This window comes from Gossypium hirsutum, chromosome D05 (assembly GCF_007990345.1).
Source record: "Gossypium hirsutum isolate 1008001.06 chromosome D05, Gossypium_hirsutum_v2.1, whole genome shotgun sequence".
Lineage (NCBI taxonomy): Eukaryota > Viridiplantae > Streptophyta > Magnoliopsida > Malvales > Malvaceae > Gossypium > Gossypium hirsutum.
Window position 1 is genome coordinate 14,643,366 of NC_053441.1, and position 130,021 is coordinate 14,773,386.

Genomic DNA, 130,021 nt, shown 5'->3' on the forward strand with positions numbered 1-130,021 from the left:
GCTTAAGGAAACCCTTATATGGTGTTTTTACTGATGAGAATGCAGAAAAATAAAGAGAAATCTAGATAATTCTACTTTAATGCTAGCTTTATTAAGTAAATTTTGCAATATTTCAATTGTGCCCTTAATTCTCCTTATTTTCTTGCTGATTTCATGCCTTTGCTGTCCAGCCCAAATAGACCTTGGATCTATTTTCCTTTTAAGCCATTTTTGCATTTAAGCTATTTAATCATTTAAGCTATTTAATCATTTCCCATAATTTTTCATTTGTTACAATTTAGTCCTTTTTGTTCAATTAACTATCAGAATTTTAAAATTTCTTGATGAAACTTTAATACTAACTTTTTAACACTCCATAAATATTTATAAAAATATTTATGGCTTGGTTTAAAATCTTTGATGTCTCGATACCTCGTTTTCGATTCTAATTATTTTAATATTTATTTTTAGTACACTATTCACTATTTCAAAAATTTTCCTAACTTCACATTTAACTTATACTCACTAAATTAATAATATTTTCTACTCACTTGTCAGATTTAGTGATCTCAAATCACCGTTCTAACACTACTGGAAATTCAGGCCATTACACCTTCAACTTCGAAGAATTGCTCTAACTTCGACCACCACCCTCAGAAGTCTCCACCATCAAACCTCAGACATTCGAACTTGAAGTTTCTACCCATAGAGTCTAAGGTACTTGTAACACCCCTTACTCGTATTCCTTATCGGAACAGAGTACGAGGTATTACTAAATTTTTTTTTAAAATTTCGACAGTATTTCTGCTTGTTTTTGCTTAAACCCCCTGCAATTTCCAACCACAATTCAAATTTCCAACCAAAACAGTTGTATAAAGATACACAATTTAACTATTTATAAACGCCACATTTTAGATCGAACCATAACATATATATATATACAGTGACGCCACATTACATAAAGTCGTCTATACATGCCATAATTTCCAGAATACTAGTAGCAAAATACCCAAACGCGGATGATAGTGTGGATGATTGTCCGACTCCGTCCCAATTCTAAGTTGATGGATATCACTGTAATCAAGGGAAAAATAAAAGCAAGTAAGCATATAGCTTAGTAAGTAAACATATGACAAGTGAATAAATTTCCCACATGATTACACCAAAATATAACTTTTATCACAAACAAATTTCATTATTTGGTCAAATTCCAGCAAGCAGTATTTCTGCGTCATGGTCACTAATTTATTTTTATCGGGAGCTACAGGGCTCCAAATCAAATTCCGTAAAATTTCCCTGAAACTATATTCATATATCTTTCCACCATAAAATTTTCAGAATTTTTGGTCGGGCCAATTAGTACATTTTATTCATTAAAGTTTCCCCTGTTTCACTACCCGGCAGTCTTGACCTCCCCTTACAAAAATTCACATAACTCTCTATACAAGTTTCAAACAATGTTCTTGTTTGTTTCTATTAAAAATAGACTAAAAAAGGAATACATTCATATAAATTTCAAGCCATAATTATTTTTTTATAATTTTTGGTGATTTTCCAAAGTTGGAACAAGGGATTTCGAATTCAATCCAACCCTGTCTCAGTAAAATTTAAATATCCCCAAATATATAATTCCTTTGCTTTCCCCACTTCTTTCATATGAAAATATACTCATTCAGTTTCAATTTCATATTTTATTCAACCTCCAATTCATTTTTCACCATTTATGGTGATTTTTCAAAGTTGCCCAACTGCTTCCATTCAAAACAGTTTTGCATTCAAATTATTTCTTTTGTATTTTTGATTTTTCCTCCCATCTTATACATGGGTTGATTAAGTATCAAACCCGATATTCCTCCCATAAACTCGTCCACCACATATATGAATATTCACCTTCTCAATTTACTCGTTGAACACTCGGAATGTTAACCGTTGTTGGTGGATTCCGCACTTAGCACCACCAATGAATCGGGGAATCAGCACACAGCAACCCCTTGAGGGAATCAGTACTTAGCAACCCCCTTCACATTTCAGATGCGGTGGAATCAGCACTTAGCAACCACCAAATGGGTCGGGGAATCAGCACTTAGCAACCCCTCGGGGGAATCAGCACTTAGCAACCCCCTTTCACATTTAAAATACGGTGGAATCAGCACTTAGCAACCCCCTTCCACATTTAAAATACGGTGGAATCAGCACTTAGCAACCACCAATGAATAGGGGAATCAGCACACAGCAACCCCTTTATATGCAATATGCTCCGGCCTATTCCGAGTGTTCAACCAAAAACCGTGTTTTGCAACTCCTTACCACCTTTCCCAATTTAACAACATTTTTGGAATCTTGCCAAACATTTATTTTATATTCAAATAAATCTCAACACATATCAAATAATACCAAAATAATACATTAAGTCACGTGTTTACTTACCTCGGTGCAAAATATCGTAATTTTGCAATTCACTCCATTATCTTTTCTTTTCCTCGTTTGAGATAATCTTCTCGTCTCTCTTGATCTATAATAGCAAATTTAACTCGTTTAATGTTCACATTTATTAAAACAGTCCACCACCCAACTTTTTGAAAAATTACAATTTTGCCCCCAAACTTCTGCATAATTACACTTTTGTCCCCAAGCTCGGAAATTAAACTTCATCACTTATTCTTATGTTTTATGACATGCTGAACACTTTTCCCTTCTATGGAAACATCAAATTCTCACTCTAACACATACTTTTGAACATTAACCATTTTTACCGATTATGTCAATTTACTCGTTTTCGTTTAAAATCGCTTAGCAAAAATTGTTTAACATAATTTCTAGCTTCATATTCCACCATAAAACAGCAAAATAAACACATTTCACCTATGGGTATTTTTCCAAATATGAATCCTAACACGAATTATTGCTAGAATAAGCTAAACCGAGCTACGAGGATTCTAAAAATGCGAAGAACATTAAAAACGGGGCTAAGATGCACTTACTATGAGCTTGAAAAAGCAAAGAAACCTTAGCTATGGTGTCCCTTAAAATTCGGCAGCAACTTATGGAGAAGATGATGATTTTTGTCATCTTTTTCCCATTTTATTCTTTTTATAACCAAATGACTAAAATGCCCCCACTTAAAAAAAATCTATTTCTCTCATTTCTTATGTCTATTTTTGTCCATCAATTACTAATGGTCTAATTACCACATAAGGACCCCCAACTTATAATTTCATATCAATTAGACACTTCTACATATAGAACTCAACTTTTGCACTTTTTACAATTTAGTCCTTTTGACTAAATTGAGTGCCCAAACGTCGAAATTTTCGAACGAAATTTTTACGAAAATTTTTCGTGAAATTGTAGACCATAAAAATATAATAATAACCATATTTTCCCTCGTCAGATTTGTGGTCCCGAAACCACTATTCCGACTAGGCCCAAAATCAGGCTGTTACAGTACTAGCCCTTGAATGAAGGCCTATATGACTGGACTCAACCATAGGTGACAGTAAAAGCGACTTCTTTGGTGGAAATCCATGAGGTGTACCCCCGAGTACCCCTTTCCCTTGTCTGTTGGTTGTCCATGAGTAGGTGGTGTTGCATGCCCTATGCTCTACTCAAAAAACTTTTTAAGCTCAGTTCGAATTCCAACCTTTACATCTTCGTGGAACTCTTTGAAGCGAGACTCCATTCGAGCATCCATTTGAGCTAAGTTAGCTTGCAATCGAGAGAGTTCTTGTTGCATCACCCCCATATCATTCTGCATGACTCCCATGTCTTTCTGCATGACTCCCATATCTTTTTGTAATCTCGTGGTGACTCCATTACCAGCCATCGAGATTGTTCTGGCTCTGATACCTTTGTTATCGTCGACAAACTTAAATAGAGAAGTAAGAGGTGAGAGAGAAGGAAAAAGAAGAAGAAATGAGAAAGAAGGTTGAGAGAAGAAGCCAAACAGAGTGAAAATAGCCAAGTTTTTTATATCCCCTCCTATCTGTTGTTGGAGGTTAAAAAGAGTGCAGCAAAACAGACAAAACAGCTGCAAATACAAAATAGGACAAAACTCACCGTTTCATTAAACGGTCCCCTGTACCTCTGACTCCCCTCCCCAATTTGTATTGTACCATTAAAATAAAAAACAAACGCAGCATTTAACAACATGAAAAATAGAAATTAATCAAACTAAAATTAACAGAATTAAAATAGTGGAACTTCCTTTTGGTCTGTATCATCAAATTCCATAGGAGATCAGTAACAGATAAAAAGACAACACGATTTTTCTAGATGAAATTAAAAGTATCGAAAATAATTATTTTTACTGTGATTACTTTTTTAATATTTTACATTTAAATTCCACCAAGTATTATTAAATCAATAAATTTCATGTTAGCATGGACAATGGAAAATTCTAACAGAATATTAATGTATCAGAACTTTTAAATTTAGGGATTAAATTCTAAGAAAATTAAATTCTTAAAACATGAAAGGCATAGGGACCAGAATCCTATTTTAACCTTAAAAAATTCAATTTATTCTCTCATTTTTCACTTCTACATGGCAATGAACGAATAAAATTATATTTCCTTTCAATTTTTAAGGATAAACTATAAAACTAGTTACTCAACTTATAACAGCCCAATTTTCAGTGGTGTCGAAAACAGTGGTTCAATACCACTAAATTCGAGAAGTGAGCTCGTAAATTTTATTATATAGTGTTTATGAGTCATTTGTGAATTTAGGAAGGCTTATGAATTAGTGAATTATGCTTTAAAAATATTTGTTAGATTAATTGGTTTTGAAAACGAGGTATTGAGACCTCGATTTTATAAATCGAACTGTAAATATTTTTATAAATATTTACGGAGTTTCATTAAGGTACTATTAAAGTTTTGTTAAAAAATTTTAACGTTTCGATATTTAATTAACTAAAAAGGGCTAAATTGAAAAAAGTGCAAAACGTGCTAATTAAAGAAATATTGATTAAATGACTTAATTAATGAACAAAGGAGGACTTAAGGAGAAATTATGCCTAAAATATGAGGCAGCATAAGCAGAAAAGAAAACAAAAAAAATCATGTGATTAAAGGGAAAAATTGTAAATCTTATGATATTAACTTAAATAAATTGAATTTTAAACTTTTCTAGGCTATCCTTCTTCAATTTATCAACCAAAAATGCCATAGGAGAAGGTTTTAAGCTGGTTTTATTTATTTTAGTTCATGTAAGTTCAATTCTTTCTTTTTCCTTGAAATTTTTGTGTTTTTAAGACTTTTACAATAAGGTCCAACTACTTATTTCATTAGTTTTTTATTTCATGGATAATTTTGAAAGTTACCATTGATGAGTGCTGAATGTTTATGATGAATTCACATGGAATTGAAGCTCTAATTTTGTTATATGATGATTTTATCAAGTAATTTCAATTGAAATTGATTTTAGGACTAAATTGTAAAAAATATTAAATCTTAGGGTTTTATATTAAATTCTACTTATCAAAGGCTGTGTAATAGCTTAGAATATTTAGATAAAATGTTAATTGAGAAAAATTAGCTTATTTGATGGGCTAATTAGTATGGACTAAATTGAAAAACTGTAAAAGTTGAGGTAATTGTGCAATTTCAAAAATTGATGGGTATAAATTGTGAAGTGAATTAGAATTGAAATATATACTGATAAATGCATAATTTTATATTTTAAATCAAGAGCCCGTAGATCAACGAGAAAAAGAGAAATTAGCAGAGTAGTCCTAACTACTACAAACTTACAATTTAGCCCAGGTAAGTTCGTATGGTTAAATTTTAATGTTACACGTTAAATAATAAATGGTATTTTGTATATATTTGTAACATTTGTTGAAAATAAAAGTATTAATAAATTTACGAAATTGAATCAAGTGCTCGAAGTGAATGGAACACAAGATTGAGTACAGTCGTTCAGTGTAAAGAGGAATTGACGGTAAATTTCCCAAGTAAATCGAAGTTTAGCATTTGTTGCAAACTCTCATGTTTACTTTCTGTTTAGCTTTCATGAGCTTCAGTTAACTCATATGAGCTTCAGATTAACCCTTATGGGTTTCAGTTCAGCTCTTTTAAGCTTCAATTTAACCCTAATGGCTTTCAGTTTAGCTCTTCTGTATAATACCCCAAAAATTACTACAGTAAGAAAGTAAGATAGTGTCCTTGATAAAGTAAAATAAGGAAATAAAGTGACAAAAAAGGAAAATTTTGAGTTATGTCAACATTGGGGAGTATATTATGACATATTAATTCAAGAAAGGATTAAATCACAAAAGTGGGAAAAGTTTTGTTTCCCGAGTAAATACTTAAAATTTAATGGGTTAAAGTGTAAATATGAAAAAAATTTGAAGGACCAATAGTGCAAATATTTTAAGGGTGAAATGATCTAGAAACTAAGGAAAATGGATGAATTAGAATCAAATTGAATAAGTGAAGAATTATAAGGGATTAAATCACAATTTTACCAAATTAAGTGATGACTCAATGATGTAATTTTAAAAGATCACAAAGGGCAAAATGGTCAATTAGAAAGAGAGAGAACTCTAGAAGGCAATGATGATATTAGAGATATTTTGATGATATTTTATAATTATTTAATTAGATAAATATTATTTTATTAATATTTTAATGAGATATTTTATTATTATTTTATTAAGTATAAAAGGGAAAAAAGAAATTTTCCTTTCTTTACAATTTGGTCCTTTTACCAAAAATTCACCATTTTCACTTAGAAATCAAAAGAATTTCCATAGCTACCAAGAGAGAAAAATAATAATGAGACAATGGGGAGCTAGAATATCAAGTTAGATTCAAGAAATAGAAACTGGAGGAGAGAGAAAATCAAGTTAAAGATTGAAATTAATAAGACAAGATAAGAACATCAAGATTTCAATTTATTTTTGAGTTTGATATTATTGAAAAAGTATGAAATTGATGTTAAAATAGAGTTTTATTATACAAGGTTCTATGATATGAATTTTTGTGAGACAGGGTCAGATTGATTTCGGGTTCCCTTGTTCTGACTTTGAAAAATCATCAAAAATTGTAAAAAAATAATTAGGGGTTTAAATTTATAGTTTTAAATTCTTGATGAGTCTATTTTCAAGAAAAACAAACATAAACATCATCTAAACCCCGTATTAAGAGATAATTAATTTTTAGTAAGAAAAGGTCAAAGTTATCAAAAAGCAGAACAGGGATAAATTTGAAGATTTTACTGTACTTATTGGCTAAACTATAAATTCTAAAAATTTTATGGTAGAAAGATATTTGAATCTAGTTTCAAAAACATCAAGCAAATCTTAATTTAGAATTCTATATCTCAAGATATAAATAATTTATTGACTATGACTCAAGTGGACAGCTTTGATATGAACATAAGTAAATAGTAGAATTATAGATAATATAACATATAAGCATGTTATGTACATTAAGGATGTGGAATGTAGATGAGGAGGAGGAAAATATATGAATATTAAACTAGCATGGGTTTTCATTAAAAATGGTCAATTTGTATGTTTTGGGCTCAGGGACTAAATTGAATAAAAGTAAAATTTTAAGGGTAATTTTTTTAAAACGGACTAAATTGTAAAAGTAGTAAAAGTTAGGGTAATTATGTAAATTCAAAAAAATTGAAGGGTATAAATAGTGAAATGAATTGGAACTGAAATATATGCTAATGAATGAGTAATTTTGTAATAACTCAATTTTTAGAAATGTTGAAAACAGTGGTACGAGACCACCAAATTCAGAAAATAAGCTCGTAAATTTTATTATTTAATAATTACGAGTCAAATATGATTTGTAAGAGATTTTTGAATTAGTAATTTGTGTTTTATAAAAATTTATTAAGTTAAGAAATTGAGGAAAAGAGGTATCGAGACCTCGATGTTATAAATCGAGCCGTAAATATTTTTATAAATATTTACGGAGTGTCAATATGGTAGTGTTAAAGTTTCGTCAAAAAATTTTAACGTTTCAGCAATCAATTAATTAAAAAGGACTAAATTGAAAAGATGCAACACTTGATAAAGTGATTAAATAGCTTAACAATTAAATAAGAAAGGAATAAAAGAGCAAATGGACCAACTTAAGTGGCAGAGACAGCATACCATTAAAAAAATCAAAGATTTTTATGTATTTAAGGACAAAATTGGAATTACAATAAAGTTTATGTGGCCAAAATTTATTTTAAGGATTTCAAGACCATTTCTTCTTGAAATATCGGTGGGAAACAGCCATGGAAGAGGGTTTAGAGCTGGTCTTCCATATTTTAGCTTCAAGTGTAATTCTTACTTTTTCCTTGAAATTTTTATATTTTTAGACTTTTACAATTAGGTCCAACTTAGTATTCTACTAGTTTCTCATTTTGTTGAAAGTTTAGGAAGATACCATTGATAATTTTATATGAATTTTGTTATTTTATGATGAAATTGATATGTTAATAGATGTTTAAAGGTGTTTTATTAAAGAATTTTGGATGAAAACATGTTTTGGGATTAAGTTGATAAGTATTGAAATTGTGGAAAAATTCTAAAATTTCATGGAATTCATGGGCTGTTATTGATATGTATGAGAATTATTAAGCTTGGATCAAGGATTAAATTGCAAGAATTTCATTTTCCGAGCCTAGGGACGAACTTGTCATGTGTTAAAAGTTTAGGGTCAAAATGGTAATCAATATATTGCACTAAAACAGTTTTGGGCAGCAACAGTGTGCCAACTTTGAAAAATCACCAAAAATCGTAGGAATCGAATTAGAAGATGATAAAATATTAAATTAAAGCTTATTGAGTCTAGTTTCTCATAGAAGAAACAATGTAAGAAATGGAATTGTAAATCATGAGATATAATAAATTTTGTGAGACAGAGTCAGAATAATTTCGGAATCTCCTGTTCTGACTTTGGAAAATAATTAAAAATTGTACAAAATTAATTATGGGTTAAACTTTATATTTTTGGAATCCTGAACGAGTCTATTTTCATGAAAAGTAAACGGGAATACCATCTGAATTCTGTACAATGAGATAATCAATTTTTAGTGAAGAGAGGGCAGAACTGTCGAGCAGTGCAACAGGGGAAACTTTAAAGAATAAACTATACTTATTGGCTAAGTCTTCTGAAATTTTTATGGTAAAAAGATATATGAATCTAGTTTCAGAAAAAATTAACAGATTTTAATTTGGAGCTCCATAGCTCCGGAATAAAATGATTTAGTGACTCTGACTCAGATGGGCAGCTTTAAATTTACATATAAGTGAGTAATGAAATTATGTATAATGTTATTAAGCGTGTTATATACATTAAGGATGTGAAATGGAGAGGAGAAGGAGGACAATAAAATATATGAATGAATTGTGTATAAATGGTTATATGCCCGATTATAATCGGTCAATGGTAAATACCTATTGGTATTGAAAGAATTATTGCGGTATTGAAAAGCAATTGATCAAATGTTTAAGAAATTTAGTCATGGTATATATATGTGTGTGTAGTAATTTTGATATATGGATGTATTTTGGTTGTGGATTGATCATGATGATAAAGGTTAGGTATATTTGGTCTATTAAGTGACATAATTGAGAAGTATGATAGGTGGGTCATTCTATGTGTGAGATGATTGTATAATTTGGCTTGGTTAAGTAAGTTAAAAGGATGATTACATCATTGAGGTTGCACTGATTAATTCGGTTTATGTGATGGAAATGTCAAGTACGTCTGTCTTTGATGTGTGATGATTATTTAATGCCATGAGAATTTGTTTATTGGTAAGGTTTAAAATGTGTCTATATTTTGTTATATAAGTTGTTTTGTAATTTATTTGACAAATGATAAAAATTAACTCGGCTACTATGTGAGGTGAATTATGATTTGGGTCGCACATCTATATTCTGTAATAATAGATAAAATATATTTATGTCATGGGTGAATGGTTAAACACTTGGGCTAGTATAAGGTGTATATTTAGTAAGGTTAGTTGGTAATGAAGTAACATGTATTGGTTTAACATCGAATAGAGAAAATTTGTACTATCTTTGTGGCTAATATTGATAGTTGTATGGGAGATGAATGGATAATGTATATGTGACACTTAGCTTATGAGATATTGAGTAATTAATATATTACAATAGTTAAATAGGAAAATGTGACGACATGAGAATATGTAATGATACGGATCAATTCAGGTACTCGTGATGAATTCAACAAGTAAGTGGAAATTTAAAAATTCATACGACGAGGAAGTGAAATATTGTGAGTATATTGGGCCACATAAACCCTAATTAGCGAATCAAGAATAACAATTTGAAAGTTTTAGTTTAGATGAAATTTTACAACTCGGTTTAATATGGTTAAAAGTGTATGTGTTCTGGTAATACCTCGTACCCTATTCCGGCATCGAATACGGGTAAGGGGTGTTACAAATTTTATATTTTAGATCAAGATTTCGTAGATACTTGTGAAAAAGGAAAAATAACGGAATAGTCTCTAAACTCCTGCAATTATTACAATTCAATTCAGGTAAGTTCGTATGGTTAAACTTTAATGTTATTTATTAATTGATGGATAGTATTATGTATTTATTCATAGTTATTGTTGAAAATAAAATTATTGTTATGAAATTGAATTGAATGTTTGAAAAGAATGGAATGCGGGATTGAGTACAGTCGTTCTGTGCAAAAGAATTGACGGCAAATTACCCAAGTAAACTGAGGTTCAGCATTTGTTGCGAACTTTCGTGTTTACTTTCCGTTTAGCTCTCATGAGCTTCGTTAACTCATATGAGTTTTCGTTTCACCCTAATGGGTTTCTGTTCAACTCTTTTGAGCTTCAGTTTAACCCTAATGGGTTTCCATTCAGCTCTTTTGAGCTTCAATTTAACTTTTATGGGTTTTCGTTCAGCTCTTACGAGCTTCCGTTCAACCCTTATAGGTTTCTGTTTAGCACTTATGTGCTTATATGCAAACTTCGAGCTTCTGAATACGATGTACTCATATCCGAAAGTCGTTCCTCAATTCGTAAGATCTGATAAGTGACATATGAAATTAATGTTTGAAGACTTAATGTTATTATTGGTGTTGATCTGAAATAAGTGTATTCATCGATTAAAGTTGTGATGAGTAATAAATTCAAGTGTGATATGTTGATAAAATAAGTTTATCAATGTTGAATGTATATGAAACATGTTCAAGTATGCTAACAAGTGTTGTTGTTGTTGACACTTAGACAAGTGCCAAGTTACTGGTTAAATGGTAATATGTTTATTGTATGATGCGTTGAAAGGGTAAGTGCTCAAATGAAAATATACTTGTGCTCATGAAAGAATGGTAAGTTTTAAGTTATGCAATTTCTTATAAAATGAGTTATCATGTGATTAATTCAAAAAAGGTCTATGTTTAAATGCACTAGCTTGTATCTATGGTTGAATGATATGCTTATGACTGGTGTCTTATGCATATGGAATGAGTGTGGAAAGTAAAGAAACGCAAATGAAAATAAAGAAATTTTGGAAGAGTTAAAGTTGTTTAAAATTCTACTATGCCAGGAATATTATGTATAAGTGATACTGTAGATTTATTCACTTAGTGAGTTGTTAAATATAACTTCATGAGTATTGTGGTAGCAATATTAGATTATTCTTGATAAGTATAAATTTCATATTTGAAAAGGAAGTATTATGATTAAAGTTTATACGAGCTTACTAAGTATTCATTGCTTATGTATTTAGGGGTGTGCATTCGGTTAACCGACCAGTTAACCGACCGGTTAACCGACCCGAAATAGTTATAACCGAATTAACCGACCTTCCAAAATTTTTAACCGTTAACCGAACCGAATTTTTTTAAAAAAATTAACCGAACCGAAATTTTTTCGATTAATTAGGTCGGTTAACCGAATTAACCGAAAATTGTATGGTTTTTATTTTTGGTTAAAAATTAACCGAATTGACTGAATTACTCGAATTACCAGAATTAAATCACTACATAATTAAAAACATTACATAAGTCTTTGAATCACTACATAATTAAAAATATTACATAATTCTTGAAATTAACACACAATTGAAATGTAAGTATTTAATATTCTCCATTTATATTCATTTCTTCTCTCCAAAAAATCTCCATTTGCATTAAACCTAAAAAAAAACATTTATAATTGGGTAGATACTTAGAATTAGACTTTAGTTTTATTTTTATTGGGTTGGTAATTGGGCAGACTTTAGTTTTAGTTTTATTGGGTTGAGTAATTGGATAGACTTTAGTTTTAGTTTTAGTTTTATTGGGTTGGATAATTTTATTTATTAATTTTTTCGGTTAACCGAAAAAAATTGGTTAATCGACCGGTTTCGAACCGAATTAACCGTTAACTGAAAAATCATAAAAAATTAACCGACCCCGACCGAAAAATTTAGTTAACTGACCGATTAAACGAATTCGGTCGGTTAACCGAATTTTTTCGGTTTTACCCGAATTATGCACACCCCTATATGTATTTGTTTTCTTCTACTTTTTAGATTATCAAAAGCTTGATTGGGTTGGAAACTTGTCGGAGATATATCACACTATCCATCGGTTCTACCGGTATTTTCGAATGCTTTGATTTTGGTTATAATGGCATGCATAAGTATTTTGTTTAATGGTGGCTTATATATACTGTGTTGAGTTTAGCCACTTATTTTGGCTTATGAATGTCTAACTATAGCTTGTTGATATATGTAATGTTGATTGTAGATAGACACAAAATTGGGTAAGAAATATGGCTTGTAAAATGACCTATTTTCATCCACACGGGCAGAGACACAGTTGTGTGTGTCAACCGTGTGTGACACACGGCCAGGTAACACGGTTGTGTGTCCCCTGTATCTTAAATTTGCACAAAACAGAATGCTTACACGGCCTAGCACACGAGCGTGTGACTTGGCCGTGTGACCCAAGTCAGTATACTCACATGTTCACGAACACGGGCTGAAACACGGCCGTGTGTCCCTATTTTGAATACCCATACAGCTTGAGACACGGGCGTGCCTCCAAACCGTGTGAGTTACACGGCATGACCACACGGCCGTGTGACCCTTACAGTGTTGGAAACTTTAAATATTTTTGAAAATTTTTCTAAATTTTTGACTTAGTCCCTATGTGTTTCTAATGCGTAAATTTGGGCCTCGAGGGCTCGTTTAAGGGACAATATGTACGATTTTGATTGGTTTCAAATATGAATGCTAGATGAAATGAAATGTTTGATAATTAATTTGTAAACTGCGGTAATGCTCCGTAACCTTATTCTTGCGACGGATTCGGGTTAAGGGCGTTACATTCTGAGCTTCAGATTAACCCTTATGGGTTTCCATTCATCTCTTATGAGTTTCCGTTCAACTCTTACGAGTTTCCGTTTAGCACTTATGTGCTTCTGTGCAGTCTTCAGGCTTCTGTTTACGATGTACTCAAATTCGTGAGATGTTCTCTGGTTTGATAAGGATTGGTAAGTGCTACATGAAATTAATGTGGAAGAATTTAAGTTATTATTGATATTGAGCTCAAATAAATGAATTCATCAATTGAGTTGTGATTGGCAGGAAATGTTTATGAAATGATTTACCTAAATGAATTATTATAGTATGTTTGGTAAGATTTATGTTAAAGCCAACGAACTTACTAAGCTTCATTAAGCTTACCTGTGTCGTTTAATGTTCTTTATAGATTTTCAAGAAGTTCAAATGATCGGATCAACACGTCGGGTCACACTATCCAGTTACTCCGGTAGATTTTGTTATACATTTTATGGTTTATATGGCATGTCTAAGGCTAGATTAGAAAATAACTAAATTTGAAGTATGGTTGTGAATTATAAATATATGTTTGTATGCATGTGTTTAGTAGTAGATTTTGGTAAATTAATGAATGGAGTTATTTTGGTAGGTTTAGGTAATTGAGTTTTGTGTTGATATGTTATGTTTAAAACATGATTTTTGGTTTGTGTTGAATGTTTGATTGGGGTTATTTAATGTATTAAAATGTTTTGTATAGGTTGATATCAAAAAGGGTGAGAAATGTGGCTTTAAAATGGCCTATTTTTTTCCACACGGGTAGAGACACGAGCGTGTGTCTCAGCCGTGTGTGACACATGGCCTGGCACATGGGCGTGTAGTCTGGCCGTGTGTCCCCTGCACCTTGAATTTTAAAACAAAATACCCAGGTTTTTACACATAGCCTAGCACACAGGCGTGTGGCTTGGCTGTGTGACCCCTACACCCTTCACACGGCCTACCACACGGTCGTGTGGATGGCCATGTGACCCAAGTCAAAGAGTTACACAGGTAAAGACACGGGCTGGAACATGCTCGTGTGCCTTATATCGAATTCCTACATGGCCTAAGACACAAGCGTGTCACCTAGCCGTGTGAGCCAAACGGCCGGCCACACAGGCGTGTGTCCCCTATTCCTAAGAAAATTGAGATTTAGGGAAAAATTCCCTGAGTATCTGGCTTAGTCCCAATTCACTTCTAAGGAGTATATTTGGCCTCGAGGGCCCATCTAAGGGACAATATGAGTGTTATATGATTAATTCTTGATATGAATAATAAAGGTTGTAAAATGTCCGTAATTAATCTGTAAAGTCTGGTAATGCTTCGTAACCCTATTCCGGCGACGGATAATTGTTAGGGGTGTTACACAACTATTAGATTATTTCTATTTTGGTCACCAAGTTCAAAAAAATTATTTTAGTCACTAATATTATCGAAATTTAATATTTTGATCACTCCTCCTCAAATCACTTATGGTGACCTTTTTATTAGCATAATAACAAATTTAGCCTTTCAATGTTTACATAATCTATCAATTTATTCCTAATTTGAAAGAATTCAACAAATTTAACCCTGAACAAGTTTTTTTTTTAATTTTTAAGAATCAAGGCAAAATTGACAAAATGTGTAAAGCTAAGGGCAAAATTTGTTGGTTTCTTTTAGATTTATGACTAAATTGATAGAATTTGTAAACATTAAAGGGCTAAATTTGTTATTATGCTGATAAAAAAATCCAATGATAGTCATTTAATGGGTAGTGACTAAAATATTAAATATTAATAATATTAGAGACTAAAATAAAAAATTTTAAACGTAAGTGACAAACAAAAATATGGTAATAGTTGGGTGACTATTTTTATAGTTTACCCATTTAATATTACCTACTAAATATAAAAATTATATTTCCATCTAAAAAACATTAATGTTTCCTCTTTCTAATATTATTGCCATATGGAAATCTTAAAGAGTACAAACTCTTTTTACCTGTCGGCACTAATTAGAAAATGCCACGTGTCACAAAAAGACGAGCAGATTATTTTCATGTCTCAAAGCGGGTCCCGCCAGATCTTATCTTGGGTAAAAACCCAGCTCTGCAGAATCTTTAAAAAACAAACCCAACGAAATCACCTTAAAGCTAACGAAAAATCCTTTCATCCTCTTCCTTTTCTTCTTCATAAGATGAGCTTGGGGTTGGGGTTTTAATTTAACTACAACCATGCCTGTTTTGCCTGACAATTAATAACCGTAGATCGAATTTAGAAGGAAAAAAACCCCCAAAAATGTCGATGACCACATCATCATCGTCAGCCTTCAAGCTGATCTGTCTCCTCCACTCGGCGGTCGCCTTATCAAGCGGCGCGCTCATGATGTTCGACATGAAGGGAATCTACACCTTCACCCACGGGATCGAGACCGCCACGAAACTCCTGGGCTCCTCCCCGCACGATCAGCTGTTGATCCGGACATCCGATTCTTTCTCGGGTTTACTCCTGTTCGCGATTGGGTTCTTGCTGTTCATGGTCTCTTTTGTGAAAGACAAAAGCTTTCAATCCTTCTTTGCCAAAGGCTGCACGGTCTTGCATGTTATCGTGGCCATGTGGAGGTTCTGGTTCGAGAGAAGAGTGGAGGATTTGGCTTGGGATTGGCTTAGACAAACTGTTGGCGACATTTTATTGGGTCTCTCTTGGGTTTTCTTTTTGGTTTACTCTTGGAGAGAAAAGTATGATTAGGTTTAGGTCTTTTTTCTTTTTTCTGCTTAAATTAAATTTACTCTTTTCTCTTTCCTGTTGCTGCTTCTGTTCTTTGATTTTTATATTTTGTAATCTGTGAAAAGAGGAAGAAGGTAGCGGCCCTGTGTTTGCAAAGATAATAGCTTAGCCTAATTTTCACCTTCTTCACTGTTCATTTTTTAGGTTTCATATTTGAATTAAGGTGGTTTTGATGTTAGTAGGATAAGGGGCGGGGTCTTACATGAATGGTAGGTGTCACTATATTTTGTTACTGTCATGCCCAAGATAGTTGATGGGCAAACACATACCCACCAGAACGATACTGTCCGAAAGTTCAGAGCAGCATGTTCTGCCGGTGCAATCCAGAATGGGTACGAGATCTTCTAGGTGCCATCTTACTGAATTGATTACGCAAGAACAGCAATGGAATTGCAAACAGAGCCAATCTGCAAATGCAGACTCACACATGAGCATTCACCCAACTAAAGGTGCAAAATTAGCATCCCCTGAAAGAAGCTTTTGTACAGTCTTATAAACTACCAATTACAGTTAACAAGAATGTCGCTTTTACTTTACTTGCTTGCGTAACCTATGAATCCATTCATATCCGCATTTAAAGAAATAACTACTGTTAAAAAGAGTTTTTACATCATATGCTGGAAACTATTATTTATCACAACCGTAAAATAATACTTTTTTAAAAAATAAAATAAAATGCTCTCAAACATTAGTATTTTAACATCAATATTTTATTTTACCAAATGAATTTGATTTGTTTAATTCAGGAGTACTTCTTCACAAATTTAGCAGAATTTTTTTTTTTAAAATTATATAAAATTTTAAACGTGGTACAGTCCTACATAGAATGTTCTAATAACCGGACTAGTGGTTGAACTGGTCAAACCATTAGTTTTTTATTCAATCGGTTTGATTGGTTCAATTGCTAGACTAACAATAATTAAATAAATAATTAAAAATTCATAAAAAAATATTCAATTTGTTTAACCTGATCAACTACTGGTTTTTGTCCTGATTTTTTATTTTTACCAGTATCAAGTAGTTTATGAGTCAATCAGTTCAACCCCTTTGTTTGGGCTAATATACCGGTGGTTCTTGTTCCAATCAATCTAACCAACCAATCCAATCATATTTCAAGAACATTGGTCACATCATCAAATATTTAAATTCATATATCAAAATAAATCTAGTTGTCAAGTTCAAGTAGTAAAATAAACAAAAATATATATATAGATATTGTCAAATTTAGATTTTAAAATTTATATTAACTCTATGATTCAAGCCATAAAAAGTTAAAAAATTAAATTAATCTAACAAATTAACTGAGATGTAAATAGATTGGAATTAAAATATGACATCAATTAGTAGCTCGAAATAATAAAATTTCAACTAAAGGTTATCTATATATTAAAGGTAGGTGGACCTTCCTCCTTCTCAACTTCTTTTCTTTTCTTTTTATTAAAAATTTTAATTTTCAATTTTTATCCTTCTAATACATTTAAATTTAAAATTCAATTTTTATACTGGTTTCTATATTTTTATAATTTTATTAATTAGTTTAAATAGTTAATATAGTTAATTTTTTAATTAAAATATTACATGTTTATATATAATTTTCAAGCAAATTTATAAATCTATAAAGTTGAGAGATTAAATTTTTAAAAATAAAAGTTGGAAGATTAAATTCTAAATGTATGATGTGTAAAGGCTTTAAATCATGGTTGTTTGAACCAATCGAATCGACTAGAGTGCTAGTCCAGGAAGAAGCTTCAGATCGTTTAGCCCGCAAACTGATACGAGCTAGTAGAATTAGGCTAAAAAAATCGATTGAAGAAGTTTTTTTATTTTTCAAAATATTCTTATTTTTATGTTTTTAATAATTTATTTAATTAAATCATACGAATAAATAATATGATAAGTTCGACAACCATTTAAATTTTAAAAATTTTGCATAAAATATATTCATCTTTAAAATTTTAATTTATAGTTTGAGACAAATAAATACCAAATGTTTAATCTAGACATATTTAATTGAAAAATTTTAACCCAAATATATTACAACCCTAAATAACCCTAAAATGATATAAAAGTTTTAAAGCTTAATTAACACTTCATCCAGTTCACAACTCAAAAATTAATCCTAATTTATATACGATAATATTAGATACACAGATTCAAAATTACAGTGTTGCTTATAGTTTCGCCCAGCCAAAGTGTCAAACCCTAGCCTGAGCTCTTAAACCTGAAAAAAAAAAAAAAGGGAACCAGCGTCAAGTTTTCATGGCTCATCGACGGTGCCTCCTATCACTGGCCCGCCACGCCACGGCTATCATTTCTCAGAAAAAGATGCCGCCTCTGTCCGCCGTCGAAGTCCTAACCCGAAAACCGAATCCGGCAATAACCATCCCCAATTCGGAGCTCTCATGGTTTAGCTTCTGGTCCCATTCTCGTCACTTCTCATCCAGCAAAAGCGAAGATAGCGAGACCGAAGTGGAAGTGGAAATGGAAGAGGCCAGCGATGTGGAAGCAGAGAACGACAACGCGGCATCGGATTTAGGTAGGGATTACTCGCCTGAGGAGAAGGAGGCGGAGGCTGTTGCTATTGGGTACAAAGTGCTGGGCCCTCTCCAGCGTTCCGACCGGGTATTCAAAGATTATGAGCCAGTTTTCGCAGTGGTTCAGGTATGTAATTGATTGGGTTTTTGTTTTAATTGTCGAAAACATTGGGGATTATTTATTAATTTCTGTTTTTCTTTTTTCAAGATTGGATCGCACCAGTTTAAGGTGAGCAACGGAGATTCAATTTTCACGGAGAGATTGAAATTCTGCGAAGTCAATGACAAGGTAAGTTTAGTTCTTCATTCTGCTTATCGAAGAAGATTTGTATTCGATAAATCTTTTTGAACGTTCAATATGAATTTTTTGCTTACAAATGAGAGTTTGGGTAAGAAGTTTATCTTGTTCATTAAATTTGATCTTCATGTGTTTCAATTAACTGTCGGTAGCTTTCATCATGTATTAACCTCGTGTGTTAGAATTTCTACTGGTAACTGTTTCCCTGAATTATGCTCTTCTATGGGTGTCTAATGTCTCTATTGCAGTTGATTTTGAACAAGGTGCTCTTGCTGGGATCACCTACCCAAACTATTATCGGTAGGCCTATACTTCCGGATGCAGCTGTTCATGCTGTTGTCGAGGAGCATGTAAGCTTTGCTTTGATCTTGGTCTCTCTTCATGCCATACACCTTACTGTTTTTTCCCATAGCTTCAGTTGGTTTCTGGTCTCCAGATCATTAGCATTCATTCATTGGACATAAATATTTTCTTATTGCATTGTATTCTTCTTCTGTCAGGCATTAGATGCTAAGGTGATTATTTTTAAGAAAAAGAGAAGGAAGAATTACCGTCGAACCAAAGGACATCGTCAGGTATGCCTGCCAAGGGCCGGCCATTTATTGTCATTCACTGTAGTTTTGTTCGTTGAACCCGACTGCATTTGTATTTGATATTTCTTGATTGTTGTTGTTATGTGTCAGGAACTGACTAAGTTGAGAATAACCGATATACAAGGAATTGAAAAACAAGAAATCAAAACCGATGGAAAGCCGTTAAAGGCAGCTGTTAAGAATCCAGAGAAGATTGCTGCTGCTGTTTGAGATGGATTTTCTTCCATGGCTTGGTTTTGCAAATAATGGCTGCTCACGTTTTCAATCTCAGGATTACACGATCTTTGTACCAGTGGAGATTGCCAACGCACATGTTCCTGCGAAGCAAAAAATTTACCATCCACCTTTGTGGCATTAAAGTGTATGCCCCTGCTAATTTTAGCTTTTGTATTGAAGCAGCCCCGTTCACTAACTAAATTGATGCAAATTTTTGCTGCAATTATAGCTAATTATTCTCTCTGTGCAATTAACTCTGTATTTTAATTATTAACTGTTCTGGGGACACGTGTAGCTTGGAACTGGAACATTGAATCTGTAGGTTAAATGTGAAAAACGTTATAGAAACTTTATGAACTGATTCAAACTATACATAAATAACTTGCAAGATTTGAAGCTAACTTTATTACCAACAAAAAAAAAAAAAAAAAAAATCTTAAACTAACGTAATTCTTTTGCCTAGATTAGAAATGAATGAGGTCAACAGGAAAGGGAAGATCAGGATATGGAATCATAGTCCTCGGCTGCAATGGTATCAAAGCAAAGCACGAGTGACACGGGATGTGAGTTATTTTATAGTCCAAAATTTCTTTACATCTGATTCCTTCAAAGCTTCAAGCTCTACCCTTTTCTCAACAAAGTCCATATCGCATTTCCGGTCAGCAATATTGCTTTCTTATCTCAGGGTAGAGCCAAGGCCCCAAGACAGCACTGAGTTCTTCATTTAAACATGTCTGCATAACAAATGAACGAATGGAGATATATAATCAGATAACAAGGGAAAGAAATCAAGATGAAAACCAGCCTTCATCTTAATCTAAAGAAAAAATGAATCATGTTGTCAGATCCCAATTTGTCAAGATTCCAACAACGTAGTTTTAGATACGCCAAAATATGAAAGCTTACGAGGTTAGTCCAAGGTCATCCACTGCTAATCACTAACTGATGCCAGGACAAGATTTCAAGCAAGTGGAGAATGTGCGGCTCATAGCTGCAAAAACATATTTGTCAAACACAGCACGCACAATTTGCTCGCATAAAAAAAACTTTGGCAAATTCAACTTGAGTCAAAACATACATGTACACAAAACAAAACATGCCATCCAGAGCAAACGCCAACTATACACGCATAGACAGAACAAATATTACTGGACAATAAATGCAAATGTTTAAACTGAACTACGGATGCAAATGTTACCTTAACATCATGCTGTGGACTTTTTGCCGGAAATAATGCGAGAAATCTGCAAACCTCTGCTGAATGCCTCATTGAATAAGATTCTTGTCTGCATGGCTTGGAATCCAGGCAACCACGATACCAATGCCACAGGAGCTATGACAATCAATCCAAACAACAGATCATAAAGCCGTGCCAAGGAAACTACAGTATCCCACACCACAGTGGATTGCAGAAAAGGTCTAAGAACTTGGGCAATTAATATCAGACCCCATCCCGTAGGAATGAATGCCATAAGACTTGTAACGAGATCAGTAAACTTAAACGGAGTGAACTCTAGCAATAAGACAATCACAAGCACCGTAAGTACAATGACTACAAGCTGAACAACTCGATAGTAGATGTGCTTTTTGGCAGCATATTTGTCTTGGGCATATGCTATAACCACATAGATCCCAACAGCCACAATCATGAACGTCCAAGATACCAGGTAAACAGCTACACTGGTTCTCTTGCCAGCAATGCCCAACTGATACACAATACCGTACTGGAAGAAGAAGAAGCGAAGGTCTAAAATTATCTCTAGAAGCTTTCCCCACAGACCGGTTGTTCTTAAATGGTGTTGTTCCTCGTACCACCATATTTCCCAGCTCTTATTGGCTTCTGAAGCTGCACCACCACTAGACCATATCCAATTTATAAAATCGTCAAAATCATACACTGTCTTCAGCCAATCGAAGCCAGACGGGTTGAACACAAAAGGGGACATTATCCATGACACAACAAGGAACCAACTTGAAATGGTCAATGCTATATAAACAAATGAATCCTTAGCGAGTGGGCTATAAGAAGCATACACTGCTAGAATAACACCAAGCTCAATTGCCTTGACAAAATGACTTCGAGCATAAAGTCGATAATTTTCTGCAAAGCGCTTATGCTCAACCACAAAACCACGTCCAGTGGCTCGGTATTTGGCCCCCCCATGAAGGATGGTCCGACCAAAGAAATGGGTTCGAGTTCCCATAGAGAAAGTGAAAAAAAATGATGCCAGCTGCAATTGCATTTTCAAGAAGTCCCAAATTGCCGGAAGAAACCCATGTTCAAGAGAGTTCTCGACAACCATTGGAAGGGCAGTGAACAGACCAAGCTGTATTACGAACTGCTGATTCAAGATTGTTCCAACAGCCTCACTGCTGATACTTTGATTCTTGGCTCCACCTTCAACACCACTAAGGGCGAGATAGAGGCGACCCCATAAAAATGTATAAACAGTCAGTACAACCACCATTGTGTTAAAGTAGTGCCCAACAGTTGAGAAGAAAAAAGAAAACATCCGAAAGAAGTCCAACCTATGACCCAACCGGTAGACATCTCTACTTAATATCTGCTCACCATTGCCACTTGCAACCTTGGCCTCAAACATAGATATCTGATTCAATCCCACATCCCTTCCTTTACCCACCTGTATATATTCATGGTGAGTTACATTACCACCTCTCAAAGTGCAGTTGAAGCCTGCAAATATGTCCTCACTGATATTAATCACCCTAGAAGCTTTACTAATCCCACCCCTAGTCAAGAACCAGAATCGATCAAACACATCCGGGTGACCGTAGTGCATTCTCACCTTCAACGGGTTAGCTAGAACACGCTGACCAAGGGTCACAAAACTTGTTTCTTGAGCAGACATAAACCGTGCAAGTGACGAAACCGAACCTATTAATAAAATGAATTAGATCAATAAGTATGGTATATAATGCATACAACAAATAGAAATTAAAATATATGTAACATTATAATATACAAAATGTTTATAATATATATAGGAAATAGATATAATATATAAATAAATTGAACACAACTTGTTTTTCTAAGACATAAACCAAGCAAGTGACCAAACCGAACCTGTGAAGACATTCTCACGAACTCCAAGAATAGTTGGCTTCCTAATACCATAATTGGTCTTGAACTCCTCCAACAAATTCCGCATCTTCAGTGCTTCCTCAAAATAATTGTCTTGATTCATGTCAATGGTCTGAATTGCATCACCTCGAGTGAAAATTATGGCATGATTCTGGTTCTCCGGTTTTCCTTCCCCAAGTTTCAAGGGTCCTGGTAACCTAATGCGATAAATCTCTACCTCCCTCTGCAGCTGTTGATCATACTTTACTAGAACAGAGTAATACTCAACCTCATTTCTCCCTAACTCAACCTCATCTACATATGCAACTCGAAGAGCTTCATTGTTTTTCATCAAAAACAGAATTTCCTCAGCATGGCTCTCTCCCTTAGCCTTTTGTCGTCCATACAACTGGCAGGTGACTACATAGGTGAATTTCATTAAAGCAAATCCATACTCATGTCCCTTGAACAATAAACTTACACCACTAACCGCTCGGTTAAATTTCTTTGCAGTCGGTAGCTTAATAGCATCACGATTTCTGTTGTTTAAAGAATGATGTGTAGCAATTTCTTGTGTTCCCATTCGTATGTCCATCTCAGATGCTGAATCAAGAAACGAAAGCATTTTAAGAGCCCTGTAGTAATACATCATTCCCCTAACTGTACGAGATAATGTCTGTCCTCTATATGATGCCCAAAGACGAAGATCCCTCAGCTTTTCTCTCCAAATATCATCTTCATCATCATCCATCCCTTCCCTATGCATCCGTTCTATAAAATTTCTCCACTCATCCTCGTATATCTTTTGAAGATAGAACAATGTAGAAATTCCATCTTCATTTTCGTCTTGAAGCATCCCTTTCTTATACAAAACATCTTCATCATAGTACGGAGTCAAAACACTGAAAGCCATCATTTTCTCTACATTAGGGGCATGAGGCATGTTCATGAACAGTGAGTTGCTAAAGAAAGCAATGCGCCTCCTAGCCTCCAGATTCAGAGGAACATTATGCATTGAATCCTTCGAAGTAAGAATTGTTTGCAAACGCCTCAGCTGCTTATAGAAATCAGCATCCTCAGCATCAGGAATGTTGATAGCATTCTCAAAAAGCAGACCATCAGCTGCCACATTTTTGGGTGCCAAACCTTCCTCCATCAACTCATAAATGGGCCTCTGCTTCTTAGGGAATTCTCGAACACAAAGTTCATAGAGTGCCTGCAATAGATTTACTGTCTGACTTAGATCATTTTTCTGTTTCACTAGAAGATCAATAAGTGATACTAGTTTGCCATGAATTTTCTGTAGCACAGCCATCTTGTATGATGCAGTTAACTGCCCGTTCTGCACGCAGAAGTCTATCTTCTCAAACAATGTTAAGACTATGTTATACTCTTCTGTACCATATCTAATGAGGGTAAGAAGCACATGCTTGATGCTGTCATAAGCTTCAATAACAGCACACCGCCCATACTCATTCTTGCATATCTTCACCCAAAGCCACAAGTCAGGTGCATCTGCCAGCTCTTTTGCCTGACTGAGAGCAAGAAGAAACTCATTGCAGAGGAGAAAACAGGGCCATCGAATTACCCTAATATTCCAACAATTAGGTGGCAGTTCCATGAGCTCAACTTCTCTATCACTAATGAGATCTTCCTCCCTCAAAGTAATAATTATTTCATTCCATATCAAAGCAAACCTTGTTGCTTCCACTTGGCTTGATTCAATCTTCTTGTACGGCTGACCAAGTCCATATCTAAGCTTCAGTCGATGAATTGCATCGCGGAATTTCTTCACCAGTGTTGCTTTGGGACTCAGCAGCTGATCCTCAGGCATAAGATTAAACTGCATTGCACTTGCAAAGAACTGAAACCTAAGTCTAAGCTGCTCCATATTCCTGATTTCACCCAAATGAGAAAACAACCCATTCGTCGCACCCACAAAGGACGAAAAAACCAAATACCAGATTTGCAAATCTACAAAATAGATGAGAACAACAGGCGTCCACAGCAACATAACAGCAAATCTATTACTATTACCAAAAAACTGATGCCAGTTATACCTTACATTAGGAAGATTCAAAAGCACCTTTGTAGGACCAACCAGGGGCTTTATTTGAAGAAAATAACTGAATGAGAACTTCCAAAGAAATACCACAATCCAAAACAAAGTGTACCTGATATTATCAACCAAACCTTCCCTCAGTCCACGTCCGACGAAAGTCCGAGTATGAAACCACCATGTCAACCAAGAGACCACCATCCAATCCAACCCTTCAATCCAATTCCTAACCCAAGGAATCACAAAAAACAATATCGACAACATCTCCGGAATAAGATACACAAAGACAGCCTCGAGAAAGGTAACAATCCTTTGGTCTGCTTCTGGATACCAACCCCTATCAGCATTCTTCTGACTCCAAATCCTCTGATAGAAAACTGCAAACACAACAATCCAAGTCAAAGCAGCCATACTCTTCAATACCATCCGTATTCCCAGCCACACCCTCTCCTTGGATACCAAACTGTACTGAGTCCCGGCATCAAGCACTGACTGCCAAAACCGAAGACCGGCCCATGTAATAAAAACCGTCAACAAGTCCACCTGAACATCCCTTTCCTTCAAAGCATCCCAGGGAAACTTCTTCCCGGTCCAAGCAACAATAATGGAAGCCTGTAAAAATAGAATTAATAAAATCCACAGTCGATCAAAGCTCCTAAACACATTCCAAAATGATCGTTGCTCTACAAACCCAGTTTTCCCAACTCTTTCAGTCTTTGGTGCCGTATCAAAGAAATTACACCCATAATTAATCGGCCATTTCAAGGTCTTAAAACACCTTCTACTCCAGAAATACTCGTTTATATCATCGTAATTTCTCCAAGCCGAATGCGGCGCAGTTCCGTTCCTGCTATTCTCTACTTCCGTTTTAATCGTTCGGTAAAATGGCATAACGATGGATTTCAAGAAAGCACAGTCACCTGAAATCGAAGGCACGAAGGGCCTCCCGGTAAATTCATCGATGTGTTGATCCAGAAACTTGGTTAATTCCATCGCCATGTGGTGGTAAATGTAAGAGAGGAGCTCCGGACAGAAGCGGAGATTAGCGGCTTCTCCCCAGATTAAGAGGTACAGTGAAACGTAGAGGAGCTCCCGGGTTGGGTCGTAGCTGTTTCCCCGGCGCGAGGGGAGGTGGACGTGGGGTTTGACGCGGAGGAAAGAGCACCATGAAGTGTAGTTGTGGAGTAACTTCTTGCGAAAACTTTGGAGGACGCCGCGGTCGACTTCGTCGGGGTTCGCAGGAGGCGGTTGTAGGCGCATTTGGCAGTTGGCTAAGTGGAGGACGAGGTTTTCCCTTTGGTTCCGAACGTTGTCGTTTTGGAAACCGAAGGAGACGCCTAACCAGTCCATCAGGTCCATGTTTGGCGCCAACGTTACGAACGGTGGTTTCGGAAGGTTTAAAACCGGACGTAACAGGGCCGACGCGACTGCGCGTACTTCCGGGTATCGAAGCGACGGGTGGTCTGCTATAAGGTCGTGGACAGGGATTATGTTGTAAACCTGTTGCATAGGCGGCGGCGGCTGCGAGCGTGGGTTTGCACCACGGCCGCGCGTGGGAACAGGGCGTTGCCTTAAAGAAGTCATAATTTACTTCTCGTATTCCTTAATCCACTTCAAAACATCCCTTTCTCCATTCTTGCCGTTCATGCAAACTCAGAAAGACTGAAGCTTTACTCTTTTTTTCCTGAGAGGAGCCAGACAGAGAGAATCTGTTAAGTGAAAGAGCGATTAAAAAAAAGAAGCATGCGAGTTTGAGAGAAATGAAGTGGCTGATCAAAAAGGCAAAAGGGATCTTTATTTTGGGGTACCTATGTTTCAGATCATCCTCAATTTGAATATTTCATCTCAGATAATTCTGAATTTGAAATAAAACCCAGGGTAAAATTTTAAATATCTTATCAATAGATAATACACGAAAGCAAGGGATGATTCCTTTGCAGAAAATGTAGATCCACGTGCAGAAGCAGTGAGTGAGAAGCACGGCGGTAGATCCACTTATCTTTGATTTAGTTTGGCAATGTTGTAACGGAACGTAACTTACTGGAACTAGAAACCAGAGGGGCAACCGTTGAGATGATTTATTTTATGGAATTCCACCACCAGATCAAAAGACATCCTTGCTTTGATTTTAGTGGGGCTTTAATTAAGGTATTATTATTTTGGTAGAAGTGAATCTCTGCTGTGGCAACTTGGTTTTTGTCATTTTCTAACCCCAAAAAAATTTAAAGATTTTGTACTGCTTTTGTTACATGATCTGGCACATGCCTTTGTCTTCAAAAATCTAGTAATTTTTAGAAGGGGATCAAATGGGTATCATGTGACATAATTCTTCTTACCTTCAACTTTTTAACAAAACAATGTCATTTTGTAGCAAGTAATTTGTCCTATATGTGGGCCTGACTTGGCATAGAAAATAGAGAAGGATAAAAAGAAAAAGGACTACTTTAATAATACCAAACCAATTCACATAAATTTAAATACAAACACCACTTCAATATATAACATATATAAAAAATATACTTCTTCTACTCCAATAAATACCGAGAGACCAGCCAGCTAAATTTTAGAAGTGGGCTGGGATCCAATACGTTCGTTTTACAAAAGCTAGATGGGACTACTAAACAGTTGATAGAAGAAAAATAGCTATAAGTACGCAAGAGAAGACTGCAGCTTAAACCAATCCTTACCAGCATCAGCATGCATCTCTCTGGTTTAAGGTTACACTGGGAAAAGGGGAGTGAGGAAAACGTGAAGAGAATACAGATTGAGCACCAAGTAAGCTATCGCTGCAACAAAACCAGCTATAAGGGCGCCGGTGACATGGTCGCAGAATTTTGGAACTTGGTTGCAAACGGGCAGCCAACCTGCATGACTGTCCCCTTTCTTGCCTATCTGAGCTACTGCCAAAGCAGCTGAGATGCTCGAAGTTAGTATCAACGCTATGACCACATCTAGAATCATAATCAGGCGATCAACCGACCTTCTTGAAGACAGGAAGAGAACTATAAGGCCGTACCCGGTTGCAATTGCCTCCGCTGTCACATAAAACCTATGCCCAATTTTCACGGCCAAAAAAATATAATAATTAGGAAACTAAATATATCATGATTGTTCCATCTCGAGAAAAAAAAACAAAAAAAAAGTAAAAGATTCTTACTTGAATGTTGGTGAGTTGCTGAACTTTGCTGAGAATTTTATGTTCATAACCTTGGCAGACTCATGGCTCGTAACCATTACTACGGTTGCAGAAAGAGTCGCACCAAAAGCTAGAAGCCTTAGGAGAATGGTGATGATGATTCTCTTGGTTTTGGCCATCACGACACTTTTCTTCAATTACTCAAATGATAATGGGAGGGAAATGGATTTTCTTTCTAAAAATGATTAAATGAAGACCATTGAATTGGACCCGACCTGATAAGTTAGGATGAAACAATATATAGATGCAGGTTCCAGATTTGTGTTAGTATAGCTCGTTTCCTCCTCAACATGTGTTTGAAGATGAAAAAAGAATAATGATTTGGTGACCTGCCAAAGCAAGTGATTTTAACATTTTGTGATGTAAGTGACAGGGATGAAATCAACGAGAGAAGGCTCTCAACTCAAAACTATTGGTTTATATTGTAGTTTGTATAATGAAAAGAAAAAAAAGCTTCAAAGTAGAACGGTTGATATAGCTGAATTCGTTCAACTACCTTGATGGAAGATGTTCGGCAGTTGCCAATATATTGTGTCCAAGTGGGCTTTTGGCCTTCAAGTCTTCTGTTAGCGCTGGCCTAATTTTTTTATGTTTCGCTGGCCAATACTCTATCTAGGGTAGCTACGGCATGGGCCGAGCCGATGCTTGTAGGTGCTGATGGCTGCTGCTATGTCATTGTCCACCACAAAAGTTCACAAGAAACTAGTCTTTTACCCCCGGGCCCCGGGATTGACTGTGTTCTTTTAATAAATTTATAACTAAAAAGTATGGTGAAAGAAAATTAGGTAAAAAAATAAAATTGGTATTTTTATAATTTTCACAATTTCTTTTTATTTTTATAACTTTTATGGTTTTTTTATAATTTTTATTGGAAAATATTAAATTAAATTAGAAGTTACCATATGGTCAATATTTTTTAAATCATTATTATAATCAATAATAAAAATTATTAATGGAGGAACTTAATTAATTTTTTGTTAATTGCACCAGTTTAATTATTATTTTTATTTTCTTAACAATTTTTTTTGATATATCAGTAAGAAAATAAAAACAAAACTTTATTTGAATGACATTTAAAATTTTAGTAATGAATTGGTATGGGATGGGTTCAAATATTAAAACATATTTTTTATTTAATACTCTTAAATAATATAATTTATTTTAAATAAAAATATATATTTTTATAATTTTCTGATTTATTAACCCTAATGTTTTTGTTCATTTATTTGAATAGTATTTCTTTTATCATCATCTTCCCCCTACCATCTCCCCTCTTCTCTCCCTCGTCTCTGCAAATCAATTTTTTTTTCTTCTCATCTCAGTTCTCGCCCACCGCCGTGTCCGCTGATTTTTTTCCTGATCTGACCCGTATTCCGTGTCGGATCGTGTTGACACAGGTACTGCACCCCAAATTGCCGAGTCAGGGTAACGAAGCTTACCATCGCCCCTCTTCTCTTTCTCGTATCTACAAATCAGGTTTCTTCATTCTCTTCTCATCTCAGTTCTCGCCCACCGCCTCCGCTGGTTTTTTCCGGATCTGACCCGTATCCCGTGTCGGATCGTGTCGACACAAGTACTGCATCCCAAATTGCTCCGAGCCCGGGTAACGAAGCCTATAATTATGCCTATAATTATGTTTCTCATAGTGTTGTCTTAATTCATTGGCTTTCTTACTTTGTTTGCTTTTTGATATTTTGGATGCAGAGATGGCTCAAATGGCTCAAATGGTTTGTGGCTCTTGTCGTCAATTGCTTTCATATCCTGAAGGAACTCGGCAAGCTAAATGTTCATGTTGCGAAACAGTCAACTTTGTACTTGAAGGTTTCTTTCTCCTTCTCTTACGTTTAATATCAAACATATAATTGCTCTCTCCTCAAAGCCGTAGTACAGCTATACATATAATTGTATGAAAACAACATACATTTTTCTTCTTCCAGTTGTCGATGTAACCACGAATCATAGTTATTAAAAGCTTGGTTCTCACTTTGATAAAGAGCAAACAGTCTTGTTTTTAGTCGGTTTTTTGCTTTTGTGATTGATTGGTAGAAATATAATGTATTTTCAGAACATTTGATTAGTCTACCCTTACACTTTCAGCTCATCAGGTTGGACTGGTTAGGTGTGACAGTTGTGCATTGTTGCTGATGTACCCCTATGGGTCTCCGTCAGTCAAATGTTCATCTTGCCTTTCTGTGACAGAAATTGGGGTAAATGTGATTTCTTCTTTTACTTGCAGTTTTATATTGATTTGCTTGGATCAACATGTTTTGCTCAGATCAGATTGTTTGGTTAATGCCATCTTTATTATGAGAAGTTGAGAGCTGTAGATTCATTATATGAATGATTCATGTGCAGGAACACAATAGGCGCCCTCCATGGTCTGTTCAACAGGGGCAACCAACCCCTCCCAACTCTGTGCATTAAACTGCTCCAATGACTTTCTAATCCATTGATCCTTGACTATCTTCGGCATCTTGATGTTTAGATGCATTAACGATGTACAGGAATTAGTTCCGGTAGTGCCCAAATGGAACTTGTAATCTTTTGTTATTCATAAATGGAAGTTGGAGTTCTTGCCATGAAGGTTGAACTTGAATCTCTTTGTGTGTAGTTTTACCAATGCAATTCATCACCTTATCATATTATTAGATTGGTAATATTTTTTTGTAATTTTTTATGTATGCATTGAAACTCATAATAATTAGAGAAATCATTTTTGACAGTTTGAGCAAATGGTTGATGCTAGTCAGTGTAGATGATAAAATTTAGGCCAAGAATTGAAGCAAGAAACTGTTGAGCTCTAAATATGTTAATAGCAGAGAGAATCAAACTCCTGAATGTGTCTCTACAATGTCTAAGAGATATATATTTATGATTTAGTCATAGACCTGTTAATTTTGAACATCACGTAAAAAAATAATTAAAACACGAATATTGTAATCATTCATCAAACACTACCTTTCAGGGCCTGCAGACACTTTCTGATAAAGCTTTTGCCTTTTGGAACTTTGCAGTCTCATCTTTCAAAGCAGTTCTGACACTGCAAAGTGCAAAAATAATTGGCAACTTTAGCTTTTAAAGCATGTATTTAGTCCAAATAAAAAATTTAATGTCTTCGACCTGTTTCAATGTTTAACCCTGGAAGGAGACCCTTACCCACTAATTTCTCTTTCAATATGAAGCCTGGGGACCTTTTCCGACACGATATTTTGATGTATTCTTTGAACTATCAAAGTAATAGTTTCGAGTGCTTTATAGGTGTAAGACCGGTTATGAAAGTTTGTCCTTTGTGATATGACAATTCGATAGCATAAGGGTGATTACCATCTTATAGAACCTTCTTCAGTTCTTGATTATCGACGTGAGAATATTTTAATCTGAACCAGTCTTCTCCGAAAAACATGAAGGACTTCAGTCATCAATTAAGGGATGAAGAACAATGTTAGTGGACGTAAAACCAAGAATCAGGCTAATGACAACAGCAGAGTCTAATCCTACAACAAAATGGGTGATATTCTTATGAGGAGCATGTAAAAAGACCATCGCTTAAAGTCTACATTTCAGCAAGCCATATTTGTTGTATGGCCAAGAGTTTTATGAGAACCAACAATCCAGTTCCCTTCACGATGGCGAAGTAAAGCACCAGAACCAGCGGGTCCTGAGTTAGCGAGAGAAGTACCATGGCAGTTGAGCTTGAGCCAGCCAAGTTCGGGTGGCAATGAATGAGACGGTTGCTAATGTTTCAAAGCATAAAACTCAGGTGCAGCAGAGAGGTGGGCAGGTAGGTTAAAAACCAGAGCATTCCTAGGCAATTACAAGATAATATGTTTCTAGCTTTGATAAGAGAAAGACAAGTCTTACTCCATAAAATCGCAACAATCACCGCCACGAGAACCAAAAGATAGAATGAATTGATCTTGTTTTTCAGTTCTCGAATGCTGCCTTTGTGGATGACAGATGGAGCTCAGAATCAAAAGGATGCATGTAAATCACACCACAATTAGAAGGACATCACTGGGGACACCTTCCACCTTATTTCATACATGATCACGTGCGGTCTGACAATCAATCAATATATTTTCTTATCCTCTTTAGTCGTATGATTAGACCTAACTGTGAGCACGTGGCCTCAAATTCATATCAGAGACACCACCATTTGAGTCTTCGATCTCTCATTTGGTTTGAACCGCACGTATTCACATTCTCCATTTTCTTTTACTTCAGTCAACACTCTAGAACTTTGCCAAACTAAAATGAAGACCAAGTTAAAATTAAATACAACTTGTTTCTTCATTGAACTTTGAGAGTCCTTGACCGCAATTTAAGTTGTTGGACTGTTTGATCAATAAACCTGACGGTTTTCTATTAAATCATTTCAGTTAATTGATTTTGTATGTTCCCTAAAAAAATGGACTCTGTTATATAATTTTACAAGCATGCCTGCGTACTTAACTCACTTTTAATATATATAACTTTTTAGCATTTTAAATATATTATATATATATATATGTAGACAAAACTCAACCTCAACCTAATTTATTTAGTTAATCTGATTTAAAGAAAAGATAAGTTGATTTAACTAGATTAACTAAAATTAAAATGTAGCAATAAAAAGTATGAGATTTGTTGTTAGAATGAATCAACAAGAGAATAATCTTGTGGAGGTGAGAGACGGTTCATTTTTGAAACATCGCGAGGAGATTGAGGAAGAAGATTTCATAGAAATTATGGTAGAGACTGGAGATGAAGATTGATTGTGAGAGAAATAGAGTCATTTTTGTGCATTGTTCAAGTGATGAAACACAAGAGATGCAACGTACGTGTAAATAAATGGTGTGTCAATGTAAGGTGATTTGATAATTAAGGATTATTTCATCGTATCTCAAATGGAGATGGGTCATGACAATGTAATCTTCATGAAGGACATATAGAGATGTTGCGGAGATGATATAACAATTATCTTGACCAAAAACACCCCATTATTCACTCCATAGTGTGATTTGGTGCTACAAAATAGTCGCCCCCTGCTCCTGTTTCTATTTCTATAGCTTATAGGACCACACAAATTTTAAAAAATTGTAAATACGTACAAACCGACGATGACTTTTACGTCTTAATTAAGTCGTAACAGCCACAACATGAAATGGAAGAGTTGCTAGTTTTTCGTTTTCTGGACGCTATCACATCCTCAAATGTCTACATATTACTTAGAATGGAAGGGCCCTATTTACTTGTTGCTTTCTTGACACTGTTACCAAAAACCCAGGTCTTCTTATGCTCCTCTACTTGCACATCAGTGATGTCAACGCTCGAGTCTGGGAGACTCAAATCAACTACAATTGGTAACATAATATTTAAAAATATTTATAATTTCTCCTGCGTCTCGAATTAAAATTTAATCATAAAATACATGTATTGTTTTATTACCAGAAAACTAGTTCAATGATCAAAGGTTAATAAAATATTTTAATCAAGAAAAAGAAAAGGGAAGGAAAATGGGGCATGGTTCTAAACTTTGAGAAACAGACAAATCGGCACATGATACGATTAGGTATAGCTTTTGGACATGGCCCCCACCTTAGCACCTTATGCTGTCTTCTAGATGGGATAAAGTTCATGTATCCAAGCATCAACAATGATCAATACCTAGACTTAGCTTATCATGTTTTCAGTTGAAAACAGGTGATTAACTCCGGAATTTGGATCTTCTATATTTTTTCTAACCTTTTTTTTCGGTTTTATTTTTAAGGTCACCTTTCTTCTAGAACTGCCACTGCTTCTGACTTCTGAGCAATATGATTGAAGTTTAAAAAAGATACTTCTTTTTAAATGTAATTCTAAATACCTTAATTTTATTACATTATCTTTAATTGAGTTGATATCACGGGTATTTTTTAAAATTATATATATATAAATAATGAGACGTGGTATGTTAATTGTTTACCTCATCTTTCCATCATATAATTGGGAGGTTCAATGGAACACATTCCATGACTAGCCTTTTATCTCTTTGAACAACACTCGTATCGAGGGGACCAGTCATTGCTTCCGGCAATGGATGCCTTAATTACGAAAAAAATGGATCTATATAGATTTAACTTCTCATTTATATGATTCTTGAGTACCTAAGTTTGAGACATACCATACACAATTATATGCGTAGGTCCCTAAATCCCATCATGTATGAGAGTTTTAGTCACGGATGATTAATTCTAATTTGAATTGTATCATTTTTAATTCATTTGTGTTATGATAATTTAATTCGTTATTTTAACCGTCTATTTAATAATAATTTGTATTTCTAAATTCATTTCATCCCCGGGAATTAGCAGCGGTTTTATTGTCGCATAATTTTAAATTATATAAAAAATAATATTGTTATAGACATTTAGAGGTGCTCATGAGCCGGGCCGGGCCGCCCGAAATATGGGAGGGTTTGGGTAAAAATATAGGCTCGAAATATGGGCTTGGGCAAAAAAACGAGGCCCGATTTAAAAAATAGGCCAGGCCTCGGGCATCACTTTTTTGGCCCGGGCCCGGCCCGAATACAATAATTTTTTTTATTTTTTATTTATTTTTTAAATTTTAAAATACTTTTTTTAAATTTTTTTAATTTTAAAATATTTTTAAAATACTTTTAATTTTTTTTAATTTTAAAATATTTTTAAAATAAATTTTTTATTTTTGTTTTAATTTTTAAAATAAATTTTTTGGTATTTATTTGAAAAACGGGCCGGGCCGAGCTGGGCCGGACCCGGGCTTATGAATGTTTCCCGGGCCGGGATTAGACAAATTCTAGGCCCATATTTTGGACCGGGCCAAAACTTTTTCCAGACCTGGCCCGGCCCAGCCCAGCCCAGCCCATGAGCACCTCTATAGACACTCCAAAAGAGGTGGATTGCTATCCTAAATAATTTTTGAGATATTTATGATGAATTATTAAAATAAAAAAAATTGATAAAGTTTGTATATGATAAGTTGCGCATCTAGAACAACAGTGAAAGAGTTTGTAAAAGGTAATCCACGTATCGAACTCTCATAGGATGGCTTCACTTCTTGAGGCCCAGACAGGCGTACCAGATTTTGTCTTTCTCATATCATCGGTGCGTAAGGACTTATACGAGACCAAACTGAAGGTTTTCTTTTTTTAAGAAAATTAAAAAAAGGAAAAGTAGAAACGTTAAAAAAAATGTGGGATTCCTCTATAAAAGCGGCCTCATCGATAGACGCGCTCTCCCACTCCATTATCAGATCCCCTCAGGTCTTTCTCCTTCATCATCGTCTATTTCTCTTCTTCTTCTTCTTCTTTTTGGGTAAAACAGCCATTGAATTGAAGCTCAGTGGACTCTTTTTATCCATACCCTTCTTATAAACTTAGGAATTTGTTGGATTTTCGGCTCTTTCTTTAGGTACGTCATTGTTTTCTTTGGGGTTGTTTAGCCTGTGTTTTGTTCTTTATTTTATTTACACGCTTTGGTTAATCTTAAGATCTTAGTATTCGCACCGTTTAATTGATTGTATAAAGCTTTGGGTTTTTCATCTTTGGAGATTTAGAATTGAAATGTAGGGAAAAAGTTAGCTCTTGCTTTTTTTTAAGAAAGTTTCTTTTAAATTTTGATCGGGAAACAAGTTAGAAATACGAAAGAATCGATGGACAATTTTTTTTCGGTCGAAGATAGTGATTTGGGCTTTCATTTTTCTATTGGAGGCATTTGAAGTAGACCAATTTATTCACACAACCCTATTTTATGATTTGCGCCTTTGATTATCATAATTCTGCACAAATAGGAGATTAGAAACCCAATGTTAATAGCTTTCAAAACTTCCTATTTAATTTTGGTTCAAGGGAATTTTGTTCTTCCAAATTGGTTTACTTTACAGTTTGTCTATGGACTTGCTTCTAGAGTTAAAGAGAGAAAAGGATCTTCTTTGGGCGGCCATCCGCCATCGACGACGGAGGGGTCCGTCGGCGGTGCCTGCTTGGAAGCTTTGAGTTGAAAAAAGTTCATAATTTAATTTGTTTTCCAAAGTTTCTATGGTTTTCCTCGAACTTTAACCTACCAAAGTTAGAATAGAGTAGGACGATGATGTGCTGTTAAAAATAGTAACTTTTTTTTTCACCGTTACCAATGAGCTTTGGGGACAAAAGGGTAATTAACTTTGCGGATTAGGTTTAACTGGGGTGTTATTGCAATTAATTTGAAACGGAAACCCCATGTCAGTCAACTAGTTTTTGCCTTATTGAAGTCGAGTCGGCGGAAAGATGCCGCTAACTAATGCCAAATTTAGGGAACAGTTACTTACTGTTTCCCTAAAAAAATATTTCTTTTTGTATTTTTATGCTATTTTCAATGTATTAAATATCATCATATGGTAAATCGATACACATAAAAGAAACCCCTTGTGTAATGTGGGTGCTGTCATTGGGTGCAAAAACTTTGGGCCCTTTTGGTTAGAAAATGAGAATCAAAACTTTGCAGTGGGACTTCATCTATTTTGTCCTCCTTATTTTGGTCCTTCATATGTCTTCTGTGTATAAAGTTGCTTGTTAATCTCTTATAGCAGTGCGCCATATATAATTCTTTATGGTCATTGTTCTGTTTTGAGTTTGTTTCCTTCTTTCTCAGTGGTCTATTTGCTAGATTTGTTGCTCATTTAATTGATATCTGATTGCTGATCCAGTTTCAATTTTGTCATCACAGAGATCAATAGTGTTGCAGTCAGAGCAGATCCATGGCCTTTGAGCAATATTATGCTCAGGAATGGAAGACGATCCCCAGTGATTCAACATCCGAGAACTTCAATGGTAGCTTCGACTGCAATATCTGTTTGGACTTTGCGCATGAACCAATCGTCACTCTCTGCGGGCACCTCTACTGCTGGCCCTGCATCTATAAGTGGCTGCACGTGCAGAGTGCCTCACTTGCCCCAGATGAGCACCCACAGTGCCCAGTTTGCAAAGCTGATATATCCCACACCACCATGGTTCCCCTTTACGGTCGAGGCCAATCCGAATCTGAGCTCCAAGGCAAGCAGACACTTTATAGAGGCATGGTGATTCCCCCTAGACCTCCAGCTTGTGGCAACAAAGCTCTTTTATCAACTACATCCCCCAGCAGTCAGCAACTTCATTATCGAAATCCTTACCAGAACGAAAGCTACAACCGCCATGCTCACAACGAAGAGGGTTCATCGGTACCACCATTGCTTAACCTGGGAGGCACCGCGGTGACCGGATTCCATCATCCGGTAGTGGGGATGTTTGGGGAAATGGTATATGCAAGGGTATTCGGGAATTCAGAAAGCTTATACACTTACCCAAACTCGTATTACCTGACGGGAAGTAGTAGCCCCAGGTTGAGAAGGCATGAGATGCAGGCTGACAGGTCACTAAATAGAATCTCCATTTTCCTATTTTGTTGTTTCCTTTTGTGCCTTATCGTATTTTGAGTTTTTCTCTGTATTCTTGTAAAAAAAAAACCATAACCAGGATGTAAAACCTATGCTATATAGCCTTGTAGGTAGGTGAGAATGAGACATCATATATACACATATTAGATTTTATCCGAAATTGATCTGCCATTCATAACCTCCATAAACCATTCTTGGAAGACATTTATAGTGTAACTGTACTGCAATAGAGAAGGAGATCCAAAAGTTACTACTATTTCCTCCAACTCGATTTACGTTTGACATTATTTTTATATATTTTTATGTCGTGTTGTATTAAAAAATATATTTGTTAAAAGCAGCCATATATAGGGTTAAGATTAGGCTCGCAATCTAAAATTACTTAAGAAATACCCTTTGTTTTAAAAACTAAATTTCTCATTATATAAATAAAGTAGATTGTGAAGCTTTTAAACCCCACTACCACTTTCTTAATTCTTTAACCGACGGCAACAATAATTTAAAACAATAAACACTACTTTTACTTTAATTTTGATTTCACATTTGCTTCTACTATTTTGATTTGGAAAGTTAAATATAATTTTTATTAAAAATAATAATAATTTAATTCTTCAATATAATGTTTATTTGATAATGTCTTATGAGTATACAAACAATATAATATTTTAATTAAAAAAATTAAATGTTACTTTTCTTCCATACCTCAATCTTTGAGATTTTAATATTTTTTATCCTCTCTCTTCTTCTTTTCTCTTCTCTTTCTTTCTCACTCACACTGGTACATCATTTTTGTCGAAATATGCTAGTGCAGCTTCATCATAGGCACAACCCGCGTCTTTTGTCGTTTCAAATGTTCCCAACCAAATTCTAGTTTTCTTGCACAAACAAAACGCTTCAATTAGTACCCATATAGAACAAAAAACCTATGCCGGAAAAGGTGTAACATTCACGTTAACTTACAGAAGAGGATGGCGAATTTCAGAAACCCGAGAAGCCCCAATTTTAGAAATTCAAGTTAACTATTAATTATCCCGCGAGAAAGTAAGTGTCAGTGGGAAAATGGTGAGGTCTTAGTTACAGATAGAAGAGAAAGAAAAGAAAAAGTAATTTAGAATAATTATGGCAGTTCAAAAAGAAAGTTAGCTGAGCAACGTAATTTGGTAAAAGAAGTTGTAGACGATGTTATTTACATTTAAATGAAAATAAAATATATAATTATTTCTAAAATTTAAATTTACTTAATAAATAAAATTCAAAAGCTTCAAAAAGGAGAGATATAATAAGAATAATGCAGTAATTACCCTAAAATCAACAGATTAATATTATATTTTAGGGAGGTTTCCATCTTATCCACTACTTTAGGCTTAATTCTCTCCCCAAAATACCAGCTCAAGATTGGGTTCTAACTTGTAATTTCAACTTTATAGAGCTTTTTGTGGATGTAATAAAATTTAGATTTCACTCATCCTTATGTTTTTATCAATTCAATTTTAAATAAAAAAGGCAGCGCTACATTTTGTTAATTATTATTCTATTTTAAATTTATTTTTTATATTTATATTTAATAACTTTTAATTAAAAATAATATATAATTAGTTAACCATAGTTAAATTAAATTATAAAATTGTATCATCATGCGCTAAGCCTAATGCATTATTCAATTAATATAACTATAACCAGAATTAACCATTATAGATTGATAATCAGAGTATATTCAAACTCATATCTATACGAAATCCACGTATAGTGGGGCACATAAGCCATGATAATTAATATAGTCTAAGAACTCACATATGTTTACACAAAGTGAGACTCAAATTTGAGATATTAAAGTTTCCAAAATCTTAACCTGATAAAGCGAATCATGCGAATGCACGTGGTTACTCTCAAGAAAATCTCAACATTTACTCTTTGTATGATTTGACTTGTGACCTACAACATTTAGAACACCTATGGGTAACTACAACACTAATTCGATTAGCAATGATAATTATATTTTATTTTTGTCGTTTTTATAACTTTTGTTTCTTATTTAATAATTTATTATTCAAATACATGCTAAATATTTAATTATTTAATTATAATATTACGTTATTTTATTTTTATATTTTAATCAACTTTTTTCACTATAACCTTTTTAGTGAGGCTAATTAATTAATTTTTTTGATGAATTCATGGTAAGGTTAATATATGGCTTGATTAAATATAAATATAAAATATTTAAATTTTGTTGATAACAAATATATTTTTAATAAAAAGAAATTAAATATGCTTAATTCTATAGTACTTTAATATATAAATAAAATTCCACTTTTAAGAGGTAAACAAATATTCTTGAAACCATAAATGGTGAGTGCATCTCACACTTGAAGAGATAAATATTTTGATCTTAAATTTAAATAAAAATGTATTAATTATAAAGTAGTAATTTTTATATAAAATTAATGTTTTAAATTTAATCCTTGGTTTAGTTTTGATGTGAAAATTAAATTTTTTTAGGATACATGTGACAGATTATATACGAGATAATTTAACCTTCTTAATACAACACGTTTTACAAGCTCAAGTATAAAATGTTTGAGTATTTTACCTTAAATTTCATAAATTTGTTTGACATCAAAGTTGTGATAAAATCAAAAGCATAAGTAGTACTTCTAAAATAAAATCTAAATCAACTTTCTTTCTTTTTTTGCTTATTCTCCAATCAAAGTCTAGCTTTAGAAAAAAAATACATAAACATTTTTTAATCAAACTTTAATGGGACAAAAGTAATCAGTAATTTAAAATATACTTTTATTGAAATTTTTGTATTTATTCGTATATCATGTTTATATTTTTCTTTAATTTTTTTCAAATACTATCTTTTAATGCGATCTCTAACGGTTATAAATCTCCGAAAAAATTAATCTTCATAATCCGATATAAAATATACTTAATTATAACATCTTATTTTTATGAAAAAATAAATGTAATTTTCACAAGAAAAGAAAGTTAGATCGAAAAGCCTTTTTCCCAAAGTGATTGCTGCTTACTGTCGCACATTCGCACTTTCACTTTAATAGATGCTGATCCATTCACGATTTCACATTTCAAGTTAAGGTAGTCAATGCATTATGATGTATTTTCACGTGCCACTTTGATTTTATTTATTTTTTTACATCTATTTTAAATGTTTTATTGAATTAATATTAAATATAAATTTAATTATGAAATTATTAAAATCTTTTTTTGAAGATATTTTTTTATATAATAAATCGATAAAAATTTAGAATATCATGCATGAAAAACAATTCATTATAATTGAAGCATCAATTTGTTTTTATACCAATTTTTAATATACATAATATTATATTCATGCAATTAATCTTCCCTTACATATATATATATATAAAAATATATTTCATTCTTGAATGTAATTAGTTTAAAATATTGAAATAGCTAAGCATGTTTGAGATTCCGAAAAGAAAAAGAAGAATGGGTTATTGAAAGGGGATAGATCCAAAGATAAGAAGGCAAACTCAAGTGGTGGGTTGGCTGTCAGCTGACAACACCCTTTTCTGGATTACAAAGGCTCCCAATTTTGTTTACCAAGTTTTACATTTCATAAATAATAGTAGTAATGTGGCACATTTTTTAATACGTAGATATTAAAGCTTTTAAATTAAAAAAAAAAAAAAACAGAGTTGATTTTATCTAAAAATATCCTTCTTTTTTTTTGTAATATAAAATTTCCTCTCTCTGTAGTACAGGCCATTCACGTTTAGAAAAGAGAAGGTTGACAGAGGAGAAAAAAGATACAAGCAAATATGAGAATTGGATAGATTTGTACATTTTTTAAGGCTCTCTTTTTCATATAATAAATTCCAAAGAAAATGGGATTTTTGGGAATGGATAATTGAACTTCATTGTTGCTGTGTCGTGCTTTGAGATGGGCAATTAGCTTTAAGGGTGCATAGTCACTAACTGAATGAAAATCTTTACCAATCCACAAATTCTAAGCGCACGCAATCAATAGCATTAAAACTCATATTAGGAAAATTCAGTAAGAAGAAAAAGAACATTATTGTTGCTGCCCAGGATCGAACTGGGGACCTTCAGTGTGTAAGACTGACGTGATAACCACTACACCACAGCAACAAGTTGAAACCTTTTATATACTAACTAAAATTAAATTGTAGCCAAAAATGAATTGACTAAACATTTTCCGTCGCCGGATTACTAGTTAATTAAAGGCAATTACTTAAATAGTATTTTTTAAATATTGACAGATCTTACCGCCTTCCTACTACGCACACTAGAATTTTGAAGCAAGCATTCCAGGAAAGTCGACTCAAAATGATGCACGTAGTGCCGTTACAGGGAGTACTGCTTGATCATCCCTAAAAAACACAGGTATTGGGAGTTCGAAGAAAAATCCAAACTTGGGAAAAACAACTTTCTAAAGTGATGTCAATTGCCACATATTTAACTTGGAAGGCTGGAGTCTTAATTGAAGCCATATTTATCTTAAACAGATTGAACCACCCTACTGAGACACTCTGGCATTCGGCTCATCATTGTTTTTAGCTCCAATATAATATCACAACCTCCAACAAGCTCGCCTTTGTAATAAGGTTGAGGAATGGTCAGCCAGTTTGAGATGACTTCCAAGCCCTGACTGACTTCATCATCAGTTAAAATATCCAACCATCCAAAACTCACACCTGCCTCCCTTAGGTCGTTGACAACTTTGGAGCTGAAACCACATCGTGGAGCATCTGGGTTACCCTTCATGAAGAGCATCACAGATGACGATCAAATCAAACTTCTCAGACGATCCTCCAGAGTCTCCCTTTCTTAGCTAACCTTAAGTTCCCCACTTTTCTGCATCTCTAAGACAATGTCTGATCCACCAAATAAGTTTGTTGTTAATATACTATTGGGGGTAACTAGACTAATCCGAAAGAACAATTTGCAATATTTCACAAATTTTTAGCCTCTTGTTACACATACTAATTCAGGGTATATTCATGACCAATATGCGCGCATAAAAACAGTGGGAGCCAAGTGACAGCTGAGTTAGGGCTCGCACTATTATAGATAACACAACCATAAAAGAGAGCAACAATGTCTATAATATAAATCCACAGCCTACGTAATGCAAAATATCATACAAAAAAAAGAACTTGTTAAGAACAATATTAAGTTCATAGTTAAATCAGATACCCTTTTTTACATTGTTTAAACCAAATTCAGTCCTGCCATTTATCCATTTAGAGGACAATATATATGTGTGTATAAAGAAATACTAAATAGAAGGTTACCTGCGATTTCGGATCAAAAGATATTAGGGATGGATCTTTTAGCTATAAAGAACTCGTTTGCTTGCCCATGGATCATTGGTGGCGATTTCAACACGATGAAAAATAGGAGTGATAGGAGCAGTTGTGTGGGTTTGGTGAATGGGTCAAGGGAATTCAATAGCTTCACCGACAATTGCAAACCGGTGGATTTACCTCTTACGGGGAAAAAGTTTACTTGGTACAGACCTAATAATAAGAGGAGCAGATTGGATAGATTTTTATTCGAAGAACAATGGCTGATTTATTTCAACGATTTCTCTCAACAAGGATTAAATAGATCAGTTTCTGATCATATGTCATTGGGCTCCACCTTTACTCGGGTGGGCGAAGTTCAACGTGTCAAGTGTGGCTAAGGAGGACGAAGCTGGGTGTCAAGTGTAGCTAAGGAGGACGAAGCTGGATGCGGTAAGGTGTTGAGAGATGGGGAAGGTGTGCCCCGTTCATTATTTTCTAGGCCAATTGATGCAATTAGGTCTGAAACAACAGAGGCATGGGCTATTAAATCTGCCTTGAAAATGTATATTGGCATGGGATGACATGTGAAAGTCCCTCCTATGATTGAATTTAGTTCATGTGTTGTTTTGGAATGATTGTCAAATAAGAACGTTAAGCCGTGGTCGTTGTGAAATCTTTTTATAGGTATTGATGTTGTTAGTGTTCACTTCAAATTAGTTTATAGGTAAGGTAACGATATGGTTACAGCTTTGGCAATAGAAAGGGTGAGAAAATCAGGATTATTTAAAGTTTGATGGTGAGGTATTTTCTTTTTATCTATTAGCAGTTTGCACTGGTGATGGTTGTTTTGTAATATTTTTGTTTAGGAATGATGTCGGTGTTTAACAAGTCTTTCTATTATTAATATATTCATGTAGGCTGAGAAAAAAAAAGAAAGAAGATTACCTTAAAGAAGACGAAGTAAGGCATAGCAGAAACTGAGAATTCCTCAGATATCTCACGTTGTGGTTCTGCTTCTCTGCCGCGGCCCCCTTCCCACTCAACCATCACCTTCTCCACCCATTATTACGTTTGTAATAATCAATGGCTTGATATTAGATTCTTCTTTTCTGCTTCAAAGTAGGAATACAGAAGTGATAGCTACATTACAACCCCTAAAAAAGACTACAAAAGGAATTCCGCTTTTTCAGAAATTCTTTTCTCCCTTTTTAATTCCTTTTATCTCCCACCACTCCCATCAATTTCAAACCTAGAATATTTTTGGTAAAGCGGTATAGCTGTTAAAGTGGGGATCATAGACTTCAAGTTTTGTTTGAACGCCAGTTTTACTGCGATGATGATTGAAGTGATTAATCCCCGTTGGTTTTGACTTTAAGCCATTCGATTAAACACTGTTCTACATGGCTTACATCCGTCTGTAAAAGTATGAAGTTGCGAAATTCCGCCACTATAAGTATATAAACAGCCGGTATAGACTCAAAAGACCTATATCGACGGTGAAATGAGATAACCCGACGAAGCATAGTCCATTTTTATAGGAGCATGTCATTATAAATCTTTATTGACGGTAAACTTCCGTCAATATACAGACGGTTAGACCGTTAATAAAAGTTTTGTCCGCTACTTCCTATTCAAACATTTTTAATAAACCTTTTACCAACGACTTCGTCACCGTCTGACGGTCATTAACAGAAGGATTCCGTCAATAAATTTATCTTTTAAACTTTTTATATATCAGTATATAAGGTAATAACCCATCAATAAAAATTCAGAGATATACAGGCTTCACCAACGACCTAAAATAATCACTTTAGTCTCAATAAACTGAAAACCAACCAAAGTCGTGTTATTTTCAATAAAACAATCACTTCAATCCTCACCTCAAACATTCTCACCCAACGACCTGCTCCCATTCCAATCAACAAAGATCTAACATAAATCTGGAAAAAAAATTAAGTGTATATAATATATTGAATAAGAAGGCAACCATATATTGATATATTTCTATGTTTTACTTATCAGAACACCAACAACAGCTAATATTGGCCTCCATTCAGGGCAAATGATTATGTTCCTAAAATTGTTAGGGACCTCTTTACAATTAATCCAAAAGTTTTACCCCTTCTCTTTCACACTTATCACCTTACTAGTTTCTACTCTGTTTTCATGGAGTTAATGAGAATTTTCAGCTATTGCTTCAATTATTCTTTCGATTTCAGGTACTGGGTTGTTAGTTTCTTGGTCTTTTTATCTACTTGGATTTTGCTAGTTGTTTTTTTTTTTTTTTAGTTTTCCATGCAACAATCCGAGTTAACAGCGTCAGAAAATTTTACTTTTAGGATCAAGTTAATAAAAAAATTAGAATTGGATGATTACGTATGGAGCATGGAAGTATAGAGTCAAATTATTAAGTGAACTTAAATTAGAGCGGTTGTTAATTATAGTATAGGGATTAAATTAGAAAATAAAAAAAATAGATATGATTGATTAAAAGTCATTAAAAAGGCCTTAACGTATAAATATGCCAAGGATTTTTGGAGGAATTAAACCATTTTAGATTCATGTTAATGTTTAAGTAGAAAGTATGCCATCACTTTCCACTAACATTATAGCTTAATAAGTTATTGATTAAAAACATTACAGGTACATATACGTTTGATATTAACCTGATTAATTGGTTAACTTATGTTACTTAAGTTATTTAAAATTTTTTATGTTTATAATTGGATTCAAGTTATATAACCCCACGGAGTAATCATTACTCAACGTACGAATTTATTTATTTTCGTGCATAGGTCATAGATAAAAGCTGAAGAAATTTCGTGGTTAAGCATCCAACTCTCAAGTATGTATTTATATGTTTTGAGGTCATATGGCATATACTTAGGTTCGTGTACTTGTTCCCTAAGTTAGTTTTGACACTTTTGAAGTGACTTATAATGTTATGTTGGTTGAATTTTAACTTTTGATTACTAGTTAATTAAGCTTAATTATGTGATTTGAATGTATTATGATTTGTAAATATTTGAACACAATTAGATAGATTAATTGGGTGGATATATTTTGTGGTACATTTTAGGTATGTTTAGGTTCATTGGGTCAAGGCTTATAACATTTAAATGTGTAGGATTTTGACCATTTGATCACTTGAGTCTCGAGACAAAAGGAACATGTCCCGACACTATTAGTACAAATTTCATTTCAATTTTACATTCAAGAGCCTGAGGTCTCGAGACAATTGTTCCTAAGTCTTGAGATAGAAGAACCTCAAAGCTAAATAGATTTTACCTGCTTTAGGTCTCAAAACATCTTGAGACATTAGAAAATCAAAGAAAAAATAGGAAAACATGAGAGGGTGGTCTCGGGACATGAAGGACCTTGCCTGGAGACACAAGATGTAGTGTCTCGAGACATGCTAACTTTGAAGCTAAAAATCTCCAAATAATTTATGAGCTATATCGAGACATGAAGGCTATTGTCTCGAGACCTAGACTTGAATATTGATATTTGAGTTTGAATTCGAGTTCTAACTCTGATATTAGCTTATTATAACCCTGTAATTCAATAAATGAAATCAATAAATGTGTAAATGTATGTATATGAATTGTTCTTATGCTTGAATCAAATATATTTGTGTTAAAATAACTTGAATTAATGTAAAATCATACATTCGTCATCGAATTCATGATTGGATTAGGTACGGGGACTTGAACAATGCTTTGGGTTAAACGTGCAACCAGTACTTGAAACCAAAAGAAAAATTGAAGCATAGCTGAAAATTCTCATTAACTCCACTAAAACAAAGCATAAGCCTGTAAAGTGACGAGCGTGAAAGAGAAAAGGAAAAAGTTATAGAGTAATTATAAAGAGGCATCTAAATTTTTGTCAAAAATTAAAAAATGTCACATGTGAGTCCTTCAATGTCACCTCAACAATCTATTTAAAGAAAATGAAAATTTTAAAGAAATAATTATTAATTTTTTATTTAGAGTAAATAAAATTAAAATAAACGAAGTTGGTAGAAAATTCCATTGAAGATGAATAGAAAGGTCTACTAGCATTATTTCCTCTCTGAAATTCATAAATACCTGCGTCAACCCGCCCGACAACTTTGTGGTTGGTTTTCTTTTAAAATCTGGATTTCCCTGAATTAATTGCTAATATATATTGAATACCAAATATATAAGTTTTAATTATGGATTTTTAACGCATAAAAAAGGGAACTATGGATTTCTTAGCTTTTTCCTTGTTACGTTCCTGATCCTTCAATTAAGACACCCCTCACCCATAGTCCTTGAACGTTCCCGGAAAACTTTCATCATTCCGGCGAAGCTAACTATGCCGGCTAAAGTTCCGTCGTCGTCGACCACCCACACATAACTTACTCGACGCGAAAGCGCCTGAATCATCACTGCCACCAACGAGCTCCATGGATAACACACGATTGCTTCCGATCTCCTCACCACTCTCGCTGAGTACCCCATCCATCTCGCACTCCTCCCCATTCCAAATTCATCGTCCGACGAAGAAGACGAATACGATGTTGAAATCGAAGCTCCGGACGAATATTCTTCTACCAATTCCAAAGCTTGCTCTAAATTCCGCTCTTGCAACCTTTTCTTCACCAACTGAACTAAATCCTCCGGTGGCCCCCCGCAGTCTACATAAGCCAACAAATCACCAGCCGAAAGGGTAGCAATGGCAGCTGCTACATCCTCATCGCAATAATTTAACGTGAAAGGCGAAATTTCACCGACCAACTTTCCGTCACTGTCAACTATAGCAACGGAAGCTTGAATCTCGAGGGACCGGGAAATGAAAGGTAAGGCTGACGAGGCCGGGTCATCGTAATGAAGGGCCATCTTATTCCGAGTGTCGATGATGTCGAGGGAATTGATGGGATTAGCAGCAGTGGGGCAAAAAAGGCCGATGGAATTGAGAAGGTAACGGATTATATCTTCTTGAGTTAGCCAACAATATTGGCGGTTGTTGTTATGAAGGGTTGAAATATTAGAAAGAGTTCCTTGCACAAGCTTTTTTCTTGATGAAGTTTTGCTGCTGCTTTCTAATGGAATCACCAGATTTTGGGCTCCTTCCTGAATCAGATCTATAGCATCCAACAAACTGAAAAAATCATACAACAACCCAATTAGATTCATATACACAACGGTTTGGTTTTACTCTTAAGATTAAACTGAAAAAATATATGAATGATTCGATTAAACTAAACCTTGCGTTAGGTTCTAAATGTCTGACAAGGCAAGGGGATTTCGGAATCAGAACAGAAAGTGGAGTTTGAAGAGCAGTTGCTGGATTCGACAGGTGTTCTTCCTTACATAAGAAACAAATGATGTTCACCATGCAAACTTTACTTACACACTGACACTCTTTAAAACCACGGTCGACTGCTGACAAGTTATAATGATGGTGATCGCAGTTCCAAATACTGATAAAATTTTCTCCCAACCGCTTCAAAGCCAACAAGGCATCTCCGATGGTGGAGGAAATGGAGAGGGATTTCAGTGCAGGCTTTCCAAGACATAAGTCGGATACTTGACGTGTCAATAAACTCACTGCCATACACGAACAGGGAGAAACAAGACTGATTCAAGAGAGATGTGATTACTTTTTTATTTTTAAGCACAGCTGAATTGGTGAGCAGAAAATTTCTGCAATGGAGATGAAATTTATAGAAAGTTAAGTATCCGGAATATTCGGTGTCAAGCGGGTAATAAAATATAATTGTTTTGGTGAAAGTGGGGCCAAATCCAAGCGTTTGTGGAAATAGAAACTGATTTGGTAAAATTAACGCAAATCTTTGTGAAGAAGTTTTCAACATTTGTGGTCAAAAGCCAAAACCCTAACCTGGACCTTGGTTGGATCACCATTTGCTTTTCAGTATTACGTTCACCTTATAATTTCATAGGCATAAACCGTTGTGGCCGCCTCTTGATTCGTTTTACCTATTCTTTTTTTTGGGGGGGGGGTTAACAGTTTCACCTCTTAATTAGTTTATTAATGTAATATTCTCTTCATCTTTTGGCATATATGGAGGAATATAATTTGGTTTTGATGAGCAGTGCGTTAGGACCAGTGACAGTGAGTGAACAATAATATATGTGGCCTATACCATTCCCGTTATGAAAAAAAGCTTTAAAAATAATATCAGAGAAGTTGAGTTGCAGCCCACAAGTGAGATATTTTAGGTATTAGGGTTTCCTGGCTTGTTACAGGCCATTGAGTGGTAGCTCTATAACTATCTCACTTTCTCTTGCACCATGCAATCCAACCACACTCCCAATACATCTGTGGTATTATTCATTTCAGTCTCGTTGGTCCCTCTCAATGCTTATATCTTATTATATATGCAGTCATTTCCTAATTACTAATTAATTTAAAACCAAGGTTTTCAATATAATATATATTTCTGCCTAACCATTTGCACGGTGGAAAGAGGCCAACTTGCTACATGTATATAACTTTCTAGATTATGTTAATTATTATACGATATTTCCCTTAAATTTGAAGGCCACAAGGCAGGGATCTAGTTGTTCTTTATACTAAAAAAAAAGAACATTATTTTTTCTTAGGAAAAAGGAGATATTATTAATCTGTCACATATTGGGGCAAATATTTATTCGTATCGGTCCAAAAAAAAAGTTTAATATTGAAAAAGACAAGTCGTGAAGAATGACCTAATTTTGATTACGAACAACCAAATTTTGTAATGTAATTCTTGACTATACATATGGAGACAGTGGAGGGTTAAGCCACTTGAACAAGTATTTTTCCAATAAGATGTGACATTTCACCACTAGTTTATATTTTCAACCAACGTGTTCATTGCATTTCGGCTCCTTTCCTTTACCAAAAGTTTCTCGTCGAATGGGAATTTAAGGGTTTTCTTCACGTACGTAACAACAAATACAACCAAACAATATATTTTAAAGGAAGTTTGGTGTACTTATTCGTCTTTTATATGATTTTCGTTTTTCCTGTCCAACTTTCAAATTGCATTAAATAATTTTAATTAAAATGTTTATAATTTTATGTCATTTTCGAGTTTAGTACGTAAATATTTAAAATTGTTGTTGAATTTACAAGCTGATCCAACTAACTTATAGTAATAAAAATTTATATATTTCATAAGTTGATTAAATTATTATCATGTAAAATATTAGCGAATCTAATGCATAATGAGAATGGGTGATCTACGTTTGAAGTCCAATAAAATTTATTAATATCATATTTGAAATTAATGGGTAAAATTACTAATCTAAATCGGATTCGTTGCTGCGTCAGCGCTGATGTTTACTGAATTCAACCTGACGTGGCTGGCTATTGGCAATCATCCATATTTAGAAAAGTAAAAAATATGGGTATCAAAATGTTGGCATTGGAAATAAGAGATTTAAGGCACTGAAAGTGGGATTGAAATTTGGCATGAGATATTTACAATTTTTTTATCCCTAATTGTATAGTGACTTTGCAATTTGATCCCTGAATCTCAACTATAAATAGGCCTAACCATTTCTCATTTTATGGATCCCCCCACATTTGTCATTCTCTCCTTAAGGCATTGTTCTCTCTCTTTATTTGTAAATTTTTCACTTGTATTTTAGAGTGAAATATATTTGGTAGTGCCACTAGTTATGTGTTTACACTTGCTGGAGGACCAATAAGGTGGAAGTCTACACTGCAGTCAATAGTTGCGTTGTCAACTATAGAAGCTGAATACATGGTTGTAACAGAGGCTGTAAAGGAAGCTATTTGGTTACAAGGTATGGTTAAAACCTTGGGATTGGTTCAGGAGCATACTAACATGTATTGTGATAGTCAAAGTGCTATTCATTTAGCAAAGAATCAAGTCTATCATGCACGTACAAAGCATATCGACGTACGATTCCATTTTGTACGAGAAATTATTGATGAAGGGAAAATTCATCTTCAGAAGATTAAGACTGCAGATAATCCCACAGATATGATGACCAAGGTGGTAACAACAACCAAGTTCGAACATTGTTTGAACTTGATCAATATCTTGCAAGTTTAACAGTTGAAGAAGACACTATCAAGTATTGTTGTCAAAGGTAGAAAGAATTGTGTGAAGATAAGATTATCCTAATCAAATCTTCAAGGTGGAAATTATTGGCAATCATCCATATTTAGAAAAGTCAAAGATATGTGTATCAAAATGTTGACACTGGAAATAAGAGATTTAAGGCACTGAAAGTGGGATTGAAATTTGGCATGATATATTTGCAATTTTTTGGTCCCTAATTATATAGTGACTTGCTAAGTTGATCCCTAAATCTCAACTATAAATAGGCCTAACCATTTCTCATTTTATGGATCCCCCACATTTGCCATTCTCTCCTTAAGGCATTGTTCTCTCTTTTTATTTGTAAATTTTTCACTTGTATTTTAGAGTGAAATATATTTGGTAGTGCTCGAGGACGTAGGCAAAATTTGCTAAACCTCGTTAAAATTCTTGTGTTCTTTATTGTTTATTTTGCATATTTTATGAGCTGTGATTGTAGTGATTTATTGTGCAGTTAAATTACGATAGAGGGATATTCTGGCTAGGAAAGACCTGGTACTTAAGTGATACTCGTGATCCACCTCTCTTTCCTGGGAATTGAACTTAGTGTGATTTTTCAGTATAATAATTTTACTCTTTTACACTCTTCCGCACAACACTGGCTAAAAGGAAGGAAAATGAAAAGAATGGTCAAGTTAAAGGTACGTGTGTGATGGGTACATAATCAATTCGCGTTTCCTTACGCTCGTTAGTTTAATAGGTGAAGACAAACAAGTTGATTGTCCGCCCCCCGTACACCTAACCCTGTACGTACGTTACAGCAACGTGCCACATATGCATTCCGACATTTATCCATCTCAAAAGCAATGGATCCTGCTCTTTGTTCTCCTAATGATGATTGAATTCCTGGTTAATCAATTTTGAAATGTTGAATCATAACCCAATGGGTTCATTTATACAGCGAACAATAGTGGTTCATGAATTTAGGCCTTCTAGTTGTAGGGTAGTTGAACTGCAACTAGGGGTGAGCAAAACTCGATTCGACTCGAAAAAATAAAAAAAAAATTCGAATTTCGAGTTAAACGAATTGTGTTATTCGAATCAACTCAAATTTTTTTTCAAATTTCAAGTTCGAATCGAGTTGAGTTTTCGAATTCGAATAACTCGAATAATTCGAATAATTCGAATATCAAACTATAATATTTTACATTTTTACCCCAAACTCCCAAACCTTTTTACTTTTCCCTCAAAACTTTTACTCCTTCCCACTTTCCCCCCAAAACTTTTACTCTCCTCCCCTCCCAACCCCCCAATCTACCCAAAATACATTTTCCACCAAAATTTTACTCTCCCATTTACTTTTTCTCAAAATTTTACTCCCAAAAACCCTCAAAACCTTTTATTTTCCCACAAAATTTTTACTCTCTCCCACTTTTCCCCTAAAACTTTTATTCTCTTCCCACCCCACCTCTCATCTACCCCAAACCCTCCCCCCTCCAATTTTTTTAATATTTTCCCTCCAAAATTTTACTCCCCTATTTATTTTCCCTCAAACTTTTATTCCCCAAAATTTTTTATTTTCCACCTAAACTTTTACTTCTCACCCTTTACTTTCAAATAAAAAATCAAAATTATCCAAAAAAAATCACTAAACATAAATAGTAATAATTTTATTTATATATACTATTTATATTATTAAATTAAATTTCACATTTTATATTATTTATATTATTGAATTGTTTAGTCATATTAAATATTTATATTAAAATTGAATTATTAATTATGCCATAAAAAATTCTTGTTAAAATTTTATATTGGTATCAATTTCACATTTTATTTTTAAAATAAATTTTATTAAAAAAATCATATTTTTACATTTAATATATTTTTAATTCCAAAATACATAGTGACAAGAATCTAAAGATAATTGAAACAACTAAGCAAGCAAAGAAGCTAACCAGTATATAAAAAATTAATAAATAAATTATGAGGTGATGAAAGTTAATAAAAAATTTGATTAAGGTGGACAAATTTTATTACGATGGGTGACAGTAGTTACAAGGACCCAAAATTATCTTTTAAAATTTAACTCGAACAAATATATTCGATCCGAATTCTATCTCACTCGACTCGATTCGAGAAAACTTCAAATAAAGTTAGGATGATAAAATGAGATTTGAAAACTCGATTAACTCGAAAATTTTCAATTCGATTCGATTTGATTCGATAGAATGCTCATCCTAACTGCAACCATGGTTTAACATTTAAGCATGTTTTACTTGGTTGAGAGATGATTCTTCTAACGATAAGTATCTTAATTCAGCCTTCGCCAAGCATAACCAATCTGAACTATTTGGTAAATCAATCCGACTCCACACTGCAATCAAAAGATACATAAGAAACTGACCGATGAGATACATCTGCCAACTTACATTAACAATTTATGATGGCCAGAAAACAGGTTAGTCTGTTTGTTAAACCCAGCAAATATCGATACCAACCTCCATATCCGGCAAGGGGCCATAAGTTTTCTTCTGTCATGTGTTGCACACTGTAATTCCGCCAATTCTCTAGTCTAGAGGGCAGCATGTATATCAGATTTGTTTTGTTTCTAGCCTAAGGCCTGGGACGGTACCTTTCTCCTAACTGATAATGGGCTGGCTGCAAATATGGATCCAAATTTATAAATCTATATAAAGTTTTACGATGAAACGAAGAAGGCAGTGGATGAATTAGTTGTATGGGCTTATGAAAAAGATTTTGTGTTGATTGTGCGGGGGTCTCTTGAGTTGGGAAGAGTGAGAGAATTTTTGTTTTGTGGGATCATTCACTTTCTGTTCATACTCTTTCCATTGGCAAAAATAAAATCCATCTTGCTATGTGTAATGATGTGCAAAACTTCTGTTTTTTCCACACTTGTTGCTATGGTGATCCGAATCATAATAGCAACAAGATTGTATGGAATCAATTATTTGATATCATCAGTAAGACAACGAAGAACGAAAAATGGTGCTTGTGGGACTTTAATCAAGTCCTCACTATAATAGAAAAAATTTCTGTTAAAATTGGCGCAATCAAAGGAAATGTGATATATTGTTTAAGTAGTGTTGGAGTGCTTTGTAATCTTATGGAGATTGAACCTAAGGGACAATTCTTGACCTGGTCTAACAAGTGAGAGGGAGACGGTGCATTATTGGAAAGACTTAACAGATCCTTGTATAATGTTGCATGGTTCAACACATTTCTTGAGGCTAGCCTCACTTACTTGTCCAAAATTTGTCCTTGATCACGGAGCAATGATCTTCAATTAAATACCAAAAGCCCTTAAAGGTTTTGAAGCCATGTGGTTATTCTCATCTCATCTCATCCGCAATGCAAATATATGATTAATGAAGTTTGGTGAAACCAAATCAGGGGCACTCCAAACTATCTGCCAGGTTTCAACCCTCTCATATTCACATCTCTTATAATGGGTCTTTCTGTTTGACTCCCCTGTTGGATAGTTAGTTGTTTTAAACATTTACTCATTTGCTTATATATTAAAAGTAGCAGAATCTTTTCAACAGCAATTGCTACAAACTATCTGCGAGGGAAGATTCTTTTTTTTTCTTCTTTAATTATTTACGGGATGTGCATGTGTACATAGGATTTGAGGCACTACAATTCATTGGTGATTCCATATGTTCGTTAGCGGTTGTAATAATGAGATGTATTTTGATGTAAGAATGAGAAGAGAAAGGAAGAGGAAGATGAAGAAGAAAAAGTGTTTCAAATTCCAAGGAGGCCAAGATTTTTGTTGCTGGTGTTAGGAGGAGCTGGCGTCTTAAGATTCTGGGAATGCTGATGGCCTGGCAATGGAAGGCTTCCCCGAGTTTCATTTCATTATCATATGGAGAATTATAATTCCTTTTACTTTTGTAGTAGAAGATTTTGTACTACTAAATCCATTTCTCATGAAATCTTCTAATGAACCTTTACCTGCACCAATGAACCCTCATTTTTATTTAAAAGTAATTATCTGATACATTGACTCCATAAGTAAATTTAAGAAATCTCTAGGTGTTTTTAATTGATATTTTTAAAAAACTAAAATTCAAATATAAGAAACATATGTATATAAAAAGGAAATTATGTTTTTGGCAGAGTCGTATGTGGAAAGTTGGGAGGGAAACAGGTGAAGCTTAAAGATATTGCTGTTGTTCTTGGAGTTGTATCTGTCTCTAAAATATGGGAGCAGAGAAAGGAGAAAGTGAAATTGGAGTGGCGTCCGCTTAATATTCCCAATCATTCCATAATTGCTTAGGTGGCAAATTTTAACCGGTTGCCCACAAAAGGATAAATTTACCTCAAAGAGCTTAAATATTTATGGAAGCTGTCTGCTTTGTTGCAGAGGATTTGAGTCCAGGAATCACTTTTTTTTTTTTAATTTAAAAATTGTGCTAAACTAGTCAAAGAAAATATGGCCAGAATGTTGCAACTCTGCAGTATTCATAAAAATGGAAGTGATGGAGTGAAGAATTTCGATGGGCATTAGCAAAGTTAAAAGTGAAATCTGCTGTTCTGAAACTTGTGTGGAATGGGTACTTATATGGAGAGAAAGGAGGTGCAAGTGAGAGAAGAAGATGATCGTTAGGAGAGAACATAAAAGAGGGGATATGTAGAAATTGGGGGATTATAGATGAATCTCATTGATGGAGCACTTCACTGCTTTCTTTTGGATAATACAAATTAAGAATCATCTTTTGAATTCGTATTCAACCAATATCATCCTCAAGAGAAGAATAGATGAATGTTTTATATACATGCATCGGTACTTTATGAGTTGGGAAGGCGGCACCACACAGGTTTTAATTGGTGAAATGGAAGGGAAGCGAATCACGCAAGTCCACCTGGACTGGCTTACCTCATGAAACCAACGTCAATTTGCTTACCTACGGACCAATGAAGTCGTACGAATCTTCTTAATTTCGTTTTCGTTTACTTATTTAATTATTATTAGTAAATTAATCCGGATATTTTTAGTTTCATGGAGGAGCCAACTGTTTATTTTCCCATTTATCACCTATTCTTTAACCAATTTCAAAATTTTAGTCCACTATTAAATTCATTAAATTAAGCTATGCTATTTTTAAAATTTGATGTATCAAACATATTATTATATATGTAATGTCATGTCTATTTGTTAATTTCACATATTAATAAAAAAATCAGTTAATAGATTTAACAACTGCCGTTTGCATTAAGACTAAAATTTTTATATTCAGAGAATATAACCACTAAAAATGATCCAATTGGCGAACTGGACTAAGTTTATAACTTTAGGGATAATATAAGACTAATGACATAAATTAACCAAACAAATTTAATTGTTACCATTGGATGGATGAGGACTAAAATTTCAAAATTCGAAATTGATTAAATTAAAGTATAGGTACTAAATCCAGAGTTTAGACAAAGTACTAAAATAAATTTCGAAATATATATAAATAAAAGATTGGAAATCCGTTAGAAGAAAGAAAAGAACAAAAACAGAAAAAGAAAATTAGGAGGATATTTTGTTTGCATAACTTCATTTGAAACATTTTTAGTAATCTTGATAGGTAATAATGCTAGTCTAAAATTGGTGAACTCATAAGACGTAATAAATTTGTTTTGCTTTCATCCTCAGACATCACTTGACCTCCCTAGTCATGCCCTATATTTTGACCTTATGCGGAATATTAATTCACTTCTCTCACTGGAGAAATTGAAATGGCCGGGGCCCACCTGTTGGGGTCCTCACACCCATATAATGGCATATAGCTGATGCTTCATGTCCAACCCTACCTTGACTCTGTTGAGTCTCGCGAGGTTTTTTTATTCTATATTTCTATAGACATGGCCGGATCCAAGTGGTCTTATTTTACACCCACCGTAACTTCTTCATTGACCAACCCACCGTTGCCATCTCCAAAACAAGCACTTGTTGAATTTTTTGTTTTTATTTTTACATGAAACAGATTGTTGATTTGAAAGGTTAGGCTCAAACAACCTTGTTTTTGCCCATCACCTGTCTATTATTTCATCTGTGGTTGATTCATGAAATAAAAACCAAGGGTTTTAATCATGATAAGCGTTGTCCTACTTGTTATGGAGTCAAAAATTAAAAAAAAAGGAACCCTTTAATTCATGCAAGCAATCCTGCAATAATGGTCCTCAGAGGTCACCTCAAATGTCCGGTTCTTGAAACATTATCCTCACCAAGAAGTGTGTTTTAATTAATGTTCGGTTTTGAGTCATTAGTTAATCAGTCTTTGTTTGATAGGTTTAATTATTGATTAGTATGTTGTCAACACATCACTAGTTATACAGCTTGGATTTTGGTTTTGGCCCTTTCTGCCGCCCAAAGCTGAAAATTTTGGACCTTTGGTTCCCATCAGTTAACAAATCACATCGTTTATTATGTCAAACTGGTCAGCTTGGCATCTGCTATTTGGGATTGGGATTTTCATTACAAATACTAGGCTAAAACATTCTAATGCAAGTTGGTTTCTCTTGCAATTTTTGCTAAGCTTTTCTAAGAACAAATTAATAAACAGAACTTGGACCCTTTTTTCATTTTTTTTAAAGTTATGATCATAGGAAATTTTGTCACTTCCGGCTTTAGGGTATGTATGATCTTCCATGAAGGAAAGAGTTATTCTACGCGTGAAATCTGCCTTAAGTTCTGCTTAATCTGAACAGTATTGGTAGGTTCTTTTGACTAATATTATTCCCAACAGGCATTATCCTTTCCCCAATATATAATAAATGAAAGAAACAAAAACAAAAAACAAAATCTATTTTCTATCAATTAATTTATTAGTCAAGTACCCGAATAATAATAATAAATATATAACTAAGCGGTCATCATCGTATCATAAATAACTTGCCATGAAGTTGATGATTCTCGCGATCCTGCATCACTTTCCAACTGTTTCTTGGTATTAGACAATACGATTCTCTCGATCGAAACCGCGCGATAACCAAAAACAATTCAGAGGATTTGGTCCTTTTAAGTAGTTTGTTTTCATGATTAACATGGGTGGCTGGTGATGATGATGGGTCAGTAGTCTACTCTCGCCATTTGTTTCTCCCAGTGAATATTCTAAACGAATTCAATTCTCAACAAATTCGCACCTCATGTTTCCAACCAGGATTGGTTTAGTGGTCCAGCAAGGAGGCCCCATCATCCATCATCTTCACATACGAGCCGTCGACGTCCCCACCGACAAATCATTCCTTACACCATCTTACATTAAAAACATTAATATATCATATTTTCTTTAATACCAAAGGTGGCGGTATAATGAAGTATTAACATCTTAGGCGGACAACTTAGACTATGTGTGATTAGATTAATAAATAAAAATTTAAGTTTAATGATGAAGCTAAGCTTGCTTAGTCGCTTTCTCAAATACCGTGCCAAATACATTCCATGCTTTGTCGTTTTGGAAAAATGTTGAAAATGCCCATACATATCAACTTTACCTAACCAAACCGACCAAAAGTTGGATTTCCCCCATTCACATTCTCTCACTTTAGATTAACATGTTCACAAAGATACTTAAAAATAAAATAAAAACTTATGGTTCACTCGTGGCTTAATTATTTGCACGTGGCTTTTTCATGGTCCAAATTCATGCGACGGCCAACTTGCTGGAATAATAATTGTTTCATATTCCATTCATGGAGGGCTAGCTAGGCATGTACTTTTTACACACAATCAATATCTTAATATTTACGTTTACTGAAGAGATGCTTCTTTTGTATTAGATCAGAGATGGAACCCTAATATTCTTCACGCTATAATTAATTAATTAACCCCTGGGTTAAAAAGTTGTTTGCTTTGCTGTGTCTGATGATTTTCTGTAAGTTCCATCAGTTATGTTGAGTATTTGAGGAGCAGAAAATGAAATGAGTGATTGGATTTAGATTTTCTTTGCTGCTTATATATTCCCATATTTTTCGAGAAACCAACAAAACCCGGTGACTGCTCATTTGACACCAAATGGACCCTAGCCACCATTGATACTATATGTCAGTTTAAGACTTGTCATAAATTAGTACCAAAGTCGGGATTAAAAGAGTTAAATTATAAAATTGGGTAATAATAATTTCCTTTTTGTTATTTGTAATTAGGAAAAATAGATTATATTTATACTGAAGAAACCCCACCCCCTTTTATATCAAGCAAAGCTTTCTTACCATAAAAGTTAAAAATTTTTCATCTTTATCTTCTTTTCTAAACTCATAAATTTTATTGATTATAGAAGACCTTGAAACATGATTAGAAAATTAGAAAATACCGACAAAGATAGGTATCCCATAACAATTAAGAATCAAAGCATGGCCACTTTATATTAGATATAATAGTTGGTACGGTGGCATATATTGAAGAGATAGCTTAGATTAAGGATTGAGGCTCAAAGCATGCTCACTTCTTATCACCTTCCTAGGGATTTCCTCACACTTATCAATAACACTCCACAATATCCAATTTCTTCAAAACATCACCCTGTTTGGCTTATAAGAAAGAATTTCCTCATCTTGCTTGTCTTCAGCTTGATCTCTCTTAGATCTAAAGGCTAGAATTTCATTGAGGGTTTTCACATGATCAAACATCCAATCCTCATAAAAAGAGAAATTTTTGTTCCTGAGTTGTAGATATTATAGAGATATGGGGTTGAGTTCTAAAGAGGTTTCTAGCGATGGTCTTGGGTGGAGCCAGTCTTTGTTGCAGGCTCAAACTCTGGAGTTACCCAAAGCAATTAAGAGGCAGCACCCACAGAACCAGCAACCTGAGCCATTAAAGTGTCCGAGATGTGATTCTACCAACACCAAGTTCTGTTATTACAACAACTATAACAAGTCTCAACCTAGGCATTTTTGCAAGGCTTGTAAGAGACACTGGACAAAAGGTGGCACTCTCCGCAATGTTCCTGTTGGTGGTGGCCGCAAAAACAAGCGGCTTAAGACATCTAATAGCAGCAATACAACTGCCGTCGTTGCCTCCGCCGTCATTGGTAACACTAGTACAACCAGTGTTGCCCTCAAAAGCTCAACTACCTCTGGGGTTAACAATAGGCTGAATAACTTCATGGCAATCCAACGATCGCAGCAACAAAGGCAGGATCTTCAGCTTCCACTTGCTGATCAGAAGAAGAACACATCGAGCATCCAATTTCAGGTGATGGGTCGTCCACCATCTTCATCGTTGCTGCAGAATCCTATCACTTGCGGAGACTTGGACGGAAAAAGTTTCAACATAAACAATAATGGTGTGTTTCTGGGTTCAACTTCAACAACCTTGTCGTTGCCTCAAACTCAAGGCTTACAATTTCCATTTTCAAGTCCAAGCTCAAGTTCTTTTGAGACAACCCCAACTTCACTATCAACCTCATTCCAATCTTCAAGTATCTATAACTACACTAGTGAAACAATGGAGGATCCAACCATCACTAGCATCATCATGCCAACCCCAAGTGGCACCGCTTCGCATACATGGAATGTGTCTATTAGAAGCAGTGACATGGACATAGCAAACTACTGGAATTGGGAAGATATTGATGCACTTGTCTCTATCGATCCCAACATGCCATGGGATGATTCTGAGATCAAACCATGAACAAGGTCTTTTAACCATATATTCCTTCTCTTCTTGTTTTTGGTTTTCTTATTTAATGGGCGGTTTTTTTTTTTTTTGTTTCTCTTTGGATGTTATTTTCCCTTTCTTAGATTGTTCATTAATATGTATAGTCTCCCCTTTCAACTTGTAACTGTTAAAAATGAGCTATATAGGCTATTAGAAGCTGCCATTTTTCAAATTCAGCTTCAGGGTGGTGGTGTAAATTTTGTTCTCTACCTCTTATATAATGCGAGAGCATATGTATGAATGTGTAATTTTAGGCTAGGCTTTGTTGTTGATCATACGAATGGGATAAGAGAGAGATGTGGTGGGGTGCATAAAGAAAGATATCAGAAATGGGGTCTATTCCAGCTATGGTGGGCAAACTGAGATGTGATGGAAAAAGTGTTGAAATATTGGGAGATGCTTCTTTTGTATTAGATCAGAGATTGATTTGTTTGGGTATTGGAAGAACCCTAATATTCTTCACGCTATAATTAATTAATTGATGAATTAAATAAAGTTGTTTGATTTTTCTTTAGATTCCATTAGGTGTGTTGAGTAAATGAGTGATGGAATGTAGATATTCCCGTATGTTTAGAGAAACCAACAAAACCCGACATTTCATGGGCGGTGACCGCTAATTTCACACCAAATGAAACCTAGCAGCCATCTATACATACATGTCAATTTACAACATTCTGTACTTGTCATAAATTAGATAAAAAGATAAAATTCGATAATTATTTGTTATTTTGTAAATTAGAAAATAATAGGAATGGAGGAGTTTAGAGGAGCATGGCCTCCTTGATGATGATCCATGTGTTATATAATTATAGCTAGATTGTATATTGATAAATTTTGAAATAATTTAATAATGTAGTGGTATATATAACAATTTTTTTGTAAAATCTAAAGAGATTTTAATGGTCGCTGTAGTCAGCAATAATGAAGGGAATTTGTAGAGCCAGGTTGGAGCGGATCATTGACACAGATGGGATGGGAGAGGCCACCTGCAAGTGCAAAATCACATGTGTATACTATACCCTATAGTCTATAGGGTGTTAGGATAGGAGTAGGATGATCACAAACCTGGAGGCATATCCATCACCTAACCAGTCATCACGTGGTGCCAACTCTTTTCAACTCCAAAGTCCAAATAGGTCCCACAAGTCGAGCTAGTTGTTAACACTAGAGGTAGTTAAGCTTTTAAGAGCAACGCTAGCTAGTTGTGCTAGTGTTACTAGTGGCAATGGAGGCTGCAATGTTGCTGCTATTAGATGTCTTAAGCCGCTTGTTTTTGTCGCCACAACTAAGAATATGGGTGTTGCGGAATTATAGATGATAATATAATCAGCGAGATGATGATCGGTTATTCTTAGAGATGATACTGTGAGGAGGTTTCGCTTCACTGGATTTTTAATAATCTTAAGCAATCCAACTATAAATTTGTTAGTTGTCTCTATCAAAATATGAAAATAGGTTGTTTGATGTCAACTTCATGTTTTGGTCAAATATGCAAGTCTTCACGTCATACTTCAAAATTCTACCCAAAAAAAAAAAGTCATTTTCACATTTCCTCATGTATCATCTGGAAAATTGTTTATAGAAAGTGCCCAGATTTAGACATTGTTTAATACAGTCTCAAGTTTCCACTGGCTCTTTCTCGCCTTTGAAAGTCATGCACTTCAAAACCTGAAAAAGTCTTTAAAGCTTCCATGGAAATTACTGTATATATTAGTGAAAAATACACTGTCAAAGAAATAAAAGAAACCTGTAATGTATAGTGGGAAAAACGCAAGTACATGTCCATGGTTAAGACTTAAGACACATGTATGTTGTTACCCTACAACAAAAACATCTAGAATTCTTACGACTGTCTCCGGCATATCCATCTACAAGTTTCCCATCCTCACTCCGGCGAAAAGAAATGCAACCCCAGTGCCAAAGACACCCTTTTTCAATGCTGCGCATGATGAGCGATTATTTAACACTAACCCTGCTAGCAGGTATACCTCTGAAATGAAAAAGAACACCTTGAAATACTGATGCAACTCATCATTTAGACGATGAGAAACTCACAAGAAGCATTAAAACGCAGCCATTGACCAGGTTGCTCAGTGACTCTTCTTGACCACTAAGATAAGGTCGTTTAAGTTACTGTTAAAACTAAAAACATACCACAACTGTCCATGCTCTAGATTAAAATTAAAATAAAATACTAAAATGAGTATCTAACTATTTAATTTTGTCTTTTTCATCACCCAAAATTCAAAACAGTTCAGTAACAAAAATAAAAAACTAATAGTTAGATAACTTACTCAAATAAAATTTATAGATAATTGCAAAAAAAACAAAATTCATAATATAATATAATGGAATTGAACAACAAAATAAGCTAATCAAATTACTGGAAATTAGCGAGTCAACTAAGGTTAAAGGAAAAGGACATCCCAGGACAAGGGAAAGAAACGGAAGTGAATCAGCAAAGGGATTCTAAAAAGGGCAGTTTAGTAAATATAAAGGGAAGAAATAGAAAAACTCAAACCACTCCTCCTTTGCTCATCAGCAACAGCAAGTCCCAAAAACCAGAGCCAGTAACAACGTTGAAGCCATTGTTCAAACAAACAAATAAACCCCACAAAGCAGAAGCTAAAATCTCGGACAAAATATGACCCACAAAAGCCAAAACACGAACAAAAAGAAAAACAGAGTAATAAAAGCGTTTAAGAAAGAAGCAAGTGGTAAACATTGATTGAGATTCAAACTCTGATCCGGAAGAGATCAAGGGTGCATTAAACTGAATCCTAGGTTGGCTTTTTGCATATATGTTGAGCTATTGTAACACTATTTGATCATCTGAATCTGAAGGAAGAGTAGCAATGACTAAATCAACAAATTCCTACTTGATTGATAATTGAGAATATGGGTGTTGTAGAATGATGGCTGACAATATGTTCAGTTATCTGATGATTTGTTGTTCTTCACATCTTTTGTATCCGACGACAAAGTTGTATCGTGTCTATCAAAATATGTAGAGAGTCTGCCCGATATCAATTTCATGATTGGTCATATAAGCAAGTCTTCACATCGTACCGTACGTTTAAATACTAAAAGAATTTGAGTCCATATTACCTCTTATATCATCTTGAGTGTTATTTACAGACTATACCAGATTCAGACATTGTTCCAACACAGTCTCAAGTTTCCACTAAAGGTTAGGCACTTTAAAAATTAAAACCTTAAAAACTCTTTTATAAATTCCCATGGAGATTACTATATATTACTGAAAAAATACACTCTCAAATGTCACTCTAATCACTTCACATACTAAAAAAAACGAAACACTAAGCGCTTAGACAACATGCAAAATGCTTAGACAGAAACCTGCAACGTAAAGTGGGAAAAACACAAGTACATGTCCATGTCCATGGTAAGACGCATGTATACTAAAACACACATGCTGTAACCTAAGTTGTCTACAACAGAAACATTAAGGCTAATCAACAATGAATGAAATTTTATGACTGCCTCTGAGCATATCCATCTACAGGTTTCCCATCCTCACTCCGGTGTCTTTGCCGTAGTTAACTGTTGCATCATTAGCCTTCGAATAACTCACATAGTAAAGCTCAGAGACTACAGCTGTTAGGAAAGCAAATGCAGCCCCAGCGCCAAAGACACCCTTTCTCAATGTCGCACACGATGGGGGATCATTTAAGAGATTCTTGTACTTGGTGTGATAAGCATTCCGCACTGACCCTGCCAGCAGACATACCTCCGCAATGAAAAAGAACAACCTGAAATACCAATACAACACATCGTTTAGATGATAAGAAACAATAACAGAAAGAATTTAAAAACACTGTCATTGACAAGGATGCTCAAAGCCTCTTCTTGACCATTAAGATAAGATTGTTTAAGTTATTGTCAAAACTCAAAACACACCAACAAGTGATGAATAGGACAACTGCCCATGCTCTCGATCCACTTGGTCTCATGGCCTTCCCACAGCATAAGCACCGACTTGTCACCATTATTAGTATCTGACTAAGCAGAAGGAAGAGGAACGAACCCACACCCAAACCAGTTGCAATATCCTCATCATAAACACAATAACTTTCTTTCCCATTATTGCCAACAGTGGCCTGCAAAAAGAGAACGGGAAATTGTTACACTCAAGCTTCATTGAGGTAAAACATCAAACTAATCCCAAAATCTATTCATTGAAACAAACAACTCTGCAATTCTAATACCTTTTCCTTTTACAAACCCTTTACCTTTTACAAACTCGTATTTTTGTTAACACCATGAACCAACTTAGTGAAACAATGTGTTCAAATTTTATTGTCAAAGACTACCCAATTAAAGAGTCATTAATGTATCCAGATATAAACATGTATACAAAAGTATCAGATACACCATTGCCACTTCACTAATCATTTCCGCTGTTGTCGAAAGAAGCATAGTCTATGACCGTACCACCAACAGCTACTACTTCTATAAAGAAAAGCAACGATGAGAATTCTTCAATGTGATCACCTATTTCCATGACACTAACAGAACACGAGCGTACTTAATCTGGGTTTAAAATGTTCCGAGTCTTTGCGGCTCTTCGATTGAAGTTCTAATTAAGCCATACTAGCAGTAACAAAGCATTTAAAATGAAATGAAAGAAAGGCAATGTTCTCAAATTGTACATGTTTCTATGATATTCTTTCATCACTAATCGAGAAAGCTTTTTCCATAACAACTGCAGCAAAACAATGTTCCCTCTTCAGTACTTCGGATATAGGCCTCCTTAAACTTACAGCTGAATCTGTTAACCCATCTTTTAAATAAAATAGTTTGCACTTTGCACCCAAAAATATTTGAAGCACAGAAGCTATGACATGAGGAATTTGATGGCAATATCTTGGCCTATCTGACCAACAGGTTAAAGCAGATTCATTCTAGATCTGACAAACAATATAAAAATTATCTGTTCTTTTACAAGGCGAGGAACCAAAAAGAAAGAACTTTTCGCATACAATAAGGGGGCGGGGGGGGGGGAGGCTTAAAGTTTTTAATCAAATTTCTGGAAATTAGCAAATCAAAGCAGGTTAAAAAAAATGGTCATCTCAGGACAAAGAAACGAAACTGAAACGGCAAAGAGAAAACAAAAAATAAGGCAGTTTAGTAAATATAAAGGGGAGAATTAGAACACTCACAGTACTTCTCCTTTGCTCAGCAGCAACAGCAAGGGCGAAAGCAATCAGATCAATCACAAAAACCAGAGCCAGTAGCAAGGTTGAAGCCATAATTCAAGCAAACAAAGAAGGAAAATCTCGAGAAAATATGAGCCAGAGAAGCAAAAAGACGCACAAAAAAATAGTATTGATCAAAAGCGTTAAGCAAGCTGAAGGGGTTTAGTTTACGCAGCATAAATACCAATAATAAAGCAACCTAGATTCTCTCTTTTCCTACAATAACGTGATGAACCTTTATTTCAATTTCATGGGAAATTATTTTAAATTTTTAATCATTTTTTAAATAAAATATTTTTAAATTCCAATCAAGTTTGACTAAATTTTATTTAAATAGGTCCGGTCCGACTTTTTATTTAGTTTAATTATAAAAATATAAAGAAATAGCTTTTTGAAAATTTTAAAGTAATTTTAATATTTCAAACTTGAGGGCAAGCGAAACCAACCGTTATGAACAGCTTGTATCCCAAATTTTCCAAGCTAAGATTATTTGTGTTTAAACAATAAAATTTAATCTTATATTTTTATTTTATAAATTTTAGTTCTTTATGAATTTTGAAATTTTAGTTTTGACCTAAACAATTTACTAGTCCTATACTATATGTACATTGTAAGTTTAGTCCATATTTTCCAATTGAATCATTCTAAGTCTTTATTTTTCGAATTCTGAAATTTCAATATTGACACAAATGACAAATTTTAATTCGTTAACTGAATTTTTAAGGAGTAATGTATGAAAATAATAAACTGACATCATGATAATATGTTTGTCACATTAGGTTTTTGAAATAGCATAACTCAATGAATATAAAGCTATCATTCAATAAGGATCGGAATTTTAAAATTTAAAAAATACATGGACTAAAAATAACCAAATTAAAATAACTAAAGACTGAATTTAACCTAAAATTTAACATTTTCGGTGAATTAAATATATATGTATATTATTAATCATATATCTCAATAGAAAGTCTCGAGTATACAAATTATTATACACGAAAGAAACATTTTTCCAAGACAATGACTTGACATTCGCAATAGAAAAACATATGAAGAACTAATCAGTATATGTTGATTGGGTTTTATTTTACTAATTAAAACAAACAATAGAGGAATGAATTGCAGGTGTAACTCAAAAATATTGACAATGTATACAGTAGTAAATCTGGCATCTGGATCAGCTTCTTGATTATATGATCTGCAGTGCATGTTCCAACCAAATTTCACAGGTAAGACTATCCTTGGCTCCACGCATTTCAGGCTTGCATCAATATGTCCACAATAAGTGTCATATCTTCATATCTTTAACCATTCATAAGATGCAGGGTCTCTGTGGCTTCTTTCTTAAGTTGCTCTGAGTTTGATAGAATTCATCCTGTTGCTTGCTTGAGCACTGGAAACATTTTTCTTCTGATCACTCTTGGTGGATACAGGTGATTTCTTGGATACAGGTGAAGCATATCCCGAAGCTGCAGTTCTCTCGGCAATTCTCTTCTGCCGTTCGATCTGTAGCTCTTCCATCTTCCTTCGCATCTCTTCTTCCTGGTGATAGGCATGTATTAACGTTAGAAGATATTAAGATATGAAGGGAAACTGTTCATGTTAAAACATATTGGTTAGTACTTGGAAGACATATTCACCATTACCTTCTCCAACTTGCTTTTCTGAATAGCAGACCTACTAACAATAGATGGTTTCTTGCTCCTAGACACATTTTCAGCTTTGATCTTCCCAATGGGTCCATTTAGAGCTTTAGACCTTGCTTCTTTGGCTGGCTTTTTCGCTTCATTTTGCTTGGCAATGGTGTTCTTATGATTGGAAGGAACTTTCTCAACATCATCATCACATTTGCTAGCTGCACTTTTATTTGTTTCTGTGAAACATAATTCGATTTGGTAATCCATTGTCCAGGAGTCTCTGGAAGACTCGTATCCAGGGTTTCGTTCAAGCACCATGCAAAGATCAATTGGCTCAGCATCAACCATCTTATGCTTATCTTGTGAAACATCTATTGTGCCATCTGGTTTGCTATGTGAAGTTAGATCTGCAACCATGCTTATATCTGTTTTCCATTGCGAATCATCCAGATCGTCACCTGCTGGCCGAGCTGCTACCATGAAAGAATCATCAACAATAACATCTTTCACACTCTTCTGAGAATATAGATGATCACTCTCAACAGATAAAACACGATCGCCATTAAAAAGCATATGATCATTGGCTGAATGCTGGTTTTCAGGCTTTACATGGTGGTTTCCAGCAAACCAATCTTCTTCCTTTCCACACCTGATTACAGCTGACTCATTTGCAGAAGCAGATATGAAATCACCAAGCTTAGTTCCTGATTCTGCTGATCTCTCTGTAGGTAACAAATCCACTTCTACACAGTCCCCTTTCTTCATAACCGGGTGATATCTTTCTCCATTAACAAAATCATCCAACTTCACCCTACTTTCATTAGTCTCATCTCTCTCAGTCACAACAAAAGAATCAACCAAATCTGCCCGCTTAATGGAAACTTTCTGAGATTCGAAGTTCAAAGGAGTGGTAGCAGAAATTTCACTATCAAGGTTTCTAACTATGAAATGTTCCTGAACATCCTCAGCTTGCTTCCATTCTACTTCATTCACACTTGCATTTTCCTCACCCTTCATAAGAAGGTTTTGGAGAGCATCCCAGTTGCCATTTCTTTTTCCTCCCTCTGCTGCATTTACGTCAAGGTCATTAGAGTCACTCTGATAAGAACCATCGGTTGATTTTTCTGCAGTGTGGTCGTTTTTGTCTGCACCTCTTCTTTTGTTGTTACTTGAGTTTGACTTGCCTGAGTCCTTCAGCAACTTAACTGCATCATCCACTTTCTGTTTTAAGGAATCTGCATCAATCAGATCGTCCTCACCAGAATAAGATCCATCCGAAACATGATCTTTTTCTCCACTTCTCCTCTTCGGAGTGATGTAGTTAATATTGCGAATGACAACTGTTCTGGATGACTTCTTACGGTTTTTCTTCCTATATGGAGGATCTGGTGATGACTGCCTTCTATCTTCCTGTTGCACATCTGAACCTGACTCGCTTCCAGAGTCAGAGCCACTGGATTCTGTTTCCCTTTCTTCTCCTGAATAATCAAGTTGTTTTCCATTTGCCAATTTCTTCTTTGGCTTGGATGATGATTTCTGGTTTGTATTAGGAGGCCACTGCATATTCATCGGATACGGAAGTGGTACAGGCTGCATAGGATGGAAGGGATATCCTTGATATTGAGGTAGCTGGCCTTGAAAATTATACATATGCTGTGGCATCTGATTTAGCCATTGCACTGGCACTTGATATTTTATGGTAGTTGATGATGGTGTCTTATCTGATGCAGGTGAATTCTCATCTGCATGTACATCAGAGAAGCCAAATGTTATCTATTGGAATATGAAGAAAATTCACATCTAGTGAAAATAAGAGATGATATGCTCGCCATCCTAGCGTGTGTTCTAATCCAAAAGTAAATTTTACATTCATGAGGATTTAAGGATGCCTAGTTGATACCGAATACGTCAAGCTAACCTTTAATTACGATTTTGTTAACCTCAAGGGAAAAGGCAAGAAAAATGGTGTAAGCCTCTGAGATACCTTTCTTGCGGTCCAAAGCTCCAGCACAGGTTGAATCTGGTTTTGATGCTTCCAAAGATTCATTTGGAGCATGATCACCGTTAGATGCACCATTAATGGGGAAACTCGGCACGACACTCAGATTAGGATTGCTAATTCCATTTGCAAGCACAATGCCAGATGTTCCCAATAATGGCAGTTCTGCTGGTGAGCATGCCTCAACTGCAGCTAGTTCTTCCATCCAATGACGGTCCGCATGCTTTTTCTTGCATAATTCCTTGAAATTAATGCATGCTTCCCTAAAAATAATCAATGCTTAATTATAAGACAGAGCTTAAGTGGAACTAGTCTATGATAGCCAAACAACTTTAGTGCATCTGAAACTTGATGATGACCCACTTCAAAGAAACATTCAGATACAGAATAAGAATTGATCTATGAAGATGTGACTGTGTTCTTAGTGTGTGGTAACTGGAAAAGTATTAGAAATGAACTAGTAGAGCAGAGTCCCATGATACTTATAGTTAATGGTGCATACCTTAACCTGGTTGCTCCAAATGCATCTGCAAAGGAAATGAGATGTTCCATATTTTCCATTGCAAACCCAGCAACCAGCCCACGAGCATAAGTCATTGCTTGCTCTTTCCATAGCAAGGCTTTTCGAGTTTCCAGTAGCCGTTGAAGTTGGACCCTGATCACCAAAATGACCCAATGAATCAATGATATTGATATGGGTACCCAATGCACTAGCAGTATGAATTAGTTTCAAAATAAGTTACTTGGAGTTCTCTTCCTGTATGATGCCATTATTTGTCTTCTTTGTATAACCGTTGGCATCTAACCCATACGACAAAAACAAATCAATTAGGAGATAAATTGCAGTTGTTAAAAGTAAAGTGATGTGCAGTGGCTCATTTTGAACCAGCAAAGAGATTTGAGCAAAATGGAAACTTGTGCTAGCAAATATTTAAGTCTTTGAGCAATGAGCATACCTTCCCCCTGCTTTCCATCGGCATTAGCTAATTCGTTGGCTTGAATTGATCTCTCAATTTGCAAGATTTCGGTTTCTATAGTGACAAACCTTTCAAGAACTGCTGGTGTGCTGACAAAGCGCACAAATCTGCACCACAAACAAAAACATTGTAGTCTAAAAGGGTTCTCTTCTAAGCCTCCACCCTCTAATGAACTATAGATTATCAGAATCCACCATCAGATTGCAGTGGCCGGTTAATTTTATCATAATCCAAGAAATGAAAGGACTAAATGCTTGAACTGATATCTGATGATTAGCCAAGACTTTGAGTGTTGTAGATAAAACTGGCATCAAAATTGATTTTGTTCACATATAGAGATCAAAAGATTAAATGTACAGATAAGAATCATGGGACATAAACAGAAATCAGATCAATAAACTATGCCATTCATTGCAAATTAAATTCCAATATTGAAAAAAGAAAGAAGAAAGAATCAGTAGCAGATTACCTCTCAAAAGTAGCCTTGGTGAACCAGGGTGTAGCAGGAGCAGGTGGCTGCAGAGTAATCGAATACCCACCTTTGGAAATCTGATCTCTTGCAAATTTGAGGTGACAAATGAAGGGTTCAAAAAGCCCAGAAGCAAGCTTCTCATTCTTTCCTTTGTAGAATAGCACCAGATCAAATCTTCAACCACACCCCCCCCCCAGCCAAAAAATAAAAAGATCAATTCAGTTCAGTACTTGAGTCATTTCATTACAAGAATGTGCAAGTGTCAAATCGCGGATTACCTAGTTCGAGTTGGAGTGAGCTGAAACAAAGCACGATCAAGGAGAGTAGCTGAATCCATTGATAGGAAAAAATAAAAAGAAAGAAAACAATCAAACAGAAAGCATATTAATGATATTCTTGAAGTAAAGTCCAAGCTTTGGGTTTGGTTTGGTGATTATCGGGAAAGTGCAAAGTGCAAAGTGAAAGAATTAATGAAAGTGCTGGTCAGAATCGTTAAAGATGAAGATTTTGTTTGAAAAGGTGATGAACAACTGTAAATGAGCGTGAATGAAAGAGAAAGCTAAGAGATAGAAAGCCAGCGGAAGATGATGAAGCTACGCACATGCAAAGGTTGATTGGAACGTGAAAGGCCCACAAATAATTCATCCATCGCATAAATTACTACTAACTTTTTTGTTTTATTTACAATCACAATCTAAACACCTACCAAGATCAATAACTTTTCACCAATCCAACAGTTGGGTAACTTGGAAGATTTGATTGTAACCTTGACATCACTTAGTTGATATCCGTACCTGCAACATGTTGAGTTAAATTTCGATGAACGTGAAGGGATGTTGACAAGAGAAATTGAAGGAAGTGGGCTGATATTTTAACCTATTTTTTTTCTTTGTAATAATTGATACGTTTGCTTTCCTCGTGCACATGATGGGTTAATAGAATTTCGGCCACAAAATTGGTTTCCAAGAAAAAGTTAGCACCGACTTGCTTTTTTATTTATCCTCACAATATTGCCATCATTATAATGCAGGTTCCCTCTTCTTATTCTTAAAAGAATTAATTAATAGTAACTCATATTTTTTTTATTTCAATTTTTGCTTTTACAAAAAGATAAATATTTTTGAAATGAAAATTTCCCTCTATTTTGGAGCGTAGATCTACCATGGCATTGGGGCAGTGTGAGTAGGTAGAAGAAAATTGTTTGGAGCCAACTATGAGACAGCTAGATATCAAACCTTATCTGGAAATTCTAACATTTTGCTATTAATTAAGATTATTCTCTTATATTATTGATTTATGGTACATGTGGGGTTGAGACAACCAACCAAGCTTATACTTTTACTTTAAAAAGAAGAACATCTTTTCTTTTCCATTTTCCGTTGAAATGTTGCAAAATTATAATTCAAAAAAAAAGAAAATATCTTATTTCTTTTTTTGTTAATTAGTATTTGCGGGAGTTTCAATCAAAGTTTGATGCAAATAAAATAATGTTGGTCGTTAGAATCATATATTATTATAAATTACTCTGTTAATAATTAAAATATATTTAATTTATAATTTTTTAAAAATTTTTAGAAATAATTTTTTTAAAAAAAGGGTGTGAGAATGTGAGAATACTAGAAACTAATAAAAAGTCACTAAAAAACTTTATAAAAATAACAATAACGAGAATAACAAAATTTTAACTTTAAATGAATTGACTCTGATTCAAACTCATATAAACACCAAAAATATTAACAATTTTTTTTAAAAAATTAACTAAATTTCTAGGAGGTGGTTTTGGAGGAGGAGCCATTTTCTTTACAATTTCACAAAGAATAACAAATGGGATATTAGCAATGTGGTAATTGTGGAAAGCTTGTTAATGTTGTGAATTAAAGGTCAATGTTAGGCACGTGAGAATCAGAGATGAGAAAATTCGTACATTGCCTTCTTATTTCCTCAGTTGACCTACCAAGGCAACACAAAGTACATACATATACTAGGATTAAATTTGACGTTGGTAATTTCTGCTGCAAATTAAATCGCTGCAATAACCGTCCTTCCTCGATTGTTTGATTTAAAAAAAAAAAGTGAATTTTGTCCATTTTGCATCATTTCTGGTTTCGTTGACTCTCTTCATTTTTCTCCCCTCTTTGTTAACATGAAATTTTACAACATCTTTCTGATGGAAAATAGCAGCTATCATCATTTACGCATCTCCTCAATGAATTTCTCATTCGGCTAACTACTTACTAGTCGCTAAAACTAAAATTGCAGCACTCGAATATGAAAGTATAGACGTGAAGAGTGAAAGCCCCATAATTTCTGAACGTCTCTTTAAAGAAAAATCTTATTACCTGTAGTGGAGGAATCTGCAGGAGTGGCCAAAGACTAGTCAAGAAGGAATTCAAAAAAGGTTATGTGAAAGGGAAGAAAAAAAAGAGTTTAATTTGATTTCCACATTCTGGAGTTCATATGACCAGAAAAGTGAGCCTAAACTATTTACTAAGTTGCAGATTTGCAGTAGCTGATTTCTGGAGGACTGAATCAAACCCTGTTTTATAGATTAAATTCAAAGTTGATGTTAATTGACTTTTTCCATATAACCCGTGATTCATTTCAATTAACTACTATTTTACCGTTTTTAAAATCAAATAAAATAAGCAAAACCAACTTATCATTGAATTTATTTATTTTTTTGAAGGAGTTTGTAGATGAAATCACGAGTATAATGCAATTGTAAATAATACATATTCAAATAATTATATTGAAAATTAATTTAATATAAATTGTAATTAGATTGATCAATTGATATTAATATTGTTGTCAATGTAAGAGGATTTGAGTTCAAACGCATTGAAGCGTGTTTATTTTCCTATTTAAATATTCGGAAAGAGTTATGAAAAATTCTAGACATTTTATAAAAGTAAAATTGCAACTTGACCGATAATTAATTATTTGCAAGAAAAAAAATATCAACTATAAACAAAAATTGATCATTATTTGAGTGATAAATTTAAAATTTTTACAATAGAATTTGTGACAATTATATATTTAAAAATAATTATAAAAATTGTAATCTTAAAATAATTATAATTGAAATAAAAGTTGACATCAACCAATTTTTACAATTACAATCATTTTAAAAAGTTTTTTAAACAACCTTTTTTACTCTTTTTTTTGCTACATATTTACAAATTTTTATTATCAATTTATTGTCTATTAAGAAAATAAAAATTGATTATTGTTAGTACAAATGCTTCATTGATAGGAATTTTTTATCAATATTATATTTGAATTATCAAAATAACTAACTTATTTTAATACTGTTTATTAGTACATTATTTTTTTTTGGTAACATTTAGTTATTGATTTAAATAATAATTCGTGACACCAATTCATAAATTATTAATATATTATGACTTTTTAAATTTGAGAATTAAAATTATTCAAAAATAAACTATTGTAATAGCCCTTTTGCCCGGGCTTTTAAAATAATAAAAACAAACAAAAATAACCCAAGCCCGCACAAAACAGGACATGGCCCAATACAGCAAAACTACTAGCCTAGGCCCAATTACCCAAACCCCAAAACACCGAAACCCTAGATGCATTCGCCTCAGCGCCGCAACAGCCCCTACGACGCGCTCCAGCAGATCTGATCGGCGCACGTTGCGGAACCACCCCTTTTCCTCGCGTCGTACACTCCACGAACTCCTGCAATCGCGGACTCAAAGAATCCAGAGGAGAAAAACAAGCAAAAAATAATGTCATCGATTTATTTTCTTTTTTTTTCTTCAGCCTATAAGTAAAAGAAAGGGGGGATACTGAAAAAAAGGAGTGTAAAAGACACGAAAAGAAAGAGATACGAATAGAAAAGAGAAAACAAAGGTGAATCGGGGGTTCTACTCTGCTATCTGTTTTATTTCATTTTTTTGCTTTTATACAAATATAAATCAAAAGAGAAAAAAGGGTTTTTTTTTTACCTTTGAAGCTTCCCCGTTGAAACCTACACTCGCATCGCTCCAAATCGGGAGCCTGGCGAAGGGCTGAGACCCGAAGCGCCTTCGAACGCCGGAGGTTGGTTCGTTTGAGAACGGCGGCAGTGGGGGCTGGGATTAAAAACCCTAGCAGAAAACATTTTTTCCTCTGATGCAAACCTTCTGTTTCTTTAAAAGAAAACTTTTTAAATAAGGTTGGCGAAACGGCGCCGTTTAGGTAGCCATAACCCGCGTCTTCTGGCCTTAAAGGGTAAATTTCGCAGCTAGCCCTCCTCCTTTTGCGACGCGTTTTAATCAAGTTTTTTTCCCTTGAAATTTGGCCCAAACATTTTGCCCGTGTTACGATTTAGTCCAATTCTGCGTAGCGTTTAGGAAGGGTGGGACTAATTCCCCTTTTGGCCCTTCAGATTATGCGCATTTTGCAAATACGTCCTTTATCCTTTGCCTTTGTTTTTCTAATCAAGTTTACTATTTACTATTATTATTATTATTATTATTATACCTATACATACCAATGCATATGTACTTTATAATGGGTACTTTATATATTAAATGTTTTTTAAATGTGCATATATATTTTATATATTTCGTTATTATTTTATTCTCATGGTTTTATATACATATATATACATTTATATTTTATAATGTTTATATTTCTAGGTTTTATAATTCATGCATATATATACATTTTTTAAATATTTTTTTTTGCTGTTCTATATATATTCCATTATTTTATACATATTGTACATATATAAGCATTTTAACATACATATATGCATTTTCATGATTTACCAATACATACACTTATACATTTTCTTATTTTTTAATTATATACACAAATACATATTTTTTATATTTTATTTTACTTTCAGAATTTTCATATGTACATATACATGTCTATTTGTAAAATAAACATACATATTTTTTAGGAGTTATTATAAGTTTTTCTCCATATTTCATTTTTTATATATATACCTATATGTATGTGTTTTAATATGCGGACACACATTTACAAATCTACTTGTATATTGTACCTGTATATATATATTTGTAAATATTTATTCATATATGTTTTAAATTAAAGTTTTTGTTTCGTATTATACATTAACTTTTAACATACCTTTTGGGAAATATGTTTTTGTTTTGTCAAAGCACTTAAATCATCATATTTTATAAATTCCAAAATATTTGGCATTCATGATTCTCGTGAAAGATCGTGTCCTAACTTACTGGATCGCAATTATTTTTTCGATGAATTTAGAAAGCCAAGTATTTGTTTTGCAACAAATTGACAAATTTCAAATAAAAACTTATTCTCGGGAATTCAAAAATGTTGGGTCCTAACTTACTGGTCATGACATTTTTTTTCTCGGGATAAGAATTTTCAAAAGCAAAAGGCAATATTCGGGTATTTTGGAGATTTAAAAACATTGTGCCCTAACTCACTGGGTGTGGTGTTTTATTTCTTTGAAATATGAATGTCTTATTATTTTAATCCATTCATGAAATAAAAAGTTTCCTTTTAAAATCTTTTCAAATTTTCGACACCAAGGCATTAAAAAAATCAATTTGGTACCAATTTTGGACGTTACGAGGGTGCTAATCCTTCCTCGTGCGTAACTGACTCCCGAGCCTGTTTTCTCAAACTTCGCAGACCAAAGTTATTTTTAAGGTGGGCCGATCACACCTTAATAAAGGATCGGTGGCGACTCCAGTTTTTATTTTTAAGTCGACACTAAAAAATTTTGTTTTAAAAAAAAATGGTTTCGACAGCTTGGCGACTCCGCTGGGGACGTAGAGAGTCGAGCCATAAACTGATTATATTTGTCTTTGTGTCGAAAATCAAAAGTGTTTTAAAAAAATTTCATGGGTTCCCTTCGTATTTATTGAGTTTTGGTATGTTGGTAACTCTGCATTTGCATTTTGCATTTTACCCTTTAAGTGGGAGCGAGAAACTAGTCCTTCGTGAGGTTTTCACCTCCGTGCAGGGTAGTAGATCACTTCCGGGATACATCCGTACCTATGTCTTCGTGAGATTTTCATCTCCGTGCAGCCATAGGGAAATGTATCCCCCTGAATTGAACTCGATCTATATGAGCCTATAATGGGTGAGGATCGAGGAATCTGTTGGTTCGGGTACCCTTACTCTAGAAACTAAACCTCATATAGTGAGCTTTAGGAACTTGCCCTAGGTAGAGCTACTCTAAAACCCTAGTAGATTCCCGAATAAGTGTTATGTTATATTGGATTATATCTTTATATGTGATACTGACTTGGTTTTATTTTGTTTTGATTGCATGACATCATGATTGCATGACATTTCATAAAAAGAGGTGTTGATTCACGTTCGGTTGTTAAATAGAGAGCTTGTCATAAGGAAATGGGTTTCTTGATAAAGTGGAAAATAATACGGTTGCCCGAATATGTTCCGAGAAAACACAACAGGAGAAAGATAGTAGTTTAATGGAGGACTACACAATCATTACTCTGTTGCCCGAAGACTCAAGCTGACGAAGATTATTCGAGAGCCGCTGAACTTTTTTTAAAAAAGGGAAGCCAACGAGTATCGCGACGATAAAGGAGCAACGAGTCACAGCCCAGGAGATAGAAGAGACATCCCTTTTGAAGAGTTCGTGAGATTTATCTTAATACTTGAATGAAGAGGAGGATCGAATGACTCCGTCTATAAGGGCAAAATCGTATATATATCTGCTTTATGTAAAGAGATTTGTTTTCTAGTAAAGTTGTTCTAATAGAATTGAACCAAGAATCGTCTCTTTTTGCATTCACTTCATGCATTTGCATTACACAACATTACATGCATTAAACACCTCTAAATGATCCTAATTAGTTAAAATCATTGCTCAGTTAACCTGGAAACCAACCAACCAATCCAACACCGATACGACACTCGGGCAAAGACGAAAGATATGGATTAGAGATTAGAAAAACTCGAGCAATGTCAAAAGGAGATACAGGACCGACTTCAGCTACAGATGCAGGAGCGGTTAGACAAGATGAAGCAAGAAATGACTGAGAAGATGCGGGAATCCCAAGAAGATATAGTGGCAAAACTAACCCGCCTGATAGCTAAAGGACTCGATAAAGGAAAGGGCCCCATGGCAAATGTCGATGAGGGAGATGATGATGAACCTTCCTATCCTCCAGGTTTCACCCCGCCACATGTGCGAACTCAGGCCGAGTACCCACGCAAATCTACTGTTACCATCATGCCGCAGCAGTCTCGGGATGGTGTTTCGAGCTTCCAAGCTAGACCGGGATCTAATCCTGAAAATAACCCTATTAACTCTGCCATTCCTGATTTCGATGAAGTGGTTGAGAAGGAAAAGGAGCTACTGAAACAATTAGAAGAAAGATGCAAGTGGCTCGAAGAGAAGTTCAAGGCGATGGAGGTCACTGAGAGTTATCGAGGCATTGACGCGAAAGAGCTGAGTTTAGTTCCGGATTTAGTACTCCCTCATAAGTTTAAGATGCCTGAGTTCGAAAAGTACAATGGGACAAGTTGCTCAGAGGCTCATATCACCATGTTCTGCAGACGGATGGTGGGATATGTTAATAGTGACCAGCTCTTGATACATTGTTTCCAGGATAGCCTTGCAGGGGCAGCATCTAAGTGGTACAATCAACTGAGTCGTACCACGATTAGTTCGTGGAGGGATTTGGCCCAAGCATTCATGAAACAATATAGTCATGTGACAGACATGGCTCTTGATAGAATCACCCTTCAAAATATAGAGAAGAAGCCGAGTGAAAGCTTCAGGCAATATGCACAAAGATGGAGGGAAGTCGCAGTCCAAGTCCAGCCACCGCTTTTAGAGAAAGAAATGACCATGCTATTTATTAACACACTGAAAGCCCCATTCATTACACATATGTTAGGAAATGCTACAAAAAGCTTTTCTGACATAATTATGAATGGTAAAATGATCGAAAATGCGATAAGAAGTGGGGAAATTGATATAGAGGAGAGTAACAAGAGGTCAGTCTCAAAAAGAAGAGAAAATGAGGTGAACAACACGGGTTACTCTAAATCAGTTACTGTTCAGCCAAGAAAGGTGGTTGGTAATCAACAAAATTCATCGAGACAAGATTCCGGCATAAAGACTGAAAAGTTCCAGTTTACACCAATCCCAGTACCGTATAAGGAACTGTATCAAAATTTGTTTGATGCACATGTTGTTTCCCCTTTTCATGTGAAGCCTCTACAACCTCCGTATCCCGAATGGTATGATGCGAACACACAATGTGACTACCACGCGGGAATTACGGGACACTCGATTGAGAATTGCACTGCCTTCAAGAAGCAAGTTGAAAGACTTATCAACATGGGTATTGTCAAGTTTGGTGACTCGTCTAGCGCAGGAAATCCGCTACCCAATCATGATTGAGGATGGAGGGACTGCAATGTATGAAGAAGTGGTGAAAAATTTGTACATCGATGCCATATATGCAGATACAATTTAAAGGGTCCTTGTTAGATATTTGCCTTAGAGGTGTTCTAAATAATGAGACTACAGAGGAAACCCCTGAAGTATTTAGAGTCTGTTAGAGTAATGTTCAGAACACACTTGTTGCTTTCAGCCTAGAAGCAATAATGATTTCTTTGTGAAATAGGCTCACGTTTGAACATTATTATTTTAATGAAATACATTATTGCAATCATCTTTGAGCAAATGTTCTTTCATTCTTTACGTTTTTTCATTTTTTGGATTTTTTTCTGCCAAACCATTCATTCATATTATTCATACATTCTTTTGTATATTCTCGGATACCTACTATGGGTCCCCAGATATCAATGTCATGAGTGACGCTGCTACAGACTCAAAATTTCCTTTTGAGTGAGACATGTGTTTAGAGGGATCTCATGACTTTGAAGATGACATAGATTGTAGCTTATCTTCAGACTTGAGGAGGGTGATAGAATAAGAGGATAGATAGATCCTACATCACAATGAATTATCAGAAATTGTGAGCTTGGTGAATATTGGAATTGACATGATCACAAAGACGAGGCGGGACCTTATAGAGCTACCCCAGGAATTCAATGATGTCTTAACATGGTCATACCCAGATATGCTCGGGTTAAGCACTAGCTTGTAATCTGAATAACAGCATGATGTCAGAAATGGGCAGTAGGTTCAACATCGATGCTATGAACGATGCGGTAAACTTTCTTTGCTGGGGCAATATCATCCTCTTTGGCTTATCATAGCTTTACTCATTGAAGTCGAATTGTCATTTCTCTACATTTTATCCTAAGAGGAAGACCCGAAGGTTCGTCCCAAAGAATTTCACAAGAGGGAACTAGTGTTGAAAAAGATCCTTCCTATACAAAAGGATTTTAGAGGAAGATAGAGGCCAAATTAGAAGGGTCCATATGTTATAAAGAAAGCCTTTTCTGGAGAAGCTTTGATCTTGAGTGAGATGGATGGTAAAAATTTACAAAGTCCTGTAAACTCAGATTCAGTCAGGAAATACTCTGCTTAAAAAGGGTGGGACCAAGGTGAAAGCCTACAAAGGGCGCTTTGAGTCAAAAAAAAAAGAGACCAGGGTGAAACCCTACAAAGGGAGCCTTGAGTAAAAAAAAATGGAGAGGCTAAGGTGAAAACTCGCAAAGGGCGCCTTAGACCAAAGGGGATTTGAGTTGAAAACCCGAAAAGGACGGCTCAAATATTGATCAGAATGGGGCATGAAGTAATCAGAGCAGCTCAAATACTGATCAGAGCGGGGCATGCAGCGGTCTTGCTATACCTGAATCAACAGGAAAGGGTAGGCGACATTTTGGGGGCATCGACAAAGTACTGTAGATCTCCTAAACACATGTTAAAGTCAGAATGGTCTTCAGAAAGTCTGTACAGATAAGTTCAGGCTGCGATATCTGGGGCACCTAATCCTTATACTATTTTTGTTATTCTTGGAATACTTCATTCATTTCCAAGATATGCATTCCTAAATCAACTTCCTTGTTATCCATCTTTATTATCCTTGATAATTTATTCATTTCGAGCTATGCTCAGAGCCAACTCTATTCTTATCCATGATCTTTTTGCAAGCATGTTGCATTAGAATAATGGTTAATAGACTAATAAAACTTTCACAAGGGAAGTTTTGCATATTACTCTAGAAGTTTCTAAATAATACAGGAACCTGAAACAGGACTATTGTTTAGAACGCACCAGGTTGGAAATCTAATAGGGAAAAGTCTAAATTCAGACTATCCTTTTAAATTTTGTTGCCTAAAACATCGATTGGACAAAATGGCAATGTGTTATGTTGGTGACAATGCTTCAATGAACAAGCAGGCAATGATCATCGAATAATAAGAAGAAGTTGTTCTTGGAGAGGAACATTCTTCATTTGTGCATGAGAATTTGGTATGACACACTGGGAATGGTGTAAGGGACCAAAGAGTTTCATATCCTGTATCCTTGAATTGTGATAGTAGAGGATTGAGAAAAGACCAAATCTTTTTACTCTTGAGTGACAACGGGAGAAAGATGGTATAAATTTTGCATCCCAATGGATCAAACTTGGAGGTTTAAGTGGGGGGCAATCTAGTCAAGTGTTTCTTTCGAGACGCCAGCTGAGCAAGAGGGTGCTATAGCACATTAGCGATGAAACTTTAAATAAACTGTGAGTAATGATAACCTAAGTGAAAATGAGGGATCATACTCGAAAAAATGACATTCTGCATTCATTCAAATGTCATTCATACACGCCTAGTTAGGAGCGTTTGATTCATTTGATCATGACATCCTAATCATTAGGCATAGTTTGGTTCATAAAGTGAATTATACAGGTCATGTTCCCTAGAGTTTAGATCGGTGAAATCATAAAGCCTTATCTCCCTGAACAACAGTTGAGCAGGTTGAGAAGCAGCAGGTCTTGTCTTCCTATATTGGTAGCGAAGTAGATCAAATATACAGATCTCGCCTTTCCATACTGGTGGCGAAGCAGATCGAAGGAAAAAGCAGATCTTGTCTTCATGTACTGGCGTGAAGTAGATCAAATATACAGATCTCGCCTTCCCATACTGGTGGCGAAACAGATCGAAGGAAAAAGCAGATCTTGTCTTCATGTACTGGCGTGAAGTAGATCAAAGATACAGATCTCGCCTTCCCATACTAGTGGCGAAGCAGATCGAAGGAAAAAGCAGATCTTGTCTTCATGTACTAGCGTGAAGTAGATCAAAGATAACAGATCTCGCTTTCCCATACTGGTGGCGAAGCAGATCGAAAGAAATTAGATATGGTCTTCATGTATCAGCGTGAAGTAGATCAAAGTCAACAGATCTTGTCTCCCCATACTGGTGGTGGAGTAGATCAAAAAAAGTAGATCTTGCCTTCATGTATCGGCGTGAAGTAGATCAAAGTCAACAGATCTTGTCTCCCCATACTGGTGGTGGAGTAGATCAAAGAAAGCAGATCTTGCCTTCATGTATCGGCGTGAAGTAGATCAAAGGAACATATCTTGTCTCCCCATACTGGTGGTGGAGTAGGTCGAAGAAAACAGATCGTGTCTTCATGTGCTGGTATGAAGTAGATCAAAGATAGTAGGTCCTGTCTTCCTATATTGGTAGCGAAGTGGATCGAATATACATATTTTATCTTCCCATCCCGGCGGTGAAATAGATTGAAGATTACAGATTTTGCCTCCCTAAGCAGTAGTGGAGCATATCGAAGATGGCGAATTTTACCTCCCTGAAGTTGCAGTGGAGTATACTGAAGCCAGTAATTCTATTTCCTCGGTCGGCAGTGGAATCGATTGAAAAAGCAGATCTTGTCTTCATGTATTGGCGTGAAGTAGATCGAAGAAAGTAGATCTTGTCTTCCTATACTGGTGGTGAAGTAGATCGAATATACAAGTCTTATCTCCCTGAAGTTGCAGTGGAGCAGACTGAAGTAACCAATCCAATCTCCTTGAAGTTGCAACGGAGCGGATTAAAACCGCAGATCTCATCTCTCTGAAGTTGCAGTAGAGCAGATTGCGTCAAGATTTACCCTTAAGTTGTAACAGAACAAGTTGAAGCTATAAGTCTTATCTCGCTGAAGTTGCAGTGGAGCAGATTAAAGATAGCAGATTTTGTTCTTTTGAGAAGCTACAACATATGAATCCTATCTCCCCGACATTCCAGTGGGGTAGATTGGAGCACCAGTTCCTATACCTTTGAAGATGCAGTAGGAAGGAACAAGACTACTTGAAGAAAAAGGAGCACCAAGGTCTAGCACGACCGGGCAAAATTGGCCATTTTAAAGTCTTTGCTCCGTTCCTGTTACACGGTAACAAGCAAAGAGGGGCAGCTGTAATAGCCCTTTTGCCCGGGCTTTTAAAATAATAAAAACAAACAAAAATAACCCAAGCCCGCACAAAACAGGACATGGCCCAATTACCCAAACCCCAAAATACCGAAACCCTAGATGCATTCGCCTCAGCGCCGCAACAGCCCCTACGACGCGCTCCAGCAGATCTGATCGGCGCACGTTGCGGAACCACCCCTTTTCCTCGCGTCGTACACTCCACGAACTCCTGCAATCGCGGACTCAAAGAATCCAGAAGAGAAAAACAAGCAAAAAATAATGTCATCGATTTATTTTCTTTTTTTTTCTTCAGCCTATAAAAGGCCATTTAATATGTAAAAGAAAGGGGGGGATACTGAAAAAAAGGAGTGTAAAAGACACGAAAAGAAAGAGATACAAATAGAAAAGAGAAAACAAAGGTGAATCGGAGGTTCTTCTCTGCTATCTGTTTTATTTCATTTTTTTGCTTTTATACAAATATAAATCAAAAAAGAAAAAAGGGGGTTTTTTTTTTACCTTTGAAGCTTCCCCGTTGAAACCTACACTCGCATCGCTCCAAATCGGGAGCCTGGCGAAGGACTGAGACCCGAAGCGCCTTCGAACGCCGGAGGTTGGTTCGTTTGAGAACAGCGGCAGTGGGGGCTGGGATTAAAAACCCTAGCAGAAAATATTTTTTCCTCTGATGCAAACCTTCTGTTTCTTTAAAAGAAAATTTTTTAAATAAGGTTGGCGAAACGGCGCCGTTTAGGTAGCTATAACCCCCGTGTTCTGGCCTTAAAGGGTAAATTTCGCAGCTAGCCCTCCCCCTTTTGCGACGCGTTTTAATCAAGTTTTTTTCCCTTGAAATTTGGCCCAAACATTTTGCCCGTGTGACGATTTAGTCCAATTCTGCGTAGCGTTTAGGAAGGGTGAGACTAATTCCCCTTTTGGCCCTTCAGATTATGCGCATTTTGCAAATACGTCCTTTATCATTTGCCTTTGTTTTTCTAATCAAGTTTACTATTTACTATTATTATTATTATTATTATACCTATACATACGCATGCATATGTACTTTATAATGGGTACTTTATATATTAAATGTTTTTTAAATGTGCATATATATTTTATATATTTCGTTATTATTTTATTCTCATGGTTTTACATACATATATATACATTTATATTTTATAATGTTTATATTTCTAGGTTTTATAATTTAAATATTTCTTTTGCTGTTCTATATATATTCCATTATTTTATACATATTGTACATATATAAGCATTTTAACATACATATATGCATTTTCATGATTTACCAATACATACACTTATACATTTTCTTATTTTTTAATTATATACACAAATACATATTTTTTATATTTTATTTTACTTTCAGAATTTTCATATGTACATATACATGTCTATTTGTAAAATAAACATACATATTTTTTAGGAGTTATTATAAGTTTTTCTGCATATTTCATTTTTTATATATATACCTATATGTATGTGTTTTAATATGCGGACACACATTTACAAATCTACTTGTATATTGTACCTGTATATATATATTTGTAAATATTTATTCATATATGTTTTAAATTAAAGTTTTTGTTTCGTATTATACATTAACTTTTAACATACCTTTTGGGAAATATGTTTTTGTTTTGTCAAAGCACTTAAATCATCATATTTTATAAATTCCAAAATATTTGGCATTCATGATTCTCGTGAAAAATCGTGTCCTAACTTACTGGATCGCGATTATTTTTTCGATGAATTTAGAAAGCCAAGTATTTGCTTTGCAACAAATTCACAAATTTCAAATAAAAACTTATTCTCGGGAATTCAAAAATGTTGGGTCCTAACTTACTGGTCATGACATTTTTTTTCTCGGGATAAGAATTTTCAAAAGCAAAAGGCAATATTCGGGTATTTTGGAGATTTAAAAACATTGTGCCCTAATTCACTGGGTGTGGTGTTTTATTTCTTTGAAATATGAATGTCTTATTATTTTAATCCATTCATGAAATAAAAAGTTTCCTTTTAAAATCTTTTCAAATTTTTGACACCAAGGCATTAAAAAAATCAATTTGGTACCAATTTTGGGCGTTACGAGGGTGCTAATCCTTCCTCGTGCGTAACTGACTCCCGAGCCTGTTTTCTCAAACTTCGCAGACCAAAGTTATTTTTAAGGTGGGCCGATCACACCTTAATAAAGGATCGGTGGCGACTCCAATTTTTATTTTTAAGTCGACACTAAAAATTTTTGTTTTAAAAAAAACGGTTTCGACAGCTATTATTTAAGTCTCTGGCTGAGTTGGTGTCACGAGTCAACTATGCACTATCTCGGTTAGGGAAATTACAAAATGTACACTTTATTTTATATTTTTATACATTTTAATTTTATTATCTACACTTTGTTGCCACCATCAATTGTATATATTAAGAATGTTATTGATTGAGATGATGTCACAAATTAACTCGACACCACCTTAGCAATGATGACAATACAAAATTAACACCATGATAAATGATTGTATTCATATGTTTAAATTTCCTTTTACTTACAAATTTAATCTATTTTTATTTTAATATCATAAACATTTCATGTGTTATTATTAATTAATTTCAAACATACATTTCATTGTTTATTGAATGTTACTTTGAAACATAAATTTATATTCTAAATACACTATTCTCGCATAAACACACATGTGATAGAGTATCGAGTAATATTTAAAATTATAATATTAACAAGTGATTAGGTGTAATGGTAAAACGCATTAAACTCTTAAAGAGAGAATGTAGGCTTAAACCTTAGAGCTAACATTATTAGGAGGGATATCCAGAAATCCGGAATTTGTTTTACCTACACAGGAGACGGAAGTGCGAAGGCATCCCAAATTAAGGGCAATAGAGGTAGTGAAGGAAGGTTTTAATTATCGTCTATTTTGAATATGAAAATTGGTCATAAATACTTTCAATTCAACACTTTGGACCTAATTACAACAATACAAATGCATACATCTTTTGTCTGCAGAATGGCAGAGAGATTATAATTTTGTAAGAAATGAAGAATAGAAATTTCGGCGTTTGAGCTGCGCATACTGTGTTTGTATTTTCCAAATCTTACAAATCAAAGGTCTTCTGTATTAAAGGAAGAAAAGTTGTTTCAATTTTGCAACTTTAATCATGTTTAAATTTTATACGTCATCAAATTAAAAATAAAATTATAGTATAAGTTAATTTCACCAAACAATATCCTTAAACTATGACACTCATAGCTACTAAAATCGTTTTTTTAACTATTAAATAACATGTCAGATCTTATATGTCATAATTTAAAATGAAAAATTTTAAGAAAATATTGAATTTGAATTTTTCAAAGTTTTCACATAAGGTTTGTCGTTCACATTTTTTCTTGGTTTTACATTATATTCAGTTGTTACTTTTAATAGTTACGCGATATCGTTATATTTCTTTACGTTTTTCATTTTCAAATTTAGTTACAATATATTTAAGATGTTATTTAACAGTTTTAATAATCAAAAAATTCGGTTGATGATATCGATAGTTTAAGAATGTAATTAAAATATCATAAAATATGAAAACATATTTAAAATGATAATCATAATTTGGAGTGTTTAATGCAATTAACTTTTATATTATTTGATTTAGTACATAAAATTATACGCTAATTCAAAAATTATATAAATATTTGGGTATCCGTTTTTAGACATAACAGAGAAAAGACAATTGTGCCTACCTTGTTGCCAACAATTAGTCATACATTCAAGATCCACAATATTGTTCAAATGGCTAGTCAAGAATTCATAGTTTACTTGTATAAACAACTCTTCCAGAGATTAGGGCATACTGTCTTCTTTTGTCATTGTCGTTTATTAATCTAAGTTACATGAAATAATTAAAGATTATATAAAAGTATGGTACACCCACTATGTGTTACAAGTATTAATCAAAGGTATAATTGTATGTATGCATACTATACTTAAACTAATTTATTGATTTGGTGGTCCCATACTAATTCAATTTAAAATTATCATTTTTATGAAATAAATGATAATATTATAAGAATATTTTTTTATTTTTTAATATTTATATAAAATCAATAAAAACAATTAGCACTGTAATTTTTAAATCTTTAATTTTATCATTTTTAAAAAAAAATTCATTTTGGTCTTTGAACTTTTATTTATTTATTTATTTATATTAGTAGTTGGACTTGGTAGAATTTTTCAAATTGATCGCTAAACTTGAATTTCATTAAGGTATGATGGTATGAAACTTTTTTAATTTTTTTTATTTAAAAATGTTAGGTGATAGACATGTTAATAAAATCTAAAATCATGGATGCAGTTAAAAAGATTTACCAAATTCAAGAACTAAATATTGTTTTATATCATTTTAAAAAAGTTATATTTGATGTGGAGTTTATAATCAAAATTTAATTCCCATTTTTTAAACAAACACTTCATAGTTATTATTATTATTATAATATAAAACTAAGATGAAAAATTTAAACTTTTTTAATATTTGTGATTATTTCGTTATTTCCAATTTGAGTATTTTTGAGAGTGCCTTACCATTTTTTAAACAAACATTTCATGGTTAAAGTTAGGAAATATGAATGAAATTAATTATTTGTTAGGGTTAATTATATTTATTTAAATTGAAAATTATAAAATAGTGAACCCCTTTACGATTTAGGTTTTGATAAGAATACTTTTCTTTCATTTTGTCCTTGTTTATATTTTTGGCAACGCTCTTCCTACGGACAAATCTTTTTATTATACCATAAACACTTGAAAATTTTCTTAACATTTTCAGGTATGAAGTAAAAATTTCACCTCGTATGATTGTTTGAATTTGCCAACTTATTAAATATTAATGTCATCATTTTTATTAAAATATATAACTTTGGCATTAAAAGAAAACACAAATATCACATTAAAATTTGATGTATTAAATCAGTATTCTTCATTTTTAACTACAGCCATGCATTTTCTTCGCAAAATGGCAATGCAGGGTGGCTGGCTGGTTGAAATAAATTCACTAGCCCCTTCGGTGTTTTAAATGAAAAATGTGAAAGTGCTCAGAAACCTCAAGATTGCTTTAATGCAAATCAAGAATAGAATAATGTGCACCGCCCATTCTAGTTCTAATTCTTCAATATTCCCTCGATTTGTAGATCCCTTCATTGCTTCATCTGTTAGCTGTATTTCTCCTACAGATTTCTAATCGATCCTTTCTGCTTAATGGCTGCTGCTTTTTTATTTATTTTGATTTGATGTTGTATATTGTGATATGTAGTGCGACATGTCATTGTCATCATTATCACCTTCTAGTTATGGAAAATTCGATTTAATTAAAAAGAAAAAAAAATGGAAAAGTGAGGCATATGTCGTATATATCTATCTAACTTTATTATTTTGGTGATCACCCCATGATGGGCAAAAATATGAAATTCGCCCCTAATATTCCTGGTCTAAGACATGCAATATTATTTCATAAGAAAGACTACGTCAATGAAGCGAAAACTAAACAAAAAATGAATACCATATAAACGTGTTTGAAGGGTTAGGCAAACAAGCGGAAAACGGTCGAGGGGGTCAAGCAATCAAGGCTTTTCTTTTCCTTCTTGTTTGTTTTTCTTAATTATTTTTGCATGCTGTCAAACATAAACCGAAGAATTCTAAAATTCTTCCCTTGAAAATCAAATTTCAGCCATTAAACAACGTTTATTAGAGCTTTTATAAACCTATAAATACATCAACTCTCAGCGTCTCGCTCAAGCTCTCTTCCAACAACTTCCAAACAAAAACACATTAAAAAGCAAAAGACCCTATTATACACACTTGGGACCAACTGTGTCAAACTTTGAATAGAGTATATTTTTAGCTTCTCCAAGGGGCCATGCAGCTGCGTTTTTTTTCGTCTGCCAGGCACTTGTACCGCAATATCCTTAAACCCAGAACCCCAATCCGGGCAACTGCCAAGCCCCCATGCGATATCTTTATTAACCATCGTGGAACTGACACAAAGAAAACTATTGCGGGGTTGCTTGATGACCATTTCTTCAGGATGGGGTTAAGGCCATTCCTGGATAGCAAAAACATGAAGCCTGGTGACCGGTTGTTCGAGAAAATAGATCCTGCAATTCGCGGTTGTAAGATTGGTGTGGCGATCTTTTCGCCCAATTATTGCGACTCATACTTTTGCCTCCACGAGCTTGCTCTTCTAATTGAGAGCAAGAAGAGGGTTATACCCATATTTTGTGATGTGAAGCCATCTCAGCTTCAGGTTGTGGATTATGGAACCAGTTCAGCCGAGCAGCTGGAAAGATTTAGTTGGGCTCTTGAGGAGGCGAAGTACACAGTTGGATTAACATTTGACACTTTAACAGGGTATACATTACGGTGCCTTTTTTAAAAAAAATTGCTAAAATTGGTAACATCGATCATTGAATGAAAATTCTGATTTTTTTTTTCCATTTTTGGGTATGTAGGGACTGGTCGCATTTCTTGAATACTGCAACCGATGCTGTGATTAAGAATTTGGTGGAGTTGGAAGCTGAAAATTCAAGCAAGAAAAGTACATATATTGTGCAGGCTCGTCGTGAACGAGATGAAAAATTTTCTATTCATTAAAATTTTGCCTTTAACCCCCAAGGTTTTTTTTTAGATTTCATTGAATGTTCATGAATTTAACCATTTTTTGGTATAGAAACTAAAACCATCCTAAACACTTGGTAGGGAGATCTCCAAATAAGTTGTAAAATTCTACTTCTTCTTCTTTTCCCATCTCCCTACATTAACAATAAGTGAAGAAATAGATGCAGAACTGAAAACATGTTGTACCATATTTTGTAATATATGCATGTGTATGAACATATTATATACAAATTAGGCCGACAGAATTTAATATTCTTTTGTAATATATAATTTGAAGATTCAATAAATTCGTTTTTGTTTTTATATATATATTTATTTCTATGGTGAATCTGGGTTGATACCTAGAAATTTACATTCATGTTCAGCAACGTCCACGACATTGCATCCATCTATCAGTACCCCTGTAGGATGTAGCGAAGGTATTATTTTATGCAGGTACAATATCTACTGTGTATTTATGTTCTCCAAAACATTGCATTTTTTATAATGTGGCGAAATGATCTTTCGAAATTATAAAAATCTTGAAAAATTAGACATGCATTCATCTTCAAAGCCAAGAAATATACATAGCTCATACAAAAATACTTATAAAATCAACCGAAGCTTCAAATATTGCACAATGTGCTGTGAAGCATATAGTACAGTAGTTAGTATACTATTATTTAAACTTTTAATTGTGATTGTGTCAATGTTACAAGTTAATTAGATACTAATTTAATTAGTAAAATTAAAAAAATATTTTTTCGTATTTCAAATAAATTATATTATTTGATGGTACATATAGTGAGATTTGAATTTATCCTATATCAACTAGAAAGGTTATCACACGCGTATGCATGTGGAAATCATGTATTTAAAACACAGCGATATATTTAAAAATAACATATGATAAATAATGAAATATTTGGTTTGAAACTAATTAATATTAATAACACATGAAATATGTACAATTTTCACGTATTTAAAACATGGATGTGTATTTAAAAATAACATACAATAAATAATAAAATGTATTGTTTGAAATTAATTAATAATAATGACACATAAAATATATATGTATAATATTAAAATAAAAAAATAGATAAAATTGTAAATAAAACAAAATTTAAACACGTATATATTATATTAAGAATGCTAAATGAATACAATTGTTTATCATTGTATTATCATTAATCCTAGGTTGGTATCAAGTTAATTTATGGCACCAACTCAATCAACAACATTATTAGTATCAGTGGCGAAGTCAAGGGGGGCCTTTAAAATGGAAACTTTTCTATTTAGGCCCTTTTATAGTTTATAAATTTTTAAATTAGTAATAGTAAAATTACACTTTGGCCCCCAAAAATAATAAAAATTTGATTTAATCCTTCAAAAATGATAAAGATATAGACTATTAAAATGGTGAAATTATATTTTTACTATCGTAAAAGCATACAATTCAAAATATGGTTTAGTGTTAAAGATATATACTATTAAGTTGATGTCAAGTTGATTGTGACACCTACTCAATTAATAACATTATCTATATATACAATTGATGTAGATAATAAAGTACGCATAATACAATTAAAATGTAAATATTACATAAAAAAGATATTTGGTTTAGTGTTAAAGTAAACATTTTATTAATGTTAATGAGTATTGGTTTAATGGTAAAGTTAACATTTTATTGATGCAAATATAAATATATCATGAGTTCAAATCTCGTCATATGCAATTTTTTTTACTTGCTTTTTAAAAATATATATACTAAAGTACCCTAAAAAAATATAACATATTTTAATTATGGATGGTTGAAAGGACATTTTCGTAATTTTTTTAATCAAGTTGGTGTTCGGTTGACTTGTGACACTGACTTAGTTAGGGGTTTAAATAATAGTATATTATTATATGAAAATAAAACTTTGGTTTACTGATAAAGTTAGCATTTTATTGATGTAATATGCAAAAAGATTATTTTTAAAAAATTAAAGTACCATAGAATAATATAACATATTTTAATTATGGAAGGATAGTTTCATAATATTCCTACCCGAGTTGGTGCGTAGTTGATTCATGACACCAACTCAATTAGGGTATTAAATAAAAGTATGGATAAAACCTTAATTTCAAATATAATGATTATGCTTTTTAATATGTGGTATTATCAAAGTATCAAATACAAATAATAATGTTGATATAATATTTTGTTTTGTAAATTTGGTTTTTAGTATTAATTGGAGAAAATCTATCAGCATTGACTTTACGTGATTTAGATGCCTAATTGCCATCACATGCTTGTCAAATTGTTTAATGGCTAAGAAATTATAGGGGATATTTCCCCTCTTAGATTTCATTGTTTATTGCAAAAAGAAAATCAAAGCACGTTCTTATCATTTACTTTCATCTTTCTTTAACTCTTACATCCAGTAGATAAAATTTTAAGATTAAATCAGACATCATATGGATAGCTGCCAAGAAAAAAAGATAGCAATAATCAGCACCATTAATCTTTAAATATGGGTGTTTTATTCTGCACAAAAAAGTAATGATATACTAAGTTGACTATTTGTTAGTCAAACTATCAATTGTGGCGTGGATCAATGCTTCTCTAAATTTATATAAAATTTGGTGTTAAATAAATGTTAGGGATGTTTAGTGTGGTTGAAAGAAAAAGTGATTTGATAGAGAAATTTAATTTAATTTTTATTATTTAATTAGAAACCAAGGTTTAAAGTCACATTCACATACATTTTGTTCAATTTATGTTAAAACCGAAGTTATTTAGTATATTGGTTTTTAGATTATAGATGGATAAGTGTTTTATAAAAGTATAATAAAATATTAAATAAATAAATATTTTTTTTAAAAAAAGATACATGTTAATCTTTCAAAACCGCTTATAGAATTAAAAAGATACACTGTCACTATACTAAATTCTAATCCTTTTTGTTATGCTTATATTCTTTTCACTTTGATTCAATAAAATTTATTGCCTTCAGGTTAAATTTTTTGTTAGACACTCGTTTTGTACGATTTCAAATCATGTTACCTCCATCTCCTATTTCTAATATTGTATTAAAAAACGTAGTTATTAAATGTTTATATAAAAATTAAATATTGCTTTGGTTGAAATAGTAAAATTCAATGTTCTTTGGTTCAAAATTCAAATATTATTATGTGTAAATATTTTATTGATTTATAAAAATATAAAACATTCGTAATAATATAACTTACTTTGTAATAAGAATGTATTTTTAATAATTTTTCAATTAAATTAAAACTCGATTCATAAGTGACACTAATTTAATTGAAAATTTTATCATAGTAGAGATGAGGGAATAAAAATCTAAATTTCCAAATTCAATTTTTCTAAAATGAACTATTTCAACCTATTAATTCTAAAATATTAAGAGAGGTAGAAAATATTATATATTTATAAAATGTTATTTAATACACAATTAGTGTTTACTCTCCAATATTGAATGAATGATACTTGTAAGAATTTGTAATGCCCCATTGTTAGAGAAGTTTGTGGGTCTATTTGTTTTGTGTCAACTCAAATTTAAGTATGATATTAATATTTATTTAATTTTGATTCGGTTTGAAATTTAGACTTAAAATTTTATTCAAATTTATTCATATGTATAAATAATTATTTCAAGCTCATTTTCCTACTCATATTATTTTTATTTTTTTGAAAACTATTTATACTATTTTTGTAATAGCCCAATTTTTAGTAGTGTCGGAAACAGTGGTTCGAGACCATTAAATCTGACAAGTGAGCTTGTAAATTTTATTATATAGTGTTTATGAGTCGATTTTGAATTTAGGAAGGCTTATGAATTAGTGAATTATGCTTTAGAAATATTTGTTAGATTAATTGGTTTTGAAAACGAGGTATCGAGACCTCGATTTTATAAATCGGGCTGTAAATATTTTATAAATGTTTAAAGAGTGTCATTAAGGTAGTAATAAAGTTTCGTTAGAAAATTTTATCGTTTTGATAGTTAATTAATTAAAAAGGACTAAATTGAAAAAAAGTAAAAAACTTGCTAAAGTGATTAAATAGCATAAATGGTAAATAAGGGAGGACTAAAAGGGAAATTAGACACCCAAGGAATGGCTGAGGCGGCATAAGCAGAAAAAAATCTTGGAATTAGGTGATTTAAGGGTAAAATTGTAAATTTGGTAAAATTAAGCTTAAATAAAAAGAAATCTAAAGATTTCTAGGCAATTCTTCTTCAATTCTCAGCCAAAAACAGCCATTAGAGAGCTTCTTAAGCTGGTTTTTATATTTTTACTTCATGTAAGTTTAATTCTTGCTTCTCTTGAAATTTTTATGTTTTTGAGACTTTTACAATTAGGTCTAACTATCTAATTCATTAGTTTTTTAATTCTATGGGTAATTTTGAAAGCTACCATTGATGAGTTCTGGTTGTTTATGATTAATTAACATGGATTTGAAGTTTTAATTTTTTTATATGAATATTTTATCAAGTAATTTCAATAGAAATTGATTTTAGGACCAAATTGTGAAAAAGATTAAATATTAGGGTTTGATATTAAAGTCTGTTTATTAAAGGCTGTGTAATAGCTTATAATATTTAGATAAAGTGTTAATTGAGAAAAATTATCTCATTTGATGAGTTAATTGGTGAGGGACTAAATTGCAAAAAATATAAAAGTTGGGTAATTGTGTAATTTCAAAATTTTAGGGGTATAAATTGTGAAGTGGACTGAAATTGAAATATATGTTAATGAATGAAAAATTTTACATTCTAGATCAAGAGCTTGTAGATCAACGAGAAAAAGGGAAATTAGCCGAGTAGTCTCTGAACTATTATCAATTTACAATCCAACCCAAGTAAGTTCATATGGTTAAACTTTCATGATTATTTTTTAATTTAGGAATGGTATAATATATTTATTCATATTTTTTTTGTTGAAATTAAGATTATTGTAAAAGTATGAAAATTGAATTGAATGTTTAAAACGAGTAGAATGCAAGATTGAGTACGATCATTCCGTGGCAAAGAATGAATTGACAGATAAGACCATGGTTGGACCATGACAATGTTTAAATGTAAGACCATAGCTGGGCTATGGCATTTTAATGAAAAGACCATAACTGAGTTATGGCACCTTGAAAGTAAGACCATGGTTGGACCATGGCAGTATAGATACATGTGTAAAACCATAGCTGGGCTATGGCATTCTGATGATAAGACCATAACTGAGTTATGGCACTACAAATGTAAGACCATGGCAGGGTCATGGCAATGCATGTGTAAGACCATAGTTGGACTATGGCACAAAAAGAACAATGTACTCATATTCGTAAGCCGTTCTTCGATTCAGAAAGAAATGGTAAGAGACTTATGTGATTGAATTGAAAGATTTATAGATTATTATTGATATTGATCTGAAGGAAGTGTGTTTATTGATTATTTTGTATTTAACAGGGAAAAATGTATGATTTATTTACAATTTAATTTATTATATTATACTAAGTTTGATAAGATCAATGTTTAACCTATTGAACTTACTAAGCTTCATTAAGCTTACTCGTGTTTTTGAATGTTCTTGTAGATTAACGTGTAATTGGAAGATCGGATCAACACATCAAGCTACACTATCCAGTTTATTTTGGTAGTTTTTGCAATGTAAATTTTGGTTTAAATGGCATGTATAGGGTTGGTTTGGCAATGACATAGTTTGAATTGTGGTTGCGAATATTAAATGTTTGTATGCATGTAATTAGTAGTAAAATTTGATAAATCAATGAAATGAGTTAAATAGGTATAAAATTTGATAAATCAATGAAATGAGTTAAATAGGTAGGTATAAGTAAATGAAATATTTGTGATGTTATGTCATGTTGAGAACATGTTTTAGCTTGTATTGATTGCTTGGTTGGGATATATTGGTGTATGTGAATGTTGAGTGCAGGTTAATATCAAAATGGGTGAGAAAAGTGACCTTAAAATGGCTTATTTTCGTTCACACGGGCAGAGACACGGGCATGTGTCCCCTGCTTCTAAGAAAATTTTTGAAATTTTGAGAAAAATTCCCTAAGTACCCGGTTTAGTCCCGATTCACTTCTAAGGTGAATATTGGGCCTTGAAGGTCCATCTAAGGGACAATATGAGTATTATATAATTGATTCTTAATATGTGTAACTAAAGTTGGGAAATGTCCGTATTTAATTCGTAAAGTTTGGTAATGCTCCGTAACCCTGTTCCGATAACGGATAAGGGTTAGGGGTGTTACAATTTTTATTTAATATATTTACTTTTTTATATTTTTCATTCATTAAAAAATATAGTGGCAACTTAACATTTTTTTTAATATTTACATTATAATATTATATATTAGTATATATTTAATTTTTATGTGTATATATAATATAAAAAGTAACATGCTATAATATATTACAAACTTAAAAATGGATCGGGCTTGAGTTTTGAATATTTGAGCCTGAGCCCAACCCATATATTAAACCGATCTAATTTTTTTGCCCAAACCTAATCTTCGAGTATAATATTTTCACTCAAGCCCTTCCAAATTTTAAGCAAGTTGTCGGGTTTGTGCGGATAGCTCAACCATCTATCCATACTTGGATACTTCACATGCCCCACACCATAGAGAAAGCATTGTCATGACACCATCAACCTTGAAAATGGTCACAATCAGATACTTCAGATGGAGTTTTTTTAACTCATCAAGTAGGGTTTAATAAATGATATGCATTTGTTTTAAGGGAAATTAGTTGGTACACTGCTAATAGAGATTTTAGATTCAATAAATAGGGTTAGGGGATTAACAGGTGCCTTATAAGGGTATAATAAAATATTAAAAAATAGAGACAGTTGCTAATTTTTTAAGCCTGTTTGTGAAAAAAAAAGTAGATTGTTGGTGTACCAAATACTCACTCTTATTTTAATTTGTTTAATATTTTCTTAACACACATGACACCATTTCACTCTCTGAAGTTTTTTACTCACAATGTAGTGAATAATTTTCCATAAAGATATTCCTTTTCAAAAAAAAATTGTTTTACCTATGCATAAAATAAAATAAATATATGTATAAATTAAAAAAAATAGATGAGGTGAAATTGAAACTTTATTTAGTTAATAGTAAAAATAACGTTGAAGATATGTAGACAAATATTAGATTAAATCTTAGCGCAAAAATCTAAACTTCCAAATTATTATATTAAGAGTTAGACCATTTCAGATGAAATCTTACTACACAAATTACGATATAAACAGTTGGGCAAATCTTAGTTCCAAATTGCTATATAAACAGTAAGGTAAGGTTATCGTACTCAACAACTCCATCTCTTCTGGTTTATATTCGAATAGGAAAATTGCTTGAAATGTCCTAAAATTAAAGTGATCATAATTTAACTACTCTCATTTCCTTCTCTAGAAAAAAAATTCAACTCTCATTTCCTGCTCTAGAAAGAAACAATGAAAATGAGGTTAAGAGCAAACTTTATTTTGGCTACTGTTGTCAACCTATGGATGGTCCACACAGTGGCTAGTTTATGGAACATAGGTATCGGCCATGGACGTCATGCTAACTCTCGGTTCCTTCTTGACAATGGGGTTTCTCGGACCCCTCCTATGGGGTATTATTTAATTCTCTCACTTAGTGTTGTTGAGTGAGATTAGATTTATTAACCCAGGCTGATTTTGGTTGCAGATGGAATAGCTGGAATCACTTTTGGTGTGGTATAAATGAGAGTGTTGTAATGAGTACCGGTAAGCTTCTCAAATGAATGAATCCATTACTATTTTTTATTAATTGTAGATATGCATACATGAGACCACCACAACACTCTAAAATTACTTCCATTTTCTGACTGTTTCACCCTTTTATTACTTAGACTAATTAATTCTGCCTTGATTTCCTAACTCAATTTATATACTAGACTGCACATTAATGAACCGTCTTTTACTTAACAAGAATTGTCTACACAGTTGTTCTGAATAGGTCCAACCCTGGAATTCTTGAAATTACACTATAGACTTCTTATTGGAACACAGATGTTTCAAATTTGAAGACCACGTTGTTTTCTTTCCTTGAATATATCCTAATCTTGGCACACTGACTTTTCAGTTTGAAATTCTTACTGCAAACTTCTCCATTTGGTCTTGGTTTTGACATAAACCAAGACTTCCAATCTTGAAATTTTTGAAATCAGAAATCTGGGTTTAATGTTAGGATTTGAGCTGATAGCTTTCATATTCCTTTTAACTCGGGTTTTTATAATGTTCTCTTTTTTTTCCATGAACAGCCGATGCTCTTGTTTCAACCGGTTTGGCATCACTTGGGTACAAGTATGTAAACCTTGGTATGTATTTAAAAAAACAAGAAGTTTTACTTATTTCTTTGTTGATTTTGTTGACAATAACCAACAAATCATACTTGGTGATTTCATGAATTTTTACTAATCTTTTTTACTGTGATTGTGAAATCAGATGACTGTTGGGCTGAATCGGAAAGAGACGAGAATGGTAAGTTAAGGGGCAAAACCTCTACCTTTCCTTCAGGCATCAAGGCCCTTGCAGACTACGTTCATGCTAGAGGCTTGAAACTTGGGATATATGCTGATGCTGGGTAAACATCCATCCCCCTGTTTTTTTTTAAAATTTTTTTATTGTCTAAATTTTTTGTTTTGCTTGTACAACAAATGTATGTTATAATAGAATATGAAAATTTTAAACTTTGTTCAATTTCCACAGTAATAGAACCTGCAGTAACCAAATGCCTGGCTCTCTTCATCATGAATATGAAGATGCAAAAACTTTTGCTCAATGGGTGGGTATCCTTAATCTTTGGGGCATATAATTTGCTTAAACGACTGGGTTTTGGTTAATATGGGGCTTCGTTTTGTAGGGAGTTGATTACATTAAGTACGACAATTGCTACCATGATGGTACAAGAAATCGAGAGAGGTAGAATCATCCTATTATATGGAGCATGTATTTACGATATAGTTATTTCATATTTTTCCTTTTTACTTTTTGGAAGATATATTGCCATGGGCCACGCATTGCAGAAAATTAAACGGCCAATTCACTTCTCTTTATGCGAATGGTACGTGTTTATTTGATTGCTTATATCAGTTTTATCTTAAAAATTAAGAACTGAGTTCTTACAACGCAATTGTATTTTCCTTAGGGGACAAGAAGATCCAGCAAAATGGGCTGGTGCCTATGGCCATTCTTGGAGGACAACAGGGGATATTAATGATACCTTTGCAAGGTCTATTGCTTTTCATCTATGTATTCATTTATATCCAAATTTTATGGCAACCATTGAATCGTTTACCTTTTTGCTCTTTTTCAGTGTAACTTGGATTGCAGATTTAAACAACCGTTGGGGGAGATATGCTGGACCTGGCAGGTGGAATGGTAGTAACTGCTAAATTTTAACCATTGTTTTTAATATTTATTTTGATAAATTTAAATACTATTTCACTAATTCAATCCATAATTCTAATTCAATTAGATCCTGATATGTTGGAAGTGGGCAACGGAGGGATGACTATGGACGAATACCGGTCTCATTTTAGTATTTGGTCTCTTATGAAGGTTTGTCTATTCATTGTAGCCTTAATATTCTACCTTGCACGTACTCTATTGAGATTGTATATGTAAATGTTGTGTTTCCAGGCTCCTCTTCTCATTGGATGCGACCTTCGATCTGCAAGCAACAGGACCCTAAGGATCCTTGGGAACAAAGAAGTGATTGAAGTAAATCAAGACTCACTAGGAGTTCAAGGGAGGAAACTACGATCCAAAGATGGCCTAGAAGTATGGGCAGGGCCATTATCAGACAACAGGGTTGTGGTAGTGTTATGGAACCGAAGCGAATTGAGGGCTCTTATAACTGCTGCGTGGAGGGATTTTGGACTCTCTCCCAACACACCAGCCATTGTTAGAGACTTGTGGAAGGTAAGCCTCAGAGTTGCCTCTGATTTGAGTTTTTAAATGAATCTGTTGTGACTATTTATGATATCTGTATTGCAGCACAAATATGTTTCCATGAATAAGCGCGATAGATTGACGGCATCCGTAGCTCCTCATGCTTGCAAGATGTATGTTCTGACACCACTCCAAAGTTGAAGGAGGCTATCACTTTATTGAACTTTTAGGATAGTTTAGCATTTTTAATTTTTGTCCATAGCCCCCTTTGGATCTTTTTTTTTCCTTATTGAGTGTTGAGGGAGAATCTAGTAAATGCAAAATAAATGATTTCATCTGAAGTAAATAAAATTCAATTATATTTGAGTCAGGGTATGATGAATCGATTTCAATTCGATGTCTTGTGATATGAGCAAAGTATATGATCTTGTCAGCTATATAAACCAACGTGTTGTTACCCGAAAAGCAAGTTACTTGGCTCTGGTAAAGTCGGTGGTTGCCTTTAGAACTTGCTTTGTAAGACTTGACCTATTTCATGAAATAGTATGCCAGCAGCTCCATGTTGCTGAGACAGAAATTCAAAGAATTTTCTTGCTGAAACTTGACCAGCTTAGATCATTTCAGGGTTCATTTTTATTTATAAGTTTTGACTTACTAGAAACCAACCTCCAAGCAAATTGCGGCACTTTTACTTTGGGCCCAATAGGCATTTATGGAGGGTGAATTCCTTTTGTTCTCATGCATTTCCCTCGTGTTTTTTGGAATTTGGTAACAGCGTATCATCCATATTATTGAAAGTAACGTTCAACTGATTGGCACTGCATTTTGAAGCAAATAAAAGGATGTAAATTTATGAAGGCTGTAGTATGACCAGTAAATAATAAAATCCAAAAGACAAAGCACTATCAAGGAAAGCAACCTCTCTGTTATCTATATTTGTAAATTACATGTATATTCTAATGGATTACATACAAGGAAATTATGGAAAGCTGCCGGGTCAAAAACGCCCCTTGTTCCATGGATTTATGCCTCTTCTCCAAGTTAAAAGAAAAAGGGTTTTTTTTTTCTAGCATACTCTTCTTCCTAATTTACAAGCAAAAATGTTGTCAAAATAAAACATTAAAAGTAACCCGTTTGATTAAGCATATCAGAGGACTTTTTACATACATCTATGAAAAGAAATAAAATTGAGCTTTTATGAAAAAATATTTGTAAGGGTCAAAAAACAAAGTAATGCTTGCACACCTTACACTCTTCCTTTTTCTCTTGAAATTAGTTTTAGGGACAGAGGCGAGAGTGTCACACATAAGAAAAGCATGACATGGAAAGCGTAACAGGCAGTTCCAAACCTGCGACCCTAGAAACCTGCCCCCCCTTCCCAATTTTCCTGCTTTTTCCCCGCTTATAATGGTCCCCACCACCTATCCCACCACGTGTCTCCGATCTTATATGCCATGTGTCATCAGATCATCGGTGTCCACTTGGCTCTATATGAGCCTAACAGCCAGCAAGCCAGCCACTCCCCCTCCACCCTCCCCCCTTATAACATCAAGTCATCAATGTACCTCTTAATTTCTCAATTTTTTTTTTTAATTTCCATCTACCTTAGGCTCAATACTCTTCAACTCCGCAAATTCATGAGAACTGGGAATATAACATTGAACCAAAGCTGACCAGCAAAATAATGGAGAGCACAGATTCATCGTCGGCGTCCGCGCACCCGCAACTCCCACCGGGGTTCCGATTCCACCCGACCGACGAAGAGCTGGTTGTTCACTACCTCAAAAAGAAGGCCGCCTCTGCTCCTCTGCCTGTTACAATCATAGCTGAAGTTGATCTTTACAAGTTTGATCCATGGGAGCTGCCAAGTACATATATGCGTATACGAAAATTTTTATTTGACCATGTTTACATCCATCAAGTACTAGTCTTTGAATTGTAGTATAACTTTTGTAGGTAAGGCAACTTTCGGGGAGCAAGAGTGGTATTTTTTTAGTCCTAGAGACAGGAAATATCCGAATGGAGCGAGGCCTAATAGAGCTGCAACTTCTGGTTATTGGAAAGCCACTGGGACCGATAAGCCGATTGTAACTTCAAATGGAAATCAAAAGGTTGGGGTTAAAAAGGCTCTAGTGTTCTATAGAGGTAAGCCTCCCAAAGGGATTAAAACGAATTGGATCATGCATGAATATCGCCTCATCGACAACAATTCCACTTCCAAACCTCAAATTGTTGATCTTCCCAACAGGAAAGCTTCTTTACGGGTATGTATAGGGTTATCCCATCTGTTAAAAGTTCCGTAGAACTAAAGATCCATATTCATATCAGTGCGTTGTTTTCAGCTTGATGATTGGGTCTTATGCCGGATTTACAAGAAGAACAATACCCAGAGACCTATGGAGACAGACAAAGAGTACACCATGGAGGGCATGCTGGCAACACAACTGCCAACTTCTAGCCATCAAAATCTAAACGCTCTTACATCAAAAGCTACAAGTTATGGTTCACTGCTACAACATGAAGATAATTTCTTTGAAGGGATATTAACTGAAGGGATGCGAAGCAGTTCCAATATTTCGCAACTAGCAGTGTCGTCGAGCTCGAAGCAAAATCCTCCCATGGCGTTTCCCGTTAAACGAACACTTCCTCCACAGTACTGGAACGAACCAAGCTCAACAGGTTCACAGTCGGGGAAAAGGTTCCAACAGGGTGATATAAATTGTAGTAGCAGAGGTGGCAATATTGATGATACCAATTCGTTTGTTTCTTTGCTGAATCAACTACCTCAAAACACTCCGTTTTACCCTGGAAGCATGGTTGGATCCCTTGGCGATGGGGTTTCTCGGCAACAGTTTATACTCCCTGGTTCCTAGAATGTTTTGGAAGCAACTGTAACTATAACTAATTTAATAATTCTCGGTACCTATATATTGTGTGAAATGACTCCAGCAGGGGTAAGGAAAACGTATTCTTTTGGTACTACATAGGCGAGTTATTGAATAATAATTTCGTCGGGGGATATAATTATTAATGGCGGCTCGGTATCCTCTGCAATTATTTGATGTTTACAGAAAAAAAAATCTCAAGATACACATTCGAAATGAAAACTGAAGAGAATCTTGGATACTTAATACTTCTTGTCGATTTAGATTAAATGACTTATTCGTTTGTCATTTCATGTTAATAACATTATTTCTTTAACAATCAACGTCAAAGCATTGATGAATTCCCACATCTTCAATCCTTACTCTATGACGTCTAAGCAAATGCATGCCTTCTTTTTTTTGTAAGATACTAACAATTCAGGGCGCAACTCCTTATGCTTTGATGTTGCTTTTCTTTTCTTTTTACCTTTTTGTTATTTAAAGTATATATATTAGTGTTAGGTTATAATATTGTATATTAAAAAATCCGAAATACTTTTATCTATAAAATAAATTGTACTTGTTTCTTATATTTTTATCAATATAAAGCGTTGAAACACATATATCCTCTTATCTAAAGGTTGAGGAGGAACTATGGATAGTTCTAGCCATTTGTATTAAAAAGATATTGTAACACCCCCAACCCGTATCCCTCGCCAGAACCGGGTTACGGAGTATTACCAAAGTTCACAGATCAAACAGACAGAAATTTTAAACATTTCATATCATCAAAACAAGTCATCAAAGCATCATTTTAATTCAAATTATAAACATACCAAATCCAAATCAATTTGCCTAGTTCATGAGCACTTAAACATAGAATTAAATTCACATGCACCTATCTCGATTTAGTTCAATTTACCATGCTACAATATGGCTTCAAAAACAAAAACATATTTATATGTATAAAACCAACCAAAATTAAACTTATAACCTCATTTACAATCAAACCACAAAATAACTATTATTTAAACACCCTAGGTACATGCCGACACAAAGGATAAACATCACTACATTTGAGTTTGGAATCGTTGTTGGATGTTGAATCTGCGATCAAAAGTTAAGTACCTAACTTGCGCACGGGAAACAAAACCGTACGCTGAGTAAAACTCGGTGGTATTTCTATAATCCAAATATTTAAAGACAAAATAATAGAATAGGCACAATTAAATATTAGGCACAATTGAATATTTAAAATTCACATTTATTTATACAATAGCATTAATCATTCAACACTCAAATTATAAATACATCATTTTATACCATACTCAATTCTCATTGTACAGACCCAATTTTCCCCGGGCCTAGTACCAAAAATATTAACCCAATCCGGCCCAAATCAAAAAACAAAAACAATTAACCAGGCCCATTACCCAAAACCAACCCAAACTAACAAACCCTAGCCCAAAACCCATAACAGAAAAAACAAAACAATTTCAAACCCTAGGTGACCATTCTGTCGCCGCCACCGTTCTGACGCCGTGCCGCACGTCACCTCAGCCATCTTCTTCAATCACCACAACTTGCACCTGCAAACGACGGAGAAAAACCGCAGCAACAAGCAACATGGGGAGCTTTTCTTTGTTTTCTTTATTTTCGGTATAAAACCGAGATTAAAACCATAGCAAAGGGGGGCCGAACTTCATTCTTGTAACAAGGGGTTCTTTTTTTTTTGTTTTTCGACGATTGTAACCAAAAAAAGAAAAATATCAACAATAAAATAAAAAAGATTTCTCCAAGGTGATTTCCAAGTTTGGTTTCTGATTTCAATCTTCCGTTTTTATTTTTTATTTTTATTTAACGAAAATATAAAGAGAAAAAAAAGGGAAAAAAACTCACCGTGACGGAGTTTCAAACGCCGATCTGGCGCTTCGTCGGCCGTCGGGGCGGTGGCGGTGCGACGAGCCGAGCGGCGGCGCAACAGGGGCCTTAGAACCCAAAGGCCAGGCGCTTGAGAGGAAGAGGGAGAACCTTTTTTTTAAGTTTTTTTTTCTTCTTTCGGTGTCTGAAATGAATTTTTGGAAAAAAATGGGTTTAAATACCCAAACCAAACGGCGCCGTTTTACCATTTAGGGTCAGGTGCCAAAACGACGCCGTTTTGGTCTTTGACCCGCGCGGTGACCCAACCCGAGGGGAGGATCCGCGTGTTTTCACCAAATGGGTTATTTATGCGCGTAGTCCCTCCTATTTTACAGCGCATTACAATCTGGTTCTATTTCGTTGTTTTCACTCTTTTTGATTTAGCCCTAAAATTTTATTTTTGATTCATTTTAGTCCCATCGAAGCGCAGCGTTTTGGGGCTTTGGAGTATTTACCATTTTGGTCCTCCCTCTTTCAGCGCGCGTCACAATTTAATCCTTTTTTCGTTTTTTTATTTCGATTTCGCCCAATACTTTCGTTTTTATTTTGATTTAGTCCATATTTTAGCAACTTTATTAATTAGTTATTATTATTATTATTATCTTTATTGTTCTTATTATTATTATATTCATTAATATTATTGTTATTATTATTTTTATATTCACTTATGGAAAATTTAGATATATTTGTTTTAATACATTATTATTATATAACTTTTTTATATATACATACACGTATATATATATATATTTTTCTAACTTATTTAATATATATATAAAAACGCAATTTTATGTACATATTTATATATATTTTCGTATATGTTAAAATGTGCATATTATTTATATGTATATTATTTATTTTATTTTATCATACATGTATATATACATATATTTTTCATCTGTATACATATATTTTTATGTTTTGTAATATTTATGTACCTTTCTTATAATATATATGTATGTTTTAACCTTTGTAAATACATGTACATATATTTTAATTTATGTCCATATATCTCTTTATATTTAGTTGAATTTGCTACTTATTTATTTCATTTTCTTTATTATTTTGAATGAATGTTTTAATTTATTTGTTTATATATTGTTATTTTATATGATTATAAGTATGATTTTTATTATATTGTCCCTATTGTTCGTATTATTTTTACACTTCTGCGTGCATTATGATTTTATTGGCTTTCGTATTTTTCCTACGATTTTCGTATTTCATTTTATTTGATATAACAAATTTGTTTTGAATAAATAATATTTCGTGTTTAGATTTGAGAAAAGCGTACCCTAACTTACTGGGTTTCGATTTTCATAATAAATCTAAATACACGAATCTTTTCAAACTCAAGTTTTTAAACAATCTCGGGAATTAAGAAAAGATCGTGCCCTAACTTACTGGGCCTGATTTATTTTCTAAACCCGAGATAATAAAATATCTTTTAAATAAACATTTTTCATCCGCGTATCGAGAATTCGAGATATTGTGTCCTAACTTACTGGATACGATGCGTTTTTCTCGATTAATGTGAAATATGCCCCTTTTCTAAAAATTTTTTAACATTTTAATACAAGGATCATGTTTTTTAATTTTTCCAAGTTCTCAATTTTCGACATCAAGACATGAGCTAATCAACTAGGTACCAATTTTTGGGCATATCGAGGGTGCTAATCCTTCCTCGTGCATAACCGACTCCCGAACCTGTTTTCTAAATTTCGTGGACCAAAATCATTGTTTTAATATAATCAAATTATTTATTTAAAACAACCCTTTTCAAGGTGATCCAATCCCACCTCAAAAAGGATTGGTGGCGACTCCCGTTTCTTTTTTCAAAACCCAAGTCGACCCCGTTTTCCATCCAAAAAATGGTGTCAACACTCATTATTTGCCATAAAATTGCTTCTCACAATATAATACACATTTCACTTAAACAACAATAATGTTCATTCCATGTCCAATTCATGAATACACAACTCATGTGTCTCAATCCATATTTCAATTCACAGTCCCATTTTCATTTCACATATAATATCATCCAACATCGATCATAGTGTCATTTCATTTAACTACCCCTATTAACACGACTCAGACTCAGACGGATACACGGATCCAACCAAAACACACTAGTTTGGCACCTAGTGCCTCATCGGATAATTTGAAGTAATAATTTGACATCCAGTGTCTCATCGGCTAAACCGAAGTAATAATTTGACACCCAGTGTCTCATCGACTCGAAGTCGAAGAAATCCCTGAACTCTTCCAATCCTATGGCATGCCATCTATATCCGACTCAGCCCGATACAGTTAATAGGGTTTCAATTCACTTTTCAAATACAACCAATATTCATTTCAATTCAAATAATCAATATATTCAATATATATATACCAATTCAATCAATATAAATTCAATAAATCCATCACATATTAAATCAATCCATTTCAATTGCAAAACACAATAATTCTCACCTTAACACTTACCATATACATTAATTTGAATTATAACAATTAACAACTGAATTCAGATTATAGAAATACAAACTAGAAATTTCGAGCTATTTCTCGTCGACTTTATATTTCCCCTTTTTAGTTGAGGATTCCGGTACGACGTTAGCTACGAAATTAAAACAGTTAAAATTCATCAATACAATACAATTCAATTTCATACTGCATATTTCAATTTTTACTCAACATTTGTCTAAATTCTAATTTAGCCCCTAAACCGAGACTAATTTTATTTCTTCAATATCAATTCTATATATTCATTCAATTTCCACTTTAAACTAGATTTAACTCTTTAATTTCACTTAAATCCCTAAATTTCAAATTTTTCACAATTTAGTCCCTATTACTCAAAATTTACAATTTATTATACAATTCAATCCTTTTTCACTTCTAACTTAAAAATCTATCAATTTAATCTCTAATACTAAAATTATTCAACATTAACAACATTTAAAAACTCAATAATTTCTAAAATTTTGACATAGGTCGAGTAGTATTTAATACCGGGATTCCAAAAACATAAAAATTTAAAAAAAAAGGACTAAATTGACTAACCAATTGAGCTTTGAACAATTGAAACCCTTAGCTTTTCTTTCTCCTTTTCTTTTTTCTTTCTTTCTTTTTCCCTTCTATTTCGTTTCACTTTCTATTTCTTTTTCTTTCACTTATTTGTTTTATTATACATTCTTATATTATTATTTTGTTTTATTATAATATAATATAATATATATACTTAATACTTAAGTAAATATTATAATATATATTAACTTAAAGTTTTATAATGATTTCACAAAAAAATTCTACCTTATGGCATAATTGCTTCTTTAGTCATTTTAGTTTTTCTTTAATCTATGATTCAACTTTAACCCTATATGCAATTTAGTCATTATACCTAATTTACTTTTAATTCAAGTAAATTCACTTAACCGAAACCTAATTAACTACACAACTAGCTTCATAAATATTTTTAATAAATATCTACAAGTCTGATTTACGGGAATAGAGTTCCAGGAATGCACTTTTTTAATTTGGTCCTTTTTAATTAATTAACCATTGAAACATTACAATTTCTTAAGGAAACTTTAATACCACCTTAATGAAACTTCGTACATATTTTTATAAATATTTACTGGTCAGTTTATAAAAATAAGGTCCCGATACCTTATTTTCTAAAACCACTTGAACTTAATAAATCACTTATAAAACATAAATTATCAAATCAAAAACCTTTTTAAAAATCACATTTGACTCGTAAATATTAAATAATAATATTTACAAACTTACTCGTCAGATTTGGTGTCCCTGAAATCACTGTTTCTGACACCACTAAAAAAACAGGCTATTACAGATATTTCTTTTTTTGAATTAAGATATTATTTATGCTTATTTTACCGTATATAAAAACTAATCATTTTAAGATTCATGGCCGCTGCTTCTAATATTATTTGAGTAGTAACTTTTTTTCTAAAAAATATTATATACTTTATCATTACACACAGAATTTATTAATTCAAATATTTTTTTTAATCAAAGCATAAGGCAATTATACCAAATAAGTCAATAATCCAAAAAAACCATGCATGATTGATCATGGGTCAATATTTAAAAGTTAATAAACTTTTAAAAACAAAAATCACAGATTGAGTGTAGTTTGGTTATCATTAGTATTTTGTTAGTACATGAAGATGTGAATTTGAGCAAGCTCAAGCGTGTTTTATCCTCTCATTTACGGGTTCAGAGAAATTATGTGTAGTTTTAAGCATTATATTAAAAAATATATTAATTAAATCTCAAACATATTCTAACCTTGATCATGAAAAAAATTTACTTTTTTAAGGTTTTCTAAGAAAGTTGTATAATATCTATACTATTATTTAAATTATTGATTGAGTTAATGTCAACCGGATACCAACTCAGTTAAGGAAATTACTAAAATGTCATTTTATATTTAAAATAAGTTATATTATTCGAGATTAATTTGATCCTTTTATTTTAAGACAAACAATAAAAAGTATGAATATAATGGAATTTGAATCCATACCAATTGGGTGTGTAACAGCCCATTTTCAATGGTTTCGAGGCTACCAAATCCGACGAGTAAGTTTGTAAATATTATTATGAGTCAAATGTAATTTTAAAAAGGTTTTTGATTGGATAATTTATATTATTTAAGCTATTTATTAAGCTCGAGTGGTAAGACCCTAAGCTCAAGTGGTTTTAGAAAATGAGGTATCGGGACCTCATTTCTATAAACTAAGTCGTAAATATTTTTATAAATATTTATGGAGTGTCATTAAGGTGGTATTAAATTTTCGTTGAAAATTTTTTACATTTCAATAGCTAATTAATTAAAAAGGACTAAATCATAAAATATGTAAAATTGGATCACTATTTAATTTGAGTGATTAAATGGATTAAGTATTAAATGAAAGAGGTTTCATATTGCAATTATACCAATTATATTATTAGTGGACGGTTGGGGCTAAGTAAATGCTTGAAATTTGGTTAGTGTTTAAAGGGTAAATTAGTAAATTAGAAAATTAGTAACATAAATTAAAAGAAAACAAATATGGTCATCTTCTTACTTGAGAATTAAGTGCCGAAAGTTCCATAGGAGAGTAATTAAGTTCAGCCATGGTAAAATTTATGCATGGTAAGGTATTCTTTTATCTGTTTCTTTTAATTTTTGAGTTTTTGATATCGTTGCAACTAGGCCCGTATCTTCGATTTTGAAACTATTAAAGATTTTGAATGTTTCTATTGATGAATCTAGTGATTTATATGTTAAATCATGAATTTGAAATATTATTTGTTATTTAAAAGTATTTTGTTAAGTGATTTTTGATGAATTTATCGATTACGGACTAAATTACTAAAATAATAAAAGTACAAGTATTTTTTGTGAAATTATTGCAAAAATGAGCTGAAATGGAGACTATGAATATTTGGATAGTGGAAAATTGCAATAAAATGGTTAATTTTCATGTTTTAGGCTCGGAGGCTAAATTAAATAAAAGTAAAAATTTAGGGTCAATTTGGTAAAAATGTCAAAAATGACTAAATTACATAAAATACATTGTTTTATTGTCTAAATTAATAAATTGAATGAAACTATTAATTTAGATCAAGATCAAGTGGAAAAAATCGAGGAGCATAAAAAATTACCAAATAGCCTCTGTACTTTGACATTTTTGCGATTTGGCCAGGTAAGTTCGTATGTTGAAAATTTTAATATTTATTTAAATTGATGAATGGTATAAAATGATGTATGTATGTATGTATGTATGTATGTATGTATGTATGTATATATATTCCATTGTTGGAAATGAATCATTATCTGAGTTATAATATTAAATTTTGATGTTCATTTTGAATTGAACGCAGGATAAAGTATATTCGTGTTTTGGTGTATTATGGGGGGTTTGGAGTGGTGATGGTATTGGAGGGAGATATCGACATATTACCCAAGTAAACCGATGTTCAACCTTTTTTGCTAACTCTCGAATTATACGTTCTATTTGGCGTGATTCGGGTGGATCAGCTCTTTTGAGCTTCTGTTGGTGTGTTCGGGTGGACCAGCTTTATGAGCTTTTATTGACGATATACTCTTATCCGTAAGTCGTTATTTGAATGGAAAATCTCAGTAAGGTAATATGTTTAATGAATTTGAAAGATCTGTTATTTATTGAATATTGATCTGAACATAAATAAATTCAACAATTGAGATTGTGGATGATGCTTAGATTTATGCTAAACTATAGTTACATTATATCATGTTTAATATTAATGATATACAATGAAATGGTAAATGAAAAAAATGGAAATATTCTTATTAATGATATACAATGAAATGGTAAATGAAAAAAATGGAAATATTCTTACGTTCATGAAAAGCTAGTATGATTCAAAAGGTGTATTTTCTTATAAAATGGTTTATCATGTGATTGACTACGAATGAGTTGTATACATAAATGCACTAACTTGTGTATTGGTGATGGTGATTAGGCTTATGTCAAGCTTGAGATTATGATTGATGTTTATGCTTATGTCTGGTATTATACAAATGAAATGAGTAAGAAAAGGTAATGAAATGGTAAGTTCATTATTGAAATGCAATATGACGAAAAAGAGATTGATGAATTGAATGATGTACTTATATATGAGAAATTACGTATGTTATGGATGAACTTACCTTTGATGTGAATAAATGTAACAGCCCGATTTTTAGTGATGTCGGAAACAGTGGTTCGAGACCACCAAATCCAGCAAAATAAGCTCATAAATTTTTATTATTTAATATTTACAAGCCAAATGTGGTTTTTAAAATATTTTTGAATTAGTAATTTGTGTTCTATAAGGCTTTATTAGGTTAAGTGATTTAGAAAAGAGGTATCGAGATCTCAGTCCTATAAACTGAGCCATAAATATTTCTATAAATATTTACGAGGTGTCATTAAGGTAGTATTAAAATTTTGTTAGAAAATTTTAACGTTTTGGTAGTTAATTAATTAAAAAGGACTAAATTGAAAAAGGTGCAAATCTTGCTAATTAAAGAAATAGTAATTAAATAGCCTAAATAGTAAATAAAGGAGGACTAAAAGGGCAATTGGACCCATATGGGATGGCTGAGGCGGCATAAGCATAGAAAAAAAATCAAGGAATTGATGTGAAATAATGGTAAAATTGTAAATTTTGCCAAATTTAAGTGAAATAAAAAGAAAATTAAAATTCTAGACATTTTCATCATCATTTTTTAGTGCTGCAATAGCCATTGAAGAGGATTTAAGCTGTTTTTTCAATATTTACTTCATGTAAGTTTAATTCTTACTCTTTCCTTGAAATTTTTATGTTTTGGGACTTTTACAATTAGATCCAACTAACCATTTCATTAGTTTTTGATTTTATTGAAATTTTTGGAAGATACCATTGATAATTTTATATGATTTTAGTTATCAGATGATGAAATTGAGATGTTGATGGATATTTAAAGATATTTTATTAAAGAATTTTGGATGAAATCATGATTTAGGGATTAAATTGAAAAGTTGTTAAATTCATGGAAACTTTTGAAATTTTATGGAATTCATGGGATGTTATTGATATATATGAAAATATCTAGGCTTGAGATAAGGATTTAAATTGCATGAATTTCACTTTTCGAGCCTAAAGATGAAATCGTCATTAATTAAAAGTATAGGGGCAAACGGTAATTTTGCCTAAGATGTGACTTATATTGAATTGAATGTAAATTGTATTAAATTGATGTTAAATTTTCTTGTATAGATCCGGATAGATCCAAAACGGGGTTAGATCGTGGAAAAGAAAAAAATCAGATTAGTAGTTTACAAGTCACGAATAATTGTCGAGGTAAGTTCGTGTAACTTAATTGTGTGTATATATATGGTTATATTGAGTGTTCAATATGTAAATTGTTTAAATGTCAGATATGTGTATGTAATTAATCTCATAACTAAAAATCCCTGATAAATAAATAAGTCCCGTTTGGATAATGAGATTCAATGGATACAAGGTTTTGTTTCCTAAAATGGTAGTGTTCCTGCATATGTTGCGGACGTACCATAGCTCGAAAGAGCGTCCCGTTACAAGCCTTCTCAAGCTTCATATTATAGTGTTCTTGCGAGCTTCCCATTAAATGCTCTTGGAGCATCTTGATCGGTTGTAACCCTACATGTGTTGTGGGCACACGCAACTCTTATGAGTGTCCCGTTATATGGATCTTCGTGAGCTTCCCGTTATAGGCTCTTTGTGAGCTTCCCGTTAGTGCTCGCTTGAACTTCCTGTTATATGGCTATCCGGTACTACTCGTTAATTACTCTTCGGAGCTACTCGTTAATTGCTCTTTGGAGCTACCTGTTATAGGCTCTTTCTGAGCTTCTCGTTATATTACCCGAATAAGCTTCCCATTACAAGGCTCGATGAGCTTCCCGTTATAGTGCTTGAGAGAGAGCTTTTTGTTTAAGTGCTCATAAAAGCACTCCCATATATGAATTGACGGATTTATAGTATTGTGCACTTCTAGTGTACTACCCAAGTATCCATCGAGATTTCAAATGATTCAACGAGTGAAATTCTGACATGAGAACATGTGAAATCAAAATGAAACTATTATCTGGATATGCATGAAATACTTGAAAACTCGATACCTGATGAGCTTATCCTTGTTCTTGTTATCCACATGAAATACATGACTAACATGTTTGTTGAGGTTATATGTGTTAGGCTAATTGCCAAATTGCTTTGGATGTATTATCTGGATATGCATGTTTGTAAATGAATGGTAAGTTAATTTCACGTTATATGAACTTACTAAGCATTAAGTGCTTCCTCTATCTTATTTCCTCTATTTTATAGTACTCGGAGGCTCGTAAAGGTTGGAAGCTGGTCGGAGCTACATCACACTATCCCCCGAACTTTTTGGTATATATATAACTAGTAAACTAATTTTGGTAATAATGACATGTATAGGTTAAATGTTACCATTGATGACAATTTAATGTTGGTTGAAATTAGCCATTGAAATGGCTATTAAATGATATGTTTTGATATGTAAATAGTCTTAATATGCTTGATGAGTATGTTTAAAAGGGTGTATGAGGAAAATCATATAAGTATATTGGATACTAGTTTATGATAGTGTATTTGGTAAAACATGTTTATAAGTATTAGGCTATCTTGGTGAGTTGGACATTTGATTAATATGTCATGCATAAGACTTGAATTTGGCTAAGTTTAAATGTCTCGAATTGGCTCTAATGTTAATATAGGTGGAAGGTGAAATTGGGTGAACAATAAGGCTTGGAAATAACCTTATTTTGTCCAAACGAGCAGAGATATGGGCGTGTGTCTCAACCATGTGTGACACACGGCCTAGCACATGGGTGTATGTTCTAGCCTTATGTCCCCTACATCTTAAAATTTTAAAACAGAATGCTCAGAATTGATCGCACAGCCAGGCACACGAGCGTGTGGCTTTGCTGTGTGACCCCTACACTTAAATGTATTGCAAGTCAAAGAGTTACACGGGTTAGGGACACGGCCTAACCACAGGGGCGTGTGTTCCCTACATGTAACAGCCTAATTTTCAGTAGTGCCGAAAACAGTGATTCGAGATCACTAAATCTGACCAGTGAGTTTTAAAATTTAATAGATAAATACATATGAGTCAAATGTGATTATAGAAGAATTTTGGATTAGTGAATTTTGTGATTTAAAAAGAAATTAATAAGTAAATTTAGTCTAAAATGAGGTATCGAAACCTCAAACTCATAAACCGAGCCATAAATATTTTTAGAAATATTTATAGAGTGTCATTGAGTTGGTATTAAAGTTTCGTTAGAAAATTCTAACGTTTGGATGGTCAATTAATTAAAAAGGACTAAATTGAGAATAATGCAAAAATTTGTTAAATTATGATTAAATAGCTTAAGTGACTAATAAGGAGGGATTTAAAAGGCAATTAGGTGGACGATTTGGGCAAGAAAATCAGGAAGAAAACAAGGAGAAACAAGGGTAAAATTGGAAATTTTGCAAATTAAACATATAAAACAAAGACAAAATTGAAAAATCTAGAGATTTCTTCATTAGTTTGTAAGTTTTGACTTTTGCAACTAGGTCCAACTATTGAATTCATTAGTTTTTGATTCCATGAGTGATTTTGTAAGTTACCAAGAAGAAGTGCTGGAATTTTATGATGAATTATCATAGATTTGAAGCTTTAATTTCATTATATTATGATTTTATTAAGTGATTTTAGTAGAGAATGATTTTTGGGACCTAATTGTGAAAAAGCTAGGAATTGGGGTTTTGTACTGAAATTTTGAATATCAAAGGTTGTATAATAGGCTAAAATGATTAGATAAAGTGTTATTTGAGGAAGAATTAGTTTAATTAAAGTGTTAATTGAGTAGGGACTAAATTGTAAAAATTGTAAATTTTGAGGTAAAAGTGTAATTTCAAAAATTAAAGTGCATAATTTGTGAAGTGAATTAGTATTGAATTAGATGCTAATTAATGGAAAAAATTTATATTATAGATCAGGAATCCGAAGATAAACGCGAAAAAGAGAAAATATCAAACTAGTCCCTAAACTTTTACAACTCCTACAAATTGGCCTAGGTAAGTTCATACGGCTGAAATTTTATGATTAATTGTTAATGTGGGAATGATTTAATGTATTAATTCGTGTATTGTTGTTGAATTATGATTATTGTAAAAATGTGAAAATCAAATTGTAAGTTCAAATTAAGGGATATGCAGGATTGAGTATGTACGTTCAGTAACCAGTGATGAATTAACGAATAAGTCCATGGTGGATCCATGGCAAAGTGTGAAATGTAGGTATGATAATTCAGTAAAGAAAACCATACTGAATAGTTGAACGTAGGTATGGCATTTCAATAACGAAAACCATACTGAGTTGTGAAAGTAGGTATGGTATTTCAGTGAAGAAAACCATACTGAGTTTTAACACTGTAAAGGATTCAAACAAATCGTGGCACCGGGCAAACGATGTACTCAAATCCATAAGACGATCCTTAATTTGACAATTATTTGTAAGTGCAGTTGAAGCTAAATGTTGGAATATAAGTTGATATCTGATATTGAGCTCGATTGAGTAAATTCATTGTTTGAGATTGTGGTTGGCAGGAAATGTTGTATTATACTTGTTTATTATAATTGTTAGTGAAATTTTGGTGAGATTTTATTATGAGCATATGAACTTACTAAGCTTTCTGTAAGCTTACTTGTGTGTGTTTGTTGTTTCTTGTAAATTGATATGAATATATGTTCGAAGGATCGGATCTACATCAAGGATCACACTATCCAAATTTTCTCCGGTAGATTTTGTTAAACAACTTTTTAATTTATATGGCATGTATAGGGGTTGAAGTAATAAAGTAACAGTATGAATGATTAAGTATGCAAAGTAAATCTGAATGTGATGGTTGAGGTAGATATTGAAATATACACGTTTTAGCTTGAAATGGTTGATTATGTTTAAGTCCGGTAATGCCTCGTACCCTGTTCCGGCGTCGGACACGGGTAAGGGGTGTTACACTGCACCTTGAAAAATTTTGAAATTTCGCGAAAAATTTTCTGAGTTTCCGATTTAGTCCCGATTCGATTCTAAAGTGAAATTTGAGCCTCGAGGGCTCTCATAAGGTACTTTATGAATAATATCCAACATGAATGTTAAATAATAATATAAAATGTTTGTATTTAATCTGTTTATTCCGATAATACTCTATAACCCTGTTCCGGCGACAGATACGGGTTAGGGGTATTACAATAAATATACTAATTAGTGAGTTGATGTTGTTATATAAGTTTATGCTTAGTAAATGGAATGGATAGTAAGTAAAGGAAATAATTCATAGTTTTATGAAAAGGTTAATGATGGTGTATAATGTTTATAAAATTCTATTAAGTTAGGAATGAAAAATATATATGATGTTGATAGGCTTACTCATTTATGAGTTGATGGTTATGTAATGGATAAATCTTGAGGTATTGGTATAGGTTTATATTTAATCTATAAAGTTCATTGTTGAAATGGAATATTATGTTTAAAGTTTATACGAGCTTACTAAGCATTCATTGCTTACATAGTTGTTTTTCCCTTACTTTATAGATTATCGTAAGCTTGATCGGGTTGGAAGCTTGTCGGAGATCTATCACACTATCTAGCTATAATATCGGTAGATTTTGACATTTTGGGTCATGGTTATAATGGCATGTATATGTGGACTTATGTTTAAGGTTTAGTTAATGTTTATGACTTGTAATGTTGTTTTGAAGTGTGGAATTCATGGTATTTTCATACCTTGATGGTTGGTATGTTTGTGGTACTTTGATGCTAAATGCTTGATGTTTATTTTGTCAAGTTGATGCAAGGTTTTATGACCAAACTTGGTATGTGATGATGAGGCTTCATTGTGGTCATTTGAAGTAAGTTTTGGTATAGAAATAGGTTAGATATAAATGCCAAATGAATGATCAATTATGCATATGTTTTGGGTGAATTTGATGAATTGTGTTTGCTGAGCTTAAATGGCATATTGGTTGTATGGATTTATGGCATATTGAAAGTGGTTTTATTATGCATGTTTTGGCATGTTTTGGTGTTTTTTTCATAGATGCTTTTGGTTTGTAGGTTCAAGGTTGATTTGGGTGAAAGGAATGACTTGAAATTGGCCTATTTCTTGTCCACACTGCCTAAGGCACAAGTGAGTGTCTTAGCCGTGTGTGACACACGGCCACACGACACGATTGTGTGTCCCCTGTAGGTTTTTAAGGTTGTATTTCGAGTGTTACATAGCCTGACACATGGTCGTGTGGCATAAGTCAGTGAGTTACATGGGCACGGACACGGGCTGGGACACGACCGTGTGTCCCTATTTCGATTGTTACATGGCCTGAGACACAGGCGTGTGTCTCCGTGTGACCCCTACAGTCCAAATTTTTCTAACTTTTTCTTAAACTTTCCAAATGTTTTCAATTTAGTCCCTGATTGTCTTTATTATATTTTTAGGGCCTCGAGGGCTCGATTAAGGGACACTATGAATTTATTTAAATGAAATTAGATTATATTTGGATTGATGTATGAATTGAATGGTTTACTGTTCTATTTGCTAGGTAATGCTTCGTAACCCTATTCCGGTGACGGATACGGGTTAAGGGTGTTACAGGGTGCAAGAAACTTTAAATTTACCACTTAATCAAAATATTATTTTGATTTTTTTAATTTTATTATCCATATTTTATTATCTCCTTCAATTGGATATATTGATAAACTTGTTGATTGAGTTAGTGTCATGGGTTAATGACAACACTAGAACCAACAATTGTAGTGCTTTTAGTATTCTTAATATCATGTATTTACGTGTTTAAATTTCGTTTTACTCACAATTTAATCTATTTTTTAAAATTTCAATATTGTGCATATTCCATGTGTTCTTATTAATAAGTTTTAAGACATACGTTTCATTATTTATCATATGTTATTTTTAAACACACTTTTGTGTTCTAAGTATATAGTTTACACAAGTATACGTATGTAAAAAAATTTCTAGTATATATTATAATAATAATGTAAAACTAATTTAACTATTCTTATTTTAAAATTTTTAAACAAATTATATTTGTTTGATATGATTGTTTTTGTACTCATATAAATTACGAATGTGATGTGATATTATATAAATATTAGATTAATTCGAAATTTTATTAGCACAAAAATTATAATTAAACTGTTAAATATAAAAGATGAGTGGTAGATATTGCAAGTGCATGAAAGGGTATGCCAAAGCATGTAAGCTTTATCTTGTCTACATTGTTCTTTATGTTGTAAGCCATTATGTGATGTACTGTTTTTCTTATGAAAGAATATATCTGTTGGAGCACAAGTCACGTCAATGATTCTTCCATCTCAAACGTCATAAATTATTTTGAGTAATGGTAGGAGGGATTTAATTTGGTTAAATAAATTATTAAAATTTGGATTAGTTAATACGATTCAACGAATTCTAAAGATTTTTCCTAATCAGTACTTTAAATAAAATTTAGAATCCAAATTTTGTGAATTAGAAAAATAATTAGAAGAATGATGCGGGTGGTTGAAAATCAAAATCAAATATTTTTGGGGGTTTGAAGATGAGTTTATACTTCTCCATCGAATATCGTCTCATGGCTCTAATGTTTCGACCGGGCATTGGCTTTTGACAAGAGCACATTTGCCTAGGCGCGTAGCCATTTTCATTAGTCCTGTGATTATTGCTTTTGAAAATGATTAAAACATTTTAATGGTGATGGGTTTTAATTGATTTTCCTTTTTAAGAATATGATAAGGCGTCATTATTAGAGATAACATAAGAAAGTAAAGCATATCTAATTAATTATGTTATCACTCAGCATGGTACATCATAAATAAATTATTTCACTCTCCACACTCCTCATTTATTAACAAAACTTATTTTATTTTATGCAAATAAATCATACTTTGTTTATGAAAATTTAATATAAGTTTGAATATATTATATAATAAATAATAAAATATATGGTTTGTAATTAATTAACAATAAAATATGAAATTTGTACGACATTAAAATTTAAAAAATTAGATTAAATTGTAAGTAAAACAAAATTTAACACATGGATATATCATATTAAGAATAGTAAATGAATACAACTATTTATCATAGCGTGGTCATCAATCCTAAATTGGTGTCAAGTTAGTTTGTGACAACATCTTAATCAACAACGTTATTAATATATGCAATTAGTGGATGTAATAAAGTGTGCATAACACAATTTTACATAAAACCCCCTGCAAAATTTCAAAACATAACTAACCCAATTCCAGTATTTCAATCAATGCATTTATATAATTAAATCTTACTTGACATATTGACATAACAACTTAATTAATAAAAATCCTATTATCATTTCTAATTAACTCATAAAACTAATCAAGTCATTTCAATTCGATACCAATGCCATAAAGGACTTCTACCATTTTACTAATATAATCATCAAAACACATAATATCTTACTTTACAACAAAACTATATAACATACCAAAATAGCTATTATAATTCTTATGTACATGCCACTTTCATTTAAGAAAGAAAACATCACCGAAATCTCTATGCAGGAGTCAGGATTGACCTGGATGCTAAACCAAGACTCAGACCCCTTTTTCAACCTACGCACGAAAACAACTGTACGCTGAGTATTTTATACTCAGTGGTATTACCATAATTCAAATTATAATAACAATAAAGAATTATAATTACGAAGCATGTAACTATCCGATTTCTTAAATATCAATTAATTCATAAACTTTCATTATTTAACAATAACAATACAATTTTTAGCTATTCTTCAATCTCAATCACATATCACATGTAGCAATTTCAATCACTACATAAACATTAAATTCATGCCTTTTATTTTCAATATCAATTTCAATCTGCAAATTTTAAATTTTCTCATATTCAATACCACAATCGATCAAATTCATTTGATTTTATCATTTCAATTATTCACCCTATTAACAATCTGGACTTTGACGGATACACGAATTCCAACCCAAACACACCAATACGGCACATTGTGCCTAAAACGGTACATAGTACCTGATCAGTATACGACACATAAGTGCCTGAAACGACACACGAGGTGCCTGATACGACACATAAAGTGCCTGAGATACGACACATAAAGTGCCTAATCGGGAAAGCCGATAAATCCCTTACTCTTCCAAATCCTATGGCATGCCAACTATGTAATAGCCCAATTTTCAGTAGTGTCAGAATAGTGATTTGAGATCACTAAAATCGATGAAAAAGTTAGAAAAATTTATTAATTAATAATTATAAGTTAAGTGTGATTTTAGAAATATTTTTGAATTAGTGAATTTTGTGATTTAAAAGAAATTGTTAGGTAAATTGAGTCGAAAACGAGGTATCGAGACCTCGATATCATAAACTGAGCCATAAATATTTTTATAAATATTTACGGAGTGTTAATAGGGTAATATTAAAGTTCTGTTAAGAAATTTTAACGTTTCGATGGTTAATTGATTAAAAAGGATTGAATTTTAAAAAAAAGAAGAAATGTATTCTCGGGACTTCATTCCGGTAAATTAGAATTGTAAATATTTATTATAAATATTTACGAAGCTAGTTGTGTAGTTAATCAGGTTTTGATTAAGTGAATTTGTCTAAATTGTGGTTAATTATGAAAAAGGATAAAATTGCAATAGAGATAAAAGTTTAATTATAGATTAAAGAAAAGTTAAAAGGACCAAATAGACAATTATGCCAATTGTTAAAGTTGAGGCGGCATAAGTATAAAAATCTGAGATTTTTATGTGTTAAAAAAATATTATTATATTATAGTAATGATTATGTTTTTATATTATATTATTAATATATTATATTATATTATATATATACATAAAACAAAAGAAAGAAGAGAAAAAGAAAGAAAAGAAACAGAATAGAAGAGACGAAACAGAGAAAGAAACAGAGAGCAAAACGGGCAGAGAAGGAAGGAAAGAAAGAAAGAAAAAGAAAAAGAGAAATTTGAGGTTTTAAGGTTCCAAGCTCAATTGGTAAGTCAAATTAAGTCCTTTTCTTATAATTTTTGAGTTTTTGGAATCCTAGAGATAAATACTACTTGATTTATGTTGATATTTTGAAAGTTAGTAGATTGTCAGACATGAGTTATGTTGAATTAATTGATGAACTAGAGGTTAAAATGATTGAATTTTAAGTTAGAAGTTAGTAAAAGATTGATTTGTAAAATAAGATATAAGTTTTGAATTGATAGGGATTAAATTGAAAGAATCCCGAAATTAGGGATTTATGGGGAAATTGAAGAATTAAACTGAGTTTATAGTAAGAATTAAGAGAGAATATAGAGTTAGAATGGAAAAATAAAATTAGTATTGATAAGGGATTAAATTAGAATTTGGGTAAAGTTTAGGTATACAGGAAATATTTTAATGAAATTGAGTATTAATGATTTTTAATTGTTTAATTACGTAGCTAATGTCGTGAACGAGTCATTGCCCGAGAAAGGAGAAGGTGGACAAGGATTGACTCGGGAGAAATTTCGGTTAGTATTACTATAATTCGAATTTAATTATTAATTATTAAAATTTAAATTAATATACATAATAAGAAAATTGAGGTAAGCATCCCGACTGAATTGAATGATAAATACGTATTGGTATTGAATTTATTAATAGTAATTGTTGAATTTTGAATAATATGTTTAGTATAAAAAAAATAGATGAATATTGATATTGAATTGTACATGAATTTGATTGGAAAATGAATTAAAAATATATATATGAATGGAATAAAAGTGAATTAAATTGTGAATAAGTGTGATATATGTGACTGGTGGAATAAGTAGTAAATTGTAATGACGGAGAAATGATAAATCCTTTTTGAAATAATTTTGTAAAGCATTTAAATAAATGAGATTCAGATTTAATGCCCAAGTAGATGGAATTTAGAGCTACCAGGATATTAGTGGCATGCCATTAAGGAACTTATTAAGGAACTTTAGCGCGCTCTCTGATATTAGCACGTTGGTGCTCTCTGATATTAGCACGTTGGTGCTCTCTGTTTAGCACATTTGTGCTCTCTGTATTTGTTCCGTATATCCGGGGTGTTCTGTAAAATCTACTTTGGGCTAAGATTATAAGCTGTGGACAAAAGTGAATCATTAATATGTTAAGGTATGTTTTCTAAAGTTTATATGTACAGTTTTAGGCATAATGTGCCGTATTGGTGTGTTTTGGTTAGATCCGTGTATCCGCCAAGGTCCGAGACAAGTTAATAGGGGTAAATGAATAATTTTGCTAATATAAATTTTTATTGAATGATCTTGAATATGAATTGAAATAGCTATTGTTAAGAAATGAGAAGTGAAAATAAAATAATTTGAAAGAGTGAAATAATATGTGAATTTAACTGAATACAAGTTATTGAAATTTAGTTATGGATTTAATGAATAAATTGCGTGTTAAAAGATTTAAAGTACATATTGAATATAAATAGAATGGATAATGAATGAGTTGATAAATTGATTGAATTTGTATGAATTGGAATGAGATGTGAAAAATTCCATGAAATTGAGATAGTGGAATAAGGTATAAATACAATTAAATACAAGATTTGAATTATTGCTTATTGTTATTAATTATCAAGTTGATTTAATGTATGAGATAATTAATGAATAATTGTAGACATAAATAAAATATATATAATTTATCAATTAATGTTATTAATTTGAATTATGGTAATACCACTGAGTATTCCCATACTCAGCGTACAGTTGTTTCCGTGTGCAGGATTGTAGAAAACCAGTGTTCGATTCAGCATCCAAAGTAATCCCGACCTCAAAGACATTTTAGTGATGTACCTTTCTGTTGATAATGTGGCATGTACCTAGGTAATTTATATACCTAAGTGATGTATAGGGATTAGTCATTTTGAATGTTGTATTTATGATATTGGTAAAGAAAGATGTGTGAGTATGTGATAATGTTTGGCTTTTAAAATGGTTAAGTATGAAAATCAAGAAAGGGTAAATTTTGCAAAGAAACAGAATTCAGACAGCAACAGCGACGTAACTTTGAAAAATCACCTAAGATAGTATAAAATGAATTAGAGGGTGAATGATATATGAAATTAAAGATTGTTGAGTCTATTTTTATAGAAAAATAACTGTTTAGAAAAAAGAAATTTATATTTTAAGATATATGAATTTTAGTGAGACAGGGTCAGAACTGTTTCTGGAGTCCCCTGTTCCGAGTTTAGAAAATCACTACAATTGGTATAAAAATAGTTATGAGTTGTAGTTTATATGTATAGAATCTTTATTGAGTCTATTTTCTGTAGAAACAAGTGGTAATATCATATGAAAATCCTATAGTGAGAATTTATTTTTAATACCAAGGGGTCAGGACAGTTGAGTGAAGAAACAGGGGAGACTTTAACTAATAAACTGTACTAATTGGCCAAACCAAAAATTCTGAAAATTTTATGGTAGAAATATATATGAATCTGGTTTCAGGGAAAATTTACGGAATTAAATTTCGAGTCTCGTAGCTCGAGTTATAATCAATTTAGTAACTGTTGCGCGATTAGGCAGATTACTGTAAACAGTGAAATAAATTTTCAAAACAAATTTTTATGCCCCGAATTGTAAGATAAGTTAGGTAATGCTTCGTGCTCGACTCCGGAAACGGTCTCGGGTAAGGGGTGTTCCAAACTATATCCCGACTTAGCCCGACTAGTTAATAGGGTATTCAAATTCTCAATTCACTTTCATTTCCAATTCAAGATCATTTTTCCACTTTCTAATCAATTAACAATTTAATACCAATACATATATCAAATAATCACATATAACCATATTTCGATTCAATTCAAACCACTTTTCAATCAATACACAATTCATATACTCACACATATTCATAAATTATTTCACTTTATTTAATTCATATTTTAAATTCATTTTCCAATCAAATTCAAATCACTAATTACTTTTCAATCAATATACATTTCACTACTCACATATTTCCATCATTCGATTCAATTTGATTCAATTCAAATCACTATTATCACTTCAATTGCTTACCTAATTTTACTTACCATGCATTTAATTAAAATATAACAATTAATAATAACTAAATTTGAATTATAGTAATACAAACCCGAATTTGCTCGATTATTCCTCAACGACCTTCTCCTTCCCTTTTTGTGCCGATACCTCGAATTCTTTATTAGCTACGAAAATTAAATAATTAATTACAACAAAAATTTTACAATAAAAATAAAATTTCTATCAAATTTTATACTTTAATTCCAATTTAATCCTAACTAGATTTATCTACTTTTCTAATTTAATTCACACTCTATTTCTATTCAAATTTCTTCTAAACTCAAATTTATCTACTAATTTTTTCAGCATTTTTCACTAATTTCGAATTTTCCTCAATTTAATCCCTAAAATTCAAAACTTATAGTTTAGTTTACAATTCAATCCTTTATTCAATTCCAAATAAAATCTCTATCAAATAAATCCTCAATTCCATCATTTATTCAACATAAACCCTACTCAAAAATCTATTAACTTTCAAAATTTCAACTTAAATCCAAGAGTATTTCACTCTAGGATTCCAAAAATATCAAATTTATGAGAAAATGACTTGATTTAGCTTACCTATTAAGCTTCAAAATCTCAATTTTCCCCCTTTCTTTTCTTTCCCTTTTTCTTCCCCTGTTTTCGTCTCTTTCTCTGTTTCTTTTCTGTTCTTCTTCTCTTTTTCTATTCTTTTATTTCATTTGTTTTCTTTTACTTTTTGTTATAATAATATAACATATAATAATTAATATAAATATCTTTTACCACACATGTCATATTCATAACCATACATTTGTCTTAATCTTATTTATTTCACAATATAATAATAATAATAATAATTTAATAATATATTTTAACTCATAAAAATCTTAGATTTTTATGCTTATGCCACCTCAAATTTGGCAATTGGCATAATTACCTATTTAATCCCCTTTATTTTATTTTAATCTATAATTAAACTTTCACTTTTATTGTAATTTAATCCTTTTTACTAATTACTCTTAATTAGACTAAATTCACCTAATTAATACCTAATTAAGTACTAAACTAAACTCATAATTACTTCTAATAATTATTTTTGAACTCAATTTACTAAGACGGAGGCCTGATATTATACTTTTCGAAAGCCCGTGAATTTTTGGCTCATTACATGTTAATAGGGTTATGTGTGTGCTTGTACGTTAAATGTGATTGTATGAAGATCATTACAGTGTATATTGGGATTCATCATTTGTTACGGATCACCAAGAATTATATGTCTCTATGGTGAACCTAGTGTAGTGGAGGGACGTACTATTATACGATTATTCATATGATTACCTATGGGTTTTGCACTTCGATGCCCTGGTATGGTGTAGATACTGCTCAGACAAGCTTTTTGATGTGGTGTAGTTGCCCGTGTATCCGAATTTGTTCACTAGAATTTCATCGGGATAAATAGTTAATGAAAAGTGAAAAATGGTAATGATATGATACAAGTTTGATACCTAAATGGTTAAATGTTGATTGGATTATGAGAATGGTATTGAAAATGTTGATTTTGTGTGAATTGGATTGCTATGTGTTTGAGTTACCATATTCAAAGGTTACATGTTAAACTCACATTATTGATATTTGATTTTCTATGTTTAGGCAAACTTGACAAACTAAATAACTTATTGTGTTTAATTGTAAAATGAGGTAAGTTTTTGTTTAATGTCTTTGAGCTTACTAAGCATTCAATATGCTTACTCCATTGTTTTCCCTTTTCCTTATAGATTGTCACTTTGCGGAATGTGTCAAGCAGATTACCTTGAAGCTCACACTATTCAGTTTTTGAATCGGTAGCTTTTCAATCATTTTAAGTCCGAAATTATGGCATGTACATAGGTGTTTTATATATGTTAACTTTGAATGTTAGACATAGTTTGAAACCTACCTAATGCATGATTTTGGCAATGTTAATACCTAGTTGAAATGGTATGTTAATTAAAATAACATGTTTGAACATGGATTAATATAGATGAGATGTTGGTATTTGAATGACTAGTTGGTTGGATGGATGGTTTATAATTGAATTAGTTGAATTGGTATGTTTTGGGTTAAATTGAGCTTATATTGAATGGATACAATGGAAATGGTTAAATGGTTTGTTTTGGTATGTCTTTAGTATAGTTTAAATCAAGTAAAAATGCTGATTTGTTGTGTAAATTGTATAGGTTATTTGGAAGCATTAAAATAGGTACCAAATGGTTCATTTTTTACCATTGTCTTGATGTCGCAACACCAATGCCTCCATCACCACTCAAGGAGTTGGACTTTAACAAGGTGCATTTCAAGTGGCCTGTCTTCAAAGTCACAACATCAAGTGATGTCACAACACCTACCTCCATGGTCGTGATGGTAAGTCACAAATGTCGCAACCTCAAGTTCAAACACCAAATGGAGGAAGCTAGGTCATTTGAGTGCAAAGTCACAACACAAGAAGATCATGGTCGCGACATTGGATCTCCCAAACAACCTTTGAAGTCAATTGATAAGGGTGTCGCAACAATGAAGCTTGGTGAGTGAAAAACTATAGGGGACAATTTTATGTCTAAACAAACTTTAGTCACTTTTCATTTAAGGGCATAATTGTCAATGTTAGGTTAAATGTCAATAGACTCTAAATACTACTTTATAAGTTTTAAGAGTAGATTTTATAAAGTAGTATTTTGGGTGATTGAACATTTTCCTTCCCATATTTTTAGGTTAGGTTTCTTTTCTTTTCTTATCTTTTCATTTTTAAATTAAGGTTTTCCCTTTTCTTTTTAGAATATATTTTATTTTTGTTGTTTTATTTCTTCTTTCTTGTTAAAGACTTTTGTAAATGAAGATGGATCAAGCTTTTGGGTGTCATTGGTTCCACATATAACTATTCGATGAAATGTCTATTTGGGTGTTAAGTTTTATTATGTGCTGATATTGCTTGTTGGTTAATCGATGAATTGATTGTTAAATTTAGTTAATGTCTATGCTTGATTGGTTGGTTGTTCTTTTATATCAAAATGCTTAATATGCTAGAATTGATGCCTCTATTGGAAAATATAGATAAACAAGACTGAAATGAGAGTTTATCATTAAATAGTTCGATATAGTTGTGTCGAATAGTGAGACCAATATGAGATTTATATGCCTAGGTGAGACCGGGAGGAGAGCTTAGATGGTATATTTTAGTCTATGATGAGACAAAGAGCAGATTTCTAGCTAAGAGTGTCAAACAATATAGGTTTATTAACTTAGTTAGTGGTTAATGAATCAATTGACTATTGTTTTAATCATTTAGATTGTTTAAAACAAATAGGAAGAAAGTTTAGCTTAGTTTGTATAATTATGAAAGGACAAACACGTCTATCAAAGGCGAATTTAAAGAGTTGGCAGAGGCCTTGGCCCCCCCTAAATTTTGTAAAATTCTTTTGAAGGCCCTTTAAGTTTTAAATTTTTTATTTTGATATTTTAATTAATGTTTAAAAAATTGTGTTTTTGCCCCCCCAAAGTTTTTTTTAGTTTGATTTCTTTTATAGAATTTATATTTTTTTATGATTAATTTAGTAACATTTTTAGTTTAATTTGGCAAAATAAAATGAAGTAGTATCTAAATATTAATTAAGTAAAACAAATAAAGTTAAATAAATTTAATATAAATTGAGAATTTAACTTAATTTTGTTTTCCCAAAATTTTGGTAATTAAGATTATCTCGAATTTAAAAATACCTTGTTAAAGTAGGCTTGAGCCTATTTTGAAAAAATAGATTTTATAAAAATATTTCACCCTCCCCTATCAACAATTCTAGCTTCACTCCTGCGTTTAAGCAGACTCAAATTCACTAGTCCTACTATATTCTTCAATAACAGCGTTATCAATTGAAAAGAGAATTAAATACTCATAACTATTGTTTATTGTTAAATTTTGATTTAATTTTGTGATTTATATATCTTTACATTTGATTTTTATTTTCAATAAAAGCGATGTTGAAGGCAGACGTGAAACCTAGGCCCACAAGAGCCTTTACGTTTGATTTTTATTTTCAATAGAAGCGATGTTGAAGGCAGACATGAAACCTAGGCCCACAAGAGCCCGTTTGTGACCGTCCACAAATATCGTCCAAGCGTGTTTCACATGCACCATGGACTCCACTCCACGACTCTACATGCAATTATTTTCCAACATAATAATTGAGTTGCTTCACTTTGGATAAATACACTTAATTGTATTCTTTTTATATACACATATTTTAAGTTGTAGTTCTGCTATAATTGTACGTGCAGTTATATTACTATTCATCCAATTAAGTGTAGAGATTAAATTTTAAGTAATTTAAGTTTAATATATCATTTGATATTTAAGTTTGATGTAACGCGTATATCATTCAAATTTTTTAGTGTTTAAGTCAAATTTTAGGGTTGATTTCATGAAAAATCATAATTAACCAATAATATTAGCAATTAGGTTCGATAGTGAAGCAGATCGAAAATAGCAGATCTTGCCTTCTTGCATCGATAGTGAAGCAGATCGAAAATAAAGCTTTGCCTTCCTTAATTGAAGTGGAGCAGGTTAAAGATAGCAGATCTTGCCTTCCTACATTGACAGCGGAGCAGATCGAAGATGGCAGATTTTACCTCCCTGAGGTTACAGTGGAGTACATTGAAGCCAGTAATTTTATCTCCCTGGGCAGCAGTGGAATAGATTGAAGATTACAGATCTTATCTCCCTAGGAATTAGTGGAGTAGATCGAAGATGGCAGATTTTACCTCCCTGAGGTTACAGTGGAGTACATTGAAGCCAGTAATTCTATCTCCCTGGGCAGTAGTGGAATAGATTGAAGATTACAGATCTTATCTCCCTAGGCATTAGTGGAGTAGATCGAAGATGGCAGATTTTACCTCCCTGAGGTTACAGTGGAGTACATTAAAGCCAGTAATTTTATCTCCCTAGGCAGCAGTGGAATAGATTGAAGATTACAGATCTTATCTCCCTAAGCATTAGTGGAGTAGATCGAAGATGGCAGATTTTACCTCCCTGAGGTTACAGTGGAGTACATTGAAGCCAGTAATTCTATCTCCCTGGGCAGCAGTGGAATAGATTGAAGATTACAGATCTTATCTCTCTAGGCATTAGTGGAGTAGATCGAAGATGGCAGATTTTACCTCCCTGAGGTTACAGTGGAGTACATTGAAGCCAGTAATTCTATCTCTCTGGTCGACGGTGGAATCGATCGAAGAATAGCAGATCTTATCTCCCTAAGCAGTAGTGAAGTAGACTGACGACGGCGGATCTGGTTTCCCCGACATTGCAGTTGAACAAATTGAAGAAACTAGTCTTATCTCCCTAATGTTGCAGTGGAGTAGATTAAAACATTCAGATTTAAATTGTTTATATTTCCATGTCTTACACATTTTTTATATCCGTATACATGTTTGCTAAAATTGTTTATATATTATACTTATGAATACGCATGATTTAAATTAAAATTTTCTTTTCATAGTGCATTGACATTTTTAATACATTTTTTTAAATAAATATTTTGATTTTATTAAAACATTAAAATTATTTTTTATGGTTCAAAGGTTTTCAAAATATAAAAATGATATTCAAAGTTAGGGATTTTCGAGGAAAATTGAGCCCTAACGTATTGGGTTCCGATTTTCTTTGTTAATTCTAAATAACCGAGAATATTCGTTATTTAAAATTTTTAAACAAAAAATCATTTTCGGAATTCAATATGTTATGTCCTAACGCATTGGGCATGACATATTGTTTTCTCGAAATGAAGATTTTCTTTAAAAAATTCTTTTTAATTGAAAAGTGATATTCAAAATTTGGGGATTTTAAGAAATTGTACCCTAACGTATTGGGTCTCAGTTTCTTC

The 130,021-nt window shown here is 33.2% G+C and overlaps 14 protein-coding genes, 5 long non-coding RNA genes and 2 other non-coding genes across 26 annotated transcripts; 10 read left to right on the top strand and 11 right to left on the bottom strand.

Annotated features, from left to right (window-relative positions):
* Positions 1–701: 701 nt before the first annotated feature.
* On the bottom strand, positions 702–2,467 carry LOC121217757 (uncharacterized). Its single transcript, XR_005913932.1, has 3 exons — positions 2,407–2,467; positions 989–1,053; positions 702–806 (listed from the first exon to the last, which is right to left on the bottom strand). It is a non-coding gene; the product is annotated as an uncharacterized lncRNA (long non-coding RNA).
* Positions 2,468–15,381: 12,914 nt separating this feature from the next.
* Positions 15,382–16,153, top strand: LOC107905782 (uncharacterized). Its single transcript, XM_016832536.2, has one exon. It carries the CDS (start codon positions 15,564–15,566, stop codon positions 16,011–16,013), a length of 450 nt encoding a protein of 149 aa, XP_016688025.1. The 5' UTR covers positions 15,382–15,563; the 3' UTR covers positions 16,014–16,153.
* Positions 16,154–18,149: 1,996 nt separating this feature from the next.
* LOC107905781 (50S ribosomal protein L21, mitochondrial) lies at positions 18,150–20,050 on the top strand. Its single transcript, XM_016832535.2, has 5 exons — positions 18,150–18,713; positions 18,795–18,875; positions 19,133–19,234; positions 19,385–19,459; positions 19,568–20,050. Exons 1-5 carry the CDS (start codon positions 18,312–18,314, stop codon positions 19,685–19,687), a joined length of 780 nt encoding a protein of 259 aa, XP_016688024.1. The 5' UTR covers positions 18,150–18,311; the 3' UTR covers positions 19,688–20,050.
* Positions 20,024–26,952, bottom strand: LOC107905780 (callose synthase 11). 2 transcript variants are annotated; one of them, XM_041093909.1, is made up of 5 exons: positions 26,643–26,952; positions 22,779–26,518; positions 20,892–22,589; positions 20,600–20,684; positions 20,024–20,427 (listed from the first exon to the last, which is right to left on the bottom strand). In XM_041093909.1, exons 2-3 carry the CDS (start codon positions 26,416–26,418, stop codon positions 20,899–20,901), a joined length of 5,331 nt encoding a protein of 1,776 aa, XP_040949843.1. In that variant the 5' UTR covers positions 26,419–26,518; positions 26,643–26,952; the 3' UTR covers positions 20,024–20,427; positions 20,600–20,684; positions 20,892–20,898. The 2 variants fall into 2 exon arrangements, with proteins under 2 accessions (XP_040949843.1, XP_040949844.1); XM_041093910.1 differs by adding an exon at positions 20,772–20,812 and having other exon boundaries at positions 22,779–26,881.
* Positions 23,356–23,438, bottom strand: LOC121218051 (small nucleolar RNA J33). The gene has a single exon (XR_005914318.1). It is a non-coding gene; the product is annotated as a small nucleolar RNA J33 (small nucleolar RNA).
* A 309-nt stretch (positions 26,953–27,261) lies between the features above and the next one.
* Positions 27,262–28,480, bottom strand: LOC107903188 (CASP-like protein 1C1). The gene is made up of 2 exons (XM_016829230.2): positions 27,992–28,480; positions 27,262–27,883 (listed from the first exon to the last, which is right to left on the bottom strand). Exons 1-2 carry the CDS (start codon positions 28,147–28,149, stop codon positions 27,553–27,555), a joined length of 489 nt encoding a protein of 162 aa, XP_016684719.1. The 5' UTR covers positions 28,150–28,480; the 3' UTR covers positions 27,262–27,552.
* Positions 28,481–29,134: 654 nt separating this feature from the next.
* Positions 29,135–30,750, top strand: LOC107905779 (protein LOL2). The gene is made up of 4 exons (XM_016832533.2): positions 29,135–29,633; positions 29,735–29,851; positions 30,128–30,237; positions 30,386–30,750. Exons 2-4 carry the CDS (start codon positions 29,737–29,739, stop codon positions 30,452–30,454), a joined length of 294 nt encoding a protein of 97 aa, XP_016688022.1. The 5' UTR covers positions 29,135–29,633; positions 29,735–29,736; the 3' UTR covers positions 30,455–30,750.
* Positions 30,751–35,152: 4,402 nt separating this feature from the next.
* Positions 35,153–37,697, top strand: LOC107905778 (E3 ubiquitin-protein ligase RMA1H1). 4 transcript variants are annotated; one of them, XM_016832531.2, is made up of 2 exons: positions 35,153–35,291; positions 36,733–37,697. In XM_016832531.2, the coding sequence occupies exon 2, from the start codon at positions 36,764–36,766 to the stop codon at positions 37,478–37,480; it is 717 nt and encodes a 238-aa protein (XP_016688020.1). In that variant the 5' UTR covers positions 35,153–35,291; positions 36,733–36,763; the 3' UTR covers positions 37,481–37,697. The 4 variants fall into 4 exon arrangements, with proteins under 4 accessions (XP_016688020.1, XP_016688019.1, XP_040949846.1 ...); XM_016832530.2 differs by having other exon boundaries at positions 35,163–35,439; XM_041093912.1 differs by lacking the exon at positions 35,153–35,291 and adding an exon at positions 35,462–36,618.
* LOC121217759 (uncharacterized) lies at positions 37,501–38,796 on the bottom strand. Its single transcript, XR_005913934.1, has 2 exons — positions 38,402–38,796; positions 37,501–38,308 (listed from the first exon to the last, which is right to left on the bottom strand). It is a non-coding gene; the product is annotated as an uncharacterized lncRNA (long non-coding RNA).
* A 2,709-nt stretch (positions 38,797–41,505) lies between these two features.
* Positions 41,506–41,578, bottom strand: TRNAV-UAC (transfer RNA valine (anticodon UAC)). Its single transcript has one exon. It is a non-coding gene; the product is annotated as a tRNA-Val (tRNA).
* Positions 41,579–41,755: 177 nt separating this feature from the next.
* On the bottom strand, positions 41,756–43,928 carry LOC121217760 (uncharacterized). The gene is made up of 2 exons (XR_005913935.1): positions 43,684–43,928; positions 41,756–42,324 (listed from the first exon to the last, which is right to left on the bottom strand). It is a non-coding gene; the product is annotated as an uncharacterized lncRNA (long non-coding RNA).
* Positions 43,929–46,495: 2,567 nt separating this feature from the next.
* LOC107905777 (CBS domain-containing protein CBSX5) lies at positions 46,496–48,620 on the bottom strand. Its single transcript, XM_016832529.2, has 2 exons — positions 47,969–48,620; positions 46,496–47,862 (listed from the first exon to the last, which is right to left on the bottom strand). Exons 1-2 carry the CDS (start codon positions 48,316–48,318, stop codon positions 47,004–47,006), a joined length of 1,209 nt encoding a protein of 402 aa, XP_016688018.1. The 5' UTR covers positions 48,319–48,620; the 3' UTR covers positions 46,496–47,003.
* Positions 48,621–59,165: 10,545 nt separating this feature from the next.
* Positions 59,166–60,966, top strand: LOC107905776 (dof zinc finger protein PBF). Its single transcript, XM_016832528.2, has one exon. It carries the CDS (start codon positions 59,478–59,480, stop codon positions 60,423–60,425), a length of 948 nt encoding a protein of 315 aa, XP_016688017.1. The 5' UTR covers positions 59,166–59,477; the 3' UTR covers positions 60,426–60,966.
* Positions 60,967–63,677: 2,711 nt separating this feature from the next.
* LOC107905774 (uncharacterized) lies at positions 63,678–65,972 on the bottom strand. The gene is made up of 3 exons (XM_016832527.2): positions 65,636–65,972; positions 64,374–64,573; positions 63,678–64,225 (listed from the first exon to the last, which is right to left on the bottom strand). The coding sequence occupies exons 1-3, from the start codon at positions 65,723–65,725 to the stop codon at positions 63,973–63,975; spliced, it is 543 nt and encodes a 180-aa protein (XP_016688016.1). The 5' UTR covers positions 65,726–65,972; the 3' UTR covers positions 63,678–63,972.
* Positions 65,973–66,594: 622 nt separating this feature from the next.
* LOC107905773 (COP1-interacting protein 7) lies at positions 66,595–71,403 on the bottom strand. Of its 2 annotated transcripts, none has more exons than XM_016832526.2 (8): positions 71,035–71,403; positions 70,754–70,930; positions 70,264–70,391; positions 70,051–70,108; positions 69,810–69,962; positions 69,293–69,570; positions 67,318–69,050; positions 66,595–67,213 (listed from the first exon to the last, which is right to left on the bottom strand). In XM_016832526.2, the coding sequence occupies exons 1-8, from the start codon at positions 71,091–71,093 to the stop codon at positions 67,016–67,018; spliced, it is 2,784 nt and encodes a 927-aa protein (XP_016688015.1). In that variant the 5' UTR covers positions 71,094–71,403; the 3' UTR covers positions 66,595–67,015. The 2 variants fall into 2 exon arrangements, with proteins under 2 accessions (XP_016688015.1, XP_016688014.1); XM_016832525.2 differs by having other exon boundaries at positions 69,227–69,570.
* Positions 71,404–74,053: 2,650 nt separating this feature from the next.
* On the top strand, positions 74,054–79,224 carry LOC121217090 (uncharacterized). The gene is made up of 3 exons (XM_041092659.1): positions 74,054–74,989; positions 77,071–78,634; positions 79,101–79,224. Exons 2-3 carry the CDS (start codon positions 77,736–77,738, stop codon positions 79,222–79,224), a joined length of 1,023 nt encoding a protein of 340 aa, XP_040948593.1. The 5' UTR covers positions 74,054–74,989; positions 77,071–77,735.
* Positions 79,225–88,884: 9,660 nt separating this feature from the next.
* Positions 88,885–89,710, top strand: LOC107916190 (TIR-only protein). Its single transcript, XM_016845338.2, has 2 exons — positions 88,885–89,467; positions 89,569–89,710. The coding sequence occupies exons 1-2, from the start codon at positions 88,977–88,979 to the stop codon at positions 89,708–89,710; spliced, it is 633 nt and encodes a 210-aa protein (XP_016700827.2). The 5' UTR covers positions 88,885–88,976.
* Positions 89,711–97,059: 7,349 nt separating this feature from the next.
* LOC121203580 (alpha-galactosidase) lies at positions 97,060–100,024 on the top strand. The gene is made up of 12 exons (XM_041093914.1): positions 97,060–97,352; positions 97,427–97,485; positions 98,022–98,078; positions 98,206–98,344; positions 98,470–98,545; positions 98,624–98,682; positions 98,759–98,824; positions 98,909–98,992; positions 99,077–99,141; positions 99,239–99,321; positions 99,403–99,684; positions 99,760–100,024. The coding sequence occupies exons 1-12, from the start codon at positions 97,192–97,194 to the stop codon at positions 99,853–99,855; spliced, it is 1,227 nt and encodes a 408-aa protein (XP_040949848.1). The 5' UTR covers positions 97,060–97,191; the 3' UTR covers positions 99,856–100,024.
* A 1,147-nt stretch (positions 100,025–101,171) lies between these two features.
* LOC107914937 (NAC transcription factor 56) lies at positions 101,172–102,785 on the top strand. Its single transcript, XM_016844003.2, has 3 exons — positions 101,172–101,522; positions 101,611–101,918; positions 101,997–102,785. The coding sequence occupies exons 1-3, from the start codon at positions 101,339–101,341 to the stop codon at positions 102,525–102,527; spliced, it is 1,023 nt and encodes a 340-aa protein (XP_016699492.2). The 5' UTR covers positions 101,172–101,338; the 3' UTR covers positions 102,528–102,785.
* An 18,136-nt stretch (positions 102,786–120,921) lies between these two features.
* LOC121217762 (uncharacterized) lies at positions 120,922–123,021 on the top strand. Its single transcript, XR_005913937.1, has 3 exons — positions 120,922–121,083; positions 121,520–121,589; positions 122,836–123,021. It is a non-coding gene; the product is annotated as an uncharacterized lncRNA (long non-coding RNA).
* A 1,179-nt stretch (positions 123,022–124,200) lies between these two features.
* On the bottom strand, positions 124,201–124,837 carry LOC121217761 (uncharacterized). Its single transcript, XR_005913936.1, has 2 exons — positions 124,713–124,837; positions 124,201–124,276 (listed from the first exon to the last, which is right to left on the bottom strand). It is a non-coding gene; the product is annotated as an uncharacterized lncRNA (long non-coding RNA).
* Positions 124,838–130,021: the final 5,184 nt, after the last annotated feature.

Coding starts and splice junctions, on each gene's coding strand:
- LOC107905782 (XM_016832536.2), top strand. CDS start 15,564: ATGTCGATGACCACATCATCATCGTCAGCCTTCAAGCTGATCTGTCTC.
- LOC107903188 (XM_016829230.2), bottom strand. CDS start 28,149: ATGGCCAAAACCAAGAGAATCATCATCACCATTCTCCTAAGGCTTCTA. Junction 27,884..27,991: donor AGCAACTCACCAACATTCAA/GTAAGAATCTTT, acceptor AATTGGGCATAG/GTTTTATGTGACAGCGGAGG.
- LOC107905779 (XM_016832533.2), top strand. CDS start 29,737: ATGGCTCAAATGGCTCAAATGGTTTGTGGCTCTTGTCGTCAATTGCTT. Junction 29,852..30,127: donor AGTCAACTTTGTACTTGAAG/GTTTCTTTCTCC, acceptor TTACACTTTCAG/CTCATCAGGTTGGACTGGTT. Junction 30,238..30,385: donor TTTCTGTGACAGAAATTGGG/GTAAATGTGATT, acceptor ATTCATGTGCAG/GAACACAATAGGCGCCCTCC.
- LOC107916190 (XM_016845338.2), top strand. CDS start 88,977: ATGCAGCTGCGTTTTTTTTCGTCTGCCAGGCACTTGTACCGCAATATC. Junction 89,468..89,568: donor ACATTTGACACTTTAACAGG/GTATACATTACG, acceptor TTGGGTATGTAG/GGACTGGTCGCATTTCTTGA.
- LOC121203580 (XM_041093914.1), top strand. CDS start 97,192: ATGAAAATGAGGTTAAGAGCAAACTTTATTTTGGCTACTGTTGTCAAC. Junction 97,353..97,426: donor TCTCGGACCCCTCCTATGGG/GTATTATTTAAT, acceptor TTTTGGTTGCAG/ATGGAATAGCTGGAATCACT. Junction 99,142..99,238: donor TGGACCTGGCAGGTGGAATG/GTAGTAACTGCT, acceptor TAATTCAATTAG/ATCCTGATATGTTGGAAGTG.
- LOC107905776 (XM_016832528.2), top strand. CDS start 59,478: ATGGGGTTGAGTTCTAAAGAGGTTTCTAGCGATGGTCTTGGGTGGAGC.
- LOC107914937 (XM_016844003.2), top strand. CDS start 101,339: ATGGAGAGCACAGATTCATCGTCGGCGTCCGCGCACCCGCAACTCCCA. Junction 101,523..101,610: donor TGATCCATGGGAGCTGCCAA/GTACATATATGC, acceptor TAACTTTTGTAG/GTAAGGCAACTTTCGGGGAG. Junction 101,919..101,996: donor ACAGGAAAGCTTCTTTACGG/GTATGTATAGGG, acceptor CGTTGTTTTCAG/CTTGATGATTGGGTCTTATG.
- LOC107905773 (XM_016832525.2), bottom strand. CDS start 71,093: ATGGATTCAGCTACTCTCCTTGATCGTGCTTTGTTTCAGCTCACTCCA. Junction 70,392..70,753: donor ACCAAGGCTACTTTTGAGAG/GTAATCTGCTAC, acceptor TTTGTGGTGCAG/ATTTGTGCGCTTTGTCAGCA. Junction 67,214..67,317: donor AGAAAAGCAAGTTGGAGAAG/GTAATGGTGAAT, acceptor GCCTATCACCAG/GAAGAAGAGATGCGAAGGAA.
- LOC107905777 (XM_016832529.2), bottom strand. CDS start 48,318: ATGGCAGTGAGTTTATTGACACGTCAAGTATCCGACTTATGTCTTGGA. Junction 47,863..47,968: donor CATTTAGAACCTAACGCAAG/GTTTAGTTTAAT, acceptor TGATTTTTTCAG/TTTGTTGGATGCTATAGATC.
- LOC121217090 (XM_041092659.1), top strand. CDS start 77,736: ATGCAGGAGCGGTTAGACAAGATGAAGCAAGAAATGACTGAGAAGATG. Junction 78,635..79,100: donor GCCCCATTCATTACACATAT/GTTAGGAAATGC, acceptor GGTATTGTCAAG/TTTGGTGACTCGTCTAGCGC.
- LOC107905780 (XM_041093909.1), bottom strand. CDS start 26,418: ATGACTTCTTTAAGGCAACGCCCTGTTCCCACGCGCGGCCGTGGTGCA. Junction 22,590..22,778: donor TCGTGAGAATGTCTTCACAG/GTTCGGTTTGGT, acceptor TTTTATTAATAG/GTTCGGTTTCGTCACTTGCA.
- LOC107905774 (XM_016832527.2), bottom strand. CDS start 65,725: ATGGCTTCAACCTTGCTACTGGCTCTGGTTTTTGTGATTGATCTGATT. Junction 64,574..65,635: donor CTGAGCAAAGGAGAAGTACT/GTGAGTGTTCTA, acceptor CTCTTTTTGCAG/GCCACTGTTGGCAATAATGG. Junction 64,226..64,373: donor GTCCTATTCATCACTTGTTG/GTGTGTTTTGAG, acceptor TTGGTATTTCAG/GTTGTTCTTTTTCATTGCGG.
- LOC107905778 (XM_016832531.2), top strand. CDS start 36,764: ATGGCCTTTGAGCAATATTATGCTCAGGAATGGAAGACGATCCCCAGT.
- LOC107905781 (XM_016832535.2), top strand. CDS start 18,312: ATGGCTCATCGACGGTGCCTCCTATCACTGGCCCGCCACGCCACGGCT. Junction 18,876..19,132: donor TCTGCGAAGTCAATGACAAG/GTAAGTTTAGTT, acceptor TCTCTATTGCAG/TTGATTTTGAACAAGGTGCT. Junction 19,460..19,567: donor GAACCAAAGGACATCGTCAG/GTATGCCTGCCA, acceptor GTTATGTGTCAG/GAACTGACTAAGTTGAGAAT.